The sequence below is a fragment of the Sorex fumeus genome, unplaced genomic scaffold (genome assembly GCF_029834395.1).
Source record: "Sorex fumeus unplaced genomic scaffold, SorFum_2.1 ptg000171l, whole genome shotgun sequence".
Lineage (NCBI taxonomy): Eukaryota > Metazoa > Chordata > Mammalia > Eulipotyphla > Soricidae > Sorex > Sorex fumeus.
Window position 1 is genome coordinate 2,325,287 of NW_026606228.1, and position 144,179 is coordinate 2,469,465.

Genomic DNA, 144,179 nt, shown 5'->3' on the forward strand with positions numbered 1-144,179 from the left:
TATACAACGACTACATCATCAAGTTTAATGTTTACAAATTTCCATTGCTTAATTCTATAGAAACAACTCAGATTTTACTAAATGCTTATAAACACACGTTTCTACATCAGGATCTAGTCAGGTTCCAAACTTCTGGTGTTTTCACAGGTTAGGAATTCTTTTTCAGGTCACAATTTTACTAGACTTTTTTCTTTTTCCTAGAATAATAGCTTGGCTAATGTTTGGTGTTATTAGAACGATATCATCAGCAAAGCAGAGATGTAGTTGTCGAGTGTCTATCTTCACTCTCATTGCTTCTCATTCCAGTCATCGCATGACGTTCTCAAGGGTGGCACTGAAGAGTCTTGGTGAAATGGTATAACCCTGCGGAATCTCTCTTGATGTCAATGATCACCTCCCTGTAGAAAGATGAGATCCTGGTAGTGAATCCATAATACAGCTCACAGAGGATCCTGATGTAACTTCTTGAGTTTGAACGCTCTGTTTGGCTAGGGCTTCAATGACTGCTTCTATCGTTCTAATAACACCAAACATCAGCAAAGTGGCACAAATGCTGGCCGACTTCGACCGTGAGTGTGGAAAGTTCGGACTACAGCTGAATCTTATGAAGACAATGTTTATGAGAAATGGTCTTGTTCCTGACATTCCATTCACTCTCAATGGAATGAACATCTCTGAATGCAACAGTTATGTGTACCTAAGTCGAGAAGTCAACATGAGGAATGACCTGGTACCTGAGTTGTGCAGGAAGAAGAGAGTGGCTTGGAACGCCTTCAAGAGCGTTGAAGAAATAGCTAAGAGGACGAAGAACCTCCGGCTCTGGGCACATCTCTTTGATTCCACTGTTCTTCCTGCATTAACATATGCCTCAGAGACCTGGGCCCTATGAAAACAGGATGAGAATGCTATTTGGGTCTCCCAAAGAGGAATTGAAAGAGCTATGCTTGGAGTATCACGCTTCACTCAAATGAGAGAAAAAATGCAGAGTTCTGATCTCCGTCAACGGTCAAGAATCAAGGACACTGTCTCATTTGCCAAGGTGTCGAAAATCAGATGGGTTGGACACATAATGAGATTTGGAGATGACCACTAGACTAGAGCCATTACCGACTGGATTCCACGGGATTGTCAAAATACCACATGGCCAACAACCTATGAGATGGTCAGACTTCTTTGTCAAGACCCTAAATGATTGGTTTGAGGGTCTTTGTGTTCCTAGAATGAGCAGACGCCTTTGTGCTATACTAGCACGTGACAGGGACGAATGGAGACATTACTGGTGCCCGTTCGAGCAAATCAATGAGTAATGGGATGTCAAGTGATCAAGTGAAGAATAATAGCATGTCCTCTATAGTTACCAGAGTAACAGACATGGAGTGACTGATAGAGTAATGGAACCTTTGCACAAACTAGATTTAAAGAAAAGAGATTTAATTATTTAATTTGATTTGAGTTTACTATTTCTGGGCAACATCTCTCCTAACATAATAGTTGCTAAATAAGACCAGATTTTTGATGAATTATTTTATGTGCACTAAATTGCTAATGTGAACTGAATGGTCATCCTACAAATGTCATTAGCATAAGCACATTTTGTAAACCTATACAAGGGGAAGTGCAATAGGATTATTCCATTATAACCAAATGTCTTTATTTGCATACATATCCAAATCGGTTGCTCCAGTGAGATGACCTCAGAGACTATAATCAATAATATAATAGAAACAAGTAATGAGTGGAGATATAAACCCAGGTGACTGAATTTAGTAGAAGTGCTACTGCCTTACACTGGGGAAGAAAGAAGAAAAAGAAAGTTGTTATATGTGGCAAAGAGGAAAGAAAAAGTGGTAAGTGGTGAATAGAGAACAGACTGGTATTGTTGAAAAGAAAAGAGGGACAGTGTGTAGATAGCTATTCAGGACATACACATATGTAATTTCATATTTCTGCTGCTGCTGTTGCCTGTATAAATATACTTACAGGAGCATTTTAATAAATAGCTGTTAGATAAACAAGATGTAACACAAATAATTTGCCGTGGTCAGTGTACTAATCTTCACACCATCCACAAGACCTCCGAGCAGGTACAACTTGTTGTAACAGAAGTAGACAAATGAAAATTGGGAAAATTTGGGGCCAGGGAACTGGCTCATGGCTTGGAGTTCATTCTCTGCATGCTGAAGATCTGAGTTTGATCCCTTCTCCTTCATGGTCCCCAACGTACTGCAGGGAGCAACTCCTGAACTCTGCTAACACTAGACCCTGAATTTCACTAGGTGTGGCCTAAATAGACCCCTCAAAATAAGTAGAGACAACCAAATAAATTAGATGTTCAATAATTTAGAAAACTGGTTCTTTTTAACTTATATAACTATTTTCTAATACAGAAACACTAGAATTCATCCAGAGAAAAGAAGCAGTTCAAGAAATATAAACATGTTTTCTTCCTGCGACAAAAATGTCTTGATACTTAATAACTGATGATTTGGTGTATAGGTAATATGATATAGAACTCTGCATTGGGTAGTAAATCAAAAGTGTTTTAACAGAAGCCCCTGATCACTGCTGGATTGGTTCTGTACTCCTTGTACCCCTCAAAAAATTTTACAGAAATCATACTGATTTTCCCCATTTGATTGGCTCAATTTTGAAACTACATTGATTATATTACAACACAGCATCACTGTCCTCCCTCCATAGATTTCCTCGAGCGGGCCCAGCAACGTCTCCATTTTGAGACTTGTTACTGTGTTTGACATATTGAATATGTCACGGGTAGCTTGCCAGGCTTTGCCATGTGGGCAAAATACTCTCGGTAGCTTGCCATGCTCTCTGAGAGGGGTGGAGGAATCGAACCCTGCTCAGCAAGGCTGGCTGTGCACAAGGCAAATGCCCTACCATTGTGCTGTTGCTCATAACCAGTTAATTCCACTATTTCTTCTTTGTTAAGGTGCTGCATACCTCAGTGTGGACAACACAGATCTCATATTTCACAATAAAAAACAGCTCAGAAACTTCATAGACTCAAAACCAAACCTGAAAGAATGATTAAAGGAGCTCCTATAAGATAAGAAGGAAAACACTTATAAGCACAACTAACCCCTACAGAAAGATGGCACAAAACCCCATGACAATAATCTCTCTCAACGTTAATGGTCTAAATGCACCGATTAAGAGACACAGAGTGGCAAAATGGATCCAGAAACTGAAACCAACATTTTGCTGTCTACAAGAAACTCATCTGAGCAGTCAGAGCAAACACAGACTCGAAGATAAAGGATGGAAATCAATCCTGCAAGCAAACAGCTCTCTCAGAAAAGCTGGGGTGGTCATACTAGTATCCGACAACATAAATTTCAGGTTGAAAAAGATTAGAAGGGACGACAAAGGCCATTTTCTATTCATCAAGGGATATGTAGAACAGGAAGAAATCACACTCTTAAATGTATATGCACTTAATGAAGAACCAGCTAAATACATAAAACAATGGCTAACAGAGTTTAAGTAGGATATTGCTAACAACACAATAGTAGCCAGAGACTTTATCATCGCCTTATCACCGCTGGATAGATCAACAAGAACAATACTCAGCAAGGCAACATTGGCTTTGAAGGAAGAAATAGAAGAGAGTTAATACACCTGTACAGGGCTTTACACCCCCAAAAGAAAGAATATACATTCTTCTCCAGTGCACACAGAATATTTCCCAAAATATACCACGTGCTAGGCCACAAAACATACTTCAATACAATCATGAACATAGAAGTAATATCAACAATCTTTTCAGACCATGATGCACTGTAGATAGAAGTGAATCACACACAGACACGGAGTAATAAATCAAACACCTGGAAATTAAACAACTCAATGTTGAACAACGAGTTGGTCAGGAAGGAAGTCAAGGATGAAATAAAAAGATACCTGGAAACAAATGAGAATGGAGACATGAGCTACCAGATCCTATGGGACACAGCTAATGTGGTGTTAAGAGGACAATTTATAGCTTTGCAAGCATTCTTAAGGAAGGAAGAAAGGGCTACATAGATAACCTGACCCCACAGCTCAAGATCTTAGAAAAAGACCAACAAAAGGAAACCCAATTTGGCTGAAAGAAAGAAAAAATAAAACTTAGAGCAGAAATTAACAATATGAAAACACAAAAAATAATTCGAAAGTTCAATGAAACCAAGAGCTGGTTCTTGGAGAAAATAAACAAGTTTGATAAACCACTAGCAAGACTCACAAAGAAAGAGATAAGATAGATAAACCACTAGCAACACTCATAAAGAAACACAGAGAGAGAGAGAACCCTAATAAACCGAATCAGAAATGAAAATGGGGACCTCACAACAGAAACCAATGAAATTCAAAAGATCATCAGAGACTACTTTGAGAGTCTTATGCCAAGAAAAAAGAGAACCTAGAAGAAATGGATAAATTTCTGGACTCTTACAATCTCCCAAGACTGATCCAAGAACACTTGGAATACCTGAATAGACTCATTCATATCAAGGAAATTGAAAATGTATTCAAAAGTCTTCCCAAAAACAAAAGCCCAGGCCCAGATGGATACAATAGTGATTTCTTCCAAACATTTAAAGAAGACTTGTTACCAGTTCTCCTCAAGCTTTTCCAGGAAATTGAAAAAAAAGAAGAAACTTTCCCAAACAGCTAATATTAGGCACATATCTTTCTAATACCAAAAGCAAACACAACCAACAAATAAAACAGTAGGCCAATATCCCTGATGAACACCGATGCGAAAATCCTCAACAAAATATTAGTAAATAGAATCCAACAACTTATCAAAAAGATTATACACCACGACCAAGTGGGATACATCCCGTGGATGCAAGAATGGTTTAACATTTGGACATCAACATAATCCATCATATCAACAGAAGATAAAAAGCATATGATCATATCAATAATCAGAGACAAAGCATTTGACAAGATCACGCACCCCATACATGATGAAAACTCTCACCAAATTGTGTGTGGAATGAACTTTCCTCAAGATAGTCAAAGCCATCTACAACAAACCTATGGCAAGCATTATCCTGAATGGGGAAAAACTAAGGTTCTTTCCTCTAAGATCAGGGCCAAGACAAGGATGCCCACTATCACCACTACTGTTCAATATAGTGCTGTATGTACTTGCATAGAGATTAGGCAAGAAAAAGACATCAAAGACATCCAGATAGGAAAGGAAGAAATCAAGCTCTCACTATTTGCAGATTATATGATACTATATCTCAAGAATCCTAAATCCTCTACCACAAAAGTCCTAGAAACAACAGACCTGTACAGTAAAGACGAAGGCTATAAAATTAATGACCCAAAATCATTAACCTTCCTATACGCAAATAATGAGACAGAGAAAAGTGACATGAAAAAAAATCCTGTTCACAATTGTGCCCCCAAAAATCAAATACCTCAGAATCAGCCTAACTAAAGAGGTAAAGGACCTCTACAATGAAAACTACAAAACGCTACTTCATGAAATAAAAGAGGAAAAGAGGAAGTGGAATCATATCCCCTGCTCATTTATAGAAAGAATTTACATTGACAAAATGGCAACTGTACCTCATGGTGTTTCACTAATAAAAATTAAAAATAAATAAATAAAACTTAAAAAAATTGAAAAACCAAAAAAAAAGGCAATACTCCCCAAAGCATTGTACAGATTCAATGAGATCCCTATAAGAATACTCAAGAAATTCTTCAAAGAAATAAATTCTTCTCCCATTTGACTCCTGAAATTCATATTCAACAACAAACGCCTACAAATAGCTAAAGCAATTCTTGGGAAAAGATGTGGGGAGGCATTACCCTCCCCTACATCAAACTCTACTACATAATTTAAAATACATGGTACTGGAACTCAAGCGGGCCCAGTAACGTCTCCATTGGAGACTTTGTTGTTACTGTGTCTGGCATATTGAATACTCTCAGTAGCTTGCCAGGCTCTCCGAGAGGGGTGGAGGAATCGAACTCGGGTCGGCCATGTTGGCTGTGTGCAAGGCAGACGCCCTACCTGCTGTGCTACTGGAACAAAGGCAGGGCCGAAGACCAATGGAACAGGGTGGAATATCTGTACACACAACCCCAAATGTATGAACATCTAATCTTTGATAAGGGAGCAAGAAATGTGAAGTGGAGCAAGGAAAGCCTCTTCAACAAATGGTGTTGGCATAACTGGACAACCACATGCCAAAAAATGGTCTTAGAACTCGACCTAACACCACGAACAAAAGTCAGATAAAAATGGATTAAAGATCTCAACATCAGGCCAAAAACCATAGGTACATTGAAGACAAGGTCAGCAAAACCCTCCATGATATTGAGGCTAACAATATCTTCAAAGACGACACTCAATTGACCAACCAAGTGGAAAGAGAAATAAACAAATGGGACTATCTTAAATTAAGAAGCTTCTGCACCTCAAAAGATACAGTGACTAGAATACAAAGACAACCTACAGAATGGGAAAGGATATTCACCCAATACCTATCCAATAAGGGGTTGATATCAAGGATATACAAAGCTCTGGCTGAACTCCACAAGAAGAAAACATCCAACCCCACCCAAAAATGGGGTAATGAAATGAATAATTCTTTTCCAAAGAAGAAATCCTAATGGCTAAAAGGCACACGAGAAAATGTTCTACATTACTAATCATCAGGGAGATGCAGATCAAAACAACAATGAGATATCATCTCACACCATAGAGACTGACCTTTATCCAAAAGAGCAAAAGCAACCAGTGTTGGTGTGGATGTGGGGAGAAAGGAACTCTCCTTCATTACTGGTGGGAATTCTGACTGGTTCAGCTCTTTTAGAAAACAGTATGGACGATTCTCAAAAAATTAGAAATTGAGCTCCCATTTGACCCGGCAATACCACTCCTGGGAGTATATCCTGGAGGGGCAAAAAAGTACAGTCGAAATGACATCTGCACTTCATGTACATCGCTGCACTGTTTACAACAGCCAAAATATGGAAAAAACCCGAGTGCCCGAGAACCGGTGACTGGTTAAAGAAACTTTGGTACATATACACAATGGAGTACTAATGCAGGTGTTAGAAAAGATGAAGTCATGAAATTTACATACAAGTGGTACTACATGGAAAATATCAATCTAAGTGAAATGAGTCAGAAAGAGAGGGGCAGGCATAGAAAGATTGCATTCATCTGTGTAATTTAAAGTAACAAAATAGGAGACTAACTCCCAAGAATAGTAGAGCTAAGTGCCAGGAGGTTCGCTCCATGTATTGGAGGCCAGCCGCACATGCTAGGGGAAAAGACAGCCCTCATAGAGAAGGGAGCACCAAGTAAAGGGTGTTGGGAGGATCCTCCCAGGATGGCAGATGCATGCTTAAAGTAGGCTATAGACTGGACATGATTTCCATTCAATGCCTCTTTTGCAAACCACAGCACCCAAAAGAGAGAGAGAACAAAAGCGAATGCCTTGCCACAGAGGTGGGTTTGGATGGGGGAGTGGGGGTTGGGAGGGATACTGGGATCATTGGTGGTGGAGAATGGCCACTGGTGGAGGGATGGGTACTCGATCATTGTATAACTGAAACCGAATCACAAAAAGTTTTAAGTCTACAACTGTACCTCATGGTGTTTCACGAATGAAAATTAAAAAAAATAAATAAATAAAATAAAATATGCTCTAAACATAAAGAATCAATATATATTTCACATATTTTTCTGCATTAATAAAATTGAATGAGTCTAGTATTCAAGGAGTCTTTTAACCTTGTATTATAATAATTATGTGATATTTCTAGAGGCTTTGAACAAAATCCTTTGAGTTTTTATCCTAAGAGTGATTCAGAGTCTTTGCCCAACGTTTTTTTCATGTTAAACTCCATTAGATCTGGAGACTTCTTTTGATAGATATTCCTAGTCAAGTATTTTAGTTAACTTCTGTTAGAAAAACACTCAAGACTAAAGTTTGACCTTCTCTCTATATTTTTCTAAGATGGTTTCGATGAAAATCTTCCCAGTAATCTAAGCTAATTCTAATTATATGGTTTCAACCTGAGGTGAAATAGCGAAAGAAAAAATTCTCTCCACTTGATTCAGATTCATTCTGACGTGCTTGTTGAAGTGTTTGCACACACAACTCACCGGTTCAATTTCAAGACATAGACAGATTATCCTTTATCACAGTGAATTAAGCAAAAAGCATCCATCTTAAATTATCTCATTGCTGGACATTCCAGAGTATAAGAACGATATATTAGATTTTATTAATCTATATATTAAAATCTTTCAATTTGCTTACAAAGCATTATAAACCAGATATGATGTTCAATCTAGAAATTATATTTGACCAGCAAAACATTCCTAGCATTGAGTTCTCTCATTTTTGCTACTTGCAAATAAAATTTAAAAAATATGTTTTCTTTCTCCTGATTAACTCTGCCTTTACATATTATCTTATCAAACTATGAATTCTGTTGTTTTGTTTTATCTCTATTTATTGAGTTGGTCAGCAGATTTTTATAAATACTTAACAAAAACTCTGTAGTATTATAATATAAAATCTATTATATATTAGACATTTTGAATTCCAGTAAGAAAGGTACCAGACATGGCCACAAAAAATATACAAATGAGAGCAAAAAATTAATGGCTGTAGAGATGCAACTATGTTTTTTATATGACACAAGTATTTACAGAAAATATTAGAGTTAGCCCAACCATAAAAAATTACCATTAAAATATGACTATTAACAAATGCAACCCATGTGCTGAGCAACAGATGAGTAGATGAAGAAATTGTGGTATATCTACATAAAAGAAAATTACTCAGCTATAATAAAAGATGAAATCTTGTAGTTTGATTCAACTTGAATATAATTGAGGAATTCATTCTAAGTGAAATGAGTAAGAAAAAAAGGACAGATATTTGATCATTTAGCTAATAATCAGAGTATAAAGAACAAAACAAGGGCCTAGATGATCCTTAGTGGAAACAAACACAAAAAGGTCAATACATGTGTGGTCTAAGGATTCTAAGTGTGGATGTGAGGACAATCTTAAGTTAATGGTGGAGGATTTTTGACACTCTGGTGGTGGCCATAGTGTAACAACACTACAAGTATAAATTGATATTGGTACTAATGTAAAAAAATTTAAAAAATAATTAATGGATGACTGGAAGAAAAAGAAACCTATTTGTTACCTGGCACTTGTTTGCAGATATATAGACTATGATTTTAATGAAAAATTGTGAATTTGTTATGTTATTATAAAATCAAAGAGGTTATCATTCACTAGAAGTCATTGCTGACTATAACTTTAGATGCTCAAACGACAAATGTTTAAATTGATAGAAAGGATGCTTGCAGGGCTCTAATTGATGACTTTGATCATTACTCTTTCCTACGTGGATCTATGCCCATTCCTTCTTGTGCTTAAGGGCTGTAAAGTTATTATTTTCATTGGAATTATAATAAGAAGAAATATATTTAATGATAGGTCTCATTCTCCTAAAGAGCCTTGAATATAATCTCAGGGCTAGGATGAAGGAGACGTAACTGGGGCCTGCTCGAGGCAATCGACGAATAACAGGATGATTTGTGATTTTGTGATATGTAATGATATATATTTTGGGGGGTCACACCCGGCGATGCGCAGGGGTTACTCCTGGCTCATGCACTCAGGAATTGCTCCTGGCGGTGCTCAGGGGACCATATGGGGTGCTGGGAATCGAACCTGTGTTGGCCATGTTGGCTGCGTGCAAGGCAAAAGCCCTACCCACTGTGCTATCGCTCCAACCCCATGTAATGATATTTTAAGAGCCATATGGAATTAAAAAATCTGACTTAAATAATACTTTATCTTTAGCATTCATTTGTAGAACCAGAGAAGCAAAGTTTTTTTTTGTTTTGAAGAGAGCATAAAAACAAATTGATATTAAAAAACAGTAATGTTTTTTCTATCATTAAAATACTTTATGTAACTTCAACTACATACATCACACATTTTCCTTTTAATAACTAAAGTCGTGCAATCACATATAATGAAAAACTTAATGGTTTCTTTGCACAACAAGTATCTCCCCACCCCTACCTTCCCAAAGTCACTAATGGTAATAGTTTCATATATAGCCTTTATATTCTGTATTATGATTGCACAAACACATTTACACATTTTTATTTGTTTTAGAGTTATATTACTAATTTAATTACTATATATTTTTCCAGGCTGGAGAGACAGCACAGTGGGTAAGGTGTTTGCCTTTCACGAGGCCGACCTTGGTTCGATTTTTCCGCCCCTCTCAGAGAGCCCGGCAAGCTACTGAGAGTTTCTCGCCCACACAGCAGAGCCTTGGAAAATCCCCGTGACGTATTCGATATGCCAAACACAGTAAAATAAGTCTCACAATTTGTTGTGAGACATTACTGGTGCCCGCTCGAGTAAATCAATGAACAATGGGAGGACAGTGCTATTGTGCTACAGTGCTATAATTTTCCACTCAGGATGTCCTTGATATTACCTTGGTGAATTATGATATATATTATAAGTTTCTTATAATGAGTTATCTGTATACTTTTACTGTTTTTGGAAAGCACCTTTCTGGAAAAAGTTTGGGAAAGGGAATGATTTTCAATGCAATAGCTGAGGTAATTTTTGGATTGGCAAAATAGGTGATGGCAAATGCATCTGGTGGAAACAGTTGATTAAGTGATTTTGACCTGTCACATTCAGCCTTGGAGTAGTGATGCAGAAATGCTCAGAATGTTTCATCAAATAGTTGTCTGGAAGATAGTGTTTACTATTTTATATAAAACTAAAACCCAAAGGTGATATTTTGAAAGTATGAAAAGTTTCATTGAGATAAAGAATGGACTGAATCAACAGTGTAATAGCTTTTATTCTGAAATTGGGAAATAATAATGGCATGAGTTACTGAAAAAGTGTCTTATACTGAATATGAAATTCAAATTTGAGAGCTAGAAGTTCATGAATTATAGGAATATAATTTAAGAAACATTATAGGAAGTCTTTGGAAAGGGTTAATATAATGTGAACATAGTGTAATACATGATTGGTCTTTTCTATTATTCAAAAAAGTCCCACTCAATGGAACACTTTTAAAAATGAGAGCCAAGAAAAAGAGTGAAATTGACTACATGATTGCAAGTGATACAGCATTCTTATCTATGACTTTCAAATGAATAGCAACTGATTATACATTTTGATTTCACATTTTAGGAAGAGTAATCCATTTTGCAATATGTGAATGAGCTAGTTCAGTGATATACTATTAAAATTAATACTTCACTACTTAAATTAATTTTAAGTAGATTTTTAAATGTAATTAAAAGTGCATAAACTTGCTTGTACTTTATTGGTACGTTTTATTATAATTATTGGAAGAACTTTGTAAATTTGCTATTGCCAAAACAACTTGGTTGTCAATCATGAGATCATAGCATTTAGTGCCTACATACTGAGCAATAAGACCAATAAGAGCAATAAGCATAGTGTGATTTTAAGATTCCACAGAACAAATAGAGTCACACAAAAGTTATAAAAACAATTAAAAGTTCAAGGTAGCAGGGCAGTTATTGGAAGAAACTTACCTGGACATACTGATAAAAGACTATGAGACATATTGGGAAAAGACGGATCCCACATAGTATTAAGAAAAGCTTCAATAATAACAATAAACAGTATAGCTAATTTAAAAAAAAAACTTTTGGTGTTTCTTATTTTTATGCATTTACTCAACTAATAAATCAATGTAAGCAGCTATACATTTTTTAAAAAATGAGTTTATCTTGACCTCAAGAAGTTACAAATGAGAAAAAAAGACTGCATAAAATGTCCAATAAATTGAATGCATTATGAAAAGCAAGCATCAAAGAGACATAGGTAAACATACTTTTCTCAGGGGAAGAAACTATTTTTTTTCACATTGTTAAAAACTAGACTTTCTTGGAAGCTAACTGAGATAGAGATTAGAAGGTTAAAATTTGATTACTGATTTCTTTCAGATTTAATACCTATTGGGTGGAATGAACAAAATAAGATTGGTCAGAAGACAAAGTTGGGATTCAAAAATTTCCCTTTGAACGGAGCTTCAGTTAATTATATCATATTACTCCTAATCCAGGAAATACCTCCAGAATTATTCTAAGTTGCTGGAGAGATAGCACAGGGAGTAAGTAGGATGTTTGCTTTGCATGCTGCTGTTCTGGGTCTACTTCTCCATTCCCCAGCTCAACAAAAATGTTCATTGAGTGTAAAGCAAGGAGTAAGACCTGAGTACAGTCTGATGTAGTCAAAACAAGCAAGCAATTTTTTTCTGACTTTGGATGAAGTGGACAGAGCTGGATATTTGTATTCCATTATTGACAGATCATTGGATGAAAAGGTACACAACTTGTATGATTAGACACTTGAGATAAAAGAAGTGTCTTGATGTCAGACAGTGGTACTTTCGGCAGTCACGTGCAGAGGAGTTGGTAATGTAGGAATCCTACACACACAATGCTCAAACAGAAGAAGTTGAAATTTTTGAACTCCAGGAAATTTTGCTGTAAAAGATCTCAATCAACTTAATTAGTTTTACCTAGTTAAAAAAAGATCAAAGTCCTTGTTTAAGATCGTGGAGATGTAGATGAAATTGAAGTGAGTATTCACTTGATTATCTTTTTAATGCTCATTCTAATATATGCTTAAAGCTTTTCCCATGTAAAGTCATACAAAAGCAAGAAAAATTGAAGGAAAGAGTGTAAACAACGGAAGCTGAAGCATTCATATCATTAAAAGGGACAGAAAAACTACTTGAATTCAAGTAAATAGTTGCATTATGAATAAACCTCATGTAAATGCATCCTAAATTCAAACATTTTCTGTGAATGTATGTAGCACTAAGATACATTAGTCAAAAAAAATTAAGCCAGCAATTTAAGAGAAGGATAATGCACACACCTTCATCCATTTCAATCACTTAAACTTGAAATTTACCTACAGGCAAAACACACTCTTTAGAAAGGAGAAGAGAAACATTTATGATTTTAAGAGACTGTGATAAACACCACTTTGTGTGAATTTTCTCAATGACTTTGACCCAAACCCACAGTTATCATATGATGGTGACAACAGACACTCAATATGATCCCACAAGGGTCAAACTTAAGAGGAAAGTTCTCCTATTTTAGTCTGGATTTTGCCTACACACTGTCTGATACTTTAAAGGTAAATATTGCTGAAGAAATATCTGGCATAGTGGAATGAATAAAGCCTAAGTTTTCTGAAACACTTTGAATTATAAATCTCAGGAAACTAATAAGTGCCAGTAATGGTTTCTCATGGCTATTAATATATTTACTATTTCTTTTGCTAGTATCTCATATGTGAAGTTTCAAATTTTAAACTGGTATCATCTTCTTTTTATCTGAATATGTTTTATTAGAAATTTTTCAAAAGAAAATTTGTTGATGAATATTCTTAATTTCCTTAATCTTATTTCATCTTTATATCACCTTCACTTCTGAAGAATAGAATATTGACTGGCAGCTCTTTTCTTATGACATCCTGAAAAAAAATTGTTACTTCATTTTGACTTCCATAGTTTATTATGGAAAGTCCAATAAAAGCATCATTCATTGTATTATTTTGTTAAAGCTGGATGTTGAAGGCTAAAAGCATAAGATCAATGTTTAGACTTCTGAAATAAAATTCATTTCCTTGGTTTACAGATAAACGTCTTCTCCCTGTGATTTTTGTCTTTGTCTCTGTTTATTTGTATCCAAATGTTCTCTTCTTATAAGGGCAACAGTCATATTGGATGAAGTCTAAATTAATTACTTTATATTAATTAAATTATCTTTTGAAAGACTTTCCAAATAGAGTCACATTCTGAAATACTATGGTTTAGGGTTTCTGCTATAAAATTTTAGGACACAGTTCAGTCTACACTCAATAGTAGGCAGTGTATCAGTTTTCTCTGGCTTCATTAACAATTTTGGTTTTCAAATTATAACAGTCTAATTTTTCTATGGCTAGAAAGGATTTTCTTTCATTCTCTCTTTTTGAAATTTGCTGAGCTTTGTAAATATACCTGGAAGTGTTCCATGAGTGAGCTACTCATGGGTGAATTTCATACATGCTTTGTGGTCTGTTAATACGTCATAAGCCTTTTATATTTCTAATAGTTCCTACTTTATATAAGTGTAGCTCAGGGATGAGTCCAGAAGTTGATAATCACTTCTATGGGGTCAGTTTCTTATATTTCTCCTTCTTTGTGTTCATAATGTCAGGTTTTGTTTTGTTTTGTTTTATCCGTTGGTGGCTGAAAAACTTCTTCACTTACGTGTTTTCATCAGTTTTCCGATTATCCAGAGTAAATTAGCCTCTTAATTTTTTTCAGAGAGATTCTATAGGTGGATAAAACTGACTGAATTCTCAGAATTACAATCATTGCCCACTACCTTTAGTGGTGTTCTGTATTGCTTTACTATAGTTGCTATTGTAGTCTAGGGGTGCATCTTTTCCACTTCACTCTCAGCATCATCTCCACTACTAGGGAAGTCTGGAGAAGCTCTTTTGAGGGAGGGACATTATCTTGTAACAATTGCTTTGGGAGACCATAGTGGTACCTTCTGACATTTGGGAAGAGACGATTTCCTTGATGTGACTGCTTGTGGTTGACTGCACTGTGGAGAGTGTGGGATCTCAGGATGTGCATGCTTGGAGACACGCTACTTGTGGTCCTTTAGTGGGCTGTGGGGAGTGTGGGATCTCAGGTTGTACATGCTTGGAGACCTGCTATGAAGACTTGCAGAGCTGCCTTCTGACTTATTGGTTTAAGATTTTTTTTCTTATTTTAGTTTTTTGCCACGCCCATCAATGTTCAGGGGTCATTCCTGACTTTGTGCTCGAAAATCACTCCTTGGTGGTGCTTCAGGGACCATATGGGATGTCAGGGATTGAACCCAGGTCAGTCGCTTACAAGGCAAACACCCTCGCTGCTGTGCTATCAGCCCCCCCTTCCCGGTTTAAGATTATGTGGAGTAATACTTTCCTTTTTCCAAAACATAAGACAGTGTTATTAAAGTTCTTTTAAGTCCATCTTTAGACAAATAATACATAATTCTAGCTCATACCCACCATTTAAGACCAAACTCAGAGTTGTCAAGTAGATAGTGCAAATAGCACAACACATTTTTAACCCATTTGAAATTCTAAATTTGATCCTGGGACAACATATATCACCTCCCTAGCATCAAACTGCTACCTAGAATTTGAATATGCATCACCACAGCAAGCATTGCTGGGAGTGGCCCCAGGATCCATCAGTATCACTGTGTGTGTATGATATGAAAAAATTTCAGAGAAATGGAGTAGAAAAAGTGTTGAAAATAGTGATCATTTTCACATTTGAAGGGTAATGAGTTTATCTCATTACACTTAACACATCCACTCATCTGAATATGTAGATATTATGATTGTTTTAATGAAAATTGCATCATATTAATATTTGCATAACAATCCATTGAATCGTGGCACATTTTCACATTTTTGTATGAGATAATAAATAATTTGACCAATTCTAATTTTCACTATAAACCCCCACTTAAGGAATAACCTTACACTCTCCCTCCCACCATAGTGAGGCTCCAGATGGACCCATGGGGCCGGGACTCTGTGGGTTCACTACTGTAGAATCAGGGAGTAAACTTATCTGACATCAGCTCTAATTCTCTGAATGCAAAAACGTGTGAGATTATTTCTGAATGCTCATCTCTATTGAAGCCACTATGGATGCAACAACCATACACCACTGACCTTAAATAATATTATATCTCAGTCAACTAACCAGAGCAAGTAGTTCAAAAGCCCCTTGTCATAGTCTAATAACACTCCATGGTAAAGAAAATGATCTGATACTAACAATAGTACCATTGGTCTAAAAATGAACTTACCAGTTCTTAAATAACTGGGAACATAAATCTAAATCTGTCCTCGCCAGGGCCACTTGCAGTGGGGTGGGTTGAATTTCCCTCCCCGCCCTGAGCAGAGCTCCGGCAGCCGAAGAGCTCCAGAACCAGCCACAACCATGCTGAGACCACGCTTCACACGCATGAAGGTACCAGCAGAGGAACAAAGGCATGCGGGTCCCAGGGCTGAGATCTCCAAGCCTGCTTGGATAGGGGCTGAGCATCCTCCACCCAGATTCTCCATCGTCCAGTAGACAGGGGTCACACCCACCACCTGACCCCCTGGCGCCATGTAATCCCATCAACGGCCAAGACCCAGAGACTATAAAACCCAGCTCCCAGAAGAGAGCAGTGCGGGGTCTCCTGCTCCCGGTGCCTGGCATTTCATTATCTCATTCTTACTTTGGACAACCTGACAGGCTACTGAATGTAAATTGCCCACACGGCAGAGTCTGGCAAACTTCCCGTGGGGTACCCAATATGCCAAGTACCAGTAACAGTGATGGCTCTCATTCTCCTAACCCTGAAAGAGCCATGAATATGGCACTTTTTAAAATCTCAGGGCTAGGACGAAGGATACGTTACTGGGGCCTGCTCGAGGCAATCGACGAACAGGATGATTGTGATCATGATCGATAAATCTCCAACATTAACCCACATAAAACACAAAGAACAATGGGGAATCTAAGGAACCCAACTGCCATGTTAAACAGAGATAGAAATCCAGGCAAATTCTCAAGACCATTACAACTATCAAGTCTGGTTTATGAGGACCTGAAATCAATAATTACTACACTGACAATAATATTAACCAAGCAATAGCCAGTGAAATTAAAAAAACACTTATATGAGAAATTTGACCTACCCAAAGAACAGATAAAATGGTGACAAATTCCATACAAAATGAACTAAAGAAAGGAAAGAACAAAATAAGAAACCATGGTAGCAGAATTGCACAAGGAGAGAATAATATAGATGAACCTGAAGACAAAATACAAGCAAGCATGGATTGGGAACTGGCAAATTAAAAGAGAAGCTCTAGAATGAAAGAGGATGCGAGGTACTTAATGGATAACAACAAGAGGAACAATCTTTGAATTACACAAATAACGAAGAGGAAGAAAAAGGGAAAAAGGAAGAACAAGTGGTCAGAGAGATCCTAGTTGTAATCTACCACTTTCTGGTGGAAGGTTGATATATAGATTCAAGAGGCCCACAGAATACCAAACAAAATAAACCCAAACAAAACAATGTCAAGACATATGGTAATCAAAAATGCAAAATCCAGCAAAACAGATATCTAAAAGCTTCTAGAGCAAAAAGAAACTTTAAAAATGAGGAAAACAACATAAGCCTCACAACAAACCTTTCCTATCAACTAACATAATATACCAGAACAATAAAATTAAAAATAAAAATCATGAACTTATCAATTGATTCAGAGAAAACTTTTGAAAAGATGCAACATCCATTAATGATTAAACCTTCAACAATATAGGTGAAGAAGAAACCTTATTAAATATTGTAGTGGCTAACTATAACAAGCCTGCAGCAGATATTATTCTCAATAGTGAAAAACTGAAAGCATCCCCACTGAGATCAGGTACCAGGTAACAATGTCTACCAATGCCCTGAGTAACTTCTGGACAGACAAACAATAAACAATCTTATACGGACATGCTTATAGTTCACAAATATTCAATTTGTATGAGAAAATATTACTAAAAATGCCATAACATTTTCTGAGTTCTTTAAAGGAAGATGACTATTTAAAAGAAATTCTCCCTTATGTTATTTATTTATATGCAAGCTTGTTTGATTTTTACTTTGCCTCTTTCCTTTGTTGCTACAAAGACTAGGGATTACACTCACTTATTTGCGAGGGCGGGGCATTCAGGTTGAGGTACAAATTATCTAAGAGGGGCATTAATTATTATTAATGGCAAACCCTGCAGGTACAAAATAAAACCCCAATCACTGGTCACAGAATTAAAAAATTTACAGGTAATAAAGGCGAGGCAAGAGCCTCAAGTGTTGGCTTGTCAAATATTTATTCCACGGACATTATCTACAGAAGCACTAGGCCACCTTTTTTTGTTTGTTTGTGGGTTTTTTTTTGGGGGGGTACACAGTGATTCTTGATGTGCGCCCACAGGGTTTCGGTAAAAATGAGGCATATATATATATATATATGTGTGTGTGTGTGTGTGTGTGTGTGTGTGTGTGTGTGTGTGTGTACACAGATCCACCGACGAGGATTGCACACTTTGATTGTGGTAACTGCATACATGCTTTCCAGGAGTCACACTCTTTAAGTGGTGGTCACTCACATTCTGATTTTTTCCTCACCAGGGACTGAGCTCCTGATCATGTATTCAAAATATTTTAGCTATGGTGTTTTTTCACTTTAGTTTCAGTGATTACATTGCACACACATAGCTTTTGAGGGGCAGAGACTGCCCCACAATCTGTTGTTCTGGAAGCTGCAAGTATTACCGAATATCAGATTTTCTTGGACCATGCTTAGTGCATGTGGGTGGCACTGGGAGTTACATTAACAGCTTCATGCCTGCACAGAAAGCACTTTCTAGCACTTTCTGCTGCTGAGCTCTCCGTTTGACCCCTGCTGTCAGCTTTTAAAATAATTGTTCAACACTTTAAACAATTTAAAAGTAAAAGGTATTAAACAGCTTATAGCTATAGAAAGAAGTGGTGCTTTGTGAGTACTGAAAGAAGTCTCTAATACAGACACTCTAGTAACAATAATCCCTTCCAGAATGCTTTAAGGTAGGAAGATATTGGTTGAGAGAATAGGAACAAGAAATAAATATTGTAGGCACTCATGATGAATAAACAATATCATGAGTCTCCCCACTAAAGCCATGTTGAAAAAAAGTGGAGTAATATTATGGATTGAAAATACTGAGACAATCCCAAAGAACACCATAGTAGTTTGAACTATACTGTTCAATATAAAGTTATGACAAAGGAAATGGTCTTATAGTGGAATACAATATAATAGCCATAGAAATATATACCTTTAGAACTCTTGAAATATATATGTGGAAAATTTTAGTTGACTCAATTTTAATTACTTAAAATTAAATAGTCATGTGTATCTAATTTTTGGGTTTCAAATAATCCAGGCCTAGAATATTTTTAAAATATGTAACATTATATAATTAAAAGAAGTAGGAAAATAAACATATTTTTATTTGGGGGCCACACTTAGCCATGTTGAAGATTTACTTCTTTTTCTGTCCTCAGGAATCACTCCTGGCCTGAAGGTGCTTGGAGGACCATTTGCAGTGTCTAAAAGAAGTTGTGTTACATGAGATATTGTAACACATTTTGCTTACTGTACCACTTGCTTACTGTACTACATCTCCAGTCAGAAACATAAAAGTTTTAAATACACATTTAACATTAAGTAACAAATTCAACTGAAAGTATGTCTTTATTTATGTATTTGGTTAAAAATGTTTTAAAAGTATAAATCTTTCTCAAGTTATGGTAAGTTTCCATTCTAATAAACTGATAGATTTAAAGCACATAAGGGCTGGAGCGATTGCTCAGCGGGTAGTATGCTTGCCTTACACACTGCTGACGGGGCCGACCCGGGTTTGATGTATCCGCCCCTCTCAGAGAGCCCAGCAAGCTACCAAGAGTATTCCGCTGGCAGGGAAAATACGACAAATACGGCAAAGCCTGGCAAGCTACCCATGACGTACTTGATATGCCAAACACTAACACGTCTCACAATGGAGATGTTACCGGGCCAGCTCAAGCAAATCGATGGACAATAGGAGGACTGTACTACAGTGCTTAATCACTTAATCACTTAACTTCCCGTTAGTCATCGATTTGCTCGAGCGGGCACCAGTAACGTCTCCATTTGTCCCTGTCGCGTGCTAGTGTAGCCCAATGGCATCTGTTCGCTCCGGGAACATGAAGGGCCTCAAACCGATCGTTCATGATCTTGACTAAGAAGTCTGACCATCTGGAAGGTAGGCGGACACGCAGTCTTTTGACATCACGTGGAATCCACTCGGTAACAGCTCTAGTCCAGCGGTTGTCTTTAAATCTCATTACGTGACCAGCCCATCTGATTTTCGACACCTTGGCAAATGAGACAGCGTCCCTGATTCTTGATCGTCGATGGATGTCAGAACTCCGGATTCTTTCTCTCATTGGAGTGAAACGTGATATTCCAAGCACAGCTCTTTCTATTCTTCTTTGGGAGACCTGAATAGCGTTCTCATCTTGTTTGCGTAGGGCCCAGGTCTCTGAGGCATATGTTAATGCAGGAAGAACAGTGGAATCAAAGAGATGTGCCGGGAGCCGGAGGTTCTTCGTCCTCTTAGCTATTTCTTCAACGCTCTTGAAGGCGTTCAAAGCCGCTCTCTTCCTCCTGAGCAGCTCGGGTGCCAGGTCATTTGTCATGTTGACCTCTCGACCTAGGTACACATAGCTGTTGCATTCGGAGATGGTTGTTCCATTGAGAGCGAATGGGGCGTCAGGAACAAGGCTGTTTCTCATAAACATTGTCTTCGTAAGATTCAGCTGTAGTCCTACCTTTCCACACTCATGGTCAAAGTCGGCCAGCATTTGTGCCGCTTGGCTGATGTTTGGTGTTATTAAAACAATGTCATCAGCAAAGCGGAGGTGGTGTAGTTGCCGACCATCTATCTTCACTCTCATTCCTTCCCATTCCAGTCGTTGCATGATGTTCTCGAGGGTGAAACTGAAGAGTTTCGGTGAAATGGTATCACCCTGCCGCACCCCTCTCTTGACATCAACGATCACTTCTTTGTAGAATGGTGAGACCCTGGTAGTGAATCCGCAATACAGCTCACGGAGGATCCTGATGTATTGGGCTTGAATGCCCTGATTGGCTAGGGCTTCAATGACCGCTTCCGTCTCAACAGAATCAAAGGCCTTCTTTAAATCAATGAACGTTAAGCAGAGCGGCATCTTGAACTCCCGAGAAACCTCAATGAGGTTGGTTATTGTGTGGATATGGTCGATGGTGCTGAATCCTTTGCGGAACCCTGCTTGCTCGCATGGTTGTCCTTCATCTAGTGTTCTGCCAATCCTATTTAGGATGACTCGAGTGAACAACTTGTACATGACAGACAATAGACAGATCGGGCGATAGTTGCCAATGTCATGGATGTCTCCCTTCTTGAACAGTAGTACGGTCCTGCTGGTTTTCCATTGGGATGGAACCTTGCATTCAGACAGGTGGCGAGTGAAGAGCCGAGCCAGTGTATTGATGAGTACTGACGGCAGGTTTTTCAGGTGTTCAGGTCTGACCTTGTCTGGGCCGGGTGCTGTTTGTTTCTTTACCGACAAAATGGCATGTCGGATTTCGGAAGGGAGAACGTTGGGAACGACATATCCATCCTGTGGAAATTGGTATGTCGGCAAGTGGACATGGCTATCGAAGAGATTTGAGTAGAAGTCATGGATAATCTTCTCCATTGCCGTTCTGGAGGATGTGATGGATCCATCAGGACGTCGGTACTACAGTGCAGTGCTAAGTAAATATAATAATTAAAACTCCTAACTTACAAACTAGTACCAATTAGCCTAACCTCCCTTAACAGTCCTGAGAACACTTATGTTAACCTATATTTGTACAAAATAATCTACTAAAAGGACGTTTGTTCTAAAATATGTTGAATATCTCATGTAACACATCGAAAATTGTAATGAAAGAAAAAAATATTCATTATGAAATGCAAAGTAGGCAATCGACGAATAACAGGATGATCTGTGATCTGATCTGTGATGAAATGCAAAGACACAATATCCAGAAAAAAACTGGCACTGGCAATAGTGCACTGTAGAGCATAAGTTGTTTGCTTTTTTGATAGTGTTGACTTTGCGTGACACTTTGTTGCTGTAATGCAAAATCATAAGAAAGTGAATAACTAGTCCAGGAACTTATATCCTATTCAGAGCAATTTTCTATTAAGTTAGAATACTCTTAAGGAGAGAAACAATGGACATTGCAAGAAGGGTTTCAAAAGGAACCTAGGGGATGGTCTATTAAACAAAGGAAAATACTGATTCCTTGTTCAGTGCAGTAGAAAATAATTAAAGGATTACATGAGGCCTCCCACTTAGGAAGAGATACTTTATCAACATTAGCAAATACTATCTTCCATGGCAAGGGGGTGAACAGGACAGTAAGAAAAATAACTCAAAGTTGCACTCTGTGTTCTATTAATGAACTTAGTGAGAACCCTGGGCCTGCTTTCCTGTCATCAACTGATCAACATCAGGTAACCTACGTAGGGGAGGACTGGTAGCATGATTTAGAGAAATGACTAAATTCTCAGAAGCTAAATCTTTATTTATTCTTATTATCACATTCACTGGCTGGATAGAAGTTTTCCTTCCTGCACTGAGAAATTCAGTAGTAATAAAGCATAAGGAAATAATTCTACATAGTGACAATGGTACTTCTTTCACTTCTAAAGTTATCTAAGATTTTTCCTGTGCTTTAAAAATAAATAACCAGTTCTGCACACCTAAGCATCATAAAATGTAGAGAAAGTTAATTATACCCTTAAAAAGATACTAGGGAATATAAGTCAAGAAATTGTTGAATCTTGGCTCTCATTCTTGCCTATGGCTTTTCTCAGATAGAGAATATTCCCAAAAGCAAAACTTCAGTTCAGTTCCGTTGAGCTATTGTGTGGTAGTATCGTTTTAATGACATATTTCTTACTGGATTTCGAGAGTTTAAAAATAACTGAGTTTGTTGCTAATTTGGGCTGGAGCGATATAGCACAGCAGTAGGGCATTTGCCTTGCATGTGGCCCACCTGGCTGACCCAGGTTTGATTCTCCTCCCCTCTTGAAGAGCCTGGAAAGCTACAGAGAGTATCTTGCCCGCATGGCAAAGCTTGGCAAGCTCCCCGTGATGTATTCAATATGCCAAACATGGTAACAAGTGTCACAATGGAGACGTTATTGGGCCTGCTCAAGCAAATCGATGAACAACGGGAGAACAGTGACAGCGACAGTTGCTAATTTAGGACAGGTGCAGCAGGTGATTCAGGAGTATAGAAAGGCTGTTTTACCTCAACAAACAGAGAATTCACCCCAAACAAAATTCAACCTGGTATTTTTGTCTAACCCAAAACCTGGAAAACTGAAGGATCAACTACTTTCCATCAACTGCCATCTAAATGAAAAGGATCTTATCAAGTAAACTCTAGCACTTCCATTGCCATACAGTGTAATAAAATTTTGAGTTGGGTTCATCCCTTAGGATAATACCAGTTCCATCTATGCCATGCAGTGACAAAACTCTAAAGAGTGTTAATTAAGCTAGTATGTGAAGGACTTGAAACTTGAAACTGAGGACTTGAAACTTCTCATTAAAAAAACCCAACTCTAAAAGCTAAGCTATCATTCTGTTAAATTTGAACATGCCTTTACAGAAACTAAGTCTTTAGCAGGAGACTCACCAAATGCAGAAGAAAGTAACAAAAACATACACTTTGGTCATTGCCTTGTTTCCTTCAACACTCAATCCTCTCTGGGCCCAGAAAAACTTTTCTCTTCCGGGGCCTAATGTTTTTAAAAGTTGTCTATTGATCAGATTTCCTTTCTAAACTGAAAACTCTTAAACCCAATAAATAATTGTCTGGGCCCCATTAACTCTAAACTGGCATACACTTTCACTCCCTACATATGCATGATCTGCGTTCTTTTATTCAGCATAAACAAGATATAGAAGACAGACCACTAGCCATGTATTCCTTAAAGATTTAAGGGAATGAAATCTCTAAGGGGAAATTTTGCAGGCAGATAGATAGGGGTCTCTGGAAATGAGCTTGGGGAAAAAATAAGTGTTAAAGAGAAGTTCCCTAGCCCTGAAATAGCAAAAACAAATGAGAAACAAATCTCCTTAGAAACCTGGAGTGTTTTTGTAGTTTAGAAGCTAGGCAAGCCAGAGGCAGAAAATGAGGTCCTACCGCCTCAGAAAAAGAAGTTGTTGTAGAACTCAAAGGTTGTAATAGGGGCCAGAGACATAGTACATTAGGTAGGGTGTTTGACTTGCATACACTCAACCAGGATTAGAATCCAGCACCCCATATCACCTCTGGGATCACAGGAGTGATCCCTAAGCACAGACCCAGAAGTTTAAGCTCTGAGCACAACCAGATGTGGCCTAAACCACAGCAACAAAGATTGTGCAGACCACAACACCCAAAAGGAGAGAGAGAACAAAAGGGAATGCCCTGCCACAGAGGCAGGGTGGGATGGGGGGGATGGGGGTGGGAGGGATATTATCCATGGTGGTGGAGGGATGGGTATTTGATCATTGTATAATCAAAACCCAAGCACAAAAAAATTGTAAATCTACACCTGTACCTCATGGTGTTTCACAAATAAAAATTAAAAAAATAATAATAAATCAGAAAAGACAATTGTGTGCCTGAAACTCAATCACAAATAACTCTATCACTTAATCACTTAATCACTTAATCCCCGTTATTCATCGATTTATTCGAGCGGGTGCCAGTAACGTCTCCATTCATCCCGGTGGCGTGCTAGCGTAGCCCAATGGTATCTGTTCGTTCTAGGAACATGCAGAGCCTCAAACCGATCATTGAGGGTCTTGACGAAGAAGTCTGACCATCTTATAGGTGGGCGTCCACGTGATCTTTTGATGTCCCTTGGAATCCAATCAGTAATGGCTCTAGTCCAGCGGTTGTCTGTAAACCTCATTACGTGTCCAGCCCATCTGATTTTTGATGTCTTGGCAAATGAGACAGCGTCCCTGATTCTTGAGTGTTGACGAAGATCAGAACTCCGGATTCTATCTCTCATTTGAGTGAATCGTGATATTCCAAGCATAGCTCTTTCGATTCCTCTTTGAGAGACCCGAATAGCGTTCTCATCCTGTTTTCGTAGGGTCCAGGTCTCTGAGGCATATGTTAATGCAGGAAGAATAGTGGAATCAAAGAGATGTGCTCGTAGCTGGAGGTTCTTTGTCCTTTTAGTTATTTCTTCAATGCTCTTGAAGGCATTCCAAGCCGCTCTCTTCCTCCTGCGCAACTCAGGTGCCAGGTCATTCATCATGTTGATTTCTCGACCTAGGTATATATAACTGTTGCATTCGGAGATGGTGGTTCCGTTGAGAGCGAATGGAGCGTTAGGAACAAGGCTGTTTCTCATAAACATTGTCTTCGTAAGATTCAGCTGTAGTCCGACATTTCCACATTCACGGTCAAAGTCGTTCAGCATTTGTGCCGCTTGGCTGATGTTTGGTGTTATTAGAATGATGTCATCAGCAAAGCGGAGGTGGTGTAGTTGTCGACCATCTATCTTCACTCCCATGTTTTCCCATTCCAGTCGTCGCATGATGTTCTGGAGGGTGGCACTGAAGAGTTTTGGTGAAATGGTATCACCCTGCCGAACCCCTCTCTTGATATGGATGATTACTTCTTTGTAGAATGGTGAGATTTTGGTAGTGAATCCGCAATAGAGCTCACGAAGGATCCTGATGTATTGAGTTTGTACGCCCTGATTGGCTAGGGCTTCCATGACCGCTTCTGTCTCAACAGAATCAAAGGCCTTCTTTAAATCAATGAACGTTAGACAGAGCGGCATCTTGAACTCCCGAGATACCTCAATGAGCTTGGTTATTGTGTGGATATGATCGATGGTACTGAATCCTTTTCGGAATCCAGCTTGTTCACATGGTTGTCCTTCATCTAATGTTCTGCTAATCCTATTCAGGATGACTCGAGTGAATAGTTTGTAGATGACAGACAATAGGCAGATTGGGCGATAGTTGCCAATGTCGTGGATGTCTACTTTTTTGTATAGTAGTACATTCCTGCAGGTTTTCCATTGGGATGGAACCTTGCATTCAGACAGGTAGTGTGTGAAGAGTCGAGCCAATGTATTGATGAGTACTGATGGTGAGTTCTTCAGGTGTTCAGGTCTGATCTTGTCTGGGCCAGGTGCTCTTTGTTTCTTTACTGACAAGATGGCATGTTGGATTTCAGAAGGGAGAACATTGGGAATGACATATCCATCATGTGGTATGTGGTATGTGGGCAAGTGGATGTGGCTATTAAAGAGGTCTGAGTAGAAGTCATGAATAATCTTCTCCATTGCCCTTCTGGAAGATGTGATAGATCCATCATGATGTCGGAGGGCAGTCATCTTGGTTTTGTAGTTGGTGAAGGACAGGCGGGCATTACGAATGTTTTTCCCAGCTTCTGCTGCATCTACCAGTACTGCTGCTCTCCTGTTTTTGAGGTCATCCTCGATGGCTTCTCTGCACTGTTTTGCCAGTTCAGATGTTCGCTTGTGGTTGCCTGAGGCATGTGCCAAGCCACGTTGGCGAATAAGTTCAAGAGTGTTCGAAGAAAGACGGTTTTTTGTGGTTATCTCTCTCTTGGCATTCCTTGCACAATCATGGAGGTGCTGAATCATTCAATCGTATTCCTCATCAATGTTGTCAATGACGGCATCTTCCCATGTTGCTGCAATAGAGCCAAAGAGTTCCCAGTTGGTGGTTGTTCTGGGAGTCCTCTTCTTAAACCTTGCATTCTTTTCTCCTCGTTCTGTGAGGTAGAATTTTGCACGAAGAAGATGGTGGTCTGATCCCGTTTGGAATTTTGGGACAACAGCAACATCAGTTAGGCAAAACCGCCGATTGAATATGATGTGGTCTATTTCATTGTGGAACCGTCCATCGGGAGACTCCCATGTCCAACGTTTAGATTCAGCCTTTTGGAATTGTGAGTTACCATGGAAGGTTTTGGTTGACATGATGAACTCAGACAGTCTGTCACCCTGTTCGTTCCATTCCAGGCCATGGGTTCCGATGTGGAGTTCATCGACTGATTTTCTTGGTCCTATCTTGGCATTAAAATCACCGACAATGATCTTGTAGAAGGTGTGATCTTCTTTATAGAACTTCTCCAGCTCCATGTAGAATTTCTCAGTTTCTCTTTCACCATAACTGTAAGTTGGTGCATAGACAACAAAGATACAAACTGCCGGTAGTGAGCCACATTTATTCAAGTGTAATCGTCCGATTCGGGTTGTTAGGCATTCGAATGAATCAGTGCTCATGACTAAGTTTGTGTTGACAAGGATACCAACACCACCGACGCCTCTTTTATCACATGTTCCAAGGAACAGTTCTTCTCCAGTGTCGAAAACAGCATGATGGGATTGATGTCTTCTCGTTTCGGTCAGACCAATGATGTTGTACTTGATCTTTCACGCTTGTACCATAAGGTCTTCAATGGATGCAGTAGATGCCAGGGTACGAGCATTAAAAGTACAGACAATCATTTTTGTTTTTCTGCGTTTTGGCAGCCTATGTCTGCCTTGGTGTTTTATCAGTCTCTCCTTCCATATCCTTCTCGACTCTGCATATTCAGGGTTAGGGAAATGTGATCCATTTATTACTGGATTTGGCATATCAATTTGGTCTATTTGGCATAGACCACGGATAGCTTGCCAGGCTCTGCCGTGCGGGTTGGATATTTAAGGTACCCTGAAAACTTAGAGAAAAGTAAATAAATAGGAGCTTGTTGTGATAATCTCTGGATCCTGGCCGTTGTTGGGGTTACACGGCAGTTGGAGGGTGTAACTGTCTAGCTACTGACAGGTCCAGTCCCAAACCGTGCAGGCTTGGAGATCTCAGCCCCGGGTCCGACACACCTGGGTTCCTCTGCCAGTTCTGTTATGTCTGAGGCTTATCCAAGTGTGTGGAGAGTTATATATATATATATATATATATATATATATATATATATATCTGTGTAATTTTTGATGATTTGATAAAAGTATTAAACATTGCTATAAGTTTGTGAGAGGACCATCTAGCTCCAAGAAATTCCCTTTGACACATTCACATTAATTTTTATGTATGTTTACAACTGCAGGCCGATACGATTTGGAAAAATTGTATAAAATCTTTTCCTTGAAACCATTCGCTGATTCTCACTCCCACTGGAGAAACCCATGTTCTCTCAACTTCTATCATTATCTTTTTCTCTCCCATCATTTCTATAAGTATATTTCTTTCAACAAAACGACCGAACATGGTGGCTACTCAATACCTCTATTGCAAACTACAACACCTTAAAGGAAAGAGAGAGCAAAAGTGAATGCCCTGCCACAGAGGCAGGGTGGGATGGGAAGGATGGGTGGGGGGGTGCGATGATTACTGGGATCACTGGTGTTAGAGAATGGACACTTGATCATTTTATAACTGAAACCCAAACACGAAAGTTTGTAAGTCTACAACTGTACCTCATAGCGTTTCACTAATTAAAAAAAGATTTTAAAAAAGAGAAAACTACTGTACTTCACTAATTGTGTGAATATTCTTTCTGCCGGGGGTGCTGACATAAGAAATGCTAGAGAAATGGAATTTGCTGGAGAGGCTTCTTGCTCTCTCTGGCAGAGAAGGCAGAGAAACATAGGAGAAACTTCCCTCAGCCACTTTTATTTACTACTCTACACACATCTAATGCACTCAGTACAGAGAAATCATTAACGGAGGGAAAACAGGTTTACAGGAAGGACAATAAAACATCAAGGGATAATTTGTCCTGTTGAATCTGTAATCCCAGTGGTCAATAACCTAGGGATCCAGGCACCTTGGGGATGTGAGAGAAAGTCTGCATTCCAAAGCAGAGTTGGGTTAGGGGTCTGTGAGAAAGGGAAGATTGCTTTGTTATACTAGGAGTTAGAGTAAGGCCAAGGCAACTGAGGGAAGAATCCTTTTCACATCAGTTGGACTCACAAGCTTTAGCTCGCCCACTCATGATAGTAGGGTCCAGGGTTCTGCTCGCTTGCGGTTCAGCCTTGAGGACTCATCCTATAATCTGCCTAGGCACCAACAACTAATAAAAACCCCTCTTCCTTTAAAAGATAAAAATTCAGTATTCAAAATATGGTTTCTACTGCACATATATCACTTTAAGACTATTTAGGTTATCCGTCCTTCATGCCCAACCGAGGTCACCAGTTGCCCTCCACGAGCGGCTCTCCGGCACGGCCACGGCCCCAGAAGCACAAGGACTTAATACAGAAATCCAGCCGCTTGCAGCAGAAAAGCGAATGGACTAAGCATTAATCCGCGCCATCTTGCCTGCCCGGAGGGGAAATGGTGTTACTCCCTTCCGCCTTCTCCTCTCTGGAAAGAAAGATGGCGGCCACATGGGAGCCTGGTGGAGAGCAGGTCTGAGCCGGGGGTGGGACGCGACTGAAACCTCATGGGACGGGGGCCGTTCTGGCCTGTCCTTCACGCCCAACCGAGGTCACCAGTTGCCCTCCACGAGCGGCTCTCCGGCACGGCCACGGCCCCAGAAGCACAAGGACTTAATACAGAAATCCAGCCGCTTGGAGCAGAAAAGCGAATGGACTAAGCATTAATCCACGTCATCTTGCCTGCCCGGAGGGGAAAGGGTGCTGCCCCATTCGCCCTCTCATCTCTGGAAAGAAATATGGTAGCCGCATGGTAGCCTTGTGGAGAGCAGGTCTGAGCCGGGGGTGGGACGCGACTGAAACCTCATGGGACGGGGGCCGTTCTGGCCTGTCCTTCACGCCCAACCGAGGTCACCAGTTGCCCCCCATGAGCGGCTCTCCGGCACGGCCACGGCCCCAGAAGCACAGAGACCAATCTCTTAATTATCTGACTCTCAGTAGAAATACTTGCAGGGTTAATAAAGAAAATAGCAGAAATCCAAAACCGCGCGGCCTCAATTGCTGCCGCGCGACATCATTTAATTCTTGAACCCAGCTGTAGAAAGCAGATCATTTCACAATGCTTTTTCAGCATGGCTGAGTTTGGGAGGGAGGGGTAAAGTCTAAATAATAATAGTGCAACTTTTATCAAAACAATGAAGCTAGTCAAAGTAGACAGTGTGTTAACTAGAATTCATCTACCCCACAGACACTGGGGGTGGGGGGTGTTGGGGGGTGGGCGTTTACTGGGGTTCTTCGTGGTAAAAAATAAGTATTGGTAAAGGGAATTTTGATTGATATTTGCATGACTGAGACCTAAACTTGAAAGCTTTGTAATTTTTCCCACAGCGATTCAATAAATGAATAAATTAAAAAAAAAGACTATTTAGGTCGAAAAATCCAACATTACACTTTAAATACCTCACATATTTTTATATGCACACATTCTAAAGCATAGAAAATCATTAAATATCTTAAACTAAGAAGCTTCTGAACCTCCAAAGAAACAGTGACCAAAATACAAAGACAGTCTAAAGACAGTCTACAGAATGGGAAAGGATATTTGCCGAATACACATCCGACAAGGGATTGATATCAAGGATATACAAAGTACTGGTTTGAACTCCACAAAAAGAAAACATCCAACCCCATCAAAAAATGGGGCAACAAAATGAACAGAAACTTCCTCAAAGAAGAAATCTGAATGGATAAAAGGCAAATGAGAAAATGCTCTTCATCATTAATCATCAGGGAGATGAGGATCAAAGAAACAAGATATCATTTCACACCACAGAGACTGGCCCACATCCAAAAGAACAATAGCAGCCAGTCTTGGTGCAGATGTGGCAAGAAAGGGACCCTCCTTCACTGCTGGTGGGAATGCCGACTGGTTCAGACCTTTTGGAAAACAGTATGGATGATTCTCATAAAACTAGAAATTGAGCTCCCATTTGACCAAGCAATACCACTCTTGGGAATATACCCTGGAGAGGCAAAAAAGTATAGTTGAAGTGACATCTGCACTTGTTTGTTCATTGCAGCACTGTTTACAATAGCTAGGACATGGACAAAATATGAGTGCTCGAGAACAGATGACTAGTTAAAGAAACTTTGGTACATCTACACAATGGAGTACTATGTAGCTGTTAGAAAGGATGAAGTTATGAAATTTACATACAAGTGGTACTACATGGAAAGTATCATGTTAAGCGAAATGAGTCAGAAAGCAAGGGACAGACATAGAAAGATTGCATTCATCTGGGGAACATAAAGTAACAAAATAGGAGATTATCACCCAAGAATAGCCGAGATAAATACCAAGAGGTTCACTCCATGGCTTGGGGGCCAGCTGCACACTCTAGGAGTAAAGGCAGCTGAGATAGAGAAGGGAGCACCAAATAAAGGGTGTTGGGAAGATCCTCCCAGCATGGGAGATGTATGCTGAAAGTAGACTATAGCCTGAACATGATTGCCACTCAATGCCTCTTTTTCAAACCACAGCACCCAAAAGGAGAGAGATAACAAAAGGGAGTTCTCTGCCACAGAGGCAGGGTGGGATAGGGGAATGGAGGGCGTGGGGTAAGAGGGATACTGGGGTTAGTGGTGGTGGTGAATGCGCACTCGTGGAGGGATGGGTATTCGATCATTGTATAACTGAAACCCAAGAACTAACATTTGTAATCTACACCTGTACCTCATGGTGTTTCACTAATAAAAAATTTAAAAAGAAGCATAATATGAGACTAATACCCATAGACCAAAAAAAGGGCCTGGAGGACTAGCCAATGGATAGAAGCTTGGAATGAATGAAAGAGCAGAGTAACAACACTTAGGATAGAGAAGGGCCAGTAACACAATGTTAGTTGTAAATGATCACTCTGGACAAGAACTGAGTGTTGAATGTAGGTAAAGGGATATACATGATAACATCTCAGTATTTATATTGCAAACCACAAAGCCCAGGAAAGAGAGAATGTGTGAGAGAAATAAGAAAAGTAACCTAACATAGAGGCGGGGGGGAAGGGGATATGGGAGGAAACCTGAGGACATTGGTGGTGGGAAATGTACACTGGGGAAGGGATGGGTATTGGAACATTTTATGACTGAAACTCAATCATAAACAACCTCCTAACTGTGTATCTCATGGGAATTCAATTTTTAAAAAAATCATGAGAATTTAAAAAAATGATGAGAATAAAAAATACAAAAATTTCCCCAAGTTTCTGTTATAATGCTATTGATAGAAAGTAAACTTTAACAATATGTATAACTTAAAAGAATAAAACAAAAAAAGTTGAAAAATCTTTCTTTGATGAGAGTGGGAGTGGAGGTTTGGGCCATACCTGGTACTACTCAAGGGCTACTCCTAGCTCTGTGTTCAGGAGCTGTTTCTAATGGTGACTGGGGTTACTTGGGGGACCATGCAGTATAGGGAATCAAACTGAGGTGAGCTGCATGCAAGGTATATACCTATTTCTGTACTATCCTTTGGACTTCCTAAAGTAAAAGAAAATAAAACAGCTTGAACTAAGCTATCTAAAATTGAGGATTTACGTTGTTTATAAAAAATTGGAATACTTAGCTGAATGCACAGGATTTCAGTCTGTAGCTCATTCCCAGGTTCCTAACTAAAATTCAATAATCACTGAAAGTAAAACCTTATTGATGAGCTATTCTTAATTATCTGCCATTTATAGTCAAAGGAGGTAACTGAGGTTTAGAGATATTAGATTACCTATTCTCAGGTAATGCACATGATAGATGTTCAAATCTAGCATTTTGGTACTAGAACTCTCAATTTTATCACTCAATCAATTTCCTTAGCATTAAATAAATAACAAAATTCCTAAGATTGTTGGAGAACAAAATGATATATTGATATAAATAGCTTAATTTTTATCTAATTCAGAGCAAGTATTCAATGAAAGTATCTCATTGATGACGTTACATTGCAGTGTTGAATAATAACCATTTTTATTTTTACTTGTTATTTTCGTTTGTTTGATTTTGTTTTATTTTACATAAAGGCTACATGTTGGATAACATTGGGTTCTCCTTGCTCCTCCAGCAGGGAGCTTAAGGTTCATTGAGCTATGCTCACAGAAGTACCCCCGAGACACACCCAATTCCATCAAGCACTAATAATCCTATATTACTTTTTATCTTCTTTTATGTCATTTGCATGGTTTATTTAGCAATGTCGTTTTTTGTATAGACACAGGAAGATAGTTGATGCTATTCTTTGTAACATGGGAGTTAATTTACTCCAAATAATATTTACTTCTGGGCATCCATATTTACTTGACTTAAGCCTCAGTTGCCCTTAGTTACTAGGACTCCAAAAGCAGGGTCCTGATGAAGGGACTCGATGGACCCAGGGCAAGCTGTAAGTTACCCTGGCATTGAAAGGAGACAAGCTAAGTGTCATAAGTATAAAGTTAAGAGCACAGTCTTGGAAGAAACTCTGTAATGACCCTAAAAGAGGAAACTGAATACGGATCCTGCTGGGGTTAGAAAAGACTAACCTGGACTGAGAACTGTGGAATATATAGCGAGATGTCCCCAGGAAGAGCCAATCTTTAAGCTTAATATATTTCTTACTGTGTTCATACAAAATGACCAGAAGTATTATAAGAAGTAAAATTACTATGATTGTTTAAATGGATTACTAGCTGAGGAAAGGAGAAAGTAATATACCCTGGATGGAATCCCGCCCTTGAGCAGATCTCCTAGTAATCTGAAGTGCTGAATCCTCAGATAAGATTTTTGTCCTTGAGTTAATCTTTTAGAGGAGTGGCTTTACCTCTGTTGTTATGACAATTTTTAACCCCACCTATTTGTTCCCCCACCCTTCATGATAGGTTGGAGCGATAGCACAGTGGTAGGGTGTTTGCCTTGCATGCAGCCAATATGGCTGACCCAAGTTCGATTCCTCCGCCCCTCTTGGAGAAGCCCGGCAAGCTACCGAGAGTATCTTGCCTGCATGGCAAAGCCTGGCAAGCTCCCCGTGACGTATTCAATATGCCAAACACGGTAACAAGTGTCACAATGGAGATGTTACTGGGCCCACTCTAGCAAATCGATGAACAACGGGAGGACCGTGACCCTTCATGATTACTATATATGTATGCTCTAAGGGGAAAGAGGAGGATGAGAACTGAGACTTTAGAGACTTTGGGACACTGGCGCTTTGAGGACTAGATTACGATGAAGACTGGAAGTAGAGGACTGTGAGAGTATGATGAGACAAGGAAGAAAATACAATGAGTTAGAAGACTTTGAGGTCTATGAGGAGTCTAGGATGCTTGAACTATGATGACTGGGGCTATGACTGAAACTAGGACTATGATCATGCTGTAAAAGGAAAAATCAGACAATGCTGAGGAGGAAAGAGAAATAAACCAACTACCAACTAGCCCGGGACCCTGTTTCTCCATCTGCCTGGGACCCTGTTTCTCCGTCTGCCCTGTCTTTCTTCCACTGTCGTTGTCATCTAGCCTGAGGAGGCAGCTCTCTGCCACTGAATACATGAGTCCTGTGCACCTTTTCCTGGAAAATCGCAGCTACGCACAGCTGAGCACAAGGTTTACTCCTGGGTCTACACTTCAGAATCACTCCTGGCAGGGCTTGAGGGATTGTATACATTGAGGCAGATTAAACTAGGACTGGCCTCATGCAAGATAGTTACCACAACCACTTCTCTCTCTCTCTCTCTCTCTCTTTCTCTCTCTCTTTCTATTACTCTGGCTCTCTCTGGCCCAATTATCTTCTTTTTGAACACCAACACATGTTTTATTTTTACCTATATGATCTTAACTGCTATTGCTACATTCATAGATATCTCAAATAAAAATTAGTGTGGGTATTACTTTAGTTTATTGACTTAAGTGCTGTGATTTACAATAATCTTAATGATTGTTTTCCATGAACAAAATTCAAACACCACTCCATTGACACTGTATCGGTTTTATGGTACTCTATAAATGTTCAACAGTCCAATGACTAGTGAATTAAAAAAGAAAATTTCTGAGGGGATAGTGTGATAGTAATGTAGGCAAGGTGCTTACTTTGCATGAGGCAGAACCAGATTAGATTCCCAGTACCCTATGTGGTCTCTGAGTCATGAGTAAGTTCTAAGTACTTCTGGGTATGGCCCTCAAACAACAGCAAATAAAACAAACAAACAACCACAAAAAAAAATAAATAAATGGCCTAGGAGAGCCATATAGAATGTACAGCAGATAAGGCACATTCATTGCTCACCTCAGATATGGATTCTATTTCCTCCATCACATGGGGTTCCCTGAGCTATGGCATAAGAAATCTGTGAGCACAGAGGGGAGCTGGGAATGGACTCCCACACACAAGAAAAGAAAACATAGTAAAGTTATTTCTTTTGGTAAAGTTATGTGGCTTCAAATAACAGAAAAAACATAAATGTAAGACTTTACTGTGAAATATAAGATTTGTACTTTTAACTAGTATTTTACACTCACAGTAAATGTTCCGAAGAAAAATAGTTACAAAAAGAATACAAAAGGAACGTGTCTGTCAGAAATTTCTATTATTATCACCTACTTGGAATGCTTCATATGTGTCAAAATTCAGTCAGTGTTTATGGCATTGTGCTATGTAAGTATTGATTATCTTAATAGTGTGATATGAAATTTGAAACAAAATACCCTAGAGATAGAATCTATACAATAAAGAAATCTGTAATATAAATCAATAAAACAAAAAATAAGATTTCTTGCATGCATGCCATGGTTTATTTCCATAGACTTTTCCACTTCTTTACCATATTGCAAGAAAAATTATGCCAGACATTTTCTAATGCTTTAGAGCAGATATTGCATTTAATGAACTCATTTAACTCAAATTTTAAGAAAACACAGATAAAATTCATTATGCTAACAGTTTTATATTTTATAGATATTATAAAGTACATTCAATTTTGTGGATTTTAATGCAGTGCCTTTCTTGCTGAAAAAATTAATGGATTCTATATTAAAATGATACATTATAGAATAAGAAAATGTTGAAATGGAAAGGTTCATATTGATAAAATAAAAATATTTTCACTGTAGTATTGAAATTGTTGTAATAGTGCTCATGTTATTCTTTTGGTGTAAAAAGTTACTGCACCTTCACCAGCATAAAAGTGCTAAAGACCCTTTTATCACTGTGTTTATGTCACTTCCTTCCAGTGTCTTCATTCCTGACCACAAGCTTCTCCCCAACGAGCTTGGTAACATCAGTGCTGCAGTCAAAGCCTAAAGTTCTGTTGTCTTTGGATACTGCCCATTATCTTGTTTCATTTCTTTCTATATGACATATAAGGGAAATCATCCAGCATTTGTCTTTCTCCATCCAATTTATTTTACATAACATGACATCTTCATCTAATTTGTGGCCAAAACGAAGATTTTATCTTTTCTCATACCAGAGTATTACTCCATTATTGAATATAGCACAATTTCTTTAAAAATATTTATTAAACTGCTGTGACATAGACCCTTATAATGCTATTCATGATTAGGTTTCAATCATAACAGTATTCCACACCAATCCAGAGTACATTTCCCAGAACCAGTGACTCCAGTTTCCCTCCCGTCACCTCCATCACCAGCCTGCCTCTATTGCGGGCACTTTTCCTCTCTCTCTCTCTCTCTCTCCTTCTCTTCCCCACCCTCTCTCTCCCTCCCACATTGGGTATTGTATAGCATAATTTATTTACACATTTATTTGTCATTGGACATTTGTGTTATTTCCATATCTTGGCTATAGTAAATAAAGCGATTGCAACAGATTCTTGAATAGACAATATCAGATAACATATTCAAGTCTTTATTTTGCTATTTTTATGATGTAAGGATTGGATTAAATAATATTAAATATTAAATAACATTAAATTATTAAAATTATATGTATCTAAAGTTTAATGGTAGAGAATCCTAAAACAAAGGTAATGAAAAGATGAAAAGATTCCTTTCAGAGAATTTTGGTATCTATATATTATTTAAAAGCCTAAATCTACCTGAAAGTTTCTTTATAACTAACTATGTTTCATTCTTCCCAACAGTGTTCACAAAGTTTTCCATAAATAATCTTAAGAGAAATCAAAGAATAGCATAACACTATTCTGTTAATGCTTTTAACCTTCAGAATTCTATAACTTCAATATAAGAAATTCATTACAGTGCTGCATTTATATCATATGGAAAGGGAGCTTCTTTGAATATGTTTATTCTTCTTTGTTGTTACAACATGGTTGAATATTTGTTTCTTTAATTTCTGCGCTGTTATTGTATTATAGCAATTGAGAGGATTCAGAATTCTCAGTAATTAGGTTAGACAATATTAAGCACCAAAAATCTTTAGCTGAGCAGGGGTATAAAAGAAGACTCATGTTGGGTTTAGGGATTTTTATCACAATTTAGAATCTTATTTTATATTTTTACTTTTTTCTTATTTATATTTTACCATCAATGTATTTGTTTAATTTAAAAGTAAAAACAATATAATTAATTTGACTCTATATCTCAAAGTTGGGCTTAGGGCATTAGGTGCATTGTTGGGAAGAGGAACCAGATCAGTAATGCAAGGTAATCACTTTGTTTGCTACACTGTCTCTATGATTCTGTAATATATTTAGTACTTGTCTCACCTCAGCTTGCCTTCTGTTAATACATTAGAAAGTTGTTTTTCTCTTTCTTTTCACTTCTTGGGCATACTTGGCAGTGTTGAGGGCTTTCTTCTGGCTCTGTGCTCAGGTATCAATTCAGGTTGGACTCAGAGGAATGAAGTGCCAGGGATTAAACCTGGCTCTGTGTGTGCAAGACAAGTGCCCTGCCTCACTTTGCTATCTCTCTGGTCCTTAGGTTAGTGAGATTCTATTTTTCTTTACCAATGCAATCAACAAGCACTATTATTATAGAAAATGCAGTCCTAATTCAAAGCAACCAGACTTTTATGCTCATCATAAAAATATGCAATATGAGCATGCTGTGTACATAATCAACTCTTTCAATTCTGGGGAAAAAAGAGGAAAGATGATAAAGTGTTGTATAGAAATCTTTGTGGCATTAAATGACACTAAGTAGTGAGATATTATAATTCACAGCACAATAGTAGCCCAACTGTTTGAAATTTTGGCTGTACATTAAAATTTTTGTTATTTGTTATTAGTTTGCTTATTAACTAAGACTCAGAGTTAAAATTTACAGGGAAGCACCCAAGCATAGAAAACTTAAAAAAATTAAAAACTGTAATAGTATGAGTTGATTTCCTAAAGATGCAAGGAGAATAATTTTCTGCAGAAAAAAGAATACCTTTATGACTCTATTGAAAATTAGGCAGAGTGTTACACATTCATGATTCATCTTGTGGCTCCTCAAGTACAAAGAGTGGGTTAGAACTAAAGTGTAAATCATATGCTTGTTTTTGGATTGCTTTATCTAATCCTTTATACATATATTAGTCCCATTGTAAAATAGATATGTGATTTTCCTTTCACAAGTCTAACTAAATCTTCACATTATGCAAATACACATCTGTTCAAAAAAACAAAGCTAAGGAAACAATTCGCATTTACTACAAAACAGCAAAGATTTCAAGGATATTGGAACATAATTTTGTTTTTGCTTTATTTGTTTAGCTGCATCAAGGTCTAATGGTGATGAATTTTACTTCTGTTCACCAGACTATAACAAAATTTTCTATAGAGTATATTGAGAATAGTATAAGCAACATACTTATTTAAAATCAAGAAATCTCAAAGGCAAACTAATTAATTAAGTGTATTTTTCATATAAGTTATATTTTAAAAATAATTGAAGACACATATAACAACCAAGTGATTTATTGCTAATAATTTTATCAGTGGTAGGTTGAATTATAAGTGATATTCATCAATAGGTTTATTTGAAATTAACTCCTAAAATATCCACCACAAGGTTGATTTTTATCAAATGTTTAAATATTTGTCTCGACCAATATCCGGTTTTATTCGAAATGTTTATTTGAAAATTTCTTGAGTAAATTTTACTTGAGTAATTTAGTGACAGATACCTTAATTAATCAAAACATAGTTTTAAATCCAACTCCTATAAAAATTCTATTAAAATACAAGGTGAGTTACTGTAACATTAAGTCAAAACAAGGAAAAGGAACATTTAAGTCTACCTTTAAAATGAATAAAAAGAGCACTTTAGAGTGAGCAAGAATATTCCTTTCGGGATAATGGCTTAATGAAGAAATCTTAGGTTTTAGTCTCAAAAGATGAACTTTTTATTTAAAATTACTAATTTTATTAAGAAGAAAGCTGTATGGATCTAATTGAATTCTCTATCGTTTATTCATAAGCATTTGTAATAGAAATTCTTACTTTTTATAATTATAGTTTAGGTAAAATGTTTCAATACTATTCAAGGTTCTCGTGTTGATGCACAACATTACTACACACGTCTGTCCCCATAGTGACAATGACCCTACCCCTCATTCCTATGTCAGCTTCATTGAGTTCAGCACTCTGGATCTGTATTTTAATATCTAAGGTTTTTCATTGATTTATATTGTTCATGTCCTTGATTAATTTCTCTATTTCATGTGAAAAACTTTAGGAAAAAATACCAAATTTCAGACCAATAATACACCATAAGTAAATAAAAATGCATATATTAATTTCACAAGATAACTTATTATGTATCAATAGATTGATACAGATTGATTTATGAATACAGTTTGCTCTAAAATTCACATTCTTCTTATTTAAACAGGTCGGCAAGCTACCAAGAGTATCTCGCCCACACAGCAAAGCCTGGCAAGCTACTCGTGATATATTCGATATGCCAAAAACAGTAACAAGTCTCCAATTTGTTGTGAGACATTACTGGTGCCCGCTGGAGCAAATCGATGAACAACTGGAGGAGAGTGGTACAGTGCTACTAAGCAAGGCATACCACTATTTAAAGTAGAACTAGATAAAAACAAAGACCAACTTCCTACACTATGCAATGCCACTTAAATGCTCCTGACAACGTTCATTTAACTTTAGTACCTTTAATACAAGAGAGCATTTTCTGTTTTAGTTTGGATTTCAATTCTCTTCAGTTCTCCATTGTACTAAACATCACACTATCTGTATTATTTATTTTGGCAAATTTAGGAAAACCAAAATTAGAACCTTTGAAAAACAATAAATTTGTGGCAATAACCCACAACAAATTCTCCCAGGAACCATGCACTGCTGAATACTAAACCTGACATTTAACATGCAGAGCATGTATTTTGGAATATCTCTCCAACCCCTATCACACACACACACACACACACACACACACACACACACACAGAGACAAAGTGCACTATGTTTGAGTACAGACACACAGATGAAATAAGAATATTAAATTTTATACACTCATGGGTTAGTAAGTACTACATTTACAGTTTTGATATTTGTAAACCATGTGCCTATTTGTGAGATTTCACCTGTCTTCTCTGAAAACTAAGTTAATTTACTAGCAAAAGCCTGTAGTCCATATTTTGTGGTCCCTTATACAAACCACTAGGGGGCATATCTGACCATAAATCCAAAGATCAACAATTAAGTTGACCTTAGAAATCAAGTAACTAAAATTTTGATATCAATGACATAATTGATTTACTGATATAACTGATTTAGGAGTAGCTTTGTCTAGTTGCATTCTATATGCCTCCAGGATGAAATATTAGACAGATATTTATGTATACATAAAAATTAAGATAGACTTTTATTTTCATTTAAAAATTTTTCCAGACTAGTTGCTCAAAAATGAAACATGTCATATGTGACATAGGAGGATGTATCTAGCCAAATATTGCATTTCTCTGCTGTATCTTGAGAAAATTGTGTACATTTTGTAGGTACAAAGAAAACCTATTTAATTATATTCTAGAGGGAATGAGTTAAAGAAAATCATGATAAATATAAGCCAGTTAGCATTGTTTCTAATTCCAACGTAGAAATGAAATTGGCAAATTCATGTTTTTGTACATTCAAAGTACGATGAACAAAGAGTAACAGTGAATCAAAATTACATGATCATTTTTTTGTGTTTTAAATTGTGTTTCCTATTTATTGATGATGACTGCATTTTTTCCTTGATGATTTAGTCAAATACTGCTCATCACCTACTTTCCTTATTTCATAAGTGTGGACATTTGAAAAACATATCAAGTTTGGGAGGGATATCGAGTGATGTTCAGAAAAGGAGAGCACTAGCAGTTGAGGGGGTTTAAAGCAACAGCCTAAAGATGTGACTCTGAGTTACTGGGGATAAAATTGGATACCCTGAAGTGCTGGAAATCCCTCAGGAATGGACCAGGAACATTCAAGGGACTACTGGTGCAGGGGATCAAACTCGATCAAGTGCATGCTAGCATATCCCCTATCTGCAGTCTCCTGGACCTTGCTATCAATTTTTTATTATAGGTGGGTGCAAATCTTCAAAAAAATTAAGATGCCTCAAAAATAATGTTCTAGAATATGGAGTCTATAAAAATATTGTGCTAGAGAAATAATCAAAACTTCAGAACTTGCATTCTACTCTAATTAATTTGCTTATGAAATCGTGCTTTTAATTTGAGATTCCTTTATCTGTTTTCAAGTGTTGCTGTATATTTCAGATTAGAATTTGGGATACACTGGATTCTTAACTAGGGTAAATTTGGGGTAGAAAGTTATAGGGGGAAAAGAGAATTAATGTTATTTTATTTTTATCTTGTAGCACTGTAGCACTGTCCTCCCGTTGTTCATTGATTTGCTCGAGCGGGCCCAGTAATGTCTCCATTGTGAGACTTGTTGTTACTATGTTTGGCATATTGAATACATCACGGATAGCTTGCCAGGCTTTGCCGTGCAGGCGAGATACTCTCTGTAGCTCGCCGGGCTTTCCGAGAGGCATGGAGAAATCGAACCCAGGTCGGCCGGCCAGTTGCGCACAAGGCAAACACCCTATTGCTGTGCTGTCGCTCCAGCCATTATTTTAGAAATAATAATAAATATGGTGCAAATAGCGTGTTGGATTTCGGAAGGGAAAACATTGGGAACGACATATCCATCCTGTGGAATTTGGTATGTCGGCAGGTGGACATGACTATCGAAGAGATTTGAATAGAAGTCATGGATAATCTTCTCCATTGCACTTCTGGAATATGTGATAGATCCATCAGGATGTTGGAGGGTAGTCATCTTGGTCTTGCAGTTGGCAAAGGACAGGTGGGCGTTAAGAATAGATTTCCCGGCTTCTGCCACATCTACCAGCACTTCTGCTCTTCTCTCTTTGAGGTCTTCCTTGATCGCATCTCTGCACTGCTTTGCGAGCTCAGACAATCGATTGTGGTTGCTTGAGGCATGCACCAAACCACGTTGGCGAATAAGCTCAAGAGTTTTAGAACACAGGCATTTTTTTTGTGGTTATCTCTCTCTTGGCGTTCCTCGCACAATCATGGAGGTGCTGAACTAGTCGATCATATTCCTCGTCAATGTTGTCAACAATGGCATCTTCCCATGTTTCTGCAATAGTGCCAAAGAGCTCCCAGTAGGTGGTCGTTCTGGGAGTTCTCTTATTAAACTTTGTAGCCCTTTCTCGCTACTCTGTGAAGTAGAATTTTGCACGAAGGAGACGGTGGTCAAATCGTGTTTGGAATTTTGGGACAACAGCGACATCAGGCAGGCAAAACCATAGATTGAATATGATGTAGTCTATTTCATTGTGGAACCGTCCACCGGGAGACTCCCATGTCCAATGTTTAGATTCGGCCTTCTGGAATTGTGAGTTACCGTGTCTGGTCTTGGTCGACATGATGAATTCAGACAGTCTCTCACTCTGTTCGTTCCATTCTAGGCCATGGGTCCTGATGTGGAGTTCTTTGGCTGATCTTCTCGGTCCTATTTTGACATTAAAAAAGTAAAAGAAAAAGTGAAGAAACGAACAGCACCCGGACCAGACAAGGTCAGACCTGAACACCTGAAGAACCTACCATCAGTACTCATCAATACGCTGGCTTGGCCCTACACACGCTACCTGTCAGAATGCAAGTTTCCTTACCAATTGAAAACCAGCAGGACTGTACTACTGTACAAGAAGGGAGACATCCACGACATTGACAACTATTGCCCCATCTGACTATTGTCTGTTCTCTACAAGTTGTTCACTCAAGTCATCCTGAATAGGTTTAGCAGAACACTAGATGAAGGACAACCATGCGAGCAAGCTGGGTTCTGCAAAGGATCCAGAATTATTGACCATATCCAGATGATAACCAAGCTCATTGAGGTTTCTCAGGAGTTAAAGATGCTGCTCTGTCTAACAGTCATTGATTTAAAGAAGGCCATTGATTCTGTTGAGATGGAAGTGGTCATTGAAGCCCTAGCCAATCAGGGCATTCAAACCGAATACATCAAGATCCACCGTGAGCTATATTATGGATTCACTACCAGGATCTCACCTTTCTACAAGCAAGTGATCATCAATAAAAAGAGAGGGGTTAGGCAGGGTGATACCATTTCACCGAAACTCTTCAGTTCCACCCTCAAGAACATCATGCGAGGACTGGAATGGGGAGGAATGGGAGTGAAGATAGTTGGTCGGCAACTACACCACCTCCGCTTTGCTGATAACATCGTTCTAATAACACCAAATATTAGCGAAGCAGCACAAATGCTGGCCGACTTCTACCGTGAGTGTGGAAAGGTCGGACTATAGCTGAATCTTACGAAGACAATGTTTATGAGAAACAGCCTCCCTCCTGATGCCCCATTCGCTCTCAATGGAATGAACATCTCCGAATGCAACAGTTATGTGTACCTAGGTCGAGAAGTCAACATGACAAATGATCTTGTCCCTGAGCTGTGCAGGAGGAAGAGAGCATCTTGGAACGCCTTCAAGAGTGTTGAAAAAATAGCTAAGAGGATGAAGAAGCTCTGGCTCTCAGCACATCTCTTTGATTTCACTGTTCTTCCAGCATTAACGTACGCCTCAGAGACCTGGACCCTACGAAAACAGGATGAGAATGCTGTTCGGGTCTCCCAAAGAGGAATTGAAAGAGCTATGCTTGGAGTATCACGTTTCACTCAAATGAGAGAAAGAATCCAGAGTTTCGACCTCCATCGACGATCAAGAATCAAGGGATGGTGTCTCATTTTCCAAGGCGTCAAAAATCAGATAGGGCCCTATGCAAACAAGATGAGAATGCTCTTCGGGTCTCCCAAAGAGAAATTGAAAGAGCTCTGCTTGGAGTATCACGTTTCACTCAAATGATAGAAAGAATCTGGAATTTGCCAAGGCATCAAAAATCAGATGAGTTGGACACATAATGAGATTTGGAGATGACCACTGGACTAGTGCCGTTACCGACTGGATTCCACAGGACACCAAAGACCCCATGGCTGCCCACCTACCAGATGGTCAGACTTCTTCATCAAGATCATAAACGATCGGTTCGAGGCTCTTCATGTTCCTAGAATGAACAGATGTCATTGGGCTATACTAGCACACGACAGGGACAAACGGTGACGTTACTGGCGCCCATTTGAGCAAATTGACAATTAACGGGAAGTCAAGAGATCAAGTGGTCAAGTGATGGTGCAAATATTTTACAAATATTTCTTTAAATTTTCATAATGATCCCACCTTCAAAGCAGAAAATATTGCTATTTATAATTAACAAATCAGATAACCCTTTGAGAGAAAGTATCTCCTGAAAAGACTATAAAATTTAAAAGTTTTCACTTTTATGTTAAACTAATATGGAATTAAAAAGTGTTCCATCTTAGTCCGTATTCCATGCTCTTTCATTCTACCCCAGGCTAACTGACCAAAACAGAGATAGAACTTCAAACTTCAGTACTCTGTAGTCTCTGGAAAAAACAAAGCTTCAGTACTACCATATTCCTTATTCCATATTCCTTATTAGACCAAAGTCAAGTACTGTCTATAAGTATAAGGAACACTTGGAACTGTACTCATTATGCCTATTCTTAATTTCACTCTAGATCTGCTGAGATTTGACACTTAATTTTCACAATTTCAATAAAGCATTTCTAAGGACATTAAAGTTAAAGAAGTGTTATTTTATTCCAATTGACTGGACAAATAAAATGTTTCTTAGAAGTTTGTAAATACAATATAATTCTTTTTCAGGATTTGTATGTCTTCACTGCGGCGTTTAAATTTTCCTAGTGGAGATAAAAATAATTCTAACAGGAAGTTGACTATAAAATATTCTCAACAAGCACTACCTCTTTATTATATATTCTCAATACTGTTAAACATATTAAGTAAAAAATACAAACAATAATAGATTATTGGAGATTACTTAATTTCCAAATTCTTATGAAGTATAATGGTACTTAATGTAACTATTGTGCAAAATCAGTAGTTCACAACCTCAATAACACTAATGGCAATATATTTTATGAATTAACCTTGAAAGCTTAACATTCAGGTCTAGAGAGATAAAACAGGGGGTAACGATCTTGTCTCAATTGTGGCTGACCACAGTTCAATTCCCTGTACCAAATATACTTCCTGGAATATTGGAAGTAGTGATCCCTGAACACAGAGCCAGGAGAAAGCCCTGATTGTGACATCAAAACAAAAACCAAATAAAATAGAATGAAGAACTTAATGTCTTATAAAAGCATTAGTTAATGCCATTAATATTTGTGCTCATGGTGTATTTTCTTCTTTATTAACCTTTTTCTTTAGAAATTTTCTTTAATTTCTGTTTTCCCTAACATTAATAATATCTGAACACCACATTTTAATTTTGTCTATTTCTTGGTTTCTTTCTGATCAGTATTATGTTTTCTCTTTCTGTTACTTTAGTCAAATTAGAAAACTTCTTCCACTTTATATTTCTAATAATAAAATTTTGTTTTACATTCTCCTATTATTTTATATTGTCTTTATGTTTTCTCTAAGTATTATACCTTCTATACATGCATGCACACACACAGTTTGTTCATTCTGCTTGATAAATTCAAAGTTTAATGAAATATAAAATTTTTGTCCTTTATATTCTTGGATTGGAGCAATAGCACAGCGGTCAGGGTGTTTTCCTTGCATGTGGTCAACCCGGGTTCGATTCCTCTTCCCCTCTCGGAGAACCAGGCAAGCCACGAGAGTATCCTGCCCACATGACAGAACCTGGCAAACTCCCCGTGGCATATTCAATATGCCAAAAACAGTAACAACAAGTCTCACAATGGAGACGTTACTGGTGCCCACTCAAGAAAATGTATGAACAACGGGAGGACAGTGCTACAGTGCTATTTAGATTTTTATAAATTCGGTATATTTTCAACTTAGTTTTTCTTTAGTATTTTCTCTCTATATATTATGTACCATATAAAATTGTACTGTAATTTTCATTTCAACAATACAAAATTGCTGAAGTACATTTGGCAAAGTACAGTCTATTATGTTTGCCTAGTTTTTTACACAGGCCATTGTTCCTCCTTTGATGAAGAATTAAGTACTAATCAACTAACATTATATTTTATATAGGTTCGTTAAGTAAATGCCTAAGACTATATTGAAAAGAAATAATTTCTTAGTGTTATATCATTTAAGAATAAAATAATAGGGCCAGTGAGAGGATAGATCAAGTAGTGTTCTTGCCTTACATGTGACCAACCTGTGTTATATCCCTAGCACCATATTTTATTTTCTTTAGACATGCTAGGAATAATCTCTGAGCACAAAGACAGGAAAAAGTCCTGAGAACTACCATGCCCAAAATTATTTTAAAATAATAAAAACCGTTAATTTTCCCCAAATTTGAAGGAGAAGGTATACCCAGAACCAGGAAGTTCAAAGATTTCCAAACAAAACTATTTTGTGTTGGTGATCATCAAGACACACTATAATTAAAATTGAAAAGATACAGATATAGAATTCTGAAAGAAGCAAAAGAAAAGCAAAAACTCAGATATAAAGGAATACCTCTATTACTCATAGTTGACTGACTAAGTAAAATCATACAGGCCAGAATGAAATAGTATGCTAAAGCCAATGTTTTGAATATGCTATGAACTAGGATATCACTCACATTTGAAGGAGTGATACAACTTCACAGGCAAGTAACAATTAAAGAAATCTATTACCACTAAAAGAGCTCTTTAAAATTTACTAAATTAACAACTGTACCTCTTGGTGTCTCACTAATAAAAATAAAAAATACTAAATTGTCTTCCATAAATACCTACGGAATATGACTTGAAACTAATTATGTACTTAAAAATAATATATGGCAAAAAATGGAATGAAGTGGGTTATCTTAGAATGAACTTGAGATTACTTGTTTTAAAATTAATATGGGATATAGGCTTAGAAATTTAGATGTAAACTTCATGGTATTCTTAAGAAAAATAAGGCAGAGAAGAAACACATTTCAAGGTGAGGGAGATGCAACATGATCAATATTTAACAGAAAAATATCAATGTGAAGAGGGAGAAAATAAAGAAAAAGAGAACCACCCAAACACCACAATATACATATAACATACATTAAAATGTCAAGAAATATTTAATTTCAGTAGTTTCACTAAATATCAATGGTTTTTTCTCATCAATCAAAAGACACAGAATGACAGACGAATAAGGAAACATATCCCAACCATCTGTTGCTTACAGGACACACACTTGAACTTTCATTATAAGCACTATCACAAAATGAAAGCTTGAAGAGAAATATATGAGAGACTGGTATAATGTTATATTAAAAGCACATATTCAGTAACACTAAAAACATGCGATCTAAATCACAACCACAGAAATTTGAAATGTTCCTTTCAAGGTTGCAGGTGAGGGAGGGAGATGGGAATACTGGTAGAGGGAAGTTGACACTGGTGTGGGAACAATTTTGAAATTGTGTATGCCTAAGAATCAGCTATCAATAGTTTTGTAACAGATGGTTTTTTAATTCAATCAAATCTTTTAAATTTAAAAATGGCAGAGAATATCACATTAAACAAAATATATTTCGAAGTGAAAAAGGTATTAAGATTCAACAATAGGCATCAAATAATGATTAAGGAATCAATGTATCAAGATTTTATAAAATTCATTAATATTGATGCATCAAATGATCAGAAATATATAAACAGATACTAATAGTGTTGAGTAGAGACATTGACAACACTATAGTAGCAGGAGACCTTCTTTCACTATGGATAGGTCAACTAGACAGAAAATCAATAAGAAAACAATTACTTTAAATGAGGTGTTGGAAGAACTGGACTTAATTGGCATTTACAAGACTCTCTACCTATCTCAAATACACATTATTCTCCAGCCCTCACAGGGCATTAGTAGGGGTTACAGCAGAAAGTCAAAAGAAAATAAAGAAAGCTTAAACAATCTATTTCATATATAAAGGCATTAAAAAAAACAGAAACAAATAAACTTCAAAGTCACTAGAAGGAAGGGCATGATAAAATCAAATCGAAAATAAATGCAGTACAAATAGAAAATAAAACATAAAATATCGATGAAATAAATATTATTGAAACCAGATTTTTTTCCTTTTTTAAAATTTTTATTAGCAAAAAAATGGGCTCAGAACTCTGCCTAACACCATGTACAAAAGTAAGATCAAAATGGATTAAAGACCTCAATATCAGACCAGAAACCATAAGGTACATTGAAGACAAAGTTGGCAAAACCCTCCATGACATTGAAGCTAATAGTATCTTCAAAGATGTCACGCCACTGGCCAAGCAAGTGAAAACAGAGATAGATAAATGGGACTATCTTAAACTAAGAAGCTTCTGCACCTCAAAAGAAACTGTGACCAAAATACAAAGACAGTCTACAGAATGGGAAAGGATATTCGCCGAATACACATCTGACAAGGGTTTGATATCAAGGATATATAAAGTACTGGTTGACCTCCACAAGAAGAAAACATCCAAACCCATCAAAAAATGGGGCAATGAAATGAACAGAAACTTTCTCAAAGAAGAAATTCGAATGGCAAAAAAGCACATGAGAAACCAGATTTTTAAGAGAATAAATAAGACTGACAGGCACCTTCACTAGATTCATGAAGGAAAAATAGAGCACGCATAACACATCCATATAAAATAAAAGATTTTACAGTAAAAAAATACTACAGAAATACAAATGCATCACAAGATTACTAAGAACAACTCTATGCAAATAAAATTGAAACTTTCAAAGAGATTGAGACAACAATCCCACCACCACCACTTAGAAAAGTCCAAACCCTCATTGGTTTGATAGTGAGATGAAGTCTACCAAACCTTCAGAGATGATCTACCACCAATCCTCCACTCCTCCAGTAAATTGAGGGTAAAAGAATTCTCTCCCTACATCACTAACCATCAGGGAGATGCAAATCAAAACAACAACGAGATATCATTTCACACCACAAAAAATGACACATATCAAAAAGACAAGAACAACCAGTGCTGGTGCATATACGGAGAGAAAGGGACTCCCTTTGACTCATTATTGATGAGAATGCCAACTGGTCCAGCCCTTTTGAAAAACAATATCGGCATTGCTCAAAAAATTATATTTTTTTACTTGTCTTGAAAGTAATCTTTTTTTAAATTTTTTTATTAGTGAGACATATGAGGTACAGTTGTGGACTTACAAATTTTTGCACTTGGATTTCAATTATACAATGATCAAATGCCATCCCTCCACCAGTGCAGATTTACCACCACCACGGATCCCAGTAAGATCCAGCAACACTGCTTTGGGGAATATACCTGGGAGCGCACAAACACAGAGCAGAAATACCATCTGCACTTCTATGTTTATTGCAGCGCTATTCACAATAGCTAGAATCTGGAAACAGTCTGAGTGTCTGAGAACAGATGACTAGATAAAGAAATTATGGTACATCTACACAATGGAATACTAAGCAGCTGTTAGGAAAAATGAAGTCATAAAATTCTCTTATAAATGGATGGACATGGAAAGTATCATGCTGGCAGGAGTCAGAAGAAGAGGGACAGACATAGAATCATACCACTCATTTGTGAGACTTAAAAAAATATTATGAGACTAATACCCGAGGACAGTAGAAACATGGGCAAGAAGGATTGGTCCATGGTTGGAAGGCTGCCTTAAGTGGTAGAGGAGAAGGCAGTTGGGTTAGAGAAGGGACCACTATGGCAATGATAATTGCAAATGATTACTCTGGATAAGAACTGTGTGCTGAAAGTAGGTAAAGGAATAAAGATGATAACCTCAGTATCTGCATTGCAAACCACAACTCCTAAAATGAGAGATAGAGAGAGACAGAGAGAGAGAAAGAGAGCAGAATGCTTGCCATAGACGCAGACTGGGGGGGGGGGGGGGGGGATCAGGATGGAAACTGGTGGCACTGGTAGGGGAAAATGTATATTGGTGGAGGGATGGGTGTTGGAACATTGTATGACTGAAATTGGATCATAAATAGCTTTGTAATTGTGTATATCATGGTTATTCAAATAAAAATATATTCTCTTGCAAGTAATGGAAAGCAGACTTTTCCTTGTTCATTCAGCCACTCCTTTTAATGGGAACTTGCATTACATTTATTTTCATAGAAATTATTTCTATAATAATTTCTTTCAAAATCTCTCATAGTTTACTTGGGGTCTATATTTATACTGAACATGTACTTAGATTATTCATACTAGTTTTGGTTTTTAAAATGTATTATTGGGACTGGGAGCTGGAGCAATAGCACAGCAGGTAGGGCATTTGCCTTGCACACGGCCAAGCCGAGTTCGATTCCTGCATCGTCGGAGAGCCCGGTTAGCTACCAAGAGTATACTGCCCACACAGCAGAGCCTGGCAAGCTCCCCACTGCGTGTTTGATATACCAAAAATAGTAACAAGTCTCACAATGGTGACGTTACTGGTGCCTGCTCAAGAAAATTGATGAACAACAGGAGGACAGTGTTACAGTGCTATTGGGTTGGAGTGATAGTACAGAGTGTAGGGCATTTGCCTTGCATGCGGCTGACCCGGGTTCGATTCCCAGCATTTCATATGGTCCCTTGAGCACCACCAGGAATAACTCCTGAGTTCAGAGCCAGGAGTAACTCCTGAGCATTGCCAGGTGTGACCGAAAAAGCAAAAAAAAAAAAAAACTATTAATATATTTTGGTTTACAGCAATGGTTTGTCGTGGACATGATTCCAATACCACACCCATTATCAGTGTGCCCATCTTATGCACCCAAGAAACACCATACCCATTACTAGTGTACTCTTATTCTTTTTTTTTTTTTTTTGCTTTTTGTGTCACACCCGGCAATGCACAGGGGTTACTCCTGGCTCATGCACTGAGGGATTACTTCTGGTGGTGCTCTGTGAACCATATGGGATGCTGGGAATCGAACCCAGGTCGGCCATGTGCTCAGCAAATACCCTTCACACTGTGCTATCACTCCAGCCCTTAATGTAGTCTTCTTCTGCCCCCAAGGAATACAATCCAATTTCTGCTCACTTCCCCAGATTAATGATATGGGTCATTTCTTATATTTTGTTGACTTTGTATCTTAGGTGAACTCTCATATGGTTCTGCAATACCACTTCATGACATATATCTCCCAAACACAAAAAAAAATGAGTAAATATTATACGCACACCTATGTTCATATTAATGATTTTGTTGCCAATTTTGTATGACGGTTTTTTTTTATACAATTTGAACTTTGCTTGTTATGTAAGGCAATTTAAAATGCCTAGTAGAGCTCATTTAGCTGTGACACAAAGACTTGTGCTTGTTTGTCTACAATGTTTTTATAACTCCTTCAAATCTGTGTGATAACCTTGCTAGATAGAGGATCCTGTTTGGAGGTTTGTTTAATTTACTCTCAAGAATATTTCATTGCTTATTTTCTTGCTTGTAGAGTTTCATTTAAGAGTTCTAATACGAATCTTATGTTGTTTTCCTTATATATGGATCCTTGCTTTTCTCTCACTGCTTTAAGAAGTCTATTTCAGTTTTTATCTTTCCAACTTTGATTGCAATGAATTTTTCTGCTTCGATTTATTTTACTTTTTGGCACTCTTTAGGCTTCCTGGATAAGTATTCATCGTCCTATTCCTTTTGGAGATGTTCTACATTATTATATCTCCCATAAAATCTTCCTACCTTTTTCTGTTTTCCTTTTCTGAAATTTCTATGATTCAGAGGTCATTACTTATAATACTATCAAAAATATCTCTTAGCTTTTTTGCAATTTTAATCAGTTTACTCTCTGTTACCTATTTTTACTAGTGGTGCTGTTATCTTTGAGATCACTGATGTAATTTTCAGCTTATTCATTATGCTGGTGAGTCTTGCTACTATATTTTTCAGCTCATATGTTTGTACTTGAGTGTGTTCTTTTGTATCTTTTTTCAACCAGAATCTCTTCACACTTATTCATTCTCTTAGTAACTATTTCATACCATTAAAAGAATTGGGGTTTTTATTCAGTTTGGGGTCCACACCACAGACACTCAAGTGATACTCCTGGCTATGCACACAGGAATTACTCCTGATGCTTATGGGACCATATATGATGCCGGCAGCAGCTTGCAAGACAAGCGTGCTACCCATTGTATTAACACTCTGACCCCGAAAGGATAATTTTAACTACTTCTTTGAATGAATTATAAAGATCTGCAGTATTTGACTATCTCCAGGACTCTTCTAAGCATCCATTGATTTGGCTGAATTCCTTTAATTTGGCTTTGTTCCCGGAGCTCCATGGAAGCTGTATGGAAGTCTGAATTGCCCCACTAAGCACTCAGTGACTCCTCTTCACAAGATCAGGTGGTACCTGCAACTGTACTGATTTCTAGCAGAGATCTTTTACCAACTTTAAATGAACTATGTTATGGCTATTAGTAAAATCAAGGTTTTTCATGTGTACAAAGTTAGTTAAATCTTTTAAAGTATTGGGCTAGGCTTCGTATCAGAATTGCCCCAAAGGTGCTTTAGTCCCTCTCTCAAGTTTTACTTTGCAGGTACAAAACTTCTATCACCTATATCTTGGTGGCCTCTAAATTATAGTGGATATATAATTTTATATGTATATAATATGTACATATATAATTTTATCTGTAATTCTAGATGCCTCGTGTTCCACTATCTGTTTGTTTGCCCCAACATTCTCCCCCTGGAGAACAACTGCCCATCTAATTACTCAGGACTGTGCCTTAAATTAATCAGAAACCCATGCTCTTTCTCAGTTCTGCTTTGCCTGTGAGCCAAGATCTATCTGGTCACCATGGGATGGCTTCTGCCAAGGTACGTCTGTTTATATCTGCTCTTGGGGGTGCAGGGGGCGGGTGTACCCACAGGTCCTCAGGCACACACTTGAGTTGGAAAACATGTCAGTCTGTCTGCCAGTTCCACTGAATGACTGCATGTGAGTATCTGCCTGGATTTCTCTTTTCAGTCCATCAAGAAGACATGGGCAGACAATAAGGCACGCTCCTTCTGGGAACCAGCATACCAGCAGTTCTAGTCTTTGTGACACATTTGTTGCTTTGGGCTTCTGCAGTTTCAAGCAAGCCCTTAAGTCATCCCTCAGAAACAGATATGAAGGAATAGAGCTGCAGTGACTGTTTTTTTTTCATGGATTTGCAGCCTTCCAGTTGCCATGGTGGGCTTGTCAGCCCTGGCCCATGCAAGAAAACTTTGGCTCATTGGGATTGTGTCCTGTGAGACTCATTGCTAACGCTTCACTACCTCCTGCCTGTACTTGGGGAGATCTCTGGTCACTGTTCTAACTTTTTCTCCTGGTACCTGCTCTGTCTCAGAGAGGTGGGCAACAGTTAATCCACAGTATTTCCAGTTTCCGTTGCTTCACTTTTTTTCTGCTAGAGACATCTATAGCTGGTCACTAATGTATTTTCAGAGAGGTCTTCAAAAAATTCTGTCCATAAGACTTTATTATGATTGACTCAGGGAGCTTTTTCATTATGTCCTCTTTCCCATCCTCTCACCCCTCCCTCTTGGCAGTCATAATTTGTTGATTTTGCAAGCTATTGATGAAAAAAGAAGTAAGTGAAAGAAGAATCTGCTGACAAATAATCCTGAACAAACTACTTCATATAAAAGAACAGGTATAGTTTATTACAGAGAAGTACTTGAATCTACCAATTTCATTTTGCAACTACAATTTTTTTGGAGTTTGCTAGACGTTAGTTAAAACTAAGATTCAGTCTCATTAAAGTTAAGAGTATTATTATCATTAGGGAAATCTTGCAGTTATAATTATGAGGGTCTCTGACCCTTCACATTAGAATATACTTTGTATATAAAGTGACAGTCTAATTTGGCTAGAGTAAGTCTCTGTGTAAGCTAATTACATGTGGTAATTTTGCCTGAAAGGAGACTGACTTGAAAGTGAATCCAATTTAACGGTGAGGAGATTGTTATAAGAAACATTTCATTGTGGCTTGGAAGTCCCTTAAAGTACTAATTTTTCACTTGAATAACCATATTGCCATAGCAAGAATTTTTCAAATTACTTAATATTTGTGAGATATTATTTGAATAAGAAAAGAGAAAGACAAATAGTGAGATTTTTATGGGAACAATTTAGGATTCTCTATAATTATTATTCACACACATTAAAATTAACATTAACTTCCATTTCCCTCTTCCTACTTCTCTTAGGATATGACGGACTACTTGCTCCATTAGGAGACAATGCTAATTACTTAATTATGTAGTGAACTTAGAATGAGCATAGTTTGTCCAGTTTATCAATTCTTTATAATTTTTAAAAATTTTTCAAAGTATAATCGCTCAGGCATTTTAATAATTGCTTCTCAGAAAATTATTACATTCATGTAGCAGCTATTTTATGGTGAGTTGAAAATAATCAACTGAAACTAGAGAGCACAAAAGAAATGGACCTGAAGCATTTTTAAAGCACCATTATCTGGCTGAGGATAGATAGCTAAACAAATGAGTTACTTGAAACAGTAATCAGGATCAAGGTCCTTTTATTCTAGCAAAATCTTTCAAATAATTCCAAGTAAATTCCAATACAAATTCTCCATATGGAAGTCACAGAACTGTTTTATCATTACACAAATTTGGTTTCCTTAATGCAGAAATCTTGAAGAGTAGGGACAGTTGCCAGCTTCAGTCCTGATTGGATACCCTGACCTATCAAAGACCACAAAGGATGCTACTTGTAAAGTTTCTTTTTCTTTAAGTTGCTCTGATTCTTAGAACTGTTGTAATCAGTTATCCCATTGTATTAATGTTCAGCTTCTATAAAGTCCCTGTACAATTCTAATGTTCTCTGGGAAAGTAATGTATGTTATAATTATCTGCCCTTAAAAACTCCTCCCTTCCCTCACCCCTTCAATAAGATGCAGTATTGATGCTGGCTCTTTGCAGGACTTTGAAAAAATATCTTTCACCACTTTTTTAATAGAAATGTCATTAGCAAAAGAACACTGTAACTGAAGGCCTCATATCCTTCTTGAGGTCAACCCATATCCAAATAAATCAATGATGGAGCAGAACATACAGACCTGAACTTTCTGAAGATCAAAGAATTTTAGAGGACAAATGTACCACTATTATACTTTGTAGGATAATCTGAGGACACTGCTGAAAATTTTTGCGCATTTCTGGTATTCAGCTGACAAGCCCAGCTTCTTTCCTTCCTCCTGAGTATGATTATTCAATAAATGTCCTTCATGCAACTCTGAGACTCACAGAGTGTATATCTTCAGGGTTCTAAACACAAGTTGGTATTAGCAAGTTTCCGGTGATTAGACTCTAAAATATGTTAGAAATACTGTAATGTGTAAACAACTGGCATCCCCTGTGTGTTGTTTGTGTACCACAATTCAAACTTGATTAAAGCTTTCATCAGTGATGAACTTAAATGGAATAGTTAAAAAAAGAAATGCCATGGTTGTTATTATAACCCAAGCATTTGAGAGTGTTTTGGGAGGAGGAATAATAGTGAGGAAGAATAATTTTAAGAACTTTTGAACCAAAAGGCTGTGCTGTCATACATACACTAGGGGAAGATGGTGAAAAACTTAGGATAATAATAAGAGTAATTATGAAAGTTAGAGAATTTCCTTGACAGTATATGAAGAGATTCTTTCCTACTTTTATTCATAATCCTTTGAGAACTCCATAGAATATCTAATTCTTATTCTATATAGGTCTGAGATGCATAAGTCAGGAACTTTACAGGGATAGGTTGTGTTTCCAAGACTTGAGTTGGAGGCTGCTGCATTGTTTACTCATTGTTTACTTATTATCATCTTAAATTCTCTGATTTTACAAAAATAGCCCACACATTTATGTTGAAGACTAGCCACCATTTGTTTAAAGACAATAAAAAAGACTATCACCTCAAATGTAATACCTACTATTTCAGTATCTACTTCATTGACCTCTGGTAAATCTATTAATTAAAAATCAAGTTGCAATCCCAAATATGTTGAAACTTCTCTGAAGAAAAGATACAAGCCAATAAAATTGCTTCAAGATCTAGATTGCCTCAACATCTATGCATTCTAATTTGGGGTACATAGATGAGGCTGAATCTTAGTGATGTGTCATCTGATACAGACTATGAAGTTGAGATTGGAAAAATGCAGATTGGCACTTTCTTGGAAATTAGGATCTAATGCCTTTAACTTACTTAAATTTTAGTCACCATCTGTTACAATGCTGCCAATGATACGGTTTCATGCAAACAACATCACAATAACATTATTCCCCCACCAGAATGTTAATTTCCCTTCTGCTTTATCTCAGGGTCCCCATGACATTAATTTCATTTCTCATCCCACCCTGTCTCCCCAGCATAAGTTTAGTTCTATATGCCAACTCACATACTATATGGCGTTGGGACATTTGTCTTTCTTTGATTGTACTTCCTTAACTTTCTGTATGTCTTGACAATAATGGTAATAAATTATATTAATACACTGCTAGAGATTCTTGTAAATGGTGGTAGTTCTTAAAAATAAAGTAAAATTCTAGATTTATAAAAAAATAATAGAGGAAATAATAAACAACTTAAACAAGTGGGTTTCCTTATGTGACTTGAAAACCCTTTAAATGGTTATAGTTTCTATCAAGTTCCAGGAGACAGCCCATTGGTAAAAGTGGTAAGGAATGCACTGTTGGGTCACAAATATTGCTAAGCTAAGTCTTCCAATATTTTGAAATCCTGGAGTGAGAATGGGAGATCCTATTACATCATTGATCTCGATGTCAATGAATATGATAAAATGCCAACAGAATAAATGCTATGGTGCATAGCAGAGTTGAAATTGTAGCTGATAGCACCTGACCTTAAGAGAGTTATAGAAGATGGCTGATAGAATACAGTAGTACCATGAGAAATTTATATGAGGAATCAGAGTATTGAAAAACACACAAACTCCCAAAAAGTTGATGATAGTGAATATGAAACCAGCTACTTCAATAGAAAAAAATTATGATCTATACTAATTTTGAAAGTCAATACAATATTAGGCTCAGATACATTGGACACAAGAGATATTGGTTCTCTGTTATAAAGAAATATGAAGTACTGTGATAAAGAAATGTGAAATACAAGAAATGTATATGTGTATATGGTATTGAGCCCCCATTCCTTCTCTTAACAGACCTATGTGCATAGTTGGATATTGGTAAAAGGGGCAATTTAATGTTTCAAGGACTACAGGTTCAAGGATATCATTGTCATTGACACCTGAAAGCCCTAAGTATTATTAAATTTTCTTCTCTAAAGAGCGTGTGTATTTGGGGGTGTATAACCCGTGGTGGTGGAAAATGGGCACTGGTGGAGGGATGGGCATTTGATCATTGTATAATTGAAACCCAATCACAAAAATTTGTAAATCTACAACTGTACCTCATGGTGTTTCACTAATAAAAAATAAATAAAAAAAGAGTACAGGTAATAAACATACCTTCCATGTCTGAGTTACCATGTATCTACTCAGTTCACAGTGTTGACTGTTGGAATGTATTTGTTGCTCAAATATAAAATTATGATTAAAATACTGTGGAGTTGACAGAATCCTCAAATTGGTTTCTTGGTCAATAAGGCACAGACTAACATAGCCTATGCTTCTATCCCGAAGTTTCAAAAACATTTCATGACAGAAACATAGGAACTGAAATGGACACTGGACACAGAAATAGTAAAACCATTTAATATTTTGTATTTGAATAATTAATTATTTCACACACTAAGTTTTTTCTCCCATTTTTTAGACTGGGAACATTTATTATATATGTTGCGGTTTGTGGGCACTATAGCACTGTTCATAGCACTGTCCTCCCCTTGTTCATGAATTTGCTCGAGTGGGCCCAGCAAATAACATCTCCATTGTAAGACTTGTTGTTACTGTATTTGTATTTGGCATATCGAATACGTCATGGGTAGCTTGCCAGGCTTTGCCATATGGGTGAGATACTCTTGGTAGCTTGCTGGGCTCTCTGAGAGAGGTGGAGGAATTGAACTCGAGGCCGGGTGGGCCACGTGCAAGGCAAACGCCCTACCCTCTATGCTATCACTCCAACCCTTTAGGCACTATATATATGCATATATATATATATATATATATATATATATATTACTGTCACTGTCACTGTCCTCCCGTTGTTCATCGATTTACTCGAGTGGGTCCAGTAACGTCTCCATTGTGATAATTGTTACTGTGTTTGGCATATCAAATTCGTCATGGGTAGCTTGCAAGGCTTTGCCGTGAGGGCGAGATACTCTCAGTAGCTTGCCGGGCTCTCCAAGAGGGGCGGAGGAATTGAACTCAGGTTGGCCATGTTGGCCGCTTGCAAGGCAAATGACCTACCTGCTGTGCTATCGCTCCAGCCCATATATACTACATATACTTTATATATTAAATGTTAGCACTTTGTTAGATATATGGTTACAATTACTTTGTACAATTAATTAGGGTGTCTTTTTGTTTTAATAGTATGACAATTCCTTTCTCAATGTGGAGTCTCTTCCCTTTTTTATAATCTAATGTGTTCATTCTTTTTGGGGTTGCTTTCATTTGTTTTATTTTTGGAGACACACATGGTAGTAATCAGGGTTTATTCTTGGCTGTGGAATCAGGAAGCACTCCTAGTCGGGATCTTTGAACTATATTTGGTATTGGGGATGGAACATGGGTCAGCCCAGAGCAAGGCAATTTCACTTGGTGTACTATCTCCGTGGCTAACCAAAGAATTCTTATCCTTTATTCTTCTGTAATCCCTATGCTGTGAATGATATTACCTTTTATTTATTGAATCACTGAGAAATACAGTTACAAATATACTTATGATTGGGTTTCAGTCATACAAGTATTACAACACCTGTCTTTCACTAATGCATATTTCCCACCACTAATTGTCCCCAGATTTCCTCCTTTCACCCACTTCTCTTTCTTGCTCTCTTTCCTTTTGGGCATTATGCTTTACAATATATGTAATGAAAGATTATCATGTATGTCCCTTTTCCTCCTATAAGCATTCAGTTCTTGTCCAGAGTGATCATTTACAGCTCGCATTGTCATTCTTTGTCCTAACTGCCCCCCACACCCACGCTACTTCTGTCAAGCTTCCAATCATGGACCAAATCCCTTGGCACTCATTTCTATTTTTCTTGACATAGATGGTAGCACTCACTTGTGGAATGTAATTATTTTTTATGCTTCTCGTAAATCTCTTATTTCTTCACCTTTAAAATGATTTCCGGCCCCCCAGCACCATCTTACAGCACACAGCAACAAAGAAGAAAACTGGCTGGAGGACCCCACAGCTCCCAGAGAATGCTCCAGGTCCCAAACAGAGCTGATATCACCAGGAAGTCCCAGATGGGGTAGGTGCTGCATCCCGTCTTCTCCAGATTAAACCCCGGTGACCATGAGCCTGCAAACGGGTACCAGGACATTTTTTCCAAACTGCAATGGGGCCGACCCGGCTCCCAGGCAACCTCTGATTCCGGAAGTCATGCCCACAATCCGCCCCACAGCGCCATCTTACAGCACACAGTAACAAAGAAGAAAACTGGCTGGAGGACCCCACAGCTTCTGGAGAATGCTCCAGATCCCAAACAGAGCCGATATCACCTGGAGGTCCCAGATGGGGTAGGTGCTGCACCCTGCTTTCTCCAGATGGAACCCCGGTGACCAATAGCCTGCAAGTGGGTACCAAGACATTTTTTCCAAACTGCACGGCACTTATGCAGCTACGCGACATCTCCTTATATACAAAGTGATCAATGGAAAGTAAATCATCCAACGTTTCTCCCTGAAAATCAGACTTAACTCTTTTGCAAATACAACACCCAAAAGGAGAGAGACAACAGAGGGGAATGCCCTGACACAGAGGAAGGGTGGCCTGGGGGGAATGGGGTGTGGGAGGGATACTGGAATCCATGGTGGTGGGAAATGGGCACAGACGGAGGGATAGGTATTTGAAATAAATAAAAATAAATAAATAAAAATAAAATGATTTCCCCCTTGTCCTATTCTCTTTGGATGGCCTCTTCTTCCTCTTCCTTGAGATCGCTGACTTGATTCTGAGAATTTCACATTCTTCTATTAAGCTCCAATACTTTTATTATTTTAGTTTAATTTATACATTCTTTTAATTTATTTTAGGTTTAGGGGACATACCTGCCCATGCTCAGGGACTGCTCCTTACTCCTTTTCCCAGGATCATTCGTGGTAGTCCCCTGGGGACCCAGGATCAAACTGGAGTCAGCTGTATAAACCTGTGTCTTAATCTTTGTGCTATATTCTCTGGCTATGTATTCTTTAGTTCAGTGATTTCTCATTGTGTTTTTTCCCATGTTTTATTTATCCCTTTTGTTTTTATGTTTTTACAGTTGTTTCATCAATTCACTCTTAACATTGTATCAGGGTGCTTGTGGTTCTTCCTGAACTTTTGTTCAGGGAATTTCTCTGCATATCCATTATTTCTGGTGTGATTTGAAGGCTAGTTGTGAGTATATGCATATCTGTGTAATATACTGAGAGGTTTTTTTACAAGTTACAAAAACTTAGGTTCTGACTTTTGGTCAAGTCTTATGCGTGCTAGAATTTGCAGTCATGTGTGTCCTCCTGCAGTGAGGTCTTGAAGATCTAAGATGTGACTCAGGGTTCCCAGTTGCTATTCCCTACAGTAGCTATGGTTTCTATGTCCAGCAGAGCTGATAATGGCAATGAGGGGCTTCTACTTCATCACCAAAGAGATCTGCACATCATCTAGAATATAATTTGCTCTCATCTTATAGCAACTATAATTATAGGCTCAAGCAAGTTAAGGAAATATTCTATGGTCTATGTGTTTAGTGAGACTTGTAGCACTAAGTTTAACCAGGCCTGTGCTGCCTCCAAATATACAAAATCATCAGTGCACCAGGTTGTCAGTTTCAAGCAGTGCTCAGACTGCCCTGCTATGGACACAAAGTAATCTGTGCTTTGAGAAGTGTCCTTAAGAAGAAACTTAAGTTTCAGTCACAGAACATGTCTTCTGGAGTTAAATGGGAGTACAGAAGGAAATAAGCTTTATCCACTTACTTGCTAGGATTTGGAACATCTGCAGGGTGCTTTCTGTTTCTTGGGCTACCTACTATCTGTCAGACGCTGACTGGGAGGAACTGAATTCATTGTGTTAAAGTATGCAGATACCTCTCAGACTGTTGCTACTCCACTCTTAGCTTTTTTTCACTTTTGGGTCATACCTGGTGATGCACAGGGGTTACTCCTGGTTCATGCACCCAGGAATTACTCCTGGCTGTGCTCGGGGGACTATATGGGATGCTGGGGATTGAACCCAGTTCGGCCGCGTGCAAGGCAAATGCCCTACCCGCTGTGCTATCACTCCAGCCACTCCACTCTTAGCTTGTGACGGGCAGAGCTCACTTTGGGAATTTTTCCTCTGGATTTTTTTCCAAAGAAAAACAAAAGATAATTATATCAGCAAATCTGTAAGGGACCAATATGATAAAGCTTGATGTTTTAATTCTGGTTACTGAATATTTTGCCCTGCAAAGTATCTTGACTCTTGTTCCTGTGTTGTAAGTGACGAATTGTAAAGTTGGGGTGTCATATTTTTGGCTTAAACCATTTTTTCTCCAGGGCCAAGTTCTGTGAACCTTGACATCTTACATACCCTTCAATTACTTTTGATTACTGCTCTACCCTCCTCTTGGCATAGGCAGGATTGTGCTCCTTCGATTTGGATTTAGAATGAAGATTTTTGTTTCACTGTGGAATTATTTGCTTGAAGATTTTTGGACTTCCCAGTGTCCATTTGACAGGGCCTGCCTCAGACAGGATTCTAAGTTAAATTCAGTGTTTTGTGTGGATTTTGGAGTGATCATGGAAGAGCTCTACTCAGATTCTCCTTATTTGTCCCTTAGAAATTCTGAGATGACCTCAAATTATTTTACTCCCAGAATAAATTTTATACATAACTACCATTTTTATTGGGAAGGGCTAAAATGATAATAGACTTTTGTGATTAGTTTTCTATATAACAGATTTGAATGGCTTTACAGACTTAATTTATATCTGTATCCGTTTGAAGGAAGCAGGTAGATGCAGAAGTAGGTGGTGGGGGATCTGTCATTGAGTCTTTGAGAAGTAATAAAACTAGGATGGGATTTAAATATGTTATTCTGTCACTGGCTCTAAAGTAGCTTAAAAACCTGATGGCCACACCTATTAGTGGGCACAAGTATTGAGATCTGATAAGACTCTAAGAGGCATTAGCACAGTCCAGACAAGGCTAGGTTTCCCCTCCCACTCAGTGGAAAAGCTCCAACAGGAAAAAAGGGTTGTGAAAAGGCAATGAAGGTGGACCACCAAGACTTTCAAGCTTTTCTTCACAATGCCATAGCAATCTAGCAAATTTGTTTGGGGAGAAAACCCCACAAGGAGGTCACTTGGGACTAAACCTATAAAATCAACTTTGTAAAGGCAAAAAGGGTACCTCTTCATTCTAGGTTCTGACCCACACCTTAATCTAAGATATGTACTCTCAGCTCTCTTTCTTTTCATCCTTATCTTGAAATAAAATTGTTTTACTTGACTTTTGCTCTCCTCCTGAAATTCTTTTCTGTGAGGGACTGACAGACCTGTAAACCCTGGGTTACATTTAGGACCAACTTTCCTTGTCTGCAAAGAGCAATTTCTTGCTCCAATCTGAGTCCAAGTCTCCCTAAGAAACTGGGTGGAAGGGGGCATTTGTCATGCTGTGCAGAATAAGTAAACTTCAGACACAACTTAATGGTTTTCACTTGAGACTGATGAGACATGAGATCTGTACTATTCAGCGGCTCATTGTAGATTATAATTAGTCATACATTTTCTGGCTACTTCCTGGATGACTGAGGTGGGTAGAGGGGGAAGTGGTAGGCTCCCTAGCTCTCTTCTTTCTACTTCATATGTCACTGAAAAATCTGCTATTTTAATTACTCGAGGAAAAAAATTATCATGGGTAGGCCTAACTAATCAAACGTAGACCTTTGACTATCAAAGGGTTTGTACCACTTCATTTAAATTAGAGATTTGACAGAAGTGAGAGATTCATTGCTGTTTTTTTTAATTGTTTGTTTGTTTGGTTCGTTGTTTTTTTTAGATATTATCTGCAATGATGCTTAGACACTCAGTAGGAAAAAAATGTCTTATGGTCTCAAAGATTGAGATAAACCCTCCCCCATCTGAGAACAATAAAGAGAAATTGTGTTTTAGTTTTATCCTTCCAAAACCAGAATCCTTCCAAAGCAATGTGAAATTGAAAGAGAAACTAAGTAAACAGATGAGATGTCAACCCCTTGCCAATATCTTGATTTCAACCTGGTGAGACATTGAATAGAGAGCAACTTATGGGAATTATAAGATAATAAATTTTATGTCATTGTAAATCAATGAGTTTGTGGTGATATATTATTCAATGATATAAAATTAATTCATTTTCTGATCTGAAAGTACTTTGATTTAGTATGTAATTGGTGATGATAATTTTTATTGCTTCTTCCTATCTATTTTTTAAAAGATACATGGTAAGAATTATAATTCATAAAACAGATAAGGACAGTGGGTAAGTTCTTAGAATTTCTCATTACTTGGGAAATTAGGAATATGTATACTGATAATCATTAATACTAATTTTTGAGTTTTTTTCTTAGAGGAGAAATAAAAGGTAAGAAACCGATTTGATGGAAGGTCAGTGCTAAAAAGCTGGTGGAACCAGAACCTTCATTTCAGTCCTATAGAGTCTGGCAAAGAATGAGACATACAATGTCTATACAATCAAGTCCCAATGGTTCTCTGCAAGAGACAGTCTAGGCTTTCATTTTGGTATCACCTTCCCATGAAACCCATCTTAAGAGCATTATTTTTTAATTGAAGTATTTTGGGGGGACACCCAGTGGTACTTAAAAGTGACTCCTGGCTCTGCACTCAGAGATCACTCAGTGACTTACAGGAATGTTATGGGATGCCAAGGACTGGACCTGGGTTGGTCACATGAAAGGCAAATACCCAACCAGCTGTCCTATAACTCCAACCCCTTCTCTTTTAATTTTTATTGAGACATTATGGGCTGGAGCAATAGCACAGTGGTAGGGCGTATGCCTTGCACGCAGCCAGCCTGGCCGAGCCGGGTTCGATTCCTCTGCCCCTCTCGAAGAGCCTGGCAAGCTACCAAGATTATCTCGCCCATGCGGCAAAGCCTGGCAAGGTGCCCATGATGTATTCAACATGCCAAACACAGTAACAACAAGTCTCAAAATGGAGACGTTACTGGGCCCACTCGAGCAAATCAATGAATAACGGGAGGACAGTGGACAGTACTATGGTTTAAAAAGTTGTTCATAATAGAGTTGTTTTAAGTATACAATTTTCCAACATCAATCCCTCTACTAGGGTCCCTCTCTCTCCATCAGTATCCCTAATTTCCCTCCCACCCATCCCCGTTCTTCCCTCTTGGCAGGCATGTAGCAAATTTATTTCATATTATTTGTCCCAAGAAAACTTAATGGAATGACAAATATAATTATCAGAGAATAAATGAAAGTCATTTTGTGATGATTGACTGATAAGTGATTTTAGCAAATATAAATAAAATATTAATTTGTTATGGGAAACATATAAAACTCTTTAACAATCTAGGGTAAACATACCTATATTGATGCAGTAAAAGGCAATTATATATACCGTTAATGAGTGCCATATTCAATGTAACATGTTGGTAAAGTTGTCTTGTCCTTTCGAGAAGCTCTTTTAATGCTTCTTGCAAAACTGGTTCTTCTTGCAAAACTCCCGGCAAGCTGGGATTCCCCAGCTATTACCTTTCCATGAATCTCTGTATCATCTCCTCATGGCTAAATTATAATCTGTGTTCACTTTGTTTTTGTGCTATGTGCTTCAATATTCTTCTGATAGATCTGCTGTAAAACTCATATACTTTTCCTTTGTATGTAAGGATTTTTGGATAATTCTATTTTCACTATTCTGTCTCTTTGGCTTTTGTCATTTTGACCACATTATGTCCTGGAGTTTTCTAAATTCAGTCTATTTTTTCTGGGACCCTTCAGACCTCTTGGATCTTGGTGACTCTAATCTTCAACTTAGGGAAATTCTTTATATTTTGGGGAGTTTTTTGGGGGGAGGGCATATCTGGCAGTGCTCAGGGGTTACTCTGGGGCTTTTCACTCTGAAATGACTCCTGAAAGTGCTTGGGGGGAACCATCTGGGATGCCAGGGATTCCAGGGATCTAACCCGGGTTGTCTCTGTGCAAGGCAAATGCCCTACCTGCTGTACTATTGCTCCAACCTCAACTCTGGGAAATTCTTATCAATGATTTTATTAACTAATGATTTTTCATCATACTTACCTCTTATTCTTTCATAATTCTGATGATTTTTATATTGTTCCTCTTGAACTAATCCCGTAGATATTTAGTAGGGTGTTTAATGGTGTTCATTTTTTTCTGAATATTTTCCACTGCTTTTCCTCTTCCTCATCTTGGAGCACGTTGAACTTTTGCTTAGCTTCTGTCATTCTGATATTCAGAGCATCTATTGACTTTTTTATATCTCAGCACATTTTTTATTTCTGATTATAGTAGTCTTTTTATTTCGACTTATAGTTTTTTGTACTTTGTTGACCACCTGTGCTATTGTTTCTTTGAACTCAAACATCCTCATCATAGTATCACTAAAGACATTGAGGATTTACTGGTATTGTTTATGATTTTGTACATGCTTCATGGGCTTCTAAGTGTTTAACTCATTGGTTTTCTAGTGTTCTTTCTGTTTTGGGGGTGAGTGTCTGCAGATAGACCACCTGGAAGTTTCTGAGGTATTAGCCTGGAGTTGCTCTCTTCCTTCTCTGTTCTTCATTACCAATGAAAAAGAAGAATAACTGAACTATATATAGTTAGTTGAGTGGAACTATCCTACAGCCACAAAAATAGTCTCATATTGTAGGAGCTGTGCTATGGGCCCATATATAGTGTGCAGATGTGGTGTGGAGATTGCTGGGACTTAGTTAGTTGGAGAGGCTATGCCTCCAATAATGGATTAGGCCCAGTGATTGTGTAATCACCAGGCAGCTTGGGAGCCCCTGCAGCTCCCTCTTGCTGCCTGCATTTGGTGGTCTCGTGCCTCTCCCCCATCCGTGACTGCCATTGCTATGGGCAGATCAAGGAGGAACGAGAGCCATGCTGGTTGGTGATCATTTGCCGTTTATTACATTCTCCCCTCGTGCCTGTTCTAGTCCCGCTAAGTCTCTCATTCTAGTCTCACACTGCCCCTCATTCCTGTCTCTTCCTATCTCTCCTACTCATCTCTCCGCACTCTGACTTGCCGCCCTTCATCTCTCTCAAGTCTCTCCCAACTTGCCGTATTGGAGGTAGCCACCACAAGCCATCCAGTAGCACAATGAACATATCAAAAACCCTTCCTGATTGTCTATCAGGCTCAAGGATGGAAATGCCACCTAGGGGTGTGTCTCTTCTCCTTAGTCCAATAACTTAATTAACATCTTAATTAACATATTAATTCTACTTCTTAATATTTGTTATTTTGTATGGCCACAGTAAGAGATACATTAAGCTTGTAAGCTGCTGTAACCTAGATCATAGGGCGAAGCTCTGCCTGCTATTCCATATTGGAGTAGAGCCATTCTTAACATATAATTTAAGTACAAATTGAACTAAACATACACACTATGTACAAACTAGGATATTTCCATAGTAGTGGCTAAAGGGTAATACAAACAATTAGCGCATATCTTTATGGCTAGCACTGAAGCCAAGGAAATCTCCTATTTTAATGTAGCAGAAAGTTTCCGGCTTGTGAGCAAGTTTGTAACACTTGTCTAAACTAAGCTAAACTTGTTTTACCCAGGGTACTGTTCTGTCCTTGGGAATTTTACAAGGGGGATGATTTCCCACAAGATTTAACAGTTTTCAAGGATACAGGAAAAATAGAGATGGACAGTGTGATATAATAAAATTAGGAACAGAAAATGCAAATTTATTGAGACATGATTCTGCCTGTAGTAGCTCATAATCTGAGAAAATCTATGAGATTCAGCCTCCTTACTGGAAAACTCAAGGGATGGGTCAGTATGATTTCTATATCCTTTTCTGATAGAAACTAATGCAACTTTCATAAATAATGAAATCTGGTGAGATTTGATTTAATTTCATGGAAAGATTTATCAGACTGTAGGAACTTGGGAGGGATTTAGGTGTGTTATGTGGTTATAAATTTTAAAATATGCAAGATAAAATATGGAAGATAAAATAATATAAAGAGCAATGTAATACAGAAATGCAATGAAATAAATTTTAGATATGTACTTAGTATGTACTTAACAGCAATATAATTATATTTTATTTATGATTAATAAAACAATTATAATTTCAAAAATATCTTAACATAATATTATATACTGCAAGATGTCAAGGTCATCTCACGAGTGCTTTGCTTATGAACTTTATTGACCTTAAATATATCTCTCCTGAAATTTTGTGGTATGGTTCTTTTTGGTTTGAACACAAGATTTTCTGATTCACCCAGAGAATTCAGAGAAATGAAAGTACCAAATATTGTCTGCAAAATATCCTATAACCTGTCCCTCTATCAAACAGGATAGTCTTACTCCATGCAGCTGCTACTTTCTAGTCATCTGTAATATAAAATGTTGATTTAAGCATCTGGGGACAGTATTTTCATGCTTATCATGTAGAATTTGCCAGAATAGAGAAGAACAAAATGATACTCTTTGCCAAAAATAGAAAAATCCAATGAAACTTGAAAATGGGAAAATTTTTTTTTTACTAAATAACATCCTGCTACCAAGTTTCTAATGACAATGGTAAATAAATTTGACATAATCATATATGAAAGTTTTTATTCAATTTTGTTCTATGATAACACCCAGTTATCATAATGCTATTTAACACACAAGAATACACTTAGAACGTTATTGCATTAAAAATCAATGAAAATTTTAAAAAATGATTTAAAAAATCCAATATAATTATTGTTACTGGTTACTGGTATTTGGCGTATTTGGCATATAATCTCAGGGCTAGGATGAAGGAGACGTTACTGGGGCCTGCTTGAGGCAATCGACGATTAACAGGATGATTTGTGATTTGTGATTTTGAATATAATTATTCTTTAACTATCTTAGCTGACGTTTAACTCATGAGTCATTAGAGCTGGACATCTTCAATTAGATAAGAAAATATTTCCCCTAAATATAAAAAGAAGCATATTGTGCAATTGCCATCTGTTATGTTGAGCTATAAAAGTAAACAAAAGCATTTTTAAAGGTAACTTTAAAAGGTATTATAGCACATACTCTGGGTTCAAAAATAGCTGTGTAGGCTGCAAAATCATATACAGTTTAAAAGAGATAATGTCTAGAACCATTATCAGTTTAGTTCCCCAGTCTGCATTCAGAAAGAAAAATAATCATATCATCCACTTTGTTTACTCTTTCCTTCTTCTTGTCCTTTTTTCTCTAATATTTTATCCAAGGATGCTTAATTGCACCATAGATTTTGAAACTACTCATCTATTTTAACAACTTCAAAAAATATTTTTATAATTCAGTATGCAAAACAATTTTAATTTTGCAATTGTAAGTTTTGTGACTTAGGACAAAGAATAAATAGACACCTTTGTATGTAAATCTGAGTGTGTATGTGTATGAGTGTGTCTGAGAAAGAAGGAACACCACACATCAACTTGGCAGATAGCACTGTTGATTTAACTAGACTGAATGAATCCTACACCAACTATATGCAAATTTAAGAGCTGGGTTATTTTAAAAGCTTCATTACTTCCTCAAACACAAGGACAGTGTGAGGCATGGACTAAAAACAATCTGCTACTGCCTAATTAAAACTGACAATAGTTATTTTCATGCTCACAGTTCAAAGTATGTTAATTAAAAGTTAAATGTTTCTACTTTGTGCATAAAAATTGTATATTAAGCAAAATTTTAAAAAGAGAAAAATATTGAATAAAATGTTTTTGAATTTAAACATTTGAGAAACATGCTCAGAGTAACAATCTATTAATTTTAATATAATTATGTGATATGATTTTTGAACAAAAGATGCAAACAGGTTAAACAGAATGAATCTGTATAGAAAGCAACATATATTATCACTGTCACTGTCCTCCCGTTGTTCATCAATTTGCTCGAGCGGGCCCAGTAATGTCTCCATTTTGACAATTGTAACTGTGTTTGTCATACTGAATTTGTCACGGGTAGCTTTCCAGGCTTTGCTGTGCGAGATATTCTTGGTAGCTTGGTGGGCTCTCTGAGAGGGGCGGAGGAATCGAACTTGGGTAGGCCATGTTGACTGCAAGCAGGGCAAATACCCTACCCGATGTGCTTTTGCTCCAGCCCAACATATATTATAGAACAATTCCTTTTTGAGTAGAATGAAAACTGTTCCGAATATATGCATAATGTTGCTCAAGACAGCAAAATATTTCATCGAATGGGATTTATTTATTTGTTTTGGTCTAGGGGTCACACCTGATGGTCCCTGATGTTATGCTTAGGAGCTCAGAAGATCACACGGGGTGCTACGGTTCACAACAGGGTTGGTCTCATGCAAGCACCTTACTTGTTGTACTATCTTTATGGCGCTGAACAGAAAGAAGTTTTATATTAAATGTACTTTAAAGGTATGATATGATATCACCCAGTAATATCAGGAATTTGCATTGGTTATTTAATTTTATTTTATTTAAATTTAATATTTTCAATGTTATTTAAAAATGAATGTAATGATCCAATGGCCAGTATAAATAGTCAATAACTTCAAAGTAGAAAAGGAACTACTTAATAATCCACCAACAAATAGAGTTTTTCAACTGACTTTATTTTGGCTATGAATATAAATATATAACTCCTTGGTTGAACTGTTCCCTTACTATAGGCACAAATTGTGAACTCATTCCACTAATTTGGACAGAAAATTGTAATGTTGGCTTATGCCATGTGAAAAATAGTCACTTGGTAAGTAAAAATTTTTGGTGGAATCTTTTGACTGTTTTTAGAATATTTTATCACTTGATCACTTGACCACTTGACTTCCCGTTAATCGTGGATTTGCTCAAGTGGGTGCCAATAATGTCTCCATTTGTCCCTGTCACGTGCTAGTGTGGCCCAATGGCGTCTGTTCACTCTAGGAACGTGAAGAGCCTCAAACTGATCATTCATCATCTTCACGAAGAAGTCTGACCATCTGGTAGGTGGGCGGCCACACAGTCTTTTGACATCCCGTGGAATCCAGTTGGCAACAGCTCTAGTCCAGTGGTCGTCTTTAAATCTCATTACGTGACCGGCCCATCTGATTTTTGACATCTTGGCAAACGAGACAGCATCCCTGATTCTTGATTGTCGACGGATGTCGGAACTCCGAATTCTTTCTCTCATTTGAGTGAAACATGATATTCCAAGCATAGCTCTTTCAATTCCTCTTTGGGAGACCCGAATAGCATTCTCATTCTGTTTTTGTAGGGCCCAGGTCTCTGAGGCATATGTTAATGCAGGAAGAACAGTGGAATCAAAGAGATGTGCCCGGAGCCAGAGGTTCATCATTTTCTTAGCAATTTCTTCGATGCTCTTGAAGGTGTTCCAAGCCGCTCTCTTCCTCCAGCATAGCTCGGGTGCCAGGTCATTTGTCATGTTGACTTCTCGACCTAGGTACAAATAGCTGTTGCATTCGGAGAAGTTCGTTCCATTGAGAGCGAATGGGGTATCAGGAGCGAGGCTGTTTCTCATAAACATTGTCTTCGTAAGATTCAGCTGTAGTCCGACCTTTCCACACTCACAGTCGAAGTCAGCCAGCATTTGTGCACCTTGGCTGATGTTTGGTGTTATTAAAACAATGTCATCAGCAACAAAGCGGAGGTGGTGTAATTGCTGATCATTTATCTTCACTCCCATTCCTTCCCATTCCAGTTATCGCATGATGTTCTCGAGGGTGGCACTGAAGAGTTTTGGTGAAATGGTATCACCCTGCCGAACCCCTCTCTTGACATCAATGATTACTTATTTGTAGAATGGTGAGATCCTGGTAATGAATCCGTAATACAGCTCACAGAGGATCTTGATGTATTGAGCTTGAATGCCCTGATTGGCTAGGGCTTCTATGACCGCTTATGTCTCAACAGAATCAAAGGCCTTCTTTAAATCAATGAATGTTAGACAGCACGGCATCTTGAACTCCTGAGAAACCTCAATGAGCTTGGTTATCATGTGGATATGGTCGATGGTGCTGAATCCTTTGCGGAACCCGGCTTGCTCACATGGTTGAACTTCATCTAGTGTTCTGCCAATCCTATTTAGGATGATTCAAGTGAACAACTTGTAGATGATAGACAATAGGCAGATCGGGCGATAGTTGTCAATGTCATGAATGTCTCCCTTCTTAAACAGTAGTACAGCCCTGCTGGTTTTCCATTGAGATGGAACATTGCATTCAGACAGGTAGCATGTGAAGAGCCGCGGCCAGTGTATTGATGAGTACTGACGGCAGGTTCTTCAGGTGTTCAAGTCTGACCTTGTCTGGGCCGGGTGCTGTTCGTTTCTTTACTGACGAAACGGCGTGTCGGATTTCAGAAGGGAGAACATTGGGAATGACATATCCATCATGTGGAATTTGGTATGTCGGCAAGTGGACATGGCTATTGAAGAGATTTGAGTAGAAGTCATGGATAGTCTTCTCCATTGCCATTCTGGAGGATGTGATAGATCCATCAGGACGTTGGAGGGCCGTCATCTTGGTCTTGTAGTTGGCTAAGGACAGAATATTTTATAAGAAATATTATTCTGAAAAAGCATAAGCATAACCAGGTACCTGGAAAAAAAAGTAAGTGAAATCACCTCCTATTTCTTTTGTGGTTTAAAATGATTTTATATAAAAAGTTTACTTAGATCATATTTCTAAGTGTTGAATGTATTCCACACTCATAGGCTGCTGCTATTTAGATGGTTGCATAAATCTATGTGTAGGTATGTCCACTCTGGATCATGACCAATATATTTAGTTAAAATTAATGAATTTCCATCATGGTTTCTCATGATTATAATAAACATATTATAAGATTATATGCAGTCTTTATTGGTAACTTTCAGGTTTTATTTAATGATTCACACACATACTGGAAGATCATGTGATGATTGAGATAAAATACAAGATCCTAGAAAGTATGAAAAATTAGAACTATTGGATAATTTTAGAAGTACAAAATCTTTAAACTAAACTTAAAAAACAAAACCAATAACACAGAAGGCTCAACAGCTTAGTAAATCCTCAGAAAAAGACTTAATAACCCCCTGGTGAGATATAATTATTTCCACAAATGTTCTTTTACTGCAGTAATTTTGATAATTCTTTTAGCCATTTCGTTTTAACAAGCAATATAAAACAAATTACTGTGTTCCTATGAAGGGTGCTGGCTTGGGGGACTGGTAGAGAAAATTGAGACAATGTTGGAGGGAAGGTCACTCAGGTAGTGGATTGTTTTTGGAATATTGAATGTCCATAACAATTGTATTGTGAACAACTTTGGAAATCATTGTGTTTGAATGCACTGTCTGTCTGTAGCACTGTCCTCCCGTTGTTCATCAATTTGCTCGAGCGGGCCCAGTAACGTCTCTATTGTGAGACTTGTTGCTACTGTGTTTGGCATATTGAATACGTCATGGGTAGCTTGCCAGGCTTTGCCGTGCGGGGCAAGATACTCTCGGTAGCTTCCAGGGCTCTCCAAGAGGGGTGGAGGAATCGAACCCGGCTCGGCCAGACGGGTCGCGTGCAAGGCTAACGCCTTACTGCTGTGCTGTCAATAGCAAAACAATCTTCTGCCCCTCTCAGAGAGCCAGCAAGCTACCCGTGATGTATATTCGATATGCCAAACACAGTAACAACAAGTTTGAATGAAATATAAAAAAAAATAAAAAAGGAAAAAGTTTTCAATGTAAACTATCACTGCAACAATTTTATTCCGATATATTGGTTTGCAAAACCTCAAACTACCTATTTCTTTAATAGTTTGGGGCTTGTAGCTACATTTATTCAGAAGCAGTAAGAGAGGTCTATTCCAAACATCTTTAGAAAAAATAAGCTTGATGCATCCCTCTGACTTAAAATTTACAATCTAAGTTCAAGGAATGCCAAAACATTGCCTATGAAAAAAGTAATTATATTTTCTGATTTGTTCGAGCGGGCCCAGTAACGTCTCCATTGGAGATTTTGTTGTTACTGTGTTTGGCATATCGAATACATCACAGGTGGAGCGATAGCACAGCGGTAGGGCTGTTTGCCTTGCACACAGCCAACATAGCCGACCCGAGTTCGATTCCTCCGCCCCTCTCGGAGAGCCTGGCAAGCTACAGAGAGTATCTTGCCTGCACGGCAGATCATGCCAAACACAGTAACAACAAAGTCTCCAATGGAGACGTTACTGGGCCCGCTCGAGCAAATCGATGATCAACGGGAGGACCTTTACCTTATTTTCTGATTTATGTCGAAGTTTGAAATAATGTCTAGCAAAAATTCCAGAGCAGATTTTATGACTGTTTTATAAAAGAAAAAAATCTTTAAATTATATGAGCAAGAGAGGTTGAGATTCAATGATCTCTTGAGCCATAATATGTAGTGGGGACACAAGAATAAGGTTAAAAATCAAAGGGTGGTGATGTCGTGATGGTATAGCTTTAAGGCACTTTCCTTGCATATAGCTGACCCTGGTTCAATGCTCAGCACCACATATAGTCCCCCAAGCACACAAACAGGAGTAAACTCTGAGCATCACTCAGTGTAATCTCCAAACAAGATAAAAAGGCACAATATGAGAGAATGAAATGAAGAAATCATGGAAACTCTATTTTTGACAAGAGAAGAGTAATGATATGTAGTCAAATAAAGGGTAAGCTTCAAAGAGTTGACTTTAAACCAGATGATATGCCAAACACAGTAACAACAAGTTTGAATGAAATATAAAAAAAATAAAAAAGGAAAAAAATTTTTTTTAATAAATCACCTAATGTAAGTATATATTCTATTTTGGACACCTTTAGCTTATCTATATAGAGTAAAATATAATGAAGCAGCCATTTTTAAAAATCATATCTTGGATAGTAACCATATCCTAAACACAATTAGTAGCTATTATTAAATTACATCTCTTTCTAGATATACATATATCTTAATAAATTGCTTATAGCAAAAGATAGTCTCAGCCAGAAAATTTTATGTACAAAGAATAATAACACTATTTTATGATTCATTATGTCTACAAAAATACAGAATTATATTAGCATAAAATATAATTTGTTTGAAAATTAAGTTACTTGTGTACTTCTCATTATTTTTCTTACATATACTTCTCTTTATTTCAACACAATACATAGATTTTGACTGAAAAGTGTATAGAATTTATTAGAGATGAAAATGCGCACCTCAATTTATATTGTAAGAGAAATATTGTTTTAAATATGAACATTTTAGAGGTTAGGAAATAATAATTGTAAGTTTTAATTGGGAAAACCTTTGCATTTCCAGGCAAAATTCTTATAGATATACTATGAATTTATCTGATTTTGTCTCTTATAAACATATTAAAATTTGGAAAAAGTAAACATATACTGGCATTAGTAAAATTACTAGTAATATTTGCATTTTATCTTTTGTCAAAAATGTATACAGTTAAAACTCACTTCAATTTAGAGTATTAAAGTTAAGAAGTGAGTAGAGCTCTTCCTCTTCATCGCCAATACTGTGCTGGTCTTCTTCCCCTCCCAGGTCAGTTAATGCGCCAATAAGCATCCCAGGAGTCCTCTAGGAACATGGGACAACAGCAACCCTGAACCTCTTCCTCTTCGTCCCCAATGCAGTGACCCCTCCCAGGTCAGCTAGTACTCCCCCCCACACCAGGTTCCCCTGGGGGCATGGCCTCTTCAGAAGTGGTCTCAGGTACTTTAGTGATAACAAAAAAACTAGTGTAAAATCTTAGTTTCCATACCTACACACCAACATAAAGAAACAACGCAAATCCCCACCACGTGGAGACTATAATGAGAAGAGTCCAGAAGCCTCAGTAGATGCTACTAACGTAAAGGACCTGTCTGAGAAAGAATTCAGATATTAAGTCATGAAGACGTTTAATGAACTCAATGAAACAGTCAGATAGATATCCAGTAACATGAAAGAAACAATCGAGAAATTACAAGAAGAAATGAAAGCAGAAATGTCACGAATAAAAGATTCTGTAGACGAAATAAAAACTCAATCTGTGCTCTCAACAGTAGAATGACCACAGCTGAAGACACAATCACTGAGCTGGAAGACCAGCTGATCCAAACCAACAGGCAACAACAAACAATGGCAAGAGACCTCAAAATATCTCTAGAGAGAATCAGAGTCCTACCAGATGATTCCAAGAGGAACAACATTAGAATCATTGGAGTACCAGAAGCTCCGGGAAACAATCCCAATGAAAAAGCATCGGTTAAACAAATCTTTTCTGAAAAATTCCCAGAGCTGGAAAATGCAACCGTTCAGATTCAAGGAGCCTGAAGGGTGCCAGCTAAATGAGACCCTAACAAAAACTCTCCAAGACATATCATAGTTAGAATCATGGATGCCACAGATAGAGGCACAATACTGCAACCAGCAAGGTCAAAGGAGGAAATCCCATATAAAGGAGCACTCCTTAGATTCACAGCAGACATATCAAAGGAAACCATCCAAGCCCAAAGGCAATGGTGGGATATAGTGAAAAAACTGACTGAAATGATTGCTTCACCAAGAATACTCTATACGGCTAAACTCTCACTCAAACTCAAAGGAAAGGTACACTATTTTCTAGATAAACAGCAGTTCAGGAACTTCATAGACTCAAAGCCAAACCTAAAACAAGGGCTAAAGGGGCTACTGTAAGACAAGACAAATCCTAATAAACCACAACAGACCCTTAAAAAAGATGACACAAAACCCCATAACAATAATTTCTCTCAGTGTCAACTGTCTACATTTACCAATTAAGACACACAGAGCGTCAAAATGGATTCAGAGACAGAACCCAACATTCTGCTGCCTGCAAGAAACTCATCTCAACAGTCAGAGCAAACACATATTCAAAGTTAACTTGATCACTTGACATTCTGTTACTCATAGATTTGCTTGAGTGGGCGCCAGTAACGTCTCTGTCATGTGATAGTGAAGCCCAATGGCGTCTGCTCGTTCTAGGAACATGAAGAGCCTCAAATCGATCATTCAGGGTCTTGACAAAGAAGTTTGACCATCTCGTAAGTGTCAAAAATCAGATGGGCTGGTCACGTAATGAGATTTAAAGACGACCGCTGGACTAGAGCTGTTACTGACTGGATTCCACGGGATGTCAAAAGACCGCATGGCCACCCACCTACCAGATGGTCAGACTTCTTCGTGAAGATCATGAACAGTCAGTTTGATGCTCTTCATGTTCCCAGAGCGAACAGATGCCATTGGGCTACACTAGCACGCGACAGGGACAAATGGAGACGATACTGGTGCCCACTCGATCAAATCGACAACTAACGGGAAATTAAGTGATTAAGTGATTAAGTGATGGAATCCAGTCAGTAACACCTCTAGCCTAGCAGTCAGCTCCAAATCTCATTGTGTCCTGCCCATCTAATTTTAGATGCCTTGGCAAACGAGACAACATCCCTGATTCTTGACCATCGACAGAGGTCAGAACTCCAGATTCTTTCTCTCATTTGAGTGAAACATGATACTCCAAGCATAGCTCTTTCGATTCCTCTTTGGGACATCCAAATAGTGTTGTCATCCTGCTTTCGTGGGGCCCAGGTCTCTCAGGCGTATGTTAATGCATGAAGAAGAGTAGAATCGAAGAGATGTGCCTGGAGCCGGGAGTACTTCAACCTCTTAGCTATTTCTTCAATTCTCTTGAAGGCAATCCAATCTGCTCTCTTCCTCCTGCACAACTCAAGTTCCAGGTCATTTGTCATGTTGACTTCTCGACCTAGGTATATATAACTGTTGCATTCAGTGATGGTCTTTTCATTGAGAGTGAACAGAACGTCAGGAATGAGACTGTTTCTCCTAAACATTGTCTTTGTGAGATTCAGCTGGAGTCTGACATTTCCACATTCGTGTTCGAATTTGGCCAGCCTAAGTGCCACTTGGCTAACTTTTGGTGTTATTAGAACGATATCATCAGTGAAGCAGAGGTGGTGTAGTTGCCGACCGTCTATCTTCACTCCCATTCCTTGCTATTCCAGTCATCGCATGAAATTCTCCAGGGTGACACTGAAGAGTTTTGGTGAAATGGTATGACCCTGCCGAACCCCGCTTTTGACATCACATCGATGTCACTTCCTTGTATAATGGTGAGATCCTGGTAGTGAATTCGCAATACAGCTCACAGAGGATCCTGGTGTATTGAGTTTGAATTCTCTGATTGGCTAAGGCTTTGATGAGCACTTCTGTCTCCACAGAAACAAAGGCCTTCTTTAAATCAATGAAACTTAGACAAAGTGGCATCTTGAACTACTGAGAAACCTCGATGAGCTTGGTTATTGTGAGGCTATGGTCGATCGTGCTGAATCCTTTGCGGAACCTGGCTTGCTCACATGGTTGTTCTTTATCTAGTGTTCTGCCAATCCTATTCAGAATGACATGAGTGAAAAGCTTGTAGATGTCAGACAATAGGCAGATATGGCAATAATTACCAATGTCGTGGATGTCTCCCTTCTTGTCCAGTAGTCCTGTCCTGCTGGTTTTCCATTGGAACAAAACCTTGCATTCAGACAGGTAGCATGTGAAGAGCCGAGCCAGTGTATTGATGATTACAGTAGCAGGTTCTTCAGGTGTTAAGGTCTGACCTTGTCTGGGCCAGGTGCTCTTCATTTCTTTACTGATGAAATGACATTTCGGATTTCAGAAGGGAGAACTTTGGGAACGACATATTCATCCTGTGGAATTTGGTATGTGGGCAGGTGGACGAGGCTATCAATGAGATCTGAATAGAAATCATGGATAATCTTCTCCATTAGACTTCTGGAAGATGTGAAGATCCATCAGGACGTCGGAGGGCAGTCATGTTGGTCTTGTAGTTGGTGAAGGATAGGCGGGTGTTGCGAATGCTTTTCCCAGCTTCTGCCACATCTGCAAGCACTGCTGTTTCTCTCTTTGAGGTCTTCCACTATCGCTTCTCTGCACTGCTTTGCGAGCTCTGACATTCACTTGCTGTTGCCTGAGGAATGTGTCAAGCCAAATTGATGAATAAGCTCAAGAGTTTTTGAAGACAGACGTCTTTTTGTGGCTATCTCCCTCCCATGGCTTTCCTTGTATCATGGAGGTGCTGAACCAGTCAATCCATGTCCAATGTTTAGATTCGGCCATTTGGAACTGTGAGTTACCATGGATGGTCTTGGTTGACATGATGAACTCAAACAGTCTGTCACGATATTCGTTCCATTGTAGGCCATAGGTCCCAATGTGGAGTTCATCGGCTGATTTTATTGGTCTTATCTTGGTATTAAAATCACCAACAATGATCTTGTAGAAGGTGTCTTCTTCATAGAACTTCTCCAACTCAATCTAGAACTTCTCAATTTCTCCTTCATCATAATTGAATTTTGGTGAATAGAAAACAAAAATAGAAACTGCTGGCATTGAGCCAAAGCTATTCAAATGTAAACGTCCAATTCTGGTTGTTAGGCATTCCAATAATTCAATGCTCATGGCCAAGTTTGTGTTTACAAGAACACCAACTCCACCGATGCCTCTTTGGTCGCATGTTCTGAGGAACAGATCTTCTCCAGTGTCAAAAATGGCATGGTTTGATTGATTCGAATTTAAAGGATGGAAAACAATCCTGCAAGCAAAGAACTCCCTCAAAAAATCTGATGTAGCAATACTAGTATCTGAAAACTTAAATTTCAGGTTGAAAAAGATTAGAAGGACCGGTGAAGGCTATTTTATATTCATCAAGGTATACGTACAACAGGAAGAAATCACACTCTTAAATGTATACCACCTCTTAGGGAACACCTAAATATTTAAAACAACTGATGACCCATTTTAAGAAGGACATTGCTAGCAATGCAATAGTAGTCAGGGACTTCAACATCGACTTATCACCTCTGGAAAGATCAACAAGAACAGAAGTCAGCAAAGAAATATTGGCATTGAAAAAAGAATTGGAAGAGGGCTTATAGACCTACACAGGGCTTTACACCCCCAAAAGAAAGAATACACATTCTTCTCCAGTGCACATGAACATTTTCCAAAATAGACCATGTGCTAGGAAACAAAACATACCTCAAAATAATCAGGAAGATAGAAATAGTATCAAAAAACTTTTCAGAATACGGTGCACTGAGTGTAGAAGTGAATCACACAAAGACATGGAGAACCAAATCAAACACTCGGAAATGAAATAACTCAATGCTGAACAACAAGTGGGTCAGGAAGAAAGTCAAGGACCAAATCAAAGGATACCTGGAAGAAAAGAGAATGAAGACACAAGCTACTAGAACCTATGGTATGCAGCTAAAGCCATGTAAAGTGGAAAAGGGAAAATCTATAGCTCTGCAAGCATTTCTCAGGAAGGAACAAAGGGTCCACATAAACAACTTGACTGTACAGCTCAAGATCTTAGAAAAGGATAAACAAAAGGAACCCAAATCAGGCTGGAGGAAAGAGGCTATAAAACTTAGAGCAGAAATCAATAACATGGAAACCAAAAAAACAACCCAAAAGATCAAAGAAACCAAGAGCTAGTTCTTTGAGAAAATAAACAAGATAGATAAACCACTAGCAACACTTAAAAAAAGATAGAAACCCCAATAAACCAAATCAGAAATGAGAAGAGGGATATCACAACAGAAACCAAAGAAATTCAAAAGATCATCAAAGACTACTTTGAAAGTCTGTATGCCACAAAACAAGAGAATTTAGAAGAAATAGATAAATTTCTGGATTTCTATAATCTCCCAAGGTTGAATCAAGGAGATCTAGAGTACCTGAATAGACCTACTAACATCAAGAAAATTGAAACTGTAATCAAAAGTCTCCCCAAAAACAAAAGCCCGGGTCCAGACGAATTCACTACCAAATTTCGCAAAAATTTAAAGAGGACGTTTTGCCATTTGCCAGTTCCTCTCAAGCTTTTCCAGGAAACTTATGATGAAAACCTTCGCCAAAATTGGTATAGAGGGAACTTTCCTCAATATAGTCAAAGACATCAACCACAAGCCTCAGCAAGCATCATCCTCAATGGGGAAAAACTGAGAACCTTCCTCAAAGATCAGGGACAAGACAAGGATGCGCACTCTCTCCATTGCTGTTCAACAGAGTACAGGAAATACTTGCAATAGCAATTAGGAAAGAAAAAGATATTAAGAGTATCCAGGTCGGAAAGGAAGAATTCAAGCTCTCACTTTTCACAGATGATATGATACTGTAATTAGAAAACTCTAAAACCTCTACCAAGAAACTCCAAAAAACAATAGACTTGTATAGTAAAGTTGCAGGCTATAAAATCAATACCCAAAAGTCTATTGCTTTCCTATATGCAAAGAGTGAGAGAGAAAAAATGACAAGAAAAAAGCAATCCTGTTGACAATTTTGCCCCAGAATATCAACTGCCTAGGAATTAGCTCTACTAAGGAAGTAACGGACCTGTACAAAGAAAACTACAAAATGGTACTTCAGGAAATAAAAGAGGATACGAGAAAATGGAAAGATCCCCTGCTCATGGATCGGGAGAATTTACAATGTCAAAATGGCAATACTTCCAAAAGCATTGTACAAATTCAATGCGATTCCTATAACTATATTCCTATAACTATATTCCTATAACTATATTCCTATAACTATAACTATACTCATGATTCTTCAAAGAGAATACTTCTGAAATTTATATGGAACAATAAGCACCCACAAATAGCTAAAGTAATTCTTGGGAAAAAGAAAATGAAAGGAATCAACCTCCCTAACTTCAAACTCTACTACAAAGCAATAATAATTAAAACAGCATGGTACTGGAACAAAGGCAGAGCTGCAGACCAATGGAATAGGGTTTAATATAATGACATCTCCCCACAAACATATGATCATATAATCTTTGATAAGGGATCAAGAACTGTGAAGCGGAGCAAGGAAATCCTCTTTAACAAATTTTACTGACAAAACTGTACAGCTGCATGCAAAAATGTAGCTAACCAGCCTTGGATGCCCTTCAGGACACTTTCGGTACACTTAGGCCAGGATTCACATAGGGGTGAAGCCCCAGAGAGCCATGGAAGCGGAACTCTGTGACTTCGGACTCCAGGCTCAGTGGACCCGGGAGCAGAGATTCTTTGCCTGCTCCCAGCAGCGTGGCAGAGCTCCATTACCTCCACTACCCAGCAACAGACGCCCTCCAGGACACTTCACATCATGAAACACTTAATACAAGATTACCGCACCATATTTGAATGCGTTGAAATACGGTTTGAAGCATGGGAACACCTGTAAAGGCGATTAGATGCCGCCCTAAAAGCCTCTATCTCTCTCAGAGCCTGGCAAGCTACCAAGAGCGTTCCGCCCACACAGTAGAGCCTGGCAAGCTAACGTGGTGTATTCAATAGGCCAAAACCAGTAAGTACAATGGGTCCCATTATCCTGACCCTGAAGGAACAACCAATATGGCAGCGTTAAGAAAGATAAGAAAGGAGATGCTCTTCCAACCCCATCCAAAAATGGGGCAATGAAATGAACAGAAACTTTCTCAAAGAAGAAATCCGAATGGCAAAAAAGCACGTGAGAAAATGCTCTACATCATTAATCATCAGGGAGATGCAGATCAAAACCACAATGAGATACCATCTCACACCTCAGAGACTGACCCACATTCAAAAGAACAAAAGCAACCAATGCTGGCGTGGATGTGGCGAGAAAGGGACACTCCTTCACTGTTGGTGGGAATGTCCACTGGTTCAGCCCTTCTGGAAAACAGTATGGACGATTCTCAAAAAATTAGAAATTGAGCTCCCATTTGACCCAGCAATACCACTCCTGGGAATATATCCCAGAGAGGCAAAAATGTATAGTCGAAGTGACATCTGCACTTGTTTGTTCATTGCAGCACTCTTTACAATAGCCAGAAACTGGAAGAAACCTGAATGCCCACGAACAGATGACTGGTTAAAGAAACTTTGGTACATCTACACAATGCAGTACTATGTAGCTATTAGAAAAGATGAAGTCATGAAATTTACATACAAGTGGTACAATATGGAAAGTATCATGCTAAGCGAAATGAATCAGAAAGAGAGGGATAGGCATAGAAAGATTGCATTCATCTGGGGGATATAAAGTAACAAAGTATGAGATTAATACCCAAGAATAGCTGAGATCAGCACCAGGAGGATTACTCCACAACTTAGAGGCCAGCCGGGTATCCTAGAGGAAAGGGCAGTTCAGATAGAGAAGGGAGCACCAAATAAAGGATGTTTGGAGGATCCTCCCAGGAGGGGAGATGCATGTCGAAAGTAGACTATGGACTGAACATGTTTGCCACTCAATGCCTCTTTTGCAGACCACAACACCCAAAAGGAGAGAGAGAACACAGGGGATTGCCCTGCCACAGAGACAGGGGGGATGAGGGGATTGGGGTGGGGGGATATTATCCATGGTGGTGGAAAATGGGCACTGGTGGAGGGATGGGTATCTGATCATTGTATAATCGAAACCCAAGCACAAAGAATTGTAAATCTACAACTGTAAAAAAATAAAATTAAATTAAAAAATAAAAGGAGATGCTCATAAAATCTCAGGGCCGACCTAGACCAAAACAAAGAAGAACAAAAATGACTCTCTGTACTTTCAACACATGCCCAATGGCATCTGATGAATCCATTGAGGACTTGATGGTGCAAGCGCAAAAGATCAAGTATGACATCATTGATCTGAGTGAGACAAGAAGGAGTCAAACACATCATGCTGTTTTTCAAACTGGGGAACTGTTCCTCTGAATATGAGACAAAAGAAGTGTCGGTGGTGTCGGTGTCCTTGTCAACACGAACTTGGCCATAAAAATTGATTCATTTGAAAGCCTAACAACCCCATTCAGACGACTACACTTGAATAGATGTGGCTCACTGCCAGCAGTTTCATCTTTGTTGTCTACGCACCAACATCCAATTATGATGAAGGAGAAATTGAGAAGTTCTACATAGAGTTGGAGAAGTTCTATAAAGACACCTTGTACAAGATCATTGTTGGATATTTTAATGCCAAGATAGGACCGAGAAGATTAGCCGAAGAACTCCACATTGAGACCCATGGCCTAGATGGAACGAATAGGGTGAGAGACTGTCTGAGTTCATCATGTCAACCAAGACCATCCATGGTAACTCACAATTCCAGAAGGCCGAATCTAAACGGTGGACATGGGAATCTCCTGGTGGATGGTTCCACAACGAAATTGACCACATCAGATTCAATTGTCGGTTTTGCCTGACCAATGTTTCTGTTGTCCTAAAATTCCAAACGGGATCAGACCACAGTCTCCTTCATGCAAAATTCTACTTCACAGAGAGGGGAGAAAGGGCTGCAAAGTTTAAGAAGAGAACTCCCAGAACGACTACCAACTGGGAGCTCTTTGGCACTATTGCAGAAACATGGGAAGATGCCATTGTTGACAACATTGACGAGGAATATGATCGACTAGTTCAGCACTGCCATGATTGTGCGAGGAACGCCAAGAGAGAGATAGCCACAAAACGACGACTGTCTTCGAAAACTCTCCAGCTCATTCGCTTATGTGGCTTGGCGCAAGCCTCAGGCAACCATAAGGGAACATCTGAGCTCGCAAAGCAGTGCAGAGAAGCAATAAAGGAAGACCTCAAAGAGAGAAGAGCAGCAGTGCTGGCAGATGTGGCAGAAGCTGGGAAAAGCATTCGCAATGCCCACCTGTCTTTTTCCAACTACAAGACCAAGATGACGGCCCTCCAACGTCCTGATGGATCTATCACATCATCCAGAAGGGCAATGGAGAAGATTATCCATGACTTCTACACATATCTCTTCGATAGCCATGTCCACCTGCCCACATACCAAATTCCGCAGGATGGATATGTCATTCCCAAAGTTCTCCCTTCTGAAATTCGGCACGCCATTTCGTCGGTAAAGAATCGAACAGCACCTGGCTCAGACAAGGTCAGACCTGAACACCTGAAGAATCTGTTATCAGTACTAATCAATACACTGGCTCAGCTCTTCACATGCTACCTGTCTGAATGCAAGGTTCCGTCCCAAAGGAAAACTAGCAGGACTGTACTACTGCACAAGAAGGGAGACATCCACAACATTGGCAACTATCGCTCAATCTACATGTTGTCTGTCATGCATAAGCTGTTCACTCTAGTCATCCTAAACAGGATTAGTAGAACACTAGATTAAGAACAACCAAGAGAGCAAGCCCGTTTCCGAAAAGGATTTAGCACAATTGACAATATCCACATGGTAATCAAACTCATTGTGGTTTTGTAGGAGTTCAAGATGCTGCTCTGTCTAACGTTCAGTGTTTTAAACAAAGCTTTGATTCTGTTGAGACTAAAGCAGTCATTGAGGCCCTTGCCAAACAGGGCTTCAAAGTCAATACATCAGGATCCTCCGTGAGCTGTATTGTGGATTCACTGCCAGGATCTCACCATTCTACAGGGAGGTGGTCACTGAGGTCGAAGAAATAGCTAAGAGGACAAAGAACCTCCAGCTCTGGGTACATCTCTTCGATTCCACTGTTTTTTCTTCATTAACATACACTCAGAGATATGGGCCCTAATAAAATATGATGAGAACGTTATTCGGGTCTCCCAAAGAGGAATCGAAGAGCTATGCTTGGAGAATCACGCTTCACTCAAATGAGAGAAAGAATCCAGAATTCCAACCTTTGTTGATGGTGGTCAAGAATCAGGGATACTGTCTCCTTTGCCAAGGTGTTGAAAATCAGATGGGCTGGATACGTAATGAGATTTGGAGATGACCACTGGACTAGAGCCATTGCCGACTGGATCCCATGGGACGTCAAAGGATCACGTGACCGCCCACATACGAGATGGTCAGTCTTCTTCGTTAAGACCCTGAATGATTGATTTGATGCTCTTCATGTTTCTTGTCATTGGGCTATATTAGCACGTAATAGGGATGAATGGAGATGTTACTGGCACCCGCTCAAGTGAATCGATGAATAACGGAATGTCAAGTGATCAAGTGACATGCAAAAAAATGGCTCAGATCTCTGCCTAACACCATGTACAAAAGTGAGATCAAAATGGAGTAAAGACCTCAACATCAGGCCGGAATCCATAAGAAACGGGAAGACAAAGTTGGCAAAACCCTCCATGACATTGAAACTTATGGTATCTTCAAAGATGTCACACCACTGGCCAAGTAAGTGAAAACAGAGGTAGACATACGGGACTATCTTAAACTAAGAAGCTTCTGCACCTCCAAAGAAACAGTGACCAAAATACAAAGACAGCCTACAGAATGGGAAAGAATATTTGCCAAATACACATCCAACAAGGGGTTGTTATCAAGGATATATAAAGTACTGATTGAACTCCACAAGAAGAAAACATCCAACCCGTCAAAAAGTGGGGCAATGAAATGAACAGAAACTTTCTTAAAGAAGAAATCCTAATGGTAAAAGGCACATGAGAAAATGCTCTACATCATTAATCTTCAGGGAGGTGCAGATCAAAACCACGATGAGATATCATTTCACAACTCAGAGACTGGCCCACATCCAAAAGAACAAAAGCAATCAGTGCTGGCACGGATGAGGCGAGAAAGGGAGCCTCCTTCACTGTTGGTGGGAATGCTGACTGGTTCACCCTTTTGGAAAACAGTATGGACGATTCTCAAAAAACTAGAAATTGAGCTCCCAATTGACCCAGCAATACCACTCCTGGGAAGATATACCAGAGAGGCAAAAAAGTATAGTCAAAGTGACATCTGCACTTGTTTATTCATTGCAGCACTATTTACAATAGCTAGAATCTGGAACAAAAAACCTGAGTGTCTGAGAACAGATGACTAGTTAAAGAAACTTTGATACATCTACACAATGGAGTAATATGTAGCTGTTAGAAAAGATGAAGTCATGAAATTTACAGACAATTCGTTCTACATGGAAAGTATCATGCTAAGTAAAATGTGTCAGGAGAAGAGGGGCAGACATAGAAAGATTGCATTCATCTGGGGAACATAAAGTAACAAAATAGGAGACTAACACCCAATAATAGCCGAGATCAGTACGATGAGGTTTACTCCATGGCTTGGAGTCCAGTCGCACATGCTGGGAGAAAAGGCAGTTCAGATACAGAAGGGAGCACCAAATAAAGGGTGTTCGGGAGGATCCTCCCAGCATGGGAGATGCATGCTGAAAGTAGACTATAGACCGAACATGATTGCCACTCAATGCCTCTTTTGCAAACCACAGCCCCTTGAAAGAGAGAGAGAACAAAAGGAAATGCCCTGCCACAGAGGTAGGGTGGGATGGGGGGAGCGGGGCATGGGAGGGATACTGGGATCAGTGATTGTGGAGAATGGGCACTGGTGGAGGGATGGGTACTCTATCATTGTATAACTGAAATCTAAGCACAAAAATTTGTAAGTCTACAACTGTACCTCATGTTGTTTCACTAATAAAAATTAAAAAAAGAAGTGTATATAAGGAAAAATAAAATTAGCAAAATAATTAATAGCAAGAAATGTTTAGAATTAGAAAAATAATTTATAAAGGATTAGTGTGAAAGAAAATATTAATGTAATATTACTTGGTAGGTACAATGAATTAGGTCTGATTCAAGTAAAACTAATTATTTTAGGAGTCAGTTTTTGGTTTAATTTTTCATTTTCTTTTCATTAACTTGGCACTACGTAATTTAGAATAATTAATTTTTATTAAATATTTTCCAAATCACCTACAACTTGTATCCCTTTTCTCAAAAATGCATAAAATATGGAATAGGCACATTTAGGGAATGCACAGTAAAGATGGAAATAATTATGTCTAATGGACTAAGCTCCTAGGCTGGAATTCTATTTGTTTTTCATCATTATTATAATTGATATAACTTGCTTAAAATATTGGTAACCTTTATGGGTTTGTTTTTGAGCCACACCATAGGGTCTTATTTTTCGATCTCTGCTCAAGGATCACTTCTGGTGGTGTGTGGGAGGCTGTATGTGGTATATGGATCAAACCCACGGTGGCTGTGTGTGTGGCATGCTCCTTTCCTGCTGTACTATCTCTTCTATCAAAACATTTATGTTTTTGATATTCAGTTATTTTACCTTCACCACCATGCCACCACTGAAGTCCCCAAGATCCTTCATCACATGGGCTGAATTTTTTAAATGAAAATGGTACCATTTTAGGAGATAGCATATCTATTTAGAGCGAAGAAAACTCAAGTGGAAATGAAACATAAAAACATAAACTTAAAACTAAATATATTGTGTGAGTATGATTGTTAAATAGCATCAATAAGAGATGGAAGGCAATTTCTGATACTTGATATTGGAATGAATGATAAGAGTTAAAAGGCAGTTAGCTTTTATTACCTATGTACCACTTGAATGGTAAAGATTTCAAGCAAAGATGCTTACATTCATTTATGCATTAATTTATTTACAAAAATTTATTATAGAACAGGATAAAGAGAGTATATTAGGTAAGGCATTCACTATGCAGACATCCAACCCAAGTTTTATCTCTGGAACCGCAGGTGGTCGGTCCCATAGTTCCATCATGGTTAAGGGTAATCCCTGAGCATAACCAGGTTATATGTTGCAAATACTGGGGCTATAGAAGAAAGTAGGAAAATAGAAAAGGAAACTGCTGGGCCTGAGAGATCATGCATTGAGTAAGGCGTTGCTTTGTACCTGGACAACCTGTTTTGAATCATCAGCATCACATATGGTCTTCCAAGCACTGCCTGGAGTGAAATCTGAGCTGTAAGGTAGGATGATGCCCTGAGCATCACTGGGTGTGGCAAAAACATAAACAAAAATAAACAGAAGAAATAACGGCCCTTATTAATGTTCTAAGAAATAATTTATGAAAATATAATTGATTGTGTTAGTACATTTTATTTTATTACATATAAATAATATACAATATGTAATAATTAGGACCTTTTTGGATCTTGATGGTTGTATTCTTTAACTCTGGAGAATTGGTTTGTGTTTGTTTGGGTGTTACATGCTATGGTATTCAGAGCTTACCCCTGGCTCTCTACTCAGGGATCATGCCTGGCTGGTTTTGGGAGACCATACGGGGTACCTGGGTCAGCGATGTGCAAGGAAAGCACTCTATCACTGTACTACCTTCTAGCCCATCTCTGGAAAATTCTTGCAAATGATTTCTTTAACTATTGTTTCTTCATTAAATTTTACTTTCTGTTCTTCAGGGACTCTGATAAATCTTATATTGTTTCTCTTGAGGTCATTCTTTAGTTCTCTGGGGTTCTTTTTTTTCAGACTTCACCTTTTTTTTTCTTTTTGTTTTCTCCATCTCATCTTGGAACACATCACTCTTTTCTTTAGCTGCTGTTTTTCAGCTGCTCAGACATCTATTGATTTTTTTTTAAATATCACCTACCATACTTTTAATTTCTGCTTATACTTTCCTCATTTCTACTCTCATGTTTTCTTTTGCTTTGCTGATTACTTGTGCCATCATTTCTTTGATCTCACATCCTCACAGTGGTATCGTTAATGTTATTGGCTGAGGATTTACTAACTGGTTGGTACTGATTGAGCTTTCTAACTTGTTTATTTTTACTCATTGAACTCCTTGGGCTTCCATGCATTTTTCCCATTGGGTTTGCTGTGCTGCAGGTCAGACTTTGTAGTTAGCCCTCTCTGTAACTCTGAATAATTAGGCTGATAATTGCTCTTTTCCTGCTCTACCCATCTTCAAAAAGTGACAGCAAGAATTGTAACTGTGAACAGTGTGAAATTAGCGTTTAGGAGCAGTGAATGTGGGCCTGTTGAAGTAGTGGAGGTCAAGTATGGAAGCTGGAGATTAATCTCACCTGGTAGGATGTGGCAGCGAGTAGAGACCCAGGAACTAGATGTGGGTCCATTGAAATGGGAACAAAATCCAATTATTTAGAAATATATTTGGTTTATTTTTTTATTCTGTCCCTTGTACAATGTTGCCATCCAGTCACATAGTCTAGTCACTTCCACATGGCACTTTTATTTTGAATGACTTAAGTAATTGTGTAATTTTCTATATTTTAAGATATTTCAGTAGGGCTGGAGTGATATCATGGCGGGTAGGGTGTTTGCCTTGCACTCGCCCAATCTGGGTTCAATTTCCAGCATCTCATATGGTCCCTCGAGCACCGCCATGAGTAATTCCTGAGTGCAGAGCCAGGAGTAAACCCTGTGAATTGCCTGGTGTGACCCAAAAGGGGAAAAAAAAGATATTTCATTAGTGTGCTACTGCTGGGCTGGAGCGATAGCACAGCGGGTAGGATGCTTGTCTTGCATGTGGCTGACCCAAGTTTGATTCCTCCACCCCTCTTGGAGAGCCTGGCAAGCTACCGAGAGTGTCTCACCTGCACGGCAAAGCCTGGAAAGCTACCCATGATGTATTGATATGCAGAAAACAGTAACAAGAACTCTCACAATTTGTTGTGAGACGTTACTGGAGCCCGCTCAAGCAAAGTCAATGAACAACGGGAGTACAGTGCTACAGTGCTACATATAAATAGTACATCATATATTTCATCATCAGAGTCAATAAGAATGCATTCTTCATATCTGATTTGATGTGCTATATTGGTGCATAAAATGAACATATGGCTGGAGAGATTGTACAATAGTTAAGGTGCTTGCATTGCGTAGAGACAACCAGGGTTTGAACCCTAGAATCCCAAACTGGTCCCTCAGCCATACCCAGGAATAATTACTGAATGTAGAGTCAAGAATAAGCCCTGAGCACAGGTGTATGTAGCCCAAAAACAAACTAAAAAAATTCCATGGGAATAGATTAAAATAAATCATACACATGAGAACTTGCCTTAGAACATTGGATTTTAAATTCTTATTACTCTGCGTAAAGCAAGAGACATTCTGTTACCAAAATTATCTCCTGCTAATTGGAATAATGAACACTACAAATATGATCTGTTTTTTCACGTCAAAACAATGAAAGCAACATGATGCCAGAGATGTCAAAACAGCTAGACATTGTTTATTCCTATTCTTTGGCTTCTTGAGAATATTATTATTATTATTATTATTATTATTTTTAATTCTGGAACTGATCTATAAACTTCCTCTTCCTAGGGATACTGTTTAGATGTGTTTTATTTTTATTTTTGGGGTGGTGGAGGTGGTGGTTGGTTGTATATCTGATACAGTTTGAGTGAAGTTAGCCTGTTAGCATTTCAACCATCAGAGTATTCATTAGCATTTCAATGTAATTCTAGGCAAACACTCAGAATTTTCCTGAGGTTATACTAAGCAATAAGTTACTGTATACTGGGCAGTACATGATCCTTCTATGAAATCCTACACTAAATCAATTTTCATTAACAGGTGCCTACATGTGCAATAGAAGTGGAAAGGTGCTATATGCATTTGGAAAAAGAAAACGCATTACTAATAAGACTGAAAGGAGAGGCAGTAAACGAATTCCTTACTAATATTTCCCTTTTCTCAAGAAGATGAGAAAACTGAAGGTGTCTGTAGGCAAATTACTGAGGCAGATCTTGACAGTTGCAGTAATTATGGATTAATCTTTACAAATAATGAATTGATATTCAACAAGTTCTCCTATATTCAGATTAGAATCAAACAACATTTTCTTAAATATCAGCCATACATAACATCTCGTTCTTCTTTTACCTACTTTTGAAAATATAGAGGTATTCACTTTTCCAACATAGAGAAAGTTTCTGTCTTTGGAATTATTAGTACTCATGCAAGAATGCTAAAGAAGATCCTGCTGATAATGCTGACTTTTTGGTCTACTCTATCAGTTTATCAGACAACACAGTTTTTATTGTCACTATGTCAATTTTTGCTGAAAAGTTTTAAAAACATAATATTCCTTTTTTAAAGTCCTGTTTGAAATTAGCTTTAATGTTCCAGTTCAGGGTATGTTCTATATAGCTTCACTGTTTACTTTAAAATTAATACATAACATTATTTCAAATTAGACCTAATGAGAAAATTAGTCAGTGTATTCCAACATTTATTAAATATAAGTAAATGATATTAACTAGTATATATATACATAAATCATAAAATATATTAAAATAACCTGGTATCTAAAATAGAATTCATAGTAATATTATTGAATGCAAGTTACTCAAGATCATATGTTGAGTCAGGCTTTTCTAAGTATACTTGACAAGAAAACTTTCTGTGACCATTGTACTACTTATTATGCTAACAATTATTACAATATCACAAGTAATATTTAGCATGAAGTGTCAAGGTTACTTATATATTCCTTAGAACTAGGCATAATTTCAATTTTTTCAATAGACTTTTACAAATCATTATTGATTAAGGTAAAGGTAAAGGCCCTCCCGTTGATCGTCGATTTGCTCAAGCGGGCCCAGTAACGTCTCCATTGGAGACTTTGTTGTTACTGTGTCTGGCATATCGAATACTCTCGATAGCTTGCCGGGCTCTCCGAGAGGGGCGGAGGAATCGAACTCGGGTCGGCCATGTTGGCTGCATGCAAGGCAGACGCCCTACCCGCTGTGCTATCGCTCCAGCCCATATATATACATATACTATATATATACACATCGGGCTGGAGTGATAGCACAGCGGGTAGGGCGTTCGCCTTACAAGCGGCCAACATGGCCGACCCGAGTTCGATTCCTCCGCCCCTCTCGGAGAGCCCGGCAAGCTACCGAGAGTATTCGATATGCCAGACACAGTAACAACAAAGTCTCCAATGGAGACGTTACTGGGCCCGCTCGAGCAAATCGACGATCAACGGGAGGGCCTTTACCTTTACCTTATTGATTAAGAATCTTCACAGTGCTCACTGAAGAATTCAATATCACATTAATTAATTAATTAACTGACCTATTATTTGAATTGCTCTGATTAGGGTTCTTAAATGATATGGAGACTCTAATGTGAATAAAATTATTTATAGGTTGCTGATGCTTACATTCTAGTTAATGTCATAGAGTTGAAAACATGAGAACAAAAATAATGTAATAATTAGAATAATAGACTATGCACTCATTCTCTCCAACAAAACAAGTTATAGTGCACAGTGGATTAATTCTGTCAACACAGAGAGGAGCTGAGTGCTCTTAACTGTAAACATCATGCAAAATATGCATTAAAAATAAAGGTTTTTTGGTTGAAAATTAGAGAAAACAAAGTGGAAGTATGAAAGTGGATAAAAGTTTGAAACCATGAAGAATAATGCCTGAGAAGTACTTTTAGCAGCAAAGATGGGCTAGCGTAGAATATTTTTCTTGGGAGATGCACATGAATATATATGAAAATCAGTGTGTGTGAATATATATATATGTATATATATGTATATGAATGTGTGTACTGTTTCTTAGATAAGTGGAGTGATATATTTACATTAAGTGAATTTCATATCTTCTGTGTAATAGAAGTATCTAGTTCTCTCTTATGTTGAATTTGTGCTCACATATAATAAAGTGAATGCAATCATATGTAATTTGTTTTTAAATTAAGATAAGCAGTTGAAAAGTGAGACTAAAAATGGGAGCTATTCAAGTTCGCATATTTATGTTATTTATGTTTGATGAAGCATGGAGATAATCATTTAAAAGATATTTATGTCTGTTCTTATATGATAAAAATTCAATGTACTCTTTTCCAAATATTAGAAAAAAGTGAGAAAGCATTTGTGCAAATAATATCTCTTTTTTTTATTGGATCACTGTGAGATATGGTTACAAACTTTCATGATTGCGTTTCAGTTATACAATGATCAAGCACACATCCCTCCACCAGTGCACATTTTCCACCACCATTGTTCCTAGTGGCCCTTCTGCTACCCCCACCCCATCCTACACCCTGCTTTTGAGGCAGGCACATTTTTTCTTTCTGATTTTGTGCGTTATTATTTGGAATAGAGATATTAACAGGCCCTCATGTTTGGTCCTTAGTCTAACTCCAGCACACATATCCCATCCTGAGAGATCCCACCAACCATAATTTACTTAGTGGTCCTTTCTCCATCCCAAATGCCTTTCCCCCAGCATGTGAGGCTGACTTCCAAACCGTGGAGTGATCCTCCTGTCCCTTATCTCTACTGCCCTTAGGTGTTAGTCTCATAGTATGCTACTTTATATTCCACAAATGAGTTCATTCTGTGTCTGTCCCTCTCTTTCTGGATTATTTCAGTTAGTGCGATACACTCCATGTCCATCCAATTATATGCAAATTTCATGATTTCATCTCTTCTAACAGCTGCAAAGTATTCCATTTTGTAGCTGTATCAAAGTTTCTTTAACCAGTCATCTGTTCTCGGGCACTCGGATTGTTTACAAATTCTGGCTATTGTGAACAATGCTGCAATAAACATACAAGTGCAGATGTCATTTCTACTGTATTTTTTGGCATCTCCGGGATATATTCCCAGCAGTGGTATTGCTGTACAAAATGGGAGCTCAATTTCTAGCTCTCAGAGGAATGTCCATCTTGTTTTCCAAAAAGGCTGAACCAGTCATTCCCACCAACAATGGATGAGAGTCCCTTATTTCTCGCATCCACGCCAGCACTGGTTGTTCTTGTTCTTATTGATGTGTGCCAGTTTCTGTGGTGTAAACTGATACCTCATTGGTGTTTTGATTTGCATCTGCCTGATGATTCACGATGTGGAGCAATTTTTCATGTGCCTTATGGCCATATGAATTTCTTTTTTTGAGGAAGTTTCTGTTCATTTCTTCTTCCCATTTTTGATTGGTTTGGATGTTTTTTCTTGTAGACCTCTACCAGTGTATTGTATATCCTAGATATTAAGCCCCTATCTGATGGGTATTGGGCAAATATTTTTTCTCATTCTGTGGGCTCTTTCTGTATTTTACTCATTGTTTCTTTTGAGGTGCAGAAGCTTCTTAGCATAATGTAGTCCCATTTGTTTATATTTTTTTCCACTTGCTTAGTCAGTGGTGTTTCATCCTTGAAGATACCTTTAGCTTCAGTATCACAGAGGAGGTATCTGCCTACATTTTCCTCCATGTACCTTATGGAACAGGTCTGATAATGAGGTCTTTAATCCATTTTTATCAGACTTTTGTGCCTGGCTTTATACAGAGATCTGAGTTCATTTTTTCCCATGTAACTGTCCGGTTTTCCCAACACCACTTGACGAAGAGGCAATCCTTGCTGCACTTCACATTTCTTGCTCCTTTGTCAAAGATTAAGTGATAGTATACTTGAAAGTCTTGACAGAATATTCAGCACTTTTTCATTGGTCTGCGCATCTATTTCTATTCCAAATACCATGCTATTTTAATTATTACTGTTTTATAATACAGTTTGAGATTGGGGAAGGTGATGCCACCCATCTTATTTTCCCCAAGGATTGCTTTAGCTATTCATGGCAGTTTATTACTCCATATGAATTTCAGGAATATTTGTCTGTTTCTTTGAAGATTGTCATGGGTATCTTTAAATGGACTGAATGAATCTGTATAATGCTTTGGGGAGTATTGTCATTTTGATGATGTTAATCCTCCTGATTCATGAGGTGGAGGGGTGATGTGCCTGCATTTCCTAGTGTCCTCTTTTATACTTGAAGTAGTGTTTTTTAGTTTTCTTTGTATAGGTCCCTAACCTCTTTAGTTAAGCTGATTTCAAGGTACTTAAATTTCTGAGGCAATACTGTGAATTGTACTTTTTAAAAACATATCTTTCTTTTTTAATATGTCTAGGAAACCCATGGACTACTGGATATTGATTTTGTAACCTGTCACTCTAGTACACAAACTTATTGTTTCTAGGAGCTTTTCTGTAGATCCCTTAGGGTTCTCTAAGTATATTATCATGATGTCATTTTCAAATAGTGCCTGGCTTGACTTTTTCCTTTCCTATCTGGAGGTGCTCAATATACTTTTCTTGCCTAAGTGCTATGGCAAGTACATACAGTATTATATTTAATAGAAGTGGTGAAAGTTGGCAACCTTGTCTTGTTCCTGTTCTTAGAGGGAAGGCTCTTAGATTTTCCCCATTGACAATAATGCTTCCTGTGAGCTTTTGGTAGATGTCTATGATTATATTGAGGAAAGTTCTTTTGACTCTTATTTTGCTGAGACTTGTTTTTGTATTAAATGGGTGTTGGATCTTGTCAAATTCCTTCTCTGTATATATTGATATGATCATATGGTTTTCGTATTTCCTTTTATTGATATGATGTATTTTGTTGATTGACTTGCAAATGTTAAACCATCCTTGCATCCCAGGTGTGAATTCTACTTGGTCATGGTGTGTGATCTTTCTGATGAGTCAATGGATTCTATTTGCTAGTATTTTGTTGAGGTGTCTCTATCTGCTTTTGGTATGAGGGTGACATTCGCCTTATAGAAACTATTTGTAAGTGTTTGTATTTCTTCAATTTCTTGGAAAAGCTTGGACAGGATTGGCAGTAGGTCCTCTTTGAAGGTTTGGAAGAATTAACTAGTGAAACCATCTGGGCCAGGGTTTTTGTTTTTCAGGAGACTCTCGATTACTGTTTCAATTTCCTTGATAGTGATATGTCTGTTCAGGTATTCCAAGTCTTCTTGGGTCAACTTTTGGAGATTATAGGAGTCCAGAAATTTATCCATGTCTTCGAGCTTGTATAGTTTTGTGGTATAAAGCTTTTCTGTGGGTTCTGTTGTGGTGTCTCCCTTTTCTTTTATGATTCTGTTTATTTCAGATCTCTGTTTCTCTTTCCTTGTCTCACTAGTGGTTATCAACCTTGTTTATTTTCTCAGAGAACCATCTCTTGATTTTACTGCTATATTGGATTGTTTTTTTTTTGGGGGGGGGTTCCTTGTCATTAATTTTTGATCTAATTTTTATTATTTCTTTCCTCCTATCTGGTTTGGGCTCTTTCTGTTGGTCATTCTCCAAGATCTTAAGCTGTGACGTCAAGCTACATGTGTGTTCTTGATCGTATTTCCTGAGGAATGCTTTTAGAACTATAAACTTTCCTCTTAACACTGCTTTTGATGTGTCCCATAGTTCTGGTACTTCGTGGCTTCATTCTCATTCGTTTCCAGGAATCTTTTGATTCCCTTTTGATTACCTTTCTAAGCCACTCGTTCACTAGTGAGCTGTTTAGTTTCCAAGTGTTTTGTTTGAATTTCTGTTTCTGACTATAATTCACTTCAATTTTCAGTGAACTGCATTGCAATTTGCATCCAGATTTGCATTGTGGTTTGAAAAGATTGTTGACTCAATTTTTATCCTCTTAATTTTATGGATATATATTTCGTGACCCAACATGTAATCTATCTTGAAGAACGTCCCATGCGCACTTGAGAAGTATGTGTATTGAGTTTTGGGGGGATGATGTGTGCTACATATTTATATCTACTTAACCCCTATCTTCCATTTCTTTCCTCAGATAAAGTATGTCCTTGCTTAGCTTGAGACTGGTTGATCTATCGAGAGATGATAAAGTGGTGTTGAAAGCTCCAACTATTATTGTCTTGCTATCATTGTATTTCTTCAAGTCTATGAGCAGTCACTTTAAGTATTTTGCTGTTTCCTCATTCGATGCATATACATTTAGGTGTGTGAGTTCTTCCTGGTGTATATATTCTTTGATCATTTAGAAAGGATTTTCACTGTCTCTTGTAACCTTCTTCAGTCTCACGTCTATGTAGTCTGATAGTAATATGGCCACTCAAGCTTTTTTTTTATAAATTTTTATTAGTGAGACATCATGAGGTACAGTTGTAGACTTACAAATTTTTGTGCTTGGGTTTCAATTATACAATGATCAAATACCCATCCCTCCACCAGTGTCCATTTCTCACCACCACGGGATCCCAGTACCCCCTCCCACCCCAAATCCCCCCCATCCCACCCCGCCTCTGTGGCAGGGCATTCCTTTTTGTTCTCTCTCTCTTATTGGGTACTCCAGATTTTTTGAGGGAGTTGTTTTCTTGTAGAATTGGTTTCCATCCTTTCACTATGAGTTTGTGTTTGCTCTGACTGTTCAGATGTAGCAAACAATATCTTAAGCTTGGAGGAAAAATTATTTACTAAGAAAATATGCTTCTACAGAGATTGAGGACAGATAGTTCTAGATGATAACTATAAAAATGACTAACATTAAATAAGTCATATAATCCACATACAGTATAAAACATTTAGTTGCTCAAAATTTCAAACTTGTTTTGTCTAGTTTTCAGTTTTGTTTTTTGATATTTTTCTAATGTGATAAACTTTCACATCTACTTTTCACTATTTCAGCTGATTTTTACAATTTTTGTATCTTAAATAAAAATAACATGATTTTTCATTATGACTATAGAATATAATAAGAGCCAAAATTAAAAAATAAGGAAGTTAATTAGTGAAAAAGGAACCCTTGGATATTTCAGGAATATATTTATTATTATTATTTTATGCATAGATTTAATAGAAAACCATTAACACTAGCACATTCAACTTTTTAAATGTATTTTCTATATGAACAACAGGAATGGAGGTCATTGATAGGAAGAATATTTTTCCTTTGATATGCCTATGCTAACCCTAAAATATATTTCAATCCTATGACAATTTTTACCTTCTTATATCTTTCATGAAAATTCCATCTATGACACTAGTTATGATATCACTAATGTAGCAGAATGATATTTTGGATTCTATTAACCCTTGATTCCTACTTCTAGCAGGAAATAGGTTTAAATAATGCTTGCTCCTAAGTCAATTATTTGAAAATAGAACTCATAATATGAGATTTACTATGACACTCTTAACTTTGTACTGAATTGAAGTGTTTGTAGTGTCTGTAAAATTGACTGATAGCTCTGATAGCTTTCATACCAATGGTAGTTCTGCAGAGAATAAGACTTTTGTGTTCAAAATAGCAGTAAGGTCAAACAACTACAAAAGATAGTCTGGAAATGTTACTTATGATTTTTTAGAAATGCTGAAAGCAGTTTATACAAATGCTGTGCTTCAAAGAAGCGAGTATGTGGAGAACTGTTGCTCATAGAAAGGTGTGATGATGTTATAACAAATTCATGGGAATACTAGTATAAAAACAAATAGATACAAATCTGTTTAGATAAACTAGATAATGAATTTTAATGATTTCTTTAGGGGTAAATTCACTATTTTATATTCTCCATTTTTCCATGATATATTTGGAAACAATCCCTCAAGCCTACACAAGTTGAGTGGGAGGAAACAACTAAATGTTATTTTTGTATTGAGTTATCTGTGTTTTCGTTCTCTAACACTGAGTTACCAAGTTTGCAAATATGTACTTCATGTGAGGATTTCTACCTCCTTCTACCTCAACCTATATTTTGAAGATTTACTCCCATGCATAACTTTGGTATGATGTAGTATTACAGTGAGAATAAAAGAGTTACATCTTGATATGGATCCCTTTATCCACGCAAAAATATTTAATATAGCATGAATGAACAGTATTAACATATTAGATGCTTCATATAATTTTAGCACTTAAAAATGTAAAGTCATTGTCCCAAGCATGACTTTTGATTACTTATTATTTAGTTCTCTCTTTTAATTTTGGAAAACTTTTTTTAGGTTAAGCAATAAGTCTTTCCTACTAATGTTTCACTCAATCTTATTGGGTTGTCAGGAGTTATGTTGCATGGTATAATTCTGGACAGACAAATTTTTCTGTTAGGTTGCTTCTGATTCCCTTGATATTCCAATAATTGCAGTGCACAGTAGTAAGTATCAGGAAGGCCTATGGGGCTCCTCTACCGAGATTCTTAATTAAACTTGTTCTAAATTAAAGCAACCTTTACTGAGACACTTGTCAGACTAGCTTTACAGGCTTTTCTTGGACACAGGAGGCAATGCCACAATCAGTAGAAGCAAGACAGGGATCAGGACCTAAGCTGTAAGCTTGATTATTCACAGGGAAGTAATTTATTACACCCACTAGACCTGCTAATATGATGGAAGACAACTAAGGAGGTAGAAAGAGTAGGAGAGAATTTCAAATATTGGGTCAAAAAATTTCATAGTAGTACTGCAAGTTTGATGATACCAGCCTGTAACCATTTGCCCCAAAATTTAATGATACAATGTTCTCTTCATCTTTTACTTCACTCACAAAGACAAATCTCAACAAAGAATCTACTTTATATGAGTTGACAAAATATAAATAAATAATAAGGATCTAATTAAATTTGTAATGAGTATATTTGACAGAAAGAAAAATCTCATTTTGGGTTAAGCTCAAAATAAGAAGCTGAAAGTATGAAATATCAAATGTGTAATGTATGATTAGAGTGTAAGTTAATCTGCTAAAAGATCTCTATAAAGTAAGGAAAATCATCAATAAAATGAAAACAATATTTACATATGTATTTATTTTGAATAAATAAAATATGTATAATTTTATGTAGTATTATTTAGCCATGAGAAAACCCTGTTATTTGCAACAACATCATTGTAAGCTAGGGCATTATGCTAACTGAACTCAGATAGAGAAAGATAAACACACTGTTGTATCACTTGTATGTGGAATCCCAAAAGTCAAACTAGAGGCATAGCAATGGTATAGCAGTTAGGGTACTTGCCTTGCATTCGGCCAAACTGGGTTCAATCTATGGCACCACCTATTGTCCCCAGCCCCGCGAGGTATTATTCCTGAGTTCAAGTCTGGAATAAGCCCTAAATACTGCAATATTTGCCTCCTCCCTCCAACACACACACGCACACACACACACACACACACACGAAAATGAGCACAACTAAGGCTCAAAAAAATAGCAATGGTGGCATCGTTGCAAATATATGGTCAAGAATTCAGATTCCCATGTTCCCACATATGTTGAAAGGAATCCTGGTAGCTTTGCTGTTGGAGCTTGGCCGCTCTGCTGTCTGTCTGAGATCTCTACAAGTAACTTCCAGCTCTGTCACAGACAGGTGTGTAAGCACCACAAATGAGTGGGAATTCTGGTGAACAACTAAAGAAAGAAAGACTGTTCAAGTGTTATGATCAGAAAATATTTGATTTATATAGACTGACCTGCTTGCTGCTCCACCTTTCCAGGTGAGGCTCATCTCTGGCTGATATCACTGGGTCAATTCATAACAAGAGGCAGAGTTCTTCCCTCCAGGGTGGGTTCCAGCAGCCTCTACACCTGACCTGCACCATACTTAGGGCCCATCCACTGTTGCTGAATCATGCAGCCACTTATGTTGCTGCACGATAGATCTACTGAACAAACTGCATGCTACTCAGTTATACCTCCTGCTATTACAGGCATAGGCAGAGATAGAGGACAAACTCTAGCTAATCCCTCATCATCTTCCTGGGAGGTTAGCTACAAAAACCGAGTGTCATCATAACAAGAATACTATAAAAATATTGGGAAAAACACACAGAATGTGTGTTACAATGAGCAAAGATTATACCACCAAAGACATATACAACACCAGTAAATCCTTGGTATCTTAAATGACACTATGATGAAGACGGTCAATGAGTTCAAAGAAATGATAGCACAGGTACTCAGCTCAGCAAAGCATGAGAAAGCATAAAAGTCAAAATCAAAAAAGCTATTACAGTCAGAAATGACAGAAATGAAGAACATGATAGGTTATACAAAAAGTCAATAGAAGCTCTCAACAGCAGAATAACAGAAGCTGAGCAAATGATCTAGGAGCTCCAAGATGATAAAGAGGAAACCACAGAGAAAATGGAAAACCACAGCAGAAAATAAAAAAAAAACAGTCTGAAAAGAAATGGACAGCAAACTGGAGAGCTATGGAATGAGCTTATGAGGAACAATAGAAGAATCATCAGAATCCATGGAGAACAGGAAGGGAAATATGAAGAAATTATAGTTAAATAAATAATTGATAAGAATTTCCCAGCATTGAGATTTACAGGCATTGTGATCCAAAGGGCTCACAAAGACCCAGTGAAAATAGAACATTTAGGAAAACTCCAAGAAACATTATAGTAAAAGTAACAAAACCCAAAGAGAAAGAAAATATTGAAAGCAACAAGATCAAAATAAGGAACTTGCATACAAAGGAAAGCCCATAACATGTACAACAGATCTATCAAATTGGACTACATGCCAAAAGAATATGGAAATGTATCATACAAAACCTCAATGAATTGAATGCCTCATCAAGAATACTTTATCCTTCTAGACTAATTTAGATTTGAAGGAACGGCACAGAACTTCATAAAAAGGCAAGAGCTCAGGGAATTCATAGCCTTGGAAACAGTTTTTCAAGAATCATTAAAAGAACTCCTTTAAAGAACAGGAAAAACCTCCCATCATGCGGTATTGAATATGGCACTCACAAAGGGGAATGCCCTGCCACAGAGGCAGGGTGGGAGGGGGGATGGGGGGATATTATCCATGGTGGTGGAAAATGGGCACTGGTGGAGGGATGGGTATTTGATCATTGTATGACCAAAACCTAAGCACAAAGATTTGTAAATCTACAACTGTACCTCATGGTGCTTCACTAATAAAAAAAAAAAAAAGAATATGGCACTCACTAATGGTATATACGGTTGTCCTCTAATAGATTAAAAAGGTTAAAATATAGCAATTAATCATCACAAATTGACTATTATTATTAGATTTATTTTCTAATAATTCTATTTGTCATTCTTTTAAGTTTTTTGGACCGACTAATAAGAAATAAATTTGTTTCCTGCCTGCCAAGATGGCAAAAGCAAAACAAAGAAGATATGGTATTGCCATAACAAGGTTCAAATACAAAATAAAATTTAATGCGATTTCTTTTAGATGTCAGAGTGGAAAGCTTAGTTATGTAAATGAGAACTACATTGTACTAAATGATTTGAATTTCATTATTTACATAGGTTAAAATCAGATAGCAATTAATCACTACAAATTTACTTTTATTCAGTTACTTTCTGATAATTTTATTGTCATTTCTTTAAGTTCTTTAAGTTCTGTTGAAGTAAACAATATGAAAAAGTTGTTATCTGTCTGCAAAGGAATATAATAAATTTAGGCTAGGGATAACAAGGACACTGGGGATGCTGGTGGGACTGGTGTTGCAAATTTGTATGCTTGAAACAATTCTATTCTGGACAACTTTGATAACCATTGGATTTTAATAAAAGTAAATAAATATGTATTAAAATTTAAAAATTAATAAATTATATAAAACATAGCTTAGTTTTTTAAATTGATTATGGGGAAATGTTTTAACATTTTATATATTGCACCTAAAAGTTTCAATTAAATATTTCTTGTGAGATATAGACATATTATATAATCTTCTTAGGTCCTGGGGGATAGCTTAAGTGGCAGAAAAAGTGCTTAATACATGTAAGATATTAAAGAAATCTATGATTGGGAGCCGGAGTCATAGTCTACCAAGTAATTGCCTTGTATGTAACCAATCCAAGTTTGATTATTGACACCTCGTATAGATTCCAAGCACACCAGAAGTGATCCCTTAATGCAGATTCTGGAGTAACTACTGACCATTTCCAGGTGTGGTCCAATAAGCAAAGCAAAAAAAAAAACCTGTTCCACAGAATAACACCTAGAGCACTGTTAGGGGAACCCCAATGACGTGAAAACACCTGCAAACTGAAGCAGCAAACTGTGAGGCCTGTATAAGTAGATTGACCATCACCACAAGTGACCCTTTTTTTTATTGCTTTATGGGTCACATCCCGCGATGCACAAGGGTTCCTCCTGGCTTTGCACTCAGGAATTACTCCTGGAGGTGCTCAGGAGACCATGTGGGATGCTGGGAATCAAACCCAGGTCGCAGGGCAAATGCCCTACCTGCTGTACTATAGCTCCAGCCCCAAGTGACCTCTCTTGAGAACTTCCAGGTGTAGTTCTTATAGTTATTATAAAACATTGTAATAATACTCATGCCCCTACATAATTTTGGACTCTGCACCATGCTTTTCTCAGCTGGGGTGCCCCGGAGTTGGGCAGGTGAGAGCCTTCCTCCCCAAGGGACCCAGCCTCGGCAGCCGACCTCCACTACCCAACCTCCACCACACTCAAGACCACTTTCCAGAAGTGGCCTCGTGACACATTATAGGCCACTTCCTACCCTTTTTCCATAATTACCGCACCATATTTGATGGCATTCAGATAGTAGGCAAAAGATCATAGAGCCTGGCAAGATCCCCATGGCATATTCTATATACCAAAACCAGGGATGACAACAGGTCTCATTCCCCTGACCCCAAAAGAACCTCCAATCGTTGGGAAAGACGAGTAGCAAGAGGCTGCTAAAATCTCAGGACTGGGAAGAATAGAGATATTACTGGCACCCGCTCGATCAAATCAACAAACAACGGGATGACAGTGACAGTGATAGAGTGATACCCAATCAAAGATGTAATTTTAGTTTTTTCACTTTTTGGACTTTGAAAGAATACACCAATAATAAATTAATTCTTCTTATCCCTCAGGAAATACTAGGAAAAATTATATGCTCCTGTGTATAAATTATTAAGTTAATATTTCTATGGGATGTTTCATATCTCCTTAGTTAATTTTATTTATTGGTAATGCAATCTTTCACATTTCATCAGTAAACGTAGTCATGAAATTGGGGTTAAAAAAAGCAGGAGTCAGAGATAGTACAGGGGTTATGTGGCTAGTTATGGTTCTAATACAACACCACATATGGTCTCCTGAGCACAGGCAGGAGTAACCCCTGAGTATGGCTGTGTGGGTCCAGCCTCTGCACCACCCAAAAGAAAAAACAAAAAGAACTAGATTATTTTCAGGAGGTTGAAAACATGAAGCTTGCTTCCTTTGACCCAGACATGAGAGAAGGTAGAATCAGGCATGCTTTATAGAAAGTAGAACATCTCAGAGAATTCCGAAGAGAACGACGTGCAGTAACAGAGATATATTCATATATAAGAATCTTGCCAACATCTCATCTCCCTGTTTATTTGATTCTGAGCTTCAAGTTATATATTTTGCTTGTTTACTAAGTACTGAGTTTGTTTGTGTGCAGTGTCTAGTAATAATTATGTATGTTGCAGATTATTGAAGGCTTCAGGTCTAGAACCCATTTTCTCAAATAAGTTAAGTGTTATGAACTGACATGTGCCATTACCCAAAGCCATGTACTGAATTGTGGCCCTCAACTATAACTGCATCTGTGAATAGATTATTTAGGAGTTAATTAAGATGACTTAATATCATAATGGTAAATACCTAATTATATAGGATTTGTGGTCTTCTAAGAAGATGAATATTTCTCTGGTTTTCTCTCCTCTAAGTTCATATAGAAAGCCATTTGTGGGCATAATTAGACAGTCGCTCTCTAGAAGTAAGGTATATTAACTCTCACTCTCACCAGAAACCAAATGAGCTTGTCTCTTTACCTCAGCCTTCTTTGCCTCCAAAAATGTTATTCATTCAAACTGTAGTTCTTTTATGGCATCTTGAGTTCTTTTATGGCATCCTGAGAATACTAAGATAGAGGCTAGACTAACAATCTCTAAAAACAATGAATGTAATTGTTTCCCACATGACAAGAGATAAATGGTGCAACTTTATTGATGGTTGCTAATATATAAATGAGTCAGAGGTAGTCATTTTGTGTCTTAAGGCAATAGTTACAGAGAACTCATAAGTTTCACTGTATTCCACTATGCTCTTTTAGAGATGCTGAGAATAATGTTTGGAAACTAAATCCTGCTGCAAGAAAAGGAAAATATTTGAAGTGAGGAGATTGAGCTTGAATATATGATTAAACCAGGAGGAATAAGGGTAGGTTTTAGCACCTCAATCCAAATGACCAAATAGGGTTCATTTTGTCCTTGTATCTTCCAACCCTGAAATTAGACAAATACAAAAATACAGCTGTTCTCTAGTAAGAATTCACAATGAAATTGTATAATGATATCCATTTTTATATATTCAGGTGTTATCTTGTTGAAAAGGATATATGGACTCTAAATTACTAAGAAAATTATCTAAGTTAATTATTCAGCCAGCATAAACAGTCATGTAAATTATTGGAATATATAAACCTATCTCAACATTGATTTATGGGAATAAAAAGTGATTTATTAATTCTTGTTTCTCTATTGTCTCTCTGACCTTTCCATCCAATACATGGGAAAATTTACTGAGAATAGTTTGTTATTATCTGGAGAAAAGAAGAAATCAGTTTTGTTTTGCATAGCTTGACATAGTATTAATACATGTTTTCAAATATTGACTTCAAATAGTTATTTCTCATGGGATTATTTTACTTCAGGAGTAAAATTAGTGTACTATTAATGACCATCACTGAATTTTTAATGATTTCTGCTTTAAGTGTTGTGTTTCTGCTTTAAGTGTTGTGTTAAAAAGTATGCTAAAGCTTCATCTTCACTCTGGGAAATGAAGCATGGATAATGACAGATGTCATAGAAATGAGATGGAATAATAGTAAGACATTTGCTAAACATTTATTGACGATATTTATATTAATATGAGGCAGAAAAATTTACATGTACTAAAGAGTTTTCTAAACTTTACACATCATGCTTGTCTTAACTTACCTGATATTAAAGAAACACTGTATGTCTTCTAAGAAAATTACACATTTTAAATGTTAACTCTTATTTAGGAAAATGACTTTATGGAACACTGATCACCTTGGATTATTAAAGGGCATTGATTGCTCACAGCACTGTTCAAATCAAGAAACAAGGCAGTTTTGTGGAGGAGAAATGGATGCTCCATCATAGGTGTCTCAAACAATTTTGTACTGCTGCATGTTTGCTTCATTCCTTGAAATTTATCCACTGCAGATATTAGATACCCAATATAATTTAAAAATCACTTCATGTCAAGAGTTTTATAACATCCTCACAAGTAGCTTTCTTCAGCTGAGACCTTCCTACATTTTCCTAATTGATAAATGGTTCTTCGTGGGAATTTCATCCAGTAGAGGATAGTGTCTAAGAAGATAGATATTAATAGTGAAAAAGTAAAACTGGGTGTACTTGAAAAGATAGCTGTGTCTGCCTTACTGATTTCTGAATTATTCTTAGGGAATAGTTTATTTATACCTTTAATATCATAGTACGTTGCTACAGGGAGTGACTTGTTCCAAACATGTTGAAAACTTACTATAAACAATGGAAAATTTTCTTCCCACATTACTTTATAAATGGCTTCGAACTGGAGTTTTATACTATACAGTTTCTATTCAATTTTCAAATTGCAGTTTATTTAAATAAAAAGTAGCAAGATACAAAATGTATAATAAAAAGGAAAACATTTTATTAATACAAAGGGATTTAAAATTCAGACAGAATATACAGTTATCTGTTTTTCTGTTTGTTTTTTCCTTCAGCCAAGATCACATTTTTAGACAATAGTTATTTTTTCTGGAGGCCAGAGTGATTATACAGAAGGTAAGGCATTTTCTTTGCATGTGATATTTTATATGGCTCTCTAAGCACTATCGGAGTGACTCTGAACTCAGGACAAGGAGTAAGTTCTGAGAACATCCAGGTTTGGCTCAACTATCCCCAACATGAATAAATAAATGACCCAATTCATTTCACAAGATAGACACTCAATTCATTTAAAGAATTCTGAGAAAATGTTACAATGTACACTAAATAGTCCCATTTTAATTTGATTTCTGATAGTGAGAAAATTTCTTTTATCACACTTTTATATGAAGAAAAATAAGAATAGCATTATATCACATCCTAGATCATACATTGTACATTCCCCATTATATAATAATAAAGTTTCATTATCATTGTATTTGTGTTTCTACACAACAAGCTATGATATATTTATTTGAGGGAAGGAGTCATACTTCCATCATCTCTATACTGGTTTCTTGTATAGAATAGGCACTTAGAAACATATGTGTTGAATAAATAGTAATAACAGTTTCTTTCTTTTCCAATCTTATAAAGTTGAGCATTGAAGTTCTTGCAACCATACATGTTTATGCAAATCATAAAAAATAAAATCCATTAAAAACTGATTGCCTATACACCAAGCACAGACAAAATAGTAATACTTTAATATCCATCATTAAAACACATAATTATCTTCAAGATTGCACATGTCTAATAAGATAATTTTGCTATTAATGTAAATCTTAACTTGCCAGAATATCATGAAAATAGATTTGTATATGTCTTTCTAGGGTATGTCAGTAATAAGATATAAATATAACTGTTTTCCTAATAATTAGAAGACATCAAAATATAGTATTTATCAACTTTAATAATTAACTTTACTGGTTACTACAAAATTTATAATATGACCTACAAAAATCACATAAAATAAAATTCAACAAGGAAATTGAATTATGTACAAGGATATATGAATGCTAGTAAGTTTTATCAATATTATACTTCTTAAATATAATAATACTATTAGATTTAAAATATGAATTAAAATAATTTATTTATTTTATTGAACGTTTTTGCTTCAAGTAAACATTTTGTTTGTTCACTTTATAGTATGGATTTTCCTTGTTCCAAATAGGTTGATAGAGGAATTATTGTATCTATATTTTTTTTATAATTTATTTATTTATTGAATCACTGTGGGAAAAGTTACAGAGCTTTCAGGTTTAGGTCTCAGTCATGTAAATATCAAACACATTTCCCTTTACCAATACTTATTTTTTACCACGAACCCCAATAAAACCCCACCTACCACCCCTCCCAATTCCTGTGAGGCAGATGAGTTCTAGTTAACACTCTATCTACTTTGACTAGATTCATTGTTTTGATAAAAGATGCACCATTATTATTTAGAGTTTACACCCCCCCCCCCCGCCCCAAATCAGACATGCTGAAAAAGCGTTATGAAATGATTTGCTTTCTACAGCAGGGTTCACAAATTAAATGTTGGTTTTGGATTTCTGCTGTTTTACTTATTAACCCTGGAAGTATTTCTACTAAAAGTCAGATAATTAAGAAATTGGTTTCTGTGCTCTGGAGTCGTGGCCGTGCCGGAGAGCTGCTCGTGGGGGGCAACTGGTGACCTTGGTAGGGCGTGAAGGACGGGCCAGAACGCCCCCCTTCCCATGAGGTTTTTGTAGCCCCCGACCCCCGGTTCATACCTGCTGTCCACAAGGCTCCCATGCGGCCGCCATCTTTCTTTCCCTGTATCTATATTTTTAAGTACAAATAACTACATCCCCAGTAACAATACAACTACATAGCAGAAGACGCAGTAAAAAAAAAATGATGAACTCATTAGAGATGATCTTGGTCATGAATGTGACAGGAAGGGAGGCATGCTATGATAACAAACTAAAGTAATATTTAAGAATTTTAGAAACCATGACTTAGAGTGTTGTTAATTCTAGGGTTTCCTGCATACACTGTTCAGCATCACACCCTCCACCCAAGTGTCCTCTTCCATGCGCTATTGTCTTAGTGTCCATCTACCTGCAACTTGTCCTACACCATCATCCATCCTCAATTGCATATAAGAGTTTTCAGAAACTTCAGATTTTGTTGCCATTGGCCAATTGTTATTCCAGTACTATATTTTTTATATATCACACATGAGAGAGATAATTCTGTTTCCATTCCTGTCTTTATGCTAAGTTCATTCACCACGCTACTCCCCAGATCCATGAATGTAGCAATGAATTGTATGAGTTTATTATTTCTCACATATACTATTAGTAAACACTTGTATAAATATACCATGATTTCTTTCTCTATTTATCTGTTCATGAACACTTGAATTTGTCCAAGTTTTGACTTTTGTAAGTAATGCTACAATTAACATAGGATAAGGACTGATAATGGCTCATTTGAATATAGCTTTTGGACATTTGGGGGTAGCTTTCAAGAAGTGAGCATGCAGGATCATATGGAAGATTAATTTTAGAATTTTTTGAGAGGTCAATATATTGCTTTCAAAAATGGTTGAAGCAATTGATATTTCCACAGTACTAGAAAAGGGTTTCTTTTTCCCAACATCCACACCAACACTTTTTGTACTTTCTTATGTGTCTCAGTTTCACTGGTGTAAAGGGATAGTTCATTGTTTTGATTTGAATTTCCCTGATGATTAGTGATGAAGAACATTTATATATAGAGTGATTGACCATCTTTATGTTTTCTTTAAGAAAGTTTATGCTCTTAGTGTATCCCGATTTTTGATGGGATTAATTCCTCTTTTCCTGATAAGTTTTACAAGTGCCTTATATAACTTAGATATTAACCATATGTCATATGAGTGGTGAACAAATATTTTGTGTTAACCCATGGGATAGGTTTTAATTCTGGTAATCATTTCTTTGGCAGTTCAGTAACTTAATAACTTCATACTGTCCCACTTGTTTATGTTTGTCTTCTTTTACTTGGCCAATGGATTTGAATCATTGAAAAATGCCTCTAGATTAAATGTCATGAAAGTTCTGCCTAAGTTTTCCTCAATAGAATTTCTGGAATAAAGCATGATATAGATCTTTTTAATCCATTTTGAATTGACTTTCATGCATGATGTGAAATAGGGTTTGACTTTTTTCTTTCTTTTTTCCACATGGGTCCCGCCAGTTTTCCCAACACCATTTTCCAAGAGACTTTCCTTGTTCCACTTTATACTCTAGGCATTTTGGTTGAAGACTACATGTCAATATACCTGAGAATCTATATCTGGGTTCTCAATACTATTCCATTTTTCTAAAAGTAAATCTCAATTCCAGTGACAATATGTTTATTAAGATAGTTATATAGTCTATAGTTTGCGAGAGGGAAGCCTCTCATCCTCTTTTTTCCTAGAATTCATTGAATATTTGGGGTTATTTTTTCCCTCTAAATTTAAACAGCATTTAGCTAATGTCTTCAAAAAAGGTGTCATGGGTATTTATATATTGCATCAAATCTCTATAGTGCTTTAGGAAATATTGTCATTTTTATAACATTAATCCTTCAAATCCATAAACAGTGAATATTTTCATTTTCTTGTCTTTTATTTTTTTGGTAGTGATTTTCAGTTTTTTAAAATATTTTTTCATGCTCTTTGTTAAGCTGATTCTTAGGTACTTGCGTTTTTGGTTGTTTTCAGGTGCAGTTATGGTTAATAGAATTTTAAAAAATGCTCTCTTCTATTTCATTATTTGTATATGTAAATGTCATGGATTTCTCCATTTGATTTTGTAGCCTGCCGCTTTATTGTACAAGTTTATTGTTTCTGGAAGCTATTGTTGTAAACTCTTTACTGTTTTCTAGGCATAGTATCATTTCATTTACAAATTGTGATATTTTGACATCTTCTTTCCCAACCATGTTGGCTGCGTGCAAGGCAAACGCCCTACCGCTGTGCGCTCGAGCAAATCGATGAACAACGGGAGGGCCTTTACCTTTACCTTTACCTTTCCCAACCCATATGCTCTTAATATCTTTTCCTTGACTGCTTATGGCAAGAAATTTTGATATGATGATATTGGTGAGAGTGGGCAACTTTGTCTCGTGCCTGATTTTATTCTAATTCTATTATTTTGTTTAATATAATTATAACTACAATTCATTTAATAAAATATATTATAATTTATATATTTTAATTTAATGAGCTGGAGCGATAGCACAGTGGATAGGGAGTTTGCCTTGCACGTGGCTGACCCGGGTTCTCGTCCTCCGCCCCTCTCGAGAGCCCGGCAAGCTACCGAGAGTATCTTGCCTGCACAGCAAAGCCTGGCAAGCTACCCATGACATATTCAATACGCCAAAAGCAGTAACAACAAGTCTCACAATTTGTTGTGAGACGTTACTGGTGCCCACTCGAGCAGTGCTACATTTTAATTAGATTAGTTTAATGAAACTCTTGCACAATTACATTATTTCTTAGAGGAAATAAAAAGAATGATACTTACTAAATAGATGTCATAATGCCAATAACACATGGGTTTTTTGCTTTCTGTTTTGATTTTTAGGTCACACTGTACTGTGCTCAGGGCTTATTCCTGGTTCTGTGCTCAGGGAGCACTCTTGGTGGGACTCTGGAAACCATATGATATGTCAAAGACCAAACTCAAGTCAGGTTCCAATAAGGTGCCTGAGCTCTGCTAGGAGTAATTCCTGGGTGCAAAGCCAGGAGTAACCCTTGAGCATCATCGATGTGCTCCAAAAACAAAGGAACAAAAAACATAGGAAGACAAAATGGACTTGGTGGGTCGATGCCTAGATGCCAAGAAGCAGTGTCTCTGGGCTGAAAGAGAGTTTCATTCCTATACTGCTTTACATAGCAGTTGTACCAAATTACATTCCCATTAAGAGTGAATGAGGGTTCCTTTTTCATCACAACCTTTCCCCAGACATTTAGATTGATTTAGGTCATTCCACTGTTATCAGATGATATTTTACATTTTTATCTGCATTTTACTAATATGTTAATAAGCACTTTTTCATATGTTATGGGTCATTAGTATGTGTTCTTTGTGAAAATTTCTGGTTATTTCTTCTCCCCATTTTTGATGGGGTTGTTTGATATTTTTGTTGTTGGTTTCTGTGAAATGTTGTAGTGCTTTATCTGATGATGTATTTTATGCAAATATGTTCTCCCATTCAGTAGGATACACTTTTAATGATTTTTAATTTTTAAATTTTTGTTGATTGAGATTATGTGATGTACAATAATTCAAATTATGGTTTCTCATGCTCATGATTCCAACACCAACTAGTAGAGTATCTTTTACCTAGTTTAATCTTCTTTTGCTTTGCATAAGCTGTCAGATTTGTTGTAGTCAAATTTGTAATTTTTTGTTTTATTTTTTTTTTTGTCTTTGCTTCTGTGGCAATCTCATTGAAGACTTCACTGAGGTCCATTTAAGCAATTTTTAGGGGAAAATGATGAGTGATCTTGATATTTTCAACTTGAATTGTGCTAGAAAGCAATATCAATCAAAACTGCATGGCACTATAATAAATTAGACTCACAGAGCAATGGAAAAGAATTGGGAGTACTAAGATAAACCACCATATTTATGGGCAATAAATATATGACAATGGAGCTAAGTACATAAAGTGTAGCTAAGAAAGTCTTTTCAAAAATTAGTGCTGGGAAAACTGGATAGTCACACATAACAGCTTTGGACTCTTGATGGTTTTTTCATATTATTGCCACCGACTTAAGTTTATCTTAGAACTTCTCCCTGTATAGAAATGTCAACATTTTGCTAGGAGATACCTCAGCTTCTGCATATAGATGATGACTCATTTTCTCCATCTCCATAGAATTTAGTATTGCATTCTAAAGGAGTTCAGATATTCTGTTTCTGGGAACTCTAAGGGCCATTAACTAAGCAACTTCTTGTTTATTATTTTCTGAAAAGTATTCATGACTAGGGAGGCCTGCCATATCTATCTGCCTACAACATCTTTGAGATCTATTTTCTTTAGAGATTATAAAAGACTCAGTTAAAATATTTCCAGAAAACTTACAGTAGACCCATAAAATCACTTGAGACCTAAACCTATATATTTTCCAATAAAAATAAAATACAACAACTTAGACCTTTTATTTTTATTGTGTGTAAAATTTGTTCAACTAAAGAAAAAATGTCTATTAAGTTGAAAAATAAAAGTTAATTTAAACCATATGAGAATTCTAATGGACCAAAATAAACAAATATAAAGCAGTATTTTCAAAATCATCATTAGAAACAATATTTTCAACATCATCTTTTGAAAGAAATATGTAAATTTTATAGTATAGATCTTCATGCTGGAGCTGTGATAGCAGGTCCCTGTGTTTGTCAAATATTCCAAGGTTCTTAAATATTTACAAGAATGAAAATATTGAGTGACAAAGGTGCTCAGACTCCTAGTTAGAAATAGAAAAAAGGAGTTTATTGGAAAGTAGAAGAGAAAAACACTACCCAGTTGGGGATGAAATCAGCATAGGATGGAGCTAAGTATGGTTCTTTTTTTTTTAATAGAAAAGCTGTGTCTTTGTATTACTTATCAAAGTATCAGAGCATTCCCATTTGTTTTTTTAGAGATGTCATTTAAGACCCGTTTTTTTTACCGTGTTTTAATTTTAATTTTTCCAACATTTTTATTAGTGAATCACCATGAGGTAATGTTACATACTTACAAACGTTCGTGTTTGGGTTTCAGTCATACAATGATCGGTTACCCATCCCTCCACCAGTGCCCATTCTCCACCACCAATGATCTCAATATCCTCCCTCCCCCCGCCTCTGTGGCAGGGCATTCCCTTTTGTTATCTCTCTCCTTTTGGGTATTGTAGCTTGCAATAGAGGTATCAAGTGGCCATCGTGTTAGGTCTATAGTCTATTTTCGGCAGCTCCCAACCGGAGCGAGTCTTCCCAGCACCCTTTGCTTGGTGTTCCCTTCTCTGTCTGAGCTGCATTTTTCTCTAGCATGTGAGTTTTTGTTGCTATAATAATATTGATAACATCACTCCCACTTAGGCTAGTTGAGACTGCCTGTTTAAGGCATTTTAGATTATATGTTTCACCGTTTGCTCTGATATTGTTCCATTACATCTTATTCTTTTTTTTATAAAGGTAAAGGTAAAGGCCCTCCCGTTGATTGTCGATTTGCTTGAGCGGGCCCAGTAACGTCTCCATTGGAGACTTTGTTGTTACTGTGTCTGGCATATCGAATACTCTCGGTAGCTTGCCGGGCTCTCCCAGAGGGGCGGAGGAATCGAACTCGGGTCGGCCATGTTGGCCGCGTGTAAGGCGAATGCCCTACCGCTGTGCTATCACTCCAGCCCCAGTGACACACCATGAGGTACAGTTGTAGACTTACAAATTTTTGTGCTTGGGTTTCAATTATACAATGATCAAATATCCATCCCTCCACCAGTGCCCATTTCCCACCACCACGGATCCCAGTATCCCTCCCACCCCCCACCCCCCATCCCATCCTGCCTCTGTGGCAGTGCATTCCCTTTTGTTCTCTCTCCTTTTGGGTGTTGTGGTTTGCAAAAGAGGCATTGAGTGGCAATCATGTTTGGTCTATAGTCTTCTTCTCTGAAACCAAGGTTGGGGGCAGAATTGGTTTGGACAAAATTGTAAACTTTCAAGGGTGCAGAGAGAGCCTAGAAATTTAGAGGAATGTTTAAAATATGGAATGGAGATAGCTAATATGGAGCTTCTTACAGCAGTTGACAAAGGGAAACTGAGGCTTCATCTTTCAATCTTGTGCCACAGTACAAGAATCAACAAATTTGAGGACACAGCAAGTATGTCAAGTATTTATGTCCATAAAGTGATAAAATTAGAAATTAGTACCAGAAGGTAGACATAAAATTGGCAGATACTTAAAAATTATGTGACTGATCAAACAAAAAAGAAATCAAAAGTAAGATTTTAAATATTTTAATATAAGCAAAAACGAACAGCATAACAAATTTAAGAAATGCAGAAGAAGCAGTGTTAGTAGGGTGTCAAAAGAAATTAGGAAGAGAAAACTCCACTAGACATGAGGGCTTGTCCTTGCCTTGTTGTTCCCTCCAAAGGGCTAAAATTCAGTTTTCCTCATTTGTACTTCTCCCAAAGCCTAAACTTTGCTTTGTGATAGTTTGCAAGAAAAGCGATCTTGGAGCTGGAGCGATAGTACAATGGGTAAGGCGTTTGACTTGCACAAGCCGACCCGGGTTCGATTCTCCACATCCCATATGGTCCCCTGAGCACTACAAGGATTAATTCCTGAGTGCAATGTCAGGAGTAAACCTGTGCATTGCCGGGTGTGACCCAAAAAGAAAAAAAAAAAGAAAAGCAATCTTACTCTTCACCTTCACTCTCCCTGTGACTGTCCTGCCATTGTTCATCCATTTGCTTGAGTGGGCACCAGTAAGGTCTCCATTGTGAGACTTGTTACTGTTTTTGCCATATCGAATACATCACGGATAGCTTGCCAGGCTTTGCTGTGTGGGCAGAATACTCTTAGTAGCTTGCCAGTCTTCCAAGAGGGGCTGGGGAATCGAATCCCGGTCAGCCATGTGCAAAGCAAACTCCCTACCCGCTATGCTATTGCTCTGGCCCACTCTTCACGTTACTTGAAAAAGTTCCAATTTAAACCCAAAGTTAGCAGTAAAAAACAAATAATAAATAGCAGTGAAGAAATAGAGACTAGGAATGGAGAAAATGAGGCATTGCCTAAATGCAGAAACTATGGCACCACCCAGAGAAGGGTGGACTCCCTTAAGTAAGTAAAAATCTAATGGCTTTTACAAGAATTTGAAAAAAAGATCAAGAGTGCAAGGTTCTTCCTCTTGACAAAACCTTGGTAACAAACTCTCACCCAGGTAGGAGAAATTTGGGAAAAGTGCTACTATAACATCAGTTTTGTAGAAGCATATGAGGCTTATTCTCCACGTCTTGTTCTGAGATGCATACTCTCAGCTTTTTCCCTTGAGAGGAGGATATCATGTTCTCTTTTGATCATTTTCCCTCTCCCTCTTTCTCCTGTCTCTCTCTCAATCTCTCTCTCTCCTCACAATACTCTAAGCTAATTAAATAAAACTGTTGGATTTCACATGACACTCTGTCTTCTCCTGAAAGTCTCTTCTGCAAGGGAAGGTGACATTCCTGGGAAACTCGGGTGGAGGTTAGAACACTGACTTTCATTTTCCTGCTAAGAAAAATTGCTTCTTCCATTCTGAGGCCATTGATCCCCAAGAACTAGGGTGTAAGGGACCAGTGTTCACACCGTCCACACCAAATGGATTTCAGACAGCGATTGACAGCTTGATGGCTATCTTATGGTTCTAGTAGGACACTAGCATCCATGAGGAACAGATGCTCATAACACACTTTAGTAGTTCTAGGGCACCCCAACAATTTATCTAGTTGATCCAAGTGGATGCAGCAGATATGTGGTGCCCCTTTTGTCTCATGAATATTTCACATCCCTCTCCAATGAAGTCACTTGCAATATTTGGTGAGATAAGGAATCTGCAACACATTGAAATACAAAAGGACACTTAATACTCCTATGAATAAATAATGCAAAATTGTACCACACTAGACAAACAGAAACATCTTAAAATCAGTGTCCTTTATAAGTGGACAGAAATAGTCTAATATTTGGCAAAAATTTATGATTTAACCCTCTAGTAGAGAATATTTTCATGTAAAAATATTTTCCTTTTTCAGGGTATTCTCCCATTCTGATTAAATCACCAATGGAGGAGGCTGAGTTTAAATCTGAAAAAAAATCTCCATGCCCTTGTTAGTTGTGATTCTTTTGGTGACTTCCCATGACTGAATGCTTTTTCTCTAAACTCCTGTGCTTTAGTGGAGATATGTAAAATGTGGAGACTGTAGCCAAGTAGGTAATTTACTCAAATTTACTGTCTTTTGCCAACCTGTACTGAAGATACAGCTGATATTATTAAACAGCTTTCTGGTTTTCTTTCTTTTGTAAATATTCCTGATCTTTAGTTGATTTTTAACCTAGAGAAAAGTAATACAGAACAATTTATCCTCTTCTCCTCTCCCCTATTGTACAAATGATGAAACACAAAATATGAATAGACACACAACAAAATAGGTGATTGAATCATCACTTAATCACTTAACTTAACTTCCCGTTAGTCGTCGAGTTGCTCGAGCGGGCGCCAGTAATGTCTCCATTTGCCCCTGTCGCATGCTAGTGTAGCCCAATGGCATCTGTTCGCTCCGGGAACATGAAGAGCCTCAAACCGATCGTTCACGATCTTGACGAAGAAGTCTGACCATCTGGTAGGTGGGCGGCCACGTGGTCTTTTGATATCCCGTGGAATCCAGTCGGTAACAGCTCTAGTCCAGAGGTCGTCTTTAACTCTCATTACGTGACCAGCACATCTGATTTTTGACACCTTGGCAAATGAGACAGAACTTGAAGAACCTGCCATCAGTACTCATCAATACACTGGCTCGGCTCTTCACTCGCTACCTGTCTGAATGCAAGGTTCCATCCCAATGAAAAACCAGCAGGACCATACTACTGTTCAAGAAGGGAGAAATCCATGACATTGGCAACTATCACCCGATCTGCCTATTGTCTGTTTTCTACAAGTTGTTCACTCGAGTCATCCTAAATAGGATTGGCAGAACACTAGATGAAGGACAACCATGCGAGCAAGCCGGGTTCCACAAAGGATTCAGCACCATCGACCATATCCACATGATAACCAAGCTCATTGAGGTTTCTTGGGAGTTCAAGATGCCGCTCTGTTTAAAGTTCATCGATTTAAAGAAGGTCTTTGATTCTGTTGAGACATAAGCGGACATTGAAGCCCTAGCCAATCAGGGCATTCAAGCCCAATACATCAAGATCCTCCGTGAGCTGTATTGCGGATTCACTACCAGAATCTCAGATTGAATCATAATTTTTAAAATATCCCAGCAAAGAAAATTCCAGAAGCAGATGTTTTCCCTGGTGAATTATACCAAATGTTAGAAGATATTTAGACTTATTTCCTTCTTTAAGTATTACAGAATTTGAAGAGAAATGAACAGTTACACACTCACTTTACAAGACAAGCAGTGTCCTGTGAGTCAAAATTATTAAGGACTTAATAACCCTGTAGCACTGTTGTCCCATTGTTCATCAATTTGCTTGAGCGGGCACCAGAAATGTCTCCATTTTAAGACTTGTTGTTACTGTTTTCGGTGTATTGAGTACGCTACGGGGAGATTGCCAGACTCTGCCCTATGGGTGGGATACTCTTGGTAGCTTGCCGGGCTCTCTGATAGGGGCAGAGGAATTGAACTAAGTCGGTTGTATGCAAGGCAAATGCCCTACCTGCTGTGCTATAGCTCCAGCCCAAGGACAGAATAAGAAATGAAAATTATACACAATATATTGATGAATAGATACATAAAAATTCTCCGCAAAACTCTATCAAGCAAAGTCTAACAACAAATATATGTGGTATTTGTCCATGGGATACAGGAAGATTCTATTTATTGTTTGGTTTGGGGGCCACACCCAATGATACTTAGGGATTCCTCCTGGCTCTGCACTCAGGAATTACACCTGGCAGTTCTCAGAAAACCATATGGAGTGTTGGTGATCAAATCCCAGGTTGAACATGTGTAAATCAAGAACCCTAACTGCTGTACTATTGCTCCAGCACCTACAGTATGATTCTGATATACAGAAATGAACAAATATAGTACATCATATTACCATGTTTATACAGGCATCACAATTTGTATTCACTGCCATCTAGCTGCTTCATAAATAATGCTTTACTATATCAGAAAACATCGAACTAAAGTGAAATGTGTGAAAGTTTGACACCAATAACCATTTTTGTTGGTACTTTTGCCTGTGACTATTAACTGAGTGGTTGATTAAGTTTATTATCTATCTATCATCTATCTATCTATCTATCTATCTGGGAGATAAACTCCACTATCCTTATCTGAAAGAGAAGTAGAAATTTTGCATGAAAACTGCTAAAAAGATACAGATATTTTGTGCCTTTATGAGAGCCAGTGAGCTATATATTTGAAATGATTTTAAAAATTGCAAAAGAATAATTACTACAAACAAAAATAACCCATTAATAATCACAGCATAGCTGAGATAATGATGTAGAGAAGCAAACAGCGTGGTGGAAGGGTTTTGTTGGAGTTTTGCTTTCGTGAAACCCTATCATTAAGAGTATCATAATTCATGATACCTTAAAGAAAATTTTAAAATATTTTCAAAGAACCTTTGAGCAATCAATCATAAACAGCCAAGTAGGTTTTATTCAGATAGGACATCCATTTAATCCAAAGCTGTATCAGAAAACACTGTCCACTATAAGTAAAATTTTTGTTCAATTAAACTCTTAATGAAAAAATCTTAATTATAATTATTTAGTCGAAATTAAATCCTATTTTGTTTAATAAAATAAACTAAGTTTTTGAAGTTATCTTTAAAAGTAAAATGATTCCAGCTCTATGACTTTTTTCTATTTACCAAATTAATTGAACTATTATCATATTTTATGGTACAGTCTATCTAATGTGATTTTCAAATGTGAGCCACTGGTGGCATGTGATGATGTCAACATGTTAAAAGAATGGAAAATAATGATCATACAGTCATCCTAATTAGATGTAAAATGAAATTTAAGTGAAGAATAATAGTGTAAAGTGTAAGTCACTTGCATAAAATCAAAATTACTACAAATATGGATGGATATTGTTCACTGATCAAAGTATCAATTGACCAAAAGGTTTGTTATCTATATATATGCACAAAATGAAGAGGAAGCAAAGTTTATAAAGGAATTCTTAACAGTCTTGAAGAAATGGATTGATGAAAATATGATACTAGTGGGATTCTTCAATACCCCTACTATCATCATTGGCCTGATCAACCAAGAAGAACGTCAGTAAGAAAACAAGGCACTTTAAGGACAAAGGAGCCATAAATGAGAAATTTAAAACATTGGAATTAGTACATATACTGTACCTAAGGGCTGGAACAATAGCACAACAGGTAGGGCATTTGCCTTGCATGCAGCTGACTCAGGTTCGATTCCTCTGTCCCTCTTGTAGAGCCCGGCAAGCTACTGAGAGTATCCCACCTGCATGGCAGGGCCTGGCAATCTCCTCATGGCGTATTTGATATGCCAAAAACAGTAATAACAAGTCTCACAATGGAGACGTTACTGGTACCAGCTTGAGCAAATCAATGAACAACGGGAGGACAGTGTTTCAGTGCTACTCACAGCTTGAGAAACTAGAAAAAACACACCAAATGGATACCAAAATAAGTAGAAGGCAGGAAATAATAAAAATCAGAGCTGAAAATGGGGAAAACAATTCAGAGGATCAATGAAACAAAAAGGTTTTAAGAGTAAAATTTACACAGATTAGGAGCATAGAAAGAGAAAAGCTGAATAAATCAAATCAGAGATGAAATGGGAGGGATTACAACACATACTTCTGAAATACAAAAGATCATAAGAAATTGCTATGAAAAATCTAATATAATAATATTGAGGGCCTTAGAATAAATGTATGGATTATTAGAAACTCACAACATTCCAAGGTTGAAACAGGAGGAAGCGAGAAACCAAAAATTACCAATCTCAAATAAGGAAATTCTAAATCTAGGTAAAATCCTGCATCAAAGAAAAAGCTAAATTTCAGAAGGGTTTACTATTGATTTATACCAAGTCCATAAAAAATAATTCTACCTTTACCCCAATAAATCTTCCAAAATATTGAAGAAATATGATAACTTTCTACAACATCTATAACATCAACTTCATTTAAATTCAAAAAGTAGACAGAGATACTACGAAAAATAAAATTGCAGACCAATGTTCTTGATGAACATCTGTGTAGAAATCCTCAACAGAATCTTAGTGAACCATATACAACCATATAGCAAAATGGTCATAATGATCAAGTGATATTAATATTGGAAATGAAAGGATGGTTCAATACATACAAACAAATTGCTGAGATACTCCGTGTCAATAAAAGGAAAGATAAACTTGCATGATCATATCAATAGATGATGAGAAAGATTTTGAAAGGATTCAACATCATTTTAGGATAAAAACCTAAACCAAGGCTAGAATAATATTTCTCAAGAAAGTAAAAGCCACTTATCATGAATCCTCAGCCAATATCATACCCAAAGGCAAAATTTAAACACCTTCCCTCTAAGATGATAAACGAGCCAAGGATGCCCATTTTCTCCACTGTTATTTGCAGTTGCATTGGAAGATTTCAAAGGGTGACAAAACCTTAGATTACAGATTATAAATTCAAAAAAAGACTGGATAGTGAATTGTGGAGAATTGTGAGTTGGTCTGGAAGTAATATATGATCACTGGTAGAGGTCTTGGTCACTTTTCTGGCAATGAGATGAGGTAAATCTTTAATTTTATAGATATAAACCATAAATATAAACACTATTATAAACAGGTAATAATTATAATAATATTTTTAAGTTCATGAAGAGAGTGGGAAGAGGTGCCATTGGTGATCAGATAAACTGGCACTAATGGTGGGAACACTGATTACCTAAATTTTTATTATTAATTATAATATGTACCACAGTGTCTAAATTAAAAACAAATCAATTAAAATTAAGTCCACGTATAACCAGGAATGTGACTCAGTTTTAGAGTACTTACATTGCATGTGTGAGGCCTGGAGTTTGATCCATTTCACTGAGAAAGGAAGGAAGGAAGAAAGGAAGGAAGGAATGAAAGAAGGGAGAGAGGGAGGAAAGAAGGAAAAATTCTTGATACAGATCACTTACAGCATTTATGTAACTGGTGATGAGCTGTTATTACTAATTTATGTCTACACAGGATACACTCATCAAAATCTTCAAAATAACAGACATTTCAAATGCACTCAATAGATCTGAAGAAGATGCACTGTAGTAGAATGACTGAGAAAATACATCTTATGTGAGCGGTACTGAGGATGCATCATCAGACAAGAAGATCCATGATAGTGACACAGAATCTTCAGACAGAAGATTCAAAGTTGTAGGTTTTTACATTTTGAAATTGGAGTAAGTTTTCTCAAATGTAATAATTTGAGTATAGTTCACAACAATTAAAGTTAATGTGTCACCAAGCAATAAAATATTAGTACTTTTATATGTCTTGGGTTTTTAAAAATTTCTTATTATACAAAAGCTTGCTTTTCTGCTCCATTCTTCAATTCTCCAAGAAATTTATGCATTGTTGAATCACTGTAGAAGGAAAAAGAAAATATGTTCACCAGATAGAACTGTAGACTATAGAGCCCCAACTCATTTAATTTTTATGACCTGATTTTCTGAGTTGAGTTGGGGAATGTGTGTGTGCTTGTGTGTGTCTGTGTGTCTGTGTCTCTATCTGTGTGTCTTATTCATTTCTGATTTTCAAAAAGTCTAAAGAGTACTGATAGGTTAAACATAAATTCTGGGTTTTCTGTGGTGAATCAGATTTGATTCAGTTTCCACATTTTGGATTAACTGTGTGTGACTGAATATGTCACATAGTAAAATATGTGTCTTGGGCCACATTTTCAACCATGCCTGAACTTTTTTAGTTACCAAAATTTTAGTGATTCCAACAGGTTTAACATTTATTGTCATCTGTATAATCTAAATTTTCTTCTCTAAGCATTTGAGTGCCTTTAAAAACAAGCTATTATACATTGGGATATGCCATATGCCCAATATAATGTTATCTAGTGAGCATTGATAGAGCTTAATAATTTTTCTGGCATTAAATCAAACACAAAGTACAAATAAATGCATTATTTAATAAAATGTTACTTTGAATTCATAGAAGATAAGATTCTGATTTTTTCATGCTACAATTACTTTTATGAATTTATAATATGAAAATAAGAACTGTTCTACTTAAATGGCACATAGGCTACCTCAAAGGTATTAATTATTTTAAATTTGCAAGAATTAAGAACACAGATGCCAAATTGCTATCAGATGCTTCAAAATATCTGGCATGCTAATTACAAAAGAGCTATTTTTATGATGTGCATTTTTGTTTCTGCTAAGTTGCACCACACAACAAAGGAAAGAAATTCATAACTTTTATAGGTAGTATCAAAAACTGGGAAGAGCAACCTCATACTTATTATCTGTCATTTTAAGTAATTAGACAAAGCTAGTAACATTTTTGGCTTGCTTTATTTTGTGTTTTTACTGAGGAAGACTTAGAACATTTTCCTGCTTCCTATGAACTACATCTTGTAGTTCTACAGATTTTAAAGTATACAATCTTTAATACTCAAATACAATTTTTATTTTTATTTTTATTTTTATTTTTATAACGCCCTACTGCTGTGCTATCGCTCCAGCCCACAGAGAAGTATATAAATGAATTATGCAATACAGTTATGAAGTTTCTATTTATCAAATATAAATATAAACTTTTCTCTATGAAAATATTATTGGCTCTGATATGTTTTCATAGGTTTGAGGAATATTTGAAAATAGAAGTATCAATACATTTAATATTATGTGCAACTTGGCAAGGTAAGTCTTATTCTAAATGTTGCTGTGCAGGGAACTTGTAGATGGAATTAACCTTCAAACTTCTAAACTTTGTGTAAAGCAGATTGCCCTCCACATGTGGGGGTCTTCATTTTATAAGTTCAACAAATTGAAAGAAAGATTGAAGACCACAGACCAATAATGACTTCTGCTTCCAGATTGCCTTTTAACTCAAACTTGAAACATTGACTGAGAGGAATTGTTAGCTCAGCTCATTGACCTATCCTGCAGAGTTCACACCTACTAGCACCTATCAATGGACCTAATTACATCAAAACAATCTCTCTTTTCACACATATATTCTATATTTCATTTATTCTATTTATCCAGAGAACCTAGTACATGGACAAAATTTTATTCATCCATACCATAGGGCTGGAGTATAGCACAGTGGTAGTTTGTTTGCCTTGCATGCAGCCAGCCCTGCCGAGCCGGGTTCAATTCCTCAGCCCCTTCAGAGAGCCCCGCAAGCTACCGAGAGTATCTTGCCCACATGGCAAAGCCTGGCAAGCTACCCGTGACACATTCAATATGCCAAACACAGTAACAACAAGTCTCAAAATGGAGACGTTACTGGGCCCACTCAAGCAAATTGATGAACAATGGGAGGACAGTGTTTGACTATAGAATATTTTATTAACACGTTTAAATTCCCATTATATTATTCATCCTCTTAATTTTGTATATATATTTTCAATTTAATCAGATTTTCCTTATCATTTTTGAAATAACATTGCATTATTCTGTTTCAGTTGAGGGTCATTAAAAGTTAACATGTAAATGTATCATGTTAAGGTCACCACTAAAACTCTGTACCTCATGATAAAATTGACTGCTTTTATCTAACGTACTATAACATCCATCTTCTCCCTTTCTTTCTGAAAGGTCTTAGACTCTAAATGTTTTTTTTAATTTAAATAATTTTTATTTTTCTCCATATACATGTAGTAACTTGTTATAGTGTTTATCTTTGACTAGTTTCACTAATATCAATACCCTCTGTATTCATCCATTTTGCTAAAATGACATTTTTTTGCCCATTTCTGGTTTTCTGGATTTTTGAACTATGATCAGAGGATATTACTTATAAAGACCTCTACTTTCACATATTAATATCTTACTTGTGAAATCTATAGAACAGACTTTCTATTTTTTAAATGCTTAGTAGAAAGAATAATAAATGTTCTCCATTCATAGGATTCATTATTTTATATGTATATCAGCAACTTATACTTGTTAACAGTTTTTTCTATTTTTTTATAAAGATGTCTATTTACTACTTATTTTACCTTAGATGCTGAAAGAGTTACACTATAATAGTGTATGGTCAAAAATCACTGTATATTTTAAAGGCCTTTACTGTCATTGCTATATTTAGTGCATAAATATTTGGCATATATTTACTTTTTTAGTATATTTGTAATAGTACATGATTATTCATTGTTCTGTTTAAATAATTGATACTTTATTTTAAGGCTAAAAAGATATATATTGTTGGAAGGGGCATTGTCTTGCATGCGGCTAACCAAGATTCAATTATTGGCATAACTTATGACCCCACCAGGAGTGATCTCTAGGCAGAGAACCAGGAGTAATCCCTGAGCATTGCTCTTTCAGGCTTCAAAACCAAGAAAATACATAAAGCAAAATAAACTGTTTTAATAGAACTACTTCTTTTACATTGTTCATTTTGACCAGTATTTTTCTGATGTCCTCATTTTGTATATAGAGAACATGGAAGGCTTATGTCTGTCATAATAATTTTTCAATGAATATGATGAGGAATAAAGCTTTTAACAACTATTTTATATTTTATTAAAAATTAAAAGCATAGTCATAGAAAGTAAATCTTAGTGCTCATAGCTATATAACCAATTTGACCTATTTTCAATACTTCATGAGGTTCAACTTTTACTAGAGAATATTCTGTAACTGACTAAACAGCATATATATTCAGATATACGTTAATAAAAATTTCTAGGTGGGATAAGAGAAACCTATACTTGGGATTTATTTGAAATATTTGGGGCTGGAGCACAGCACGCAGGGCGTTTGCCTTGCATGGCCGGCCTGCATTCCATTCCCAGCATCCCATATGGTCTCCTGAGCAACTCCAGGAGTAATTTCTGAGTGAAGAAGTGAAGAGCCATGAGTAACCCCTGTGAATCGCTGGGTTGATCCAAAAAGCAAAAAAAAAAAAAAAAGAAAGAAAGAAAAAGAAATATTTGAGAATCGTTTTTTTCCTGTTTGCTGTAGAATCGTAATCATTAAAGGAAGATGAATCTCATATTGAAGCATTTAATTAATTTTGATAAAACATTGACAGTGAAGCTAACATTTCATTCAATAAACGTATGCTGAAAAGATACACATTCTTCTATTAAAATATCTAACTTCTCATCCTTAATATAAAGCATGTGTTGAGGCTGGAGCTATTGGAAAGCTGTTAGGTAGCTTGCCTTGCAGGCAGCAGACCTAGGATTAATCCCTAAACCACAACAAAAAAGTTTCCCTGGGTCTGTAAGAAGTAATCCCTGAGCACTACCAGGTGCGCTTGATCCTAACAAAAAAGAAAAGAATAAAATAAAATATTTGAAATTGAAGTAATACTAAAATAAACCTTCCAGTAACAATTAATTAGCTAATAAAGTAATAAAATAGTTGTAGATGGCTGGCTGCAGAGTCAATTTATATTGCTGCATAGTGTAAAGTTCATAACATACTGTCCAAACTTCTCATTAATAAATATAAATTATAATTATTATTATTATTAACTTTTGCTGATTTGTTACATATTTGACAATTTTGTGTTCATTGTCCAATTTAGCTTGTTTCTGGGTCTCAATCAGTGGTTCTTGGAGCTTAATGCTAGCTCTAGTATAGAGATCATACCTGGTAGGACTTAGCAGACCATATGGGGTGCTGGGAGTCAAGTCCAATCACCCAAACACAAGGCAAGGGCTCTGGCCGCTATATTATCTCTCCAGCCCCTGCTTTTTGAACTATATTAGAAACACCTTAGTACTGAAATAATATCTTATATTCTGATAAACTCTCCATCCCACTTACATTTCTTATTATAATTAATATTAACTAACATATGAGGGAAGAACAAAATTGGTGTACCTTCAAAAGCCCCATTCATAAATAATTTTTTAAATTTTATATGTCTGATGTTTCCTTTGGAGATTCATATTGAAAAGCTTATTCTTATTTCACCTAACTCAGAGTCAACTAATATTAAAAATCTCTACATGTAGGTTTGTTAAAATAATTATAGGGGATCCAGAACAATTGTATGGTGGGTAGAGAGTTTACCTTGCATGCAAATGACCCTGGATTGATCCCAGCATCCCATACTGTCCCCCCAAGTACTGCCAGAGTAATTCCTAAGTGCAGAGCCAAGAGTAATTCCTGAGCATGGCTAGGTATAACCCAAAAAGAAAAATAAAGGTAGTAATAATTATAGAAAAGTGTTTTAACTTAATAACTTATCATTATTTATTACTATCATTTATTTAGTATTTATCACCAGTGGGTCAAACAATGACAAACCAAATGTTTTCAAAGAAAAAATAAGCAAAGAGATAGCCATAGATTGCATGAAACATTACATTTTTTTGGAATCAAGATTTCCATGAAAATTGCTAGGGTTAGGCACACCTACTCAAGAAAACCCCAAGAAGTCCTAATGGCTCTACTGCTCAATGACAGTAAATGCATGTAGTAGCATGATTTGGAAGTCAAGTCAGAATTATGAAAAACTGGGAAATTGTTGAAAGCATTCTCCAGAATGCACAGAGTCCTTTTTAGAGAAGACTTGAAAACATGTTGGTTGTGGTTAGCTAAGAAAATTTTTGTTAAGACATTAGATGATGACTAAGCTAAATGAGTAATATCTGTAGCCACACACCACAAAACATATGTGTTCTTCAGAATTTGGAAAAGTCAACCAATAAATCAACAATAATAGTTACAAAAGCCAGCAGCAAAAAACTCAGAGGAGAGAACTGCTTCAGAATTTCCACACTAAATTGCATAACATGATTAATCTTCTATAACAATAAAATGTGAGTCCTGCAAGTAAATATGAAATGATGACCATTTCAAAAGGAAAAAATATCATTCAATAAAAAGTATCCTTGAGGAATTCCAGAAGTTATTTATGGTAGAAAAAATTTATATTTGTGATTTGAAATACATTTTACAACTGAAGAAAAATATGTATTTCTGTTTAGTAAAAAACATCAATTTAATACAATTAAAATACAAATTATGAAATTGAAAATTATGACTGTTAACATGAAAAAATACTAGATAAATTTCTTGAGGATCAGAGGAAAATTTCCCATCCATCTGATTCTGACTAGGTGAGTAATCAAAACTCTATCAGTCAAGTTAGCAAGAGAAAATTCATTTAATATACCTGGAGAATATGTATGGCCATAAATTATAGAGAAAAATTAAGCAGAGCTTGGACTATTTATCCTCGGTTAAGTGACCTGGCATGTCAATGAGGGGTATATTTCATATAACAATGAATGGATTACCTTATCTTTTTACACTGAGAGTAAATTTTTTTCAGCTACAGAGGAACATGTTCTCAGACAAAGATATAACTCGGTGATATTTTCAAACTGTGCTATCTTAGGAAATGCGTAAATGTAAATGACTCTTCTTAGCCTCTATGGCCTTTACTTTTCTTAACTTAAAATATTCTGCATTCATTAATAATGGCAACACTTTCTTCTAAGACCCACAGTGACTCAACTGACCTTTAATTAGTTTCCCATTTTAAGATAAACTGGGCCTGAGAATAGAGTAGGACACTAAGGAAAGTCTATCTAATCTTTATCAGTTGACACATCCCCCCAAAACTTTCTTTTGGTCTTTTTATAAGTAACGTTCTAAGGCAGAAGAGAAAGTACAGCAGGGAAGATGATTGCTTTGAACCCACCCAAATCTGCATTCCATATGGTCCCTTGAGCACCACCATGAGCAATTCCTGAGTATAAATCCAGCCAGGTGTAACCCCTGAGTATTGCCAGTTATGATCACTGTGTCACTGTCATCCCATTGTTCGTCAATTTACTCAAGTGAGCGCCAGTAACATCACTATTCGTCCCAGCCCTGAGATTTTAACAGCCTCTCCTTACTCGTCTTTCCCAACGATTGGAGCTCTCTCGGTGTCAGGGGAATGAGACCCATTATAGTTACTGGGTTTAGCATATGAAATATATCATAGGTAGCTTGTCAGGCCCTGCCTGTGCGGGTGGGATACTCTCGGTAGTTTGCCAGGCATTCTGATATATATATATATATATATATATATATATATATATATATATATTTCTATGATCTGTTGCCTACTGTCTGAACTCCATCCAACATGGTGTGATATTTATGGACAATGGGTAGGAAGTGTCCCATGATGTGTCCGGAAAGCGGCCTGGAGTATGATGGCAGTTGGGTAGTGGAGGTCAGCTGCTGGGGCTGGGTCCCTTGGGGGCGGGGAAGGCTCTCGCTTGCCCCCATCTGGGGCGCCCCGAGTGAAAACAGCCTGGCACAGAGTCCCGTGGCACGGTTATGGGGGACTCCTTTTATACTCCCGTCTGGGAGGAGCAGCTGTGAGTTCTGGAGGGTGGCCAATGAGATTATCTGTTGCCGGAAGGGTGTGGCTTATGGGTGTTACCCCTGGGTCACCAATGACTAGAGGAAGCAGACAGAGAATCTCTGCTCCTGGGTCCTGTTGAATCCAGTGTCCAACGTCACAAAGTTCCGCATTACCTGGGTTCCGTGGAACTTCACTCCTGTGTGAGGCTCAGCCTGAGCGCCCAGGAAGTGGCCGGGAGTGTGGTGGTGGTTGGGTAGTGGAGGTCGGCTGCCAGGGCTGGGTCCTTTGGGGTGAGAGGGCTCTCACCCACCCCCATCTGGGGCGTCCTGAGTGGAAACAGCCTGGTGCGGAGTCCTGCCAGTTATGATAAGAAAAAACAAAAACTTTAAAACAAGTGAAGTATTCCACATATTAGAAGTTTGGGATAGCAGACCAATATATTTCATTTAATAATTATGCCCAATTCCTAGAGGAAATCTCCATGTGTATTCTCTAAGTTAATTATGTGATATAGTTATTAATAAGAGTTATTTTTATTGAAGCAAAAAAAAAGCAAAGGGTAATTGTTGACACTGATCAAAATAATCAATTTGTGAGTTTGTGATCAGCTACTGAAGATTTCTAGGTGCTATCGGCAAAGTGTCTTCAGTTAATGAATTCTTTTGAGCAGCTACATCTCTGATGTCATCAGATATTCAGAAAATAATAATCAGGGGGCTGGAGTGATATTACAGTGGGTAGGGCATTTGTGTTGCACTCAGCTGACCCGGGTTCAATTCCCAGCATTCCATATGGCCCCCGAGCACCGCCAGGAGTGATTCTTGAGTGCAGACCCAGAAGTGATCCCTGAGCATTGCTGGGTGTGACCCAAAAAGCAAAATAATAATAATAATAATAATAATAATAATCAGTCATGAGGATTGTTCATGCACTGTCAGTGATATTTATGAACATTATGCAAGATTTTTGTTTCTGGATTGTACAGTTTATAAAAATGGTGCCCTGTGTTCTTAATTCAAGCCAAATACTTCAGTGAAAAACTGGAAATATTAGTATTTAAAGAAATTTCCTTACACTCAAAATTTTAGAAATGTAGTCCAGTTCAAAGGAAAGCAAAAAACACACAAAAATTATTTAAAAAACATTTTCCTTTCAACTTTCACATCAAATTTGCTAAATAATCAGAGTAAAATAAATTTACTTGCAAATTAAATCTAGTTGCAACAAACTTGGCCCTTTGGTTGCATGAGCATTGTGCAAACAGAGATAATAATCATGTAGACCTTTTCATATTGTTGTGCTGGAACTCTTCCTAAGGAATAGAAATTTAATCTCCAGAGTCATGCCATGGTTTCATTATTAGACTTCACCTTTTTAACACTGTTTTAAGTTTGCAGTTAATACACTACGTTTTTTCTTTTCTTCCTAATCTTTTCCATATAAGCTAGACTTTAAATTTTCAATAACGATTTTGTGTAATGAATTACTTGTTTTAAAAAAGTTCCATACACGGATGTCAAATTTTTAAGCATAGGGTTATTATTTAAAAAGAAAAAAAATATTTATATTCATTCAAAGCATCTCGTCAAGTTTTACTCAAGATGAACAGAAATTATTTTCAGACATGTTAGGAAAAAATATCAGTTGTCATTTCACAAATTGGGTCTCATTCTCCTAAAGAGCCGTGAATATAATCTCAGGGCTAGGATGAAAGACGTTACTGGGGCCTGCTCGAGGCAATCGACGATTAACAGGATGATGAATGAATGAATGATGATTTCACAAATAACTAAGAAAATATTTGGATAATTTTCCCTGAGGTTCGGCAATACTAAAATCTGATTTTCTGTTTAGACATACTTTTGTGACCAAGTCCAATTCTCCAAATAGCAAGCAATTAAAAGGGTTGGGATAATGCAAAGAAGATTAAAGCAGATAGACCAATATATCTTATTTTCTCTTTAGTTATTTATTGACTCTAATGAGTTCTCTCAACTTTTACTTTATAAAAAATCCCCCTTTGTCATAGTGGTCCCTTCTCTATTCTAGCTGCCCTTCTTGGATCCTGAAGAAATCAGGTGGCAGATATTATTTCACACAATGGCAAAAAAAATGGGAATCAGGAGTGGTATGATGACCACCTTCTGGATATAGGGTATGTACTACACAAATGCTAAAAGCCAATTTACATCAGTCGTAGATTTCTCAAGGCATGTACCTTGTGACTGAGATGGATAGGGATAAAAACAGCAGACTTCTTTCCTGAAGCTGCCATCTCTCTATGCTCCAACTTCACATGAGCAACCCACAGTAAAAATTAATTACCTTCTTGATTAAGAACACAATATTAAAAGCACCATATCCATAATCTGTTTCACCAGAATATTTTTTAATATCAAGCCCAAATTTAAAGAGAGAAAACTCTTACAACTTCTTGCCACCATGCCTTGTGGACAAATACTCAGTAGTGTAACTTGTTAAGAATTTGTATCTTTTACGTTATGAAATTACATGCAGAAGTAACCATCATTAACAATGTTGTAAATCAGAGCCAGAGCGACCTTACAGACGGTAGGGTGTTTGCTTGCATGTGGCCAACGAAGTACGAATCCAGCCATCCAATATGTTCCCACGAGCACTTTTAGGAGTAATTCCTGACTGCGGAACAAGAAGCATCACAGGGTGTGGCCTCAGAACAAAACAAAGAAAAGCAGTATTGTAAATCACAAAGCATCAATCAATTAAAAACTAAGAAAAAATTGTACTTTTTAACCTAGTTTTTTTATACATTAAAGATCTACACTCAGTTGCTTTCAAATAAGAGCAGTACCCTGCCTGTGACATTTCTTCTGACTGATTTGCCAAGTTTTCATGACACAGAAGAAAATTCTCCACTCTTCTTGGTTGTCAAGAGCTTCTTCAATAAACTAAGCAGCATCAGGCAGTTAAGTTAAGGAGAAATCACTCTTTTGGGGGGTCACACCTGGAGATGAACAGGGGTTACTCCTGGCTCATGCACTCAGGAATTACTCCTGGCAGTGCTCGGGGGACCATATAGGATGGTGGAAATCGAACCCGGGTCAGGCGTGTGCAAAACAAACACTCTACCAGCTGTGCTATCGCTCTAGCCCCAGAAATCTCTTTAACACCATACACATAGAACATTATATGACTGTGTTAAATGACCTGGGTTATCAAGATGAGAGAGCAATTTATTTCACATAAAAAGAAGTGGATTATCTCTAAGAGTAAAACAAAGTTTTCAAATATAGGGAACAAAACTGTCACTGTCACTGTCCTCCCGTTGTTCATCGACTTGCTTGAGCGGGACCAATAACTTCTCCATTTTGAGAATTATTGTTACTGTGTTTGGCATATCGAATACATCACAAGTAGCTTGCCAGGTTTTTGCCTTGCAGGCAAGATACTCTTCAGTAGTGTGCAGGGCTCTCCAAGAGGGGCAGAGGAATCGAACCTGGGTCGCCCGGGTCGGCCGCATGCTAGGAAAATGCCCTACCCTCTGAACTATCATTCCAGCCCCAGAAATCACTTTAACACCATACACATAGAATATTATCTGGCTGTGTTGAATGACCTGGGTTATCAAGATGAGAGAGAAATTTATTTCACATAACAAGAAGTGTATTACCTGTAAGAGTAAAAGTTTTCAAATATAGGGAACATATTCACTAATAAATATACACCCAGTGGTACTGCTGTAATATGTTTTTCTGTGTTAAAAGGAGTGTTGGTGATTAAATTTTCAATTATGTACAGACAGAAGACTAAGATAGGGTAAAATTTTATCAACCTCTAGGGCCTTTATGTCCTTAAAATAATCCACATTCCTAAATAAAATACGAAAGGACCTCAGGTGGCAGTTCTCTATCTCTCTCTGATACCTGAGTTCCATAATCTCTGGCTGCTCAACCCACCCTAAGGAGGCTGTTGGTAATGGGCAGGTGAAGGAAGAAATGAGGGCCAGGCTGGTTGATCTCAATTGCAATTCATTCCAATATCCTCTCCATCCTCCTCTGATTCTCCTCCTGCTTCTTCCTCCCTCATGCTACTTCATTCTCCTTCTGGATCTCACTTCATTCTCATTCTCGCTTCCCTAGCCCACTATTATGGACTAGTTTAAAATTCAAAATCATGAGGGGTTGGGGTAATAATTACAAGTAGATGTGGTCATGAAATCAACAGAGGTAAAGTCCTTCCCTCATGGGAACTTCGAGGACAGATTCTCATTCAGTAAGATGATCCACCCAGGAGTGGAATCACATGGATGTGTTTCTCCTCTCCTTGTCCAACACAGTTATAAACATTCATAATATTTATCATTTTGTATGGACACAGTAAGAGATACATGAAGCTTATAGAATTCCTCTCCCGGGGCCATCTTGATCTCAGAATACAGTGCTCAGGGTCTTTCCTATCCCTAGCAGGGTCCTAATCTCATCATTACATTTTGTATCATGACAGAATTTGCCCATGATCAAGCTCTTAACTTATAGTTAAGTATCGTGGCACTTTAGCCTGGCCCATTTAATTCCAGGGTAGCTCACAGCTTTCCCTAGGTCGATTCAGTGCCTCGTCAGGACCCTGCTTTTAGGGTGCTAGAAAGTACGGGCACATGAGGCTTAAGTCAAGGAAGTAGATGCTCCGGAGTGAAAATTTTTCGGAATCAATTAACTCCCAAATTACAAAAGCATAATATTAACTGTCTTCCTGTGTATACACAAAAAGGACATAGCTTTAAAATAAACTATGCAAAAGAACATAAGAGGAGAAAAGCAATATTTCATTCACAAATATAAAATAATAGATTTCTGAGGAATATGACCTTACAAATTAACAGAGTCAGATTAGGGGGAAAAGGGTGTTTGACTGATTGGAGAAGAGAGCACAGAGAGTTACACATAAGCATACAAAGGAATGGGTGTGAGTCAGGAGCACCGTGATGGGTTTAATCCAATAAACCTAAGCTCCCTGTATCAAGGGAGAAAAGACAAACCAATATTATCCTACAAATAGTAAATGTATCTCTGCAAACTTATTTTTTTTCTTGTTTTTTTTTAAATTTTTTTTTATTAGTGAAACACCATGAGGTACAGTTGTAGATTTACAATTTTTTGTGCTTGGGTTTGATTAAACAATGATCAGATACCCATCCCTCCACCAGTGCCCATTTTCCACCATCATGGATAATATCCCCCCCACCCCCATCCCCCCATCCCCCCCTACCTCTGTGGCAGGGCAATCCCCTGTGTTCTCTCTCTCCTTTTGGGTGTTGTGGTCTGCAAAAGAGGCATTGAGTGGCAAACATGTTCAGTCCATAGTCCACTTTTGACATGCATCTCCCCTCCTGGGAGGGTCCTCCAAACACCCTTTATTTGGTATTCCCTTCTCTATCTGAGCTGCCCTTTCCTCTAGAATGCCCGACTGGCCACTAAGCTATGGAGTAAACCTCCTTGTGCTGATCTCAGCTATTCTTGGGTATTAATCTCATATTTTGTTACTTTATATCCCCCAGATGAATGCAATCTTTCTATGTCTATCGCTCTCTTTCTGACTCATTTCACTTAGCATGATACTTTCCATGTTGTACCACTTGTATGTAAATTTCATGACTTCATCTTTTCTAACAGCTACATAGTACTCCATTGTGTAGATGTACCAAAGTTTCTTTAACCAGTCATCTGTTCGTGGGCATTCAGGTTTCTTCCAGTTTCTGGCTATTGTAAAGAGTGCTGCAATGAACAAACAAGTGCAGATGTCACTTCGACTATACATTTTTGCCTCTCTGGGATATATTCCCAGGAGTGGTATTGCTGGGTCAAATGGGAGCTCAATTTCTAATTTTTTGAGAATCGTCCATACTGTTTTCCAGAAGGGCTGAACCAGTGGACATTCCCACCAACAGTGAAGGAGTGTCCCTTTCTCGCCACATCCGCGCCAGCATCGGTTGCTTTTGTTCTTTTGAATGTGGGCCAGTCTCTGAGGTGTGAGATGGTATCTCATTGTGGTTTTGATCTGCATCTCCCTGATGATTAATGATGTAGAGCATTTTCTCATGTGCTTTTTTGCCATTCGAATTTCTTCTTTGAGAAAGTTTCTGTTCATTTCATTGCTCCATTTTTGGATGGGGTTTGATGTTTTCTTCTTGTGGAGTTTAACCAGTATTTTGTATATCCTGGATATCAACCCCTTGTCAGATGTGTATTCGGCGAATATCCTTTCCCATTCTGTAGGCTGTCTTTGTATTTTGGTCACTGTTTCTTTGGAGGTGCAGAAGCTTCTTAGTTTAAGATAGTCCTATTTATCTATCTCTGTTTTCACTTCCTCGGCCAGTGGCGTGGCATCTTTGAAGATACCATTAGCTTCAATGTCATGGAGGGTTTTGCCAACTTTGTCTTCAATGTACCTTATGGTTTCTGGTCTGATGTTGAGGTCTTTAATCCATTTTGATCTTACTTTTGTACACGGTGTTAGGCAGAGTTCTGAGCCCATTTTTTTGCATGTAGCCGTCCAGTGATGCCAGCACAATTTGTTAAAGAGGCTTTCCTTACTCCATTTCCTTACTCCACTTCACATTTCTTGCACCTTTATCAAATATTAGATGATCATATGATTGAGGGGAGGCCCTTCATTTACCTTTGCTAATCTAGACCAAGGTGACACTTTTTGGGAGAAGCCTTTTCTAGGCCCATAGGGAAAATTTTCATTTTTCTCAGAACTGGGAGTAGCCCTGAGCACTACCTGGTGTGGCCCCCAAACCCAAACAAAAATCAACCACTAAATTTTACACTTAAAAAGTAAATGTATGATAATTTCAGTAAACTGTATTTATTTTGGGATAGTTTTACTGGAGGCAACGATGAAGGTGGGATGCTAGACTACAAATGATGCTTGCAATGCAACTATACTAAAACGTATCTTTTCACAAATTATTTGGAATACATAATGGAGGCAATGGAAGCCACTGAAGAACTTTATAGAGGTATAAATAATCCCTCATTTAGAAAAAATATTATAGAACATAATTTCTCTCTAAGTTAGTTACAGTAGAAACTTTCTTGAATAATTACCAAGTAGGATTCAACCGAAACAGTTTAAACTTACTTTAAGGCAAATAAACAAATATTATAAAAGAAGTTTGTTAGATAACTGGTAAAAATGTGTTCTTAAGTATTTTAAAATAGGATTTTGTATATTGTAATATTTTTTTTATTTATGGGAGATATATGCTGAAAGTAGGCTGTAGACCGAACATGATTGCTACTCAATGCCTTTTTGCAAACCACAGCACCCAAAAGGGGAGAAAGACCAAAAGGGAATGTCCATCCACAAAGGAAGGGTGGGAAGCAGGGGGTGGGGGGTGGGAGGGATAATGGGATTATTGGTTGTGGAAAATGAGCACTGGTGGAGGGATGGGTACTTGATCATTGTATAACTGAAACCCAAACACAAAAATTTGTAAGTCTACGACTGTACCTCATGGTGTTTCATTAATAATTTTTTTTAAAAATTGAAATCAATGGCACTCAATATTATTTTATATCACTTCAAATCACTTGATATCCCGTTACAAATCGATTTGCTCGAGCGGGCACCAGTAACATCTCCATTCGTTCTTGTTGTGCATCACTGTAGCCCAATGGTGTCTGCTCGTACTCGGAACATGAACAGCCTCAAACCAGTTCTTCAGGGTCTTGATGAAGAAGTCTGACCATCTCCGTAGGTGGGCGGCCACTCAATCGTTTGATGTCCCGTGGAATCCAATTGGTAATGGCTTTAGTCCAGTGGTCATCTCCAAATCTCAGTGAGTGTCCAGCCCATCTGGTTTACAATGCTTGTCAAATGAGACAGCATCCCTGATTCTTTATCGTCGACGGAGGTCAGAACCCTGGATTCTTTCTCTCATTTGAGTAAAGCGTGATACTCCAAGCATAGCTCTTTCAATTCCTCTTTGGTAGACCCCAATAGAGTTCTCATCCTGTTTTCATAGGGCCCAGGTCTTTGAGGCATATATTAATGCAGGAAGAACAGTGGAATCCAAGAGATGTGCGTGGAACTGGAGGTTCTTCATCCTCTTAGCTATTTCTTTGATGCTCTTCAAAGCATTGCAAGCCGCTCTCTTCCTTCTTTGCAACTCTGTTACTAGGTCATTCATCATGTTGACTTCTCAACCTAGATACACATAACTGTTGCATTCAGAGATGTTCATCCTGTTGAGAGCGAATGGAATGTCGGGAATGAGACCGTTTCTCATAAACATTGCCTTCGTGAGATTCAGCTGGAGTCCGACCTTTCCACACTCACAGTCGAAGTTGGCCAGCATTTGTGCCACTTGACTGATGTTTGGTGTTATTAGAACGATGTCATCAGCAGAGCGATGGTTATGTAGTTGCCGACCATCTATCTTCACTCCCATTCTTTCCCATTCCATTTATCGCATGATGTTCTCGAGGGTGGCACTGAAGAGTTTAGGTGAAATGTTATTACCCTGCCAAACCTCTCTCTTGACGTCAATGATCTTCTCCAGGTTAAATGGTGAGATCCTGGTAGTTAATCCATAATACAGCTCATGGAGGATCTTGATGTATTGAGTTTGAACGCCCTGTTTGTCAATGACCACTTCAGTCTCAATATAATCAAAGGCGTTCTTTAAATCAATGAGCATTAGACAGAGAGCACAGCGGGAGGGCATTTGCCTTGCACACAACCAACATGGCCGACCTGAGTTTGATTCCTCCGCCCCTCTCGGAGAGCCCAGCAAGCTACCGAGAGTATCTCGCCCGCACGGCAGAGCTTGGCAAGCTACCTGTGACATATCCGATATGCCAAACACAGTAACAACAAGTCTCATGATGGAGACGTTACTGGGCCCGCTCAAGCAAATTGATGAACAATGGGAGTACTGTGACAGTGACAGTGACAGACAGAGCAGCATCTTGAACTCTTGAGAAACCTCAATGAGCTTGGTCACTGTGTGGATATGGTCAATCATGCTGAATCCTTTTCGGAAGCCGGCTTGCTCACATGGTTGTCCTTCATCTAGTGTTCTGCCAATCCTATTCATGATGACTTGAGTGAACAGCTTGTATATGACAGACAACAGGCAGATCTGGTGATAGTTGCCAAAGCTGTGGATGTCTCCCTTCTTGTACAGTAGTACAGTCCTGCTGGTTTTTCATTGGGACGCTAGCATTTGAAGAGCCAAGCCAGTGTATTGATGAGTACTGATGGCAGGTTTTTCAGGTGTTCAGGTTTGACCTTGTCTGGGTCAGGTGCTGTTTGCTTCTTTACCATGAAATGGCGTGTCGGATTTTGGAAGGGAGAACATTGGGAACGACATATCCATCCTGCGAAAATTGGTATGTGTTAGGTGGACATGCCTAATGAATATATCTGAGTAGAAGTCATGGGTAATCTTCTCCATTGCCCTTCTGTAATATGTGATAGATCCATCAGGATTTTGGAGTGCTGTCATCTTGGTCTTGTAGTTGGCGACAGACAGGTGGGCGTTGCCAATGCTTTTCCCGGCTTCTGCCACATCTGCCTGCACTGCTGCTCTTCTCTCTCTGAGGTCTTCATTTTTCTCTTCTCTGTACTGCTTTGCGAGCTTGTAAGTTCACTTGTGGTTGCTTGAGGCTTGCACCAAGACATGTTGGCAGATAAGATCGAGAGTTTTTGAAGACAGGCATCTTTTTGTGGCTATTTCTCTCTCAGTCTATCTTTCTCTCTCTCTCTCTCTCTCTCTCGGCGTTCTTCGCACAATCATGGAGGTGTTGATGCAGTTTATTGTATTCCTCGTCAATGTTGTCAATGACGGCATCTTCCCATGTTGCCGCAACAGTGCCAAAGAGCTACCAGCTGGTGGTCATTCTGGGAGTTCTCTTCTTAAACTTTGAAGCCTTTTCTCCCCACTCTGTGAAGTAGAATTTTGTATGAAGCAGATGGTGGTCCAATACCATTTGAAATTTTGGGACAATAGCGACATTCGCCAGGCAAAACCTTCGATTGAATATGATGTGGTCAATTTCATTGTGGAACCGTCCACTGGGAGACTCCCATGTCCAACATTTAGATTCGGCCTTCTGAAACTGTGAATTACCATGGATGGTCTTGGTCAACATGATGAACTCTGGTAGTCTCTCACGCTGTTCATTGCATTCTAGGCCATGGGTCCTGATGTGGATTGGAGTCCTTCAGCTGATCTTCTTGGTCCTATCTTGGCATTAGTATCACCAACAATGATCTTGTAGCAGATTTGGTCTTCTTTATAGAACTTCTCCAGCTCCATGTAGAACTTCTCAATTTTTTCTTCATCATAATTGGATGTTGGTGCGTACACAACGAAGATAGAAATTGCTGGCAGTGAGCCACATCTATTCAAGTGCAATCGTCTGAGTCAGGTTGTTAGGCATTCGAATGAATCAAAGTTTATGGCCAAGTTTGTGTTGACAAGGACACCAGCACCACTGATGCCTCTTTTGTCGCATGTTCTGAGGAAGAGTTCTTCTGCAGTGTTGAAAACAGTGTGAGGTGATTGATGCCTTCTCGTTTCGGTCAAAACAATGATGTTGTACTTGATCTTTCATACTTGCACCATGAGGTCCTCGATGGATGCATCCGATGCCACCTTACGGTCATTGAAAGTACAGACAGTCATTTTTGTCCTTCTTTTTGGTAGCCTAATTCGGCCGTGAGATTTATCAGCTTCTCCTTCCTCATCCTTTTTAATGCTTTTGTATTGGTGGCTCTTTCAGGGTCAGGTGAATGAGACCCATTGTAGCTACTGGTTTTGGCATATCGAATACACCATGGATAGCCTGCTAGGCTCTGTCATGTGGCCGGACTCTCTAAGTTTTTTCCATGGTTCAAACCATATTTGACCCTGGCTGGGCCCTGTCGGCGTGCACATGGGTGCCGGGATGTGGGGACAGTGACAGCCAGACTGGGCCCGTTGCTGTCGCCAATGTTGGCCCGTTCCTGTCCGGGGAACATGGCGAGGAACAGCTGCTGGCACCTGTTGCTGCTGCTGCTGCACTACCAGGTGGTTGCGCTGAGCTGTCATAAGTCCTATTATTTTATATATTATTATAAAATGATTCTTAGTGGTTCATCTATTTTTTTTCTGGGGGCCACACCTGACTGGGTGCTCAGAGTTTGCTCCCTGATCCTCTGCACTCCGAGTTTGCTGTGGTCCCAAAGCAAAGAAATAGACAACTTAGTCACTAAAATTTTTTACCTTGCCTCTTTTATCAGGTTCTTATTCAATATTTAGTTATTAAATGATTTGCAGTTTTCTTCTGTGGTATCCACTAAGACCTAAAAGTGGCTTGAGTGATCAGAGTGATAGTTAAATGGGTAGGGTAGGGCATTTGCCATGCTGACCTAGGTTCAATCCCGGCCTCTTATTGTACCCCAAGCTCTGCCAGGAGTAATTTCAGAGTGCAGAGCCAGAAATAACCCCTGAGCATTGCCGGGTGTGACCCTAAAACAAACAAACACAAACAAACACTGTCCTCCTGTTGTTCATCGATTTGCTCGAGCGGGCCCAGTAACATCTTCATTTTGAGACTTGTTGGTACTGTATTTGGCATATTGAATACGTCATGGGTAGCTTGCCAGGCTCTGCCATGCGGGCGAGATCCTCTTGGTAGTTTGCCGGGCTCTCCGAGAGGGGCGGAGGAATCGAACCTGGTTCGGCCAGGCTGGTTGCATGCAAGGCAAATGCCCTACCGCTGTGCTATCGCTCCAGCCCTAAAACAAAAGAAAATAAAATTGGCTCATATAAATAATGGGCTGGAGCTATAGCACAGCGGGTAGGGGGTAGGGCGTTTGCTTTGCATGCAGCCAACCTGAGTTCAATTTCTCCACCGCTCTCAGAAAGCCAGATAAGCTACCGAGAGTATCTCGCCTGCATGGCAAAGCCTGGCAAGCTACCTGTGATGTATTCGACATGCCAAACACAGTAACAACAATCTCACAATGGAGATGTTACTGGGCCCACTCGAGAAAATTGATGAACAATGGGAGGAAAGTGACAGTGACATATAAATAACGGTGCTTTTTCTTTTGTAGTGTATAAGAAGTCGTTAAGAGGACGAAGAACCTCTGGTTCCAGGTACATCTTTTCAACTCCACTGTTCTTCCTGCACTAACATACGCCTCAGAGACCTGGGCCCTACGAAAACAGGACGAGAATGCTGTTCGGGTATCCCAAGGAGGAACCAAAAGTACTATGTTTGGAATATCACATTTCACTCAAGTGAGAGAAGGAATCCGGAGTTCAGACCTCCATTGATGATCAAGAATCAGGCATGCTTTCTCGTTTGCAAAGGCATTGAAAATCAGATGGGCCTGACATGTAATGCGATTTAGAGATGACCGCTGAACTAGAGCTGTTACCGACTGGATTCCCCTGAACATCGAAAGGATGCGTGACCACCCACCTACCAGATGGTCAGACTTCTTCGTCAAAATCCTGAACAAACTGTTTGAGGCTGTTCATGTTTCTGGAGAAAGCAGATTCCATTGGATTACACTAGCTTTTGACAGGGACGAACGGAGACGTTACTGGCGCCTGCTCAAGCACATCAAAGATCAACGGGATAACAAGTGACACAAGTGTATAGAGACCAAATGACTCTGAATCCATTTATTTTAAAAATAGATAAATAAGTAGTAAAATGTTCTTATTTCATTTTATTTTTTATTTATTATGTTTTTTATTGAATCACTATAAGAAACAGTTACAAAGCTTTCATGTTTGAGTTTCAGTCATACAATGATCGAACACCCATCTCTCTACCAGTCTATATTTTCCACCACCAATGTTCCCAGTATCTCCCTGTCCCACGTCCCACCCCTCTCACTGCCTCTATGTCAGACAATTTCCCTCTTCTTCTTCCTCTATTTATGGGCATTATCGTTTGCAATACAGATATTGAGAGGCCATCATGTTTGGTCCTTTATCTACGTTCAGCATACATCTCCCATCTTGAGCGATCCCTCTGATAAGCATTGATTTAGTGATCCCTTCTCTATCCCATTTGCCTTCTCCCCCAACATATAAGGCCTGCTTCCAACTGTGAAGCAATCTTCCTGGTCCTTGTCCTACTGTCCTTGGAAGTTAGTCTCATATTATGTTATTTTATATTCCACAAATGAGTGCAATCATTCTATGTCTGTCCCTTTCTATCCGATTCATTCCACTTAGCATGATACTCTCCACGTCCATTCACTTATAAACAAATTTCATGACTTCATCTTTCCTAGTAGCTGTATGGTATTCCATTGTGTAGGTATACCAAAGTTTCTTTAACCAGTTGTCTGTTCTCGGGCACTTGGATTGTTTCCAGATTCTGGCTATTGTGAACAGTGCTGCAATGAAATGTTTATATTTTATTATAGCCTACCAATAGTTCTATGAGAAGAGTGTTTGTAAATTGTCTATGAGCATATTTTATAGGAAATTGGTTATTGGACTGGGTAAAGAAAAACTGCATGTGTGATTTCAGCAGTATCTACTTTGTCTTCAAATAGGTTGTTCAAGAATTACTTTATCTTAAAACAACCATATGCTGACATTTTCAATTAAAAGTGTAAAATTTGAATGCCAGGGATATTGGTCAATGGGACCAGTGCATTATACCCATAAGTATATCACTGCCTGAGCACAGAGCAGGGTGCAGACCCTGAGCACCATCAAATGTAGCCCTAAAACATCACGAATGGCAAAAAATTATCCATTTGTTGGTAGTATATTATTGATTCACATATTATCTATATGGGAACAATTTTCAAATTTATGTAATGGAAAAGTTTAGAAAATAATAAATATCGAAAGATACAACAAATGTAAATTGAAAATTTTAGCTATTAATGCATAGTTTAGGACAAATGACAGGATTGCCCCAGTGTGTGCCTAATTGGCAATATGATTTAGGAAGGGCAGTTTTGAGCATAATGTTTTGCCTAACATTTTATTATATGAAAAATTTCTTTGTAACCAGCCACTTTGACGTACTGTTTTATTGTTTCTAGGAATCTTTTAATGGGTTCTCGAGAGTCTTCTATGCATATTATCATATCATCTGAAAACAGTGGTAGTTTGACTTCTTTTCCAATTTGGATCCATTTTCTTTATCTTATGTGATGACATATCAATATATGTGAATCACAGAACAAACAAAATGGAAAGTATGAGATCCCAGTTATAACAACCAAACTTAGAAATGTTTCTATTTAGAATACAGGCTCTGTGGAAAGGAGGAAACCAATTTAGACACTGGTGATGGGATTGGTGCTGAAAAATTGTATGCTCAGAATTTAACTATAAATTACTTCTAAATCTTAGTGCCTCAAAAAAAAATTAAAAGTGAAAAGAAAAGAAAAAAATTCTAAAATAGTGATCTTCAATCATTACTCATGGCTAAATGTCAGTCCACAGGTATATAAATATTGAAAACCACTGGTCAATTACCTTAATTCTTACTTTGTGGGATCATGAACTGGTATGCAGCACAAGTATTTGTACTCAGAGACAGAAACTGTTGAAAAATGCTACTCTAGTGGTCTGGAAGGTGAGACAACTTTAAAGATTTCTCACCTAGATTACAAGGAATGCGAGGGACACATGCAGATGAAACCTTTTAAAATTCCTTTTTATTTAATAATTCCAGAGCATTTTGCTTTGTTTCCCTCTTATATTTATTGCCCCCTTCCTAGAAAATTACACTGGAATGACAAGATGGTATACTCATTTTTTCTGTGCCCTACATGGATATAATTAAAATTTGTCAGTTTTTTTCTTAATACTCTTTGTGTAAATTTAATTATTTTCCAGCTTATGAAGGGGAGGGAGTTTAATTTCCTCCAAAGAAATAGAATAATCATCCGTAAAACAGAAAAAAATGTTAATATAAATGTTAACATAGATCTGAGCCCACTTTTTTGCATGTAGCCGTCCAGTTTTGCCAGCATAATTTATTAAAGAGGCTTTCCCTGCTCCATTTCAATTTTCTTGCCCACTTATTGAAGATTAGAT